This window comes from Dendrobates tinctorius, unplaced genomic scaffold (assembly GCF_039654945.1).
Source record: "Dendrobates tinctorius isolate UK_male_01 unplaced genomic scaffold, ASM3965494v1 ptg000209l, whole genome shotgun sequence".
NCBI lineage: Eukaryota > Metazoa > Chordata > Amphibia > Anura > Dendrobatidae > Dendrobates > Dendrobates tinctorius.
The window spans coordinates 9289444-9433622 of record NW_027361876.1 but is presented as its reverse complement, the minus strand read 5'-3'; the positions used below and the strand labels follow the sequence as shown (position 1 = coordinate 9433622).

Below are 144179 nucleotides of genomic sequence, written 5' to 3'. Positions count from 1 at the left end.
GATCCTCAGAAGTGTGGGCACATCCTGTTAGGCATGTAGGCATGTTAACTACTGGCAAGGCTGTGATTGGCTGCTGAAATGATGTCATGATGCACTATAAAAACCGCTGCAGCCGCCATTTCTGGTCACTCTGCTGTGAATTCAGTTAGGGACAGGCTGCTGTTGAAGACTGTGAGGGACAGTTAGAAATAGCAATCATCTAAAATATCTATTGCTCTACCCACGCTACATAATCCACCACTGTAGTATTTTTGTAGCCCAGCAGCGCTGTTTTAATAGCTGTCTGCAAGGGCTGTGTGAGTGCAGAACCAGGCTGTGTAGTGTGTCCTGCAGGCACGTCTGCTTGTAAGCCACCCAGCGTGTGTCTCTGCCTCATACACATTTTTATTTTATTGCTGCTTTTTTTTCTCCTCTATAGTGTGCTTCCATACGTATCCATATACGTTGGTTGCAAACACTAAAGGAGTGGACAGCGGAGCCTTTCAGCAGCCTTTCAGTGCTATAGCCCATTTCTCTGCACTGTTTTTGGCTGTCTGATAGGTCTCTCTGTGTGTGAGTGCAGCTCACGTTGCAGTGTGTTCTACAGCCACCGCTAGCTGTAGTCCGCTCAGCGTGCGTCACTGCCTCATACATAGTCCTTTTTTTGCAGCTAATTTATCCAGATTTTTGTTCCTATATTAGTGTGCTTCCATCCGCATCCATTGTCATTGGTTGGTTGCAAACACTATATAGGATTAGATAGAGGAGCCTTTTTGCTGGCTTGTGCCCTTCAGGGCCAGCCAGACTAGAATCACCCTATTTTTTGGAGCCTCATCAATTGCATTGTAGGTTAGCTTCCTGCATTGTAATCGCTCCAAAAAGTTTGTGATACTATAGCTTTCAAACTTTGGTCACATCCTTTTCTTTCCCCCCCCAAAAAAAAAAGGAAATAAAGTTCACCAAACACTCCACTTTACAGTTGTGTAGGCCACATTAGATCATATTAAAGTGTAGTACACACACTCTTAGCCAAACTAGTGTTTCTTATACTGGTTAGCAGGTGTTCAGGAATAAGAACACTAAGCCACCCCTTTTTTACTTTTCTGCCTATCTTTATCAGTCTACCAAGATGAAGAAGGCAGGGAGTAAGGCACGTGGTCGTGGCCATGGAGATTCAGCAGGGAGAGGATGGGGGGATTCAGCAGGGAGAGGACATGGGGATTCGGTGTCTGCTACGGCCACCAGTGACCCGGCATCCCCCACTTTTACCAGGCAACAGTCCTTCATGCGCAGCTTTGTAGGACCTCGCCGTACCCCACTGCTGCGTGACGAACAAATTGAAGCCGTTGTCGGATGGATGGCAGCTAACGCATCCACTTCAATGACTTCCGCATCCTCCCAGGGCCAGAGCACTGAAGAGCAACCATCTGTCTCTTCACCACCTGCCAAATTGCCCAGGCAGTCTGAGAGCCCTGTACAGGAGCCATCTCAATCTTTACTTCTGTTCTCGGAATCTGTTGGCTTGGAAAGAGGTGGCCAGCCAAGCAGCATTCTAGAGCGTGAAGAAGAGGGAGTATGCAGTGATGCGTAACTGCTTTGTCCCTCTGAATCTGAAGAGGCGGGTGTGCCAGTGCCTAATGTCAGCACACCTCAGTGCTCATCTGATGATGATGAGACTCAGTTGCCAATTTCTGGTGCGTACGGTGCTGGCGAGACAACCCAGGAAAAGCCGGTGCTTGAAGAGGGGAGTGGAGATGATGAGGTCCTTGACCCATCATGGCGTCAGCCACAGGAAGGTGGTGGGAGCAGCTCTGAGGAAGAGATTCCCTGAATGGCCAAAAGAGGAGGGAGAGGGCGGGGGCAGACTTGGTTGCCTGTAGTCTCCACTTTGGCACCCGTGAGGAGCAATCCTCTTCCAAAACAGAAAACGGGCGCTCCCAGTACTTGCAGTGCGTGGTCTTTTTTTGACACAGTTGCAGATGACATTTGCTTTGTCAAATGCAAGCTGTGTCATCAGAAAGCTAAACGAGGGAAAAATGTGAGCAACCTCAATACCACAAATATGTGGAAACATGTGAGTACCAAGCACGAGGTGGAGTTACACAGACACACTGAAGATGTAGGCCAACCTTCAGCAGCACCTACCACCTCTTCAGCTCGTGTTGGGGCCTCTTCCTCCAGCTCACACACAGCTGGTTCGGCTTCCTCACTGGAACGCCATGGAAGAACCACTGCCACTGTTGTCCAGAGACCCAGTGAAATTCCACCCACTGAACCACGTTCTCAGTCATCAGCACACTCCCAGGCCACTCACCAGCAATCGGTAGCACAGGCATGGGAGAAAAAGCGGCCATACTCAGCAAACCATCCCCGAGCACTGGCTCTGAATGCCAGCATTGCCAAACTACTGGCCCTTGAGATGCTGTCATTCAGGCTGGTGGAGCCTGACACCTTCCGGAACTTGATGTCATTGGCAGTTCCACAATACAATGTGCCCAGCCGCTTTTATTTCAGCAGGCAAGCTGTCCCTGCCCTGCAAAAGCATGTGGAGGGAAAAATTAAACATGCGCTACTAAACGCCGTCAGTAGCAAGGTCCACCTGACCACCGATGCGTGGACCAGTAGCCATGGACAGGGACGATACCTTTCCCTCACTGCCCATTGGGTCAATGTTGTGGAGCCGGGTACAGATCTGGAGAGCGGCTCTGCACGTATTCTGCCAACTCCAAGCATTGCAGGAATGCAGTCTGTACATATTGAGTCCTCCTCCTACTCTAGTTCCTCAGAATCAGCACTGCATGAGCCTGTTAGGCCAGATATGAGCACAGGTGTGGCCAAACGTCAACAGGCCGTCCTTAAATTAATTTCTTTGGGGAATCGGAGCCACACAGCACAGGAGCTCTGGAATGCCATCAAGCAGGAGAGCGATGTGTGGTTTGTGCCAGCGAATCTCCAGCCAGGTTTGGTAGTGAGTGACAATGGCCGAAATCTAGTGGCAGCTCTGGGCCTAGGCAACCTCACTCACATAACATGTCTGGCACACGTGCTCAATTTGGTCGTGCAGAGCTTTCTGAGGGACTATCCGGATCTTGATGCACTGCTGCACAAGGTTCGCCTAGAGTGTGCTCACTTGCGGCGTTCCAGCATGGCAAGATCGCGCATTACATCTCTGCAACACCGATTCCGCCTGCCAGAACATCGTATCATATGTGACCTCCCCACCAGGTGGAATTCAACGTTACATATGTTGGAGCGGTTGTGTGAGCAGCAGGCAGCAGTAAAGGAGTACCAGCTGCATCAGGCACAAACAAGTCGCACTGTGCGCCGGACACACTTCACCACCACTGAGTGGGCCACTATGAGGGACATCTGCCAAGTTTTGCGTGCCTTCGATGACTCCATGCGGATGGCCAGTGCAGATGATGCACTAGTCAGCATGACTGTCCCCCTTATCTGTCTGCTTCAAAAAACCTTACAAGCACTAAGTGAGGAGGTTTTTGAAGAGGTCGAGGATGAGGAGTCAGAAATGCCATCTGCTTCTGGCAAGTCTGCGCAACGTGCCTCCACACAAAGGCCCAGGCCGGGGACACTTAGTGAGGAGGATGACGAGGAGTCAATGGAGGAGGAGGAACACATCTCTCCAGAGGAGGGAGGTACACAAAGCTCTAGTAGTCAGTGTGTACAGCGAGGGTGGGGTGATGCTGAGCAGGCTGAGATGCTGCCTCAAGCTGGGGACAGCGTTTCCGGTCCAGTTGGCAGTCTGCAGCACATGGTTGATTTCATGCTGCAGTGCTTGTTAAATGACCGCCGCATCGCCAACATTCTCCACACGGCTGATTATTGGGTGTACACCCTCCTAGATCCTCGCTACCGGGACAACTTACAAAGCCTCATACCACAGTTGAACCGGGAGCGAAAAATGCGGGAGTACCAAGAAACACTTGTGCAGGCCATCATGTTCTCCATTCCCCCCGCAAGTGTTGCTGGGAGTGCTTTTCAAAGCAGTCATGTGGGTAGAGGCAGTGGAGGAAGCTCTGCACAAAGAGGTAGCAGAGGCAGTGCCACAGGACAAGGCAAGGCCAGTATGGCCCAAATGTGGAAAAGTTTTGTGGGACCACCACAAACGGCTACACCATCATAGACGGCTCCAGTCAGCAGGAGGCAACGTTTCCGTCAGATGGTCACAGACTACTTGTCTTGCCCTGTTAGTGTATTCCCAGACGGCTCTTCCCCGTTCAAGTATTGGGTCTCTAAGCTGGATACATGGCCAGAGCTTAGCCAGTATGCATTGGAGGTGCTGGCTTGCCCTGCTGCCAGTGTATTATCGGAACGTGTCTTTAGTGCTGCAGGTGGTGTGGTAACAGACCGTCGCACGCGACTATCCGCCGATAATGTTGACCAGCTTACTTTTCTGAAAATGAACAAGGCCTGGATCTCACCTGAATTTGCCAGTCCTCTTCCAGAATAAATAATTGGCTGGCAACAGGATCCAGGTCTCCTGTTGTGTTCATGTTTCTATGAACTGAACTTTATTTCCTGGGCTACAGCAACGCCCGTTGTTGCTCAGAAGTGCTGTCCACACAGACAAAACACTCGCTCATGTGTAAGTGGGGTTCGGTAACGTCAGCTGATCCCCTGCTGTGTGTATGGCAAAGTGTCCTGCTCCCTCCACAGTCAAACAACCTCAGATTTACACCTGGCTCCAAGTAGGCCTCGGCCTACTACCTGATTTTCCCTGGGCTCCGACACCGCCAGTTGGTGCTCAGAAGTGCTGTCCGCACAGACAAAACACTCGCTCATGTGTAAGTGGGGTTCGGTAATGTCAGCTGATCCCCTGCTGTGTGTACGGCAAACTCTACTGCTGCCTACAACTTCTGACTACCTCTGATTTAATATGTTCTCTGATTTGCTCTCTGTCTCCACTCTGTTTTGAGTATTTCCTCCGGCCTACAGCACCGCCTGTTTCTGCTCTCAAGTGTCGTCTGCACAATCCACACTTGTTCCTGTGTTACCTGGGTCCTTTAACATCTGCTCATCTCCAGAGGTGAGTCCGGCAATGTCTCCTGCTTTGTCTACATTCCCACTACTTGTAGTGGAAAAGTGGACAGAGCTGGAGACATTGCCTGACTCACCTCTAGGGAGAAGCTGCTGTTACAGAACCCCAGTAACACAGGAACAAGTGTGGGTTGTGCAGACGGCATTTCAGAGCAGCAACTGGCGTGGTTGGAAGCCAGAGGAAATACTCGAAACAGAGTGAAGACAGAGGCCTAATTGGAGTACGTTGACAGTTAGTAGTAGTCTAGAAACAAACAATCGAAAACTGCCACCAAGTAGGCCTCGGCCTACTACCTTATTTTCCCTGGGCTCTGACACCGCCAGTTGGTGCTCAGAAGTGCTGTCCGCACAGACAAAACACTCGCTCATGTGTAAGAGGGGTTCGGTAACGTCAGCTGATCCCCTGCTGTGTGTATGGCAAAGTGTCCTGCTCCCTCCACAGTCAAACAACCTCAGATTTACACCTGGCTCCAAGTAGGCCTCGGCCTTCTACCTGATTTTCCCTGGGCTCCGACACCGCCAGTTGGTGCTCAGAAGTGCTGTCCGCACAGACAAAACACTCGCTCATGTGTAAGTGGGGTTCGGTAACGTCAGCTGATCTCCTGCTGTGTGTACGGCAAACTCTCCTGCTGCCTACAACTTCTGACTACCTCTGATTTAATATGTTCTCTGATTTGCCCTCTGTCTCCACTCTGTTTTGAGTATTTCCTCCGGCCTACAACACCGCCTGTTTCTGCTCTCAAGTGCCGTCTGCACAATCCACACTTGTTCCTGTGTTACCTGGGTCCTGTAACATCTGCTCATCTCCAGAGGTGAGTCCGGCAATGTCTCCTGCTTTGTCTACATTCCCACTACTTGTAGTGGAAAAGTGGACAGAGCAGGAGACATTGCCTGACTCACCTCTAGGGAGGAGCTGCTGTTACAGAACCCAGGTAACACAGGAACAAGTGTGGGTTGTGCAGACGGCATTTCAGAGCAGCAACTGGCGTGGTTGGAAGCCAGAGGAAATACTCGAAACAGAGTGAAGACAGAGGCCTAATTGGAGTACGTTGACAGTTATTAGTAGTCTAGAAACAAACAATCGAAAACTGCCACCAAGTAGGCCTCAGCCTACTACCTTATTTTCCCTGGGCTCCGACACTGCCAGTTGGTGCTCAGAAGTGCTGTCCGCACAGACAAAACACTCGCTCATGTGTAAGTGGGGTTCGGTAACGTCAGCTGATCCCCTACTGTGTGTATGGCAAAGTGTCCTGCTCCCTCCACAGTCAAACAACCTCAGATTTACACCTGGCTCAAAGTAAATCTCGGCCTACTTCCTGATTTTCCCTGGGCTCCGACACCGCGAATTGGTGCTCAGAAGTGCTGTCCACACAGAAAAAAACAATCGTTCATGTGAAAGTGGGGTTCGGTAACGTCAGATGATCCCCTGCTGTGTGGAGGGCAAACTGCTGCTGCCTCCAAATTGTAACTACTTCAGATTTAAACATTCTCTGATTTGGCTTCTGTCTCCACTCTGTCTCTAGTATTTCCCCTGACCTCCAGCACCGCCAGTTCCTGCTCACAGTTGCCGTCCGCACATTCCACACTTGTTCCTGTGTTCCTGGTGTTCTGTTACGTGAGCAGGTCCCCCAATGTGTGTCCGCCACTGTCTCCTGCACTGTCCACCTTCACACTGCTAGCGGTGGGAATGTGGACAGAGCAGGAGACAGTGGCAGACACACATCAGGGGATCTGCTGACATTACAGAACCCCAGTAACACAGGAACACGTGTGGATTAGGCAGACGGCTGCTGTACGCATAAACTGGCGGTGTGGAGACAGATGCCTAATGTTAAATATTAATAATCCGTTAATTTCTTATAAGACTCAGTTCTGTACATTGCTTTAGCTTACACGACATAGGCTATTTTTAAGCTTGGCTCATGGTAGAAAGACAGCTCCATATATGTAGAGACCACGTGCTTTAGGAGACGTATATAATTCATGGCTAACTGTAGAGGTTGCTCTTCTTCCCTCACCATCATGAGAGACAGACACGAAGATGTCTTCTGTGCTGGGCCATGACATGACATAACAGCTGGTATGTTACTTTAGTACGAAGAAGCCGAACTGAGAGACAGACGCCATTTGCCATGTGAGATCCCGGAGAGAAAGAAGAATACATGCTGCTTTGCTATGAACAATGGACAATATCTCTTTCACTTATTTTTATTCACCTGTTTTTCTGTAATAACCTTTCTTTGATGGAAGAATCCAAATAAACCACTATATTTTTATCTGGTAACTAGTCCTGAGTATTTTACAGGATATGCATTATTTTACATTGGAGAGCCAGCCAGATCTGAATTTTTGTACTTTTTTGCAGATTTCCCTCAACTTGCCCACACGGGGGATTGGACTTTGCTAACGTCAAATCATATGTGCAAGTTATCGGGAATTCCACTACTTACAAGAATCACATAGAACCTAGAAGTAAGAATTGCCAGATAGATTGAGAAGTACTACAAGTGCCAAAGAGCCAGACGTGTGAAGACAACAGGAACCCAGCGTTGTCCATCAAAGGAACAAGCTGAGACATTTCAAGGTAAGATAAAATGGATGTCATTAATTGTCTTGCTAAGCAGAGTAAATTGAAATTTAAGTCTGTAGACAATTCTAATTCAGAAGTTTTATGGTTAAGTTTATATGCCGAGTGTGAACTCGAGAATCAGAGGTTAGATTCTAAGTTTTTCAATAGAGAAAGAGAGAGATTAAAAAATATTCTACAGATGGTAGATATATTTCATAGATCTGTGTCAGAGAAATCCAAAAATGATTGTTGTGATGTTCTCGAGATTGGCTGTAAAGTTAGGGAGATTGACTGTAATCAAGTGTCTGTAGCAGCCATTGAAGGTGACCTTGCAGACGTGGAACAAGATGGAGAAGTAGGAGGAGACTTCAGAACTGACGTAGAGGACGTACAAGGGAAAGACGTACCACTAAAAATAGAAGACTCACAGGCCCAAATCCGAAGTAGCGTGAGGAAGAATTTGATAAAAATATGCCAAATAATTCCTGCATATGACAACAAAATGCATGTTTGTAGAAACTCTGAGGTTTTTGAAAGTTGTGTTGACAAATTTGATTTATCTAACGAGGAGAAGAATCAGTTGTTCAAAATGTGGATCCCTGTAAATTTTGCTAGGAGATTGTCTTTAAAGTTATCTGGTGAAACACATGAGAATTTAACTGATAAAGACAGATTAAAAATTCTCATTTTTTGTTCATCAAATGAAAATCATCCAGATATTGATATTCTTCAAAAATTAAGGATTGGTCGGAAGGAATGTATTTTTACGTTCATGTCCATATATGAACGTTTGTATAGAATGCTGAGTGAGAATGTCAAAACACCATCCCTCATAAGGAGTTTTGTAAGCAAATTTTGGTTTCTAAATCCTGCATCTCGTGTTATTGCGTCACAAAAAGATTCTTTGTTTGAATGTGCGCAATCCCTTGATTTTGCCAGAAAACACGAGAATCGTGAGAGAAAAGTAAATTGTGCTAATTTTGTAAAGACAGGCAGAGTAAAATCTTATCAGAAGCCTGTATTAGCAAAACCTTCTAAAATGAGTTTTCCCCAAATATATGAAGTACAAAGGAGATCACATGTTTGTTATAAGCCATATGGAATGATGCAAAAGAACACCGAAAAGACACAAATTGAATTAAGAAAAATGATGAGCTCTGATTTTCTTTCTGTAACCAAGATGGCCGAATTTAACAGACAGAAACAGGTGGTGAGTGACATCATGGCCTGTAAACTGAATACTCTGCTCCAAGAATCTATCAGCTTTAAAATGGCAAGAACCTTTCAGGATATTTTTTGCAGAGAAATAAGTATGGGTTTAGGAATTGGCTAGAAAAAGTAATTATATATATATATTTTGTGTAACAGTGTTATACAATTAGTGAGTTATATGTAATTATTTTATAGAGTATAATCCTGTAGTTTTATGGTTTGTAGATATATATATAGTCATACAGTATATATAGAGTGTTTGTAGAAGTAGAAATAGTAGAACTGTATTTTTTAATGAAAATTAAAATCTACATCAGTAATAATTTAGAATTATGAATATGATATTAACCTTATTTTTTATGTTTCCTTAGAATTTTCATTTCAAAGCAGGACTTAATCGAGAAAAATTCTCTTCCAAGGATTTATGCCTTTATTTACACAGGAAGTTGCAATAATTGCATGATTTTATATATCTAACCCTTAAAAGGAAATAACTAATTGCATTTAAAATATGTTCTGGGTGTGTGCTTTTCCTGCATGGTTTGAATGACAACCACAGCAGGGGAATTTGAACCTTGTTCTAATAATACAAGTATACCAGTATACTATGTCCCTGTTCCTTAGGGAAAGAATTTTTAAGGGGGTCTCAACTTTTGCAAAGCAATGGAATTTTTTTTTCCAGGCCTAAATGTCAAGTATAGCTATACATATACATATATTTATGTCATGTGGGGAATATTCAAAGAAATATTAAGAGACTAAATTGAAATAGTTTACAATGCATTGATAATTAGGATAATTTGGGTTAAAACACGTGTATTCATCACACCTTCGTATGTGAGGTATTTGGTTTAAAGTTAATATGTGACACAGTCTGAGTGACAGTGACTGAGTGTATGAGCAGCTGCTGAGCGAGTGATGTGATACGTTTGTGAGGCCTCAGGATCCTGAATGCTAGAGAGAAAGAAAAAAAAAAAAAAAACCCCCAAAGCTTTTATCTTTAGGAGAAATATGCAGATCAGTTAAATTATTAGAATATTAGGATATATAATGAAATATTATCTATACAACATATATTTCTGTATTTCTATAGTAATTATTTCTTGATTTAGTTAATTGTGGATAAGTGCAAAGTGCAATCGCACATCAAAATGGTTTATGCAAATTAATTTTTCCAAAGGATAATTTTATGATATTCAAATTAATTTTGATGGTTACACATCTTCAGACAAATAATGGTATAAGCAAGTATAAATTCACATAATTTATACATGAATTAATTTTAATTTTGGTTTTGATAAATGAATTATTTCATGAAACAATATTTTTTGGTATTAAGGGGGAAAATATGTTTTTGATCCTGACTACATCATCACATTTGATTAATACCCTCTTCTTCACACATTTTAATAGGAAAAAATATTAATAAGGTACAATGGTATAAGTATTGGGTATAATAACAAGTATTATAAAGAGTCATTTCTTTACACTAAGAGGAATTACATGCAAAGTTGCATGATTTGAATATTTTGATAACACAAGTTTATGACAATTATGAAATAATCCAGATCATGGAAATATTAAGGGTATATGTTACTGAAGACATAACTACTCTGCATCAACATAAAGGCCTTATTCTTATTTTTATTTTTATTCTTATTTTTCATTATTTTTAATTCTTTCACCAATATTTAGTAAAGTAATATCTACTGAGAATATTGCTTCATTAAATATAGCAATTATATGGTTCTATTACTAAGGAAAATGTTTCACTTCTGAGTTATATGCAACAATTCTTTTATTCATTCATTCGCTCACTCATATATTCTTATTTTGGTTCATGGCTATACATTCCTACATATTATTAGTATAATAAATATATTCCTTATTAATAAAGATGATAACACTGGTTACATAAAACACTGACACCTATGGGTTGAAAAAGGTAATTACACCTATGACATAAAAAAATGTTCTATCACATGAAAAATACGGATAATAATGTATTATCACTTATTATTGGTTTATTATTTCAAATATTGAAATCCATATATGGTACAAATTCTGATAATAATTATATGGATATTACTGATTGCTATGGTACGCTTTGATATTATAGGATAGGATAATTACCAGATTTGGTATAGAATAGGGAATGAAGACTCCAAGCAAGATACTGAAATTACGTTAATAAAGACTTTTCATATTAAAATTGATTCTTATCAGTTGCAAGAAGAAGAATGCCGCGATCCAGAAGTCCCAGAAGGTAACAAAGCTATGACTTCTGAGAAATGAACTGTGTTAATTACAAGTGCAGTATCCACCACTGACAGTCACAAGTGCAGTATCCACCACTGACAGTCACAATTAAAGTGTCTAACCTGACAACCAGAGGACGATGATCCTATGATGCTGAGATGAACTGTGTTATCACGTTCTTATCAAGTTCCAGAGGTTTTCAATCACCTGAAAAGCTTTGATGAAAGCTGGTGAACAATGAAGGTAATTAACCCTGACATATGTCCTGTGCATTAGGACAAGGACTGGTTATGGTGCTATGTTTAGCAAGGAAGAGTCATTTTAACCCTTGCTTTGCTGACCAAAGACGTCACACCTGTTCAAAGACCAGTGCCGATGGAGGATTCCAGAATATCCAAGGCGAGCCAATGTAAGCCCAGGTTTTTAAAGGTGACACTGCACAGATATTAAAGCTGCATTTCATCTATGGACTTTGATTTGATACACGACACGATTTCTACAACATCTATATGCTATAAGAAAACTGTATTTTTAAAAGAACCAAGAAGAAGACAGAAGACATCAAAATGAAGACCAGATGACATCAGATGATGACTGGACCTGAGATGCTTCAATTTAGACTTAGGGAAGTATAATATTTTATATGAATATTGTTCACGACTTACCATAACATGAATTCACATCAATTATGTCATTGAGTACTTATAACGGTAATCTGATATTATTATTATTATTATTATTATTGATATTAAATTATTTTGTCAAAGAAGAAGAAAAGAAGAAAAAAAAAAAGATCTTGTTATATTTTGAGGGTTCCAATTAATGTCTGTCTCCCTCAAAAGGGGGAATTGTTAAATATTAATAATCCGTTAATTTCTTATAAGACTCAGTTCTGTACATTGCTTTAGCTTACACGACATAGGCTATTTTTAAGCTTGGCTCATGGTAGAAAGACAGCTCCATATATGTAGAGATCACGTGCTTTAGGAGACGTATATAATTCATGGCTAACTGTAGAGGTCGCTCTTCTTCCCTCACCATCATGAGAGACAGACACGAAGATGTCTTCTGTGCTGGGCCATGACATGACATAACAGCTGGTATGTTACTTTAGTACGAAGAAGCCGAACTGAGAGACAGACGCCATTTGCCATGTGAGATCCCGGAGAGAAAGAAGAATACATGCTGCTTTGCTATGAACAATGGACAATATCTCTTTCACTTATTTTTATTCACCTGTTTTTCTGTAATAACCTTTCTTTGATGGAAGAATCCAAATAAACCACTATATTTTTATCTGGTAACTAGCCCTGAGTATTTTACAGGATATGCATTATTTTACACCTAATTGGAGCACGTTGACAGTCTGTTGTAGCCTACAAACAATGTAAAACTGCCACCAAGTAGGCCTCGGCCTGCACCCTGATTGTCCCTGGGCTCCAACAACGCCAGTTGGTGCTCGGAAGTGCTGTCCACACAGAAAAAAACACTCGATCATGTGAAAGTGGGGTTCGGTAACGTCAGCTGATCCCCTGCTGTGTGGAGGGCAAAGTTTCCTGTTCCCTCCAAAATCAAAATACCTCCGATTTACACCTGGCTCCTAGTAGGCCTCGGCCTGCACCCTGATTGTCCCTGGGCTCCAACAACGCCAGTTGGTGCTCGGAAGTGCTGTCCACACAGAAAAAAACACTCGTTCATGTGAAAGTGGGGTTCGGTAACGTCAGCTGATCCCCTGCTGTGTGGAGGGCAAAGTTTCCTGCTCCCTCCAAAGTCAAAATACCTCCGATTTACACCTGTCTCCTAGTAGGCCTCGGCCTGCACCCTGATTGTCCCTGGGCTCCAACAACGCCAGTTGGTGCTCGGAAGTGCTGTCCACACAGAAAAAAACACTCGTTCATGTGAAAGTGGGGTTCGGTAACGTCAGCTGATCCCCTGCTGTGTGGAGGGCAAACTGCTGCTGCCTCCAAATTGTAACTACTTCAGATTTAAACATTCTCTGATTTGGCTTCTGTCTCCACTCTGTCTCTAGTATTTCCCCTGACCTCCAACACCGCCAGTTCCTGCTCGCAGTTGCCGTCCACGCATTCCACACTTGTTCCTGTGTTCCTGGTGTTCTGTTACGTGAGCAGATCACCCAATGTGTGTCCGCCACTGTCTCCTGCGCTGTCCACCTACCCACTGCAAGCGGTGGGAATGTGGACAGAGTAAGAGACAGTGGCAGACACACATCAGGGGGTCTGCTGACATTACAGAACCCCAGTAACACAGGAACATGTGTGGATTGGGCAGACGGCTACTGTACGCATAAACTGGCGGTGTTGGTGGTCACGTGAAATCCTGGAAACAGAGTGGAGACAGATGCCTAATTGGAGCACGTTGACAGTCTGTTGTAGCCTACAAACAATCTAAAACTACCACCAAGTAGGCGTCGGCCTTCACCATGATTGTCCCTGGGTTCCAACAACGCCAGTTGGTGCTCGGCAGTGCCTTTGGCACGGGTACTCCCTGTTGCCCAGCCTAGTTCCAGCACGCCAGCTGTTTCCGGGTAGTGTCAAGGTCACTATGCCACCAATCCGTTGTCCTGTCGTCTTGCGGCTGGGTTAGCCGACTCTACGGTGCCTGCAGTTTAGGTGACTCCTATGTGGGCTGCGGGAACTGGCACTGAAGGCTGGATCCGTAGTGCCAATGGGACATGGACCCCCTGTAGGACTGTGGGTTTCGGTAACTGCGGCCGGCTTGCGGCCTGGCTACTTTGCTTTGGATGGGTACCTTCTGCTACCCACCCGGGTTCCAGCACTGTCAGCTGGTTCTCGCCAGAGCCTTTGGCCTAGGTGCCTCCATCTCGGTATCCGAGGTCCAGCACCGTCAGCTGGTCCTTGGAAGTGCTTTTTAGCACAGGTACCTTCTGCTTAGTAACTGTGGTCCATCACCGTCAGTTGGTCCTCGGTAGTGCCATTGGCTCTTGTTCCTTCTGCTACCCATCCGGGTTCCAGCACTGTCTGCTGGTTCTCGCCAGAGCCTTTGGCCTAGGTGCCTCCATCTCGGTATCTGAGGTCCAGCACCGTCAGCTGGTCCTTGGTAGTGCTTTTTAGCACAGGTACCTTCTGCATAGTAACCGTGGTCCATCACCGTCAGTTGGTCCTCGGTAGTGCCATTGGCTCTTTTTCCTTCTGCTACCCATCCGGGTGCCAGCACTGTCAGCTGGTTCTCGCCAGAGCCTTTGGCCTAGGTGCCTCCATCTCGGTATCCGAGGTCCAGCACCCTCAGCTGGTCCTTGGTAGTGCTTTCTAGCACAAGTACCTCCTGCCTAGTAACCGTGGTCCAGCAACGTCAGCTGATCCTTGGTAGTGCCATTGGCTCTTGTAGCTTTTGCTACCCATCTGGGTTCCAGCACCGTCAGCTGGTTCTCGGCAGTGTCTTTGGAACGGGTACTCCCTGTTGCCCAGCCTGGTTCCAGCACACCAGCTATTTCCGGGTAGTGTCAAGGTCACTATGCCACCAATCCGTTGTCCTGTCGTCTTGCGGCCGGGTTAGCCGACTCTACTGTGCCTGCAGTTTAGGTGACTCCTATGTGGGCTGCGGGAACTGGCACTGAAGGCTGGATCCGTAGTGCCAATGGGACATAGACCCCCTGTAGGACTGTGGGTTTTGGTAACTGCGGCCAGCTTGCGGCCTGGCTACTTTGCTTTGGATGGGTACCTTCTGCTACCCATCTGGGTGCCAGCACTGTCAGCTGGTTCTCGCCAGAGCCTTTGGCCTAGGTGCCTCCATCTCGGTATCCGAAGTCCAGCACCGTCAGCTGGTCCTTGGTAGTGCCATTGGCTCTTGTAGCTTTTGCTACCCATCTGGGTTCCAGCACCGTCAGCTGGTTCTCGGCAGTGTCTTTGGAATGGGTACTCCCTGTTGCCCAGCCTGGTTCCAGCACGCCAGCTGTTTCCGGGTAGTGTCAAGGTCACTATGCCACCAATCCACTGTCCTGTCGTCTTGCGGCCGGGTTAGCCGACTCTACGGCGCCTGCAGTTTAGGTGACTCCTATGTGGGCTGCGGGAACTGGCACTGAAGGCTGGATCCGTAGTGCCAATGGGACATGGACCCCCTGTAGGACTGTGGGTTTCGGTAACTGCGGCCGGCTTGCAGCCTGGCTACTTTGCTTTGGATGGGTACCTTCTGCTACCCACCCGGGTTCCAGCACTGTCAGCTGGTTCTCGCCAGAGCCTTTGGCCTAGGTGCCTCTATCTCGGTATCCGAGGTCCAGCACCCTCAGCTGGTCCTTGGTAGTGCTTTCTAGCACAAGTACCTCCTGCCTAGTAACCGTGGTCCAGCAACGTCAACTGATCCTTGGTAGTGCCATTGGCTCTTGTAGCTTTTGCTACCCATCTGGGTTCCAGCACCGTCAGCTGGTTCTCGGCAGTGTCTTTGGAACGGGTACTCCCTGTTGCCCAGCCTGGTTCCAGCACACCAGCTGTTTCCGGGTAGTGTCAAGGTCACTATGCCACCAATCTGTTGTCCTGTCGTCTTGCGGCCGGGTTAGCCGACTCTACGGTGCCTGCAGTTTAGGTGACTCCTATGTGGGCTGCGGGAACTGGCACTGAAGGCTGGATCCGTAGTGCCAATGGGACATAGACCCCCTGTAGGACTGTGGGTTTTGGTAACTGCGGCCGGCTTGCGGCCTGGCTACTTTGCTTTGGATGGGTACCTTCTGCTACCCATCTGGGTGCCAGCACTGTCAGCTGGTTCTCGCCAGAGCCTTTGGCCTAGGTGCCTCCATCTCGGTATCCGAAGTCCAGCACCGTCAGCTGGTCCTTGGTAGTGCTTTTTAGCACAGGTACCTTCTGCTTAGTAACCGTGGTCCATCACCGTCAGTTGGTCCTCGGTAGTGCCATTGGCTCTTGTTCCTTCTGCTACCCATCCGGGTTCCAGCACTGTCTGCTGGTTCTCGCCAGAGCCTTTGGCCTAGGTGCCTCCATCTCAGTATCCGAGGTCCAGCAACGTCAGCTGGTCCTTGGTAGTGGTTTCTAGCACAGGTACCTCCTGCATAGTAACCAGGGTCCAGCACCATCAGCTGTTCCTCAGTAGTGCCATTGGCTATTGTTCCTTCTGCTGCCACTACGGGTTCCAGTACTGTCAGCTGGTTCTCGCCAGTTTCTCAGCCTTCTTGTACCTTCTGCTACATTTCCAAGATCAAGCTTTTTGAAATTGTCTTTGGTAATCCTTATTGATCTCCATGACGACGACCCTGATGATGACGACCCTGAAGACCACACCAAAGAAGACCAGAAATATGACCCTAAATAATAAGACCAAGAGGACAAAGAACATGAAGAAAACCACCAAGATACAGAACAAAAGACAGAAGAACAAGAAGCAGAAGAAGCAAAAGCAGAAGAACAGAAAGCAGAAGAACATTAAGCAGAAGACTAAAAATCAGCATAGAAGAAATCGAAATTATAAGCAGAAGAAGACTAAGCAGTAAATGGGGGTGAGTCCGTTCCTCCTCGTGGTGCCCCTGGAAAATGCCTGCTGCTGCAGGCCAAACTGAACGCGGACAAATCCTGTTGTAAATCTTTTGTGACAGGCAGAACGTAAGGTGTAATCTTATAACTTTTATAGATAAGTACTACAGGAATGCCTGTCACCATAAGAAAATGAAGAAAAAGAAGAATAGGAAGAAGATGAAGAAATAGCATATGAAAATTAATAATAGCTGAATAAGAAGAATATGAAGAATGGAAAAAAAAAATTATTGGGAAGAAGGTGAAGAAGAAGATGAATAAGGTGAAGAAAAAGTTGATGAAAAAAATGCTACTGCTGCGGATCATGAAGGAGAAAGTGTGGGAGAAGTACAAAAGAAGGTGAAAAGCATGGAAGTTGTGAAACATACATATCTGACTAAATATAAAAAAGTTAACATAGCAAATATCTTTTTAACTCCGAACGTCTTGAAAAAAAAAATTGGAATTAATGCTATGCCATGTGATTTGAATAAACCACTATGCCTTTAATGTCTCCTCCACCTCCCACAATACATTCTACATGATTCTTATTTGTTTTCAATTATGTAGAATTAGCCAACAAGGAAATAAAGGGCTTTTTTAAATTCCGATACCGGAAGTCCCATTGACTTGAATGGGACGTCCGGTATCGGAATGGCGATACCCGATATTTTTTTCGTATCGGGCGATACCATCTGATACGATATTTTGGGGTATCGAACGGTATCGCTCAACACTACTCCTGAGTACACCAATACCCTACATGTAATTGGGAACTACTTTTGAGGCACAGTGCAAAACTCAGAAAGGAAAGAGTGGTTTATTGTTATAGTTTGCGGGTGCCTTGACCCACTGGGAGAGTGGACATTGAGGGGCCCAAAGAGTGGAAACTCCCCAAAAGGTAAACCATTTTTAAACCATTTTTAAAACTACACCCTTCAAATAATTCAAAACTGTTGTCAGGAAATTTTTTAACCCAGTTTCTACACAAGAATTAGCCCCTTAACCCCCGGAGATATTTTCGTTTTTGTGTTTTCATTCTTTGCTCTCCTTCTTCCCAGAGCCATAACGTTTTTACTTTTTGGTCAAAATGGCCATGTGAAGGCTTGCTTTTTTGTGGGATGAGTTGTACTTTTGAACCACGATTGGTTTTAACATATTGAGTATTAGAAAATGGGAAAAAAAATTAAAGTGCAGTGAAATTGCAAAGTGCAGTCCCACAGTTGCTTTTGTTTTTTTACCATGCTCACTAAATGCTAAAACTGACCTGCCATTATGATTCTCCAGGTCATTACGAGTTCTTAGACACCAAACATGTCTAGGATCCTTTTTTTCTAAATAGTAAAAAAAAATCCATTTTCCGATACCCGTAGCGTCTCCATTTATTGTGATCTCGGGTTGCGTGAGGGCTTATTTTTTTGCGTGCCGAGCTGTCATTATTAACAATACCATTTTGGTGCAGATACGATCTTTTCATCACCTGTTATTCCATTTTAATGCAATGTTGCAGCGACCAACAAAAACGTAATTCTGGCAGTTTGGCTTTTTTTTCTCGTTACGCCGTTTACTGATTGGGTTAATTATTTTTTTATATTGATAGATCAGGCAATTCTGAATGCAGCATTACCAAATATGTGTATATTTTATTTTTTTTAGTTGCTTTATTTTGCATGGGGTGAATTTTTTTAGTATCTTTAAAAGCATTTTTTTTTACTTTTTGTGTGCTACAATAGTCTCCATGGGAGAATAGAAGCTGCAGTACTTCTCCTACACACAGTCAATGATTAGATCACCAGTGTGTAACAGAAATTCTCACTTGATATGAGCGCCAACCACTGTGAGGCGCTCATAGCAATTCAGCTATGACAACCATAGAGGTCTCCAGGAGACCACTGGTTGTCATGTCAACCCATCAGTGACCCACAATCACGTGATGGGGTCACTGATGGGCAGCATTTCTGGTGCGCTTGCCGGAAGTGCGAGTTAAATGCCGCTGTCAGAGATTGACAGCGGCATTTAACAGGTTAACAGCTGCGGGTAGATCGCGATTCCACCTGCGGCTGTTGCGGGCACATGTCAGCTGTATAGATCATCTGGCATGTGCCTGGAAAGGTGTAGGCTCAGTGCCGGAGCCCGCAACAAATGGGGAATCGGACATTGGTGTACTATTACTCCTGATGCCGGAAAGAGGTTAATGCAAAGTGGAATGAAAAACAATATATATTACCTCTAAAATCTTGCTTTAGCCCTAAATTTCTCACTTTTGCAAGAGGTAAATCCAAAAAGTTGGCCTCAGGGCTTGTTACCCACTTTTTTACGGTGATGTGAATCAATACATGTAGTCAAACAAGTTCTGTTTGGACAAACGGCAGGGCTGAGAGCGGAAGGAGCAATATTTAAATTTTGGAACACAAATTTGGTTAAAAGAGATGGTGGGCACCGTGTTGCATTTGCAGGGCCCTACAGAGCCTAAACAGCAGAAACCCCCCCCCCATAATCGACCACATTTTGGAAACTATATCCCTCAAGGATTTTATTCAGGAGTATATTGAGCATTTTGAATCCATAAGTGTGACAGCATTTGACAACATGAGGTCATATTGAAAACATTAATTTTTCACAAAAATCTTTCTCTAGCCCAAAATTTCTCACTTTTGCAAGAGATAACATCAAAAAGTGTACCACAGAGTTTGTTACCCACTTTATGTCCACGGTGATACCCAACATATAGTCAAAAAGTTCTATCTGGACGAATGGAAGGGCTCAGAATGAAAGGAAAACAATTTTAATTTTGAAACACAAATGGTCTGAAAAAGATCGAAGGTGATGTGTCACATTTGCAGGACCTCTATGGCGCCCAAACAGCAGAAACCCCCACAACTGACCCCATTTTGGAAAGCTACACCCCTCAAGGATTTTTTCCAGGGTTATAGTGAGGATTTTGAACTCAAAGGTACTACACAGAATTCGATAACAATAGGTTGTCATATCCCATATGTCATCATTAGTTTTGAGCACAAGTGCTCACTACTCGAGTTTACATCGAGCGCTTGGGTATGCATCGAGTGTCACAGTTGCTCGAGTGACATGCTACAGTCCCCGTCCTGCATGTTTTGCAGCTGTTAATTACCAAAAAATAACATGCGGAGATTGCCATATATGGTAGGCAATCCCCACATGTATTGTTTAGCTGTCTAACAGATACAAAACATGTGGAATGGAGACTCCAGCATGTCACTCGAGCACACATGATGCATACCTAAAGACTCGATGCAAACTCGAGTAGGGAGCACTTTCGCTCAATATTAGTTGTCATATAGTCATAACCCCAACCCTAAACCCAACCCTAACCCTAAGCCCAACACTAAACCTAACCCTAAGCCCAACCCCAACCCATTTTTTTAATAACGGGCACACTTCTTTTACATGAGCACAGTTAATCATTGAATAATGCCTATCACAAGATTGAGGCATGGAATATCCACCCGTGATCATGTTCTCCAGGGTCTCAGCTGAGACCCGGAGATTTTCGGACTCTGAGGGGTGCTATAGTCTTATTCACAATTGCTGCTTTAAAATGGGAATGAGAGAATAAGGCCTCCAGCGGCAGCTGTTTTATTGGGTATTGGCGGTCTTTAAGGGGTTAAAACAAAATAGCAGACAGAAGCTAGACTATGGATTATTTTTGTTGATTTTTTATTTTCTTTTTTTGTTTAAGTAGGTCACAGCAATTAGATCCTCATTTAAAGAGAATCTGTCAGTAGGATCAACCCTCCTAAGCCGTCTATATGAGCATGCAAATCATAGGAAGCTGAATAAAATGATACCCTGATACTTGTGATCTGATGTCTTATTCCAGAGAAATCGATGTTTTTCTTATTTGTAAATGGTCTTTTCCAGGCTGGGGAGGATGTTGACTGGAATATAACTGTCTCCAGAGCTTATTTTACATGAAGTGGGACTTAGAGCGAATTATTTTGATTTGCCTGGCTCAGTGAATTCCTAAAAATTCTACACAAATATGATTTTCATCAATTTGATTTAAGCTCTAGTCACATATTCAAAGCACTTCTGAGCAAATTGCACAGCAAAGAGGAAAAATATATTTTTCAATAAAGAATGTGGATTACTATACCTTGTGGACATTTGTCCGCAAATAGTAATTTTGTCTTTTTTCCAATATAGTCACTGAACATGGTGGCTCAGTGGTTCACAATGTAGTTTTGCAGTACTGGGGTCCTGGGTTCAAAGGCTACCAAAGGCAAGGAATTTGTTTGTTCTCCCTGTGTTTGTGTGGGTTTCCTTCCACACTGCAAAGACATACTGATTGGGAAATGTAGATTGTGAGCCCCAGTGGGGACAGTGCTGATAACATCTGTAAAGCACTGTGGAATTAATGGAGCTACATAAGTGAGTAAAATAAATAAGAATAACTATAGTATTTTACTGCACTTAGCACATCTTTCAGCATCGCGAGCGTACTGATTTATGAGGGGCACAATTAGAGATGGGTGAACCCGTGGATGGCCGCGTTCAGCGAACATACAGTAAAATGTTCTGTTCGGGTCTGAACTTGACCCTCGACCTGAACCCAATGGAAGTCAATGGGGACCAGAACATCAGTGCTGTAAGCAGGTCATAGTGAGGGCTAGTGGGCTACAAAAGGAAGGTAAATGGGGGTAAGAGCAGGACAATTGCCCTGCACAAAAAATTGTGAATAGGAAAATTACAGAAGGGGTTCTGTTACCATAGCAATGTGATGAAACGGAGAGGAAGACACACCTCACCACCCTATCTGATATTACGTCAGTGGGATCACGGGGTAAGGGCTTCCCATATGTACCAATGTGACGTTCCGCACCCCCTAGGGACACGTAAGATCAGCTTTGCACAGTTTCACCCAGACCTACCCTGGCCACACAGGCCCAGTGTGGTACGGGGAGTGAGAGAAGATGTCCACACAGTCATTGACTTAGCAGCACACTCACCCACAACATTGACATGCTGAGAGGCCCCAGTAAAACAGAACTGCCACCAGTTCCTCATTCGATATGCCTGGTCTGTTAACAGGGTTATATCGGACCAGAAACCCACCCCCATTAGCATGTGATTAGGGTGAGAATTGGACATGTGGGTTCATAGATTGAGATAAAAGAGCAGCTCAAGGTTAAATTATATATTTAATCGCATTAAGGGCACACTAGACAATACACTATACATACACAATGGTTATAAATATATAATGACCAGATAAGCAAATAAAATAGTGGTAGGTAGAGATGAGTGACTTTGCCTTTTTTCGGGTCGAGTCGGGTTTCATGAAACCCGACTTTCTCAAATGTCTGGTCGAACGAAATCGGCCGATTATTGTGAAAAGTCGAAGGCCGACTGAAACATGAAGCCCAATGCAAGTCAATGGTGAACCAAGGTCGGCAGGAAGTGGAGGACAGGAAACACACCTACAGTGCCCATTTTAATGCCAAAAACATCAATTCTTAATACTTAAGCTTGTCAACCTTAATTTACTTTATAATAATAGTTAGGCATTGAAAACTGGATTACAACACAATATAAAAAGCCGTAAAACGGTAATGGATCTGAAGAGTACAGCTGTACACAGTGGAGGGGTCATTGTTGTCAATCTCAGTATTTATTTCCACAGTCAGAAAATAACTCTCACTTGGTCAGTTTGGATTAGACCAGAATATAAAAAGCAGTAAATGGGTAATGTATCACAAGCGTAGAGCTGTATACACTAGTGTTGGGGTAATTTTTAAATGTACATCTAAATTGCAGGAGTTACCCACAGACTGTCACACGCTCAGGATGGATCACACCACAATATAACAAGAAGATCCGCAAGAAATAATCACATGTGGTACAATGTTCCAGGTGTCAATGATACACTTAGAGTGGTGGGTGGAGGAGAACTTCCTGGCAGAAAGGGTACAGTATCACCAGATACCAGGTATATAAAGCATAGTTTAAACATTAAAAATGTACGTCTATATATTCAGGAGTAGTGTTGAGCTACCCCGCTAGTGTTCCAGTTCGTTTTGGTTCGTCGAACACGAGGTAAGTTCATCGAATGTTTGTCGAACGTTCGACGAACAACTTCGAACACCATTGAAAACAATGGCAGGTTAGCACTTACAAACACATAGAAAACAATTACAAAACACCTTAAAAGGTGTCCCAAAGCAGACAAAATGCTCAGAATACAAAAATAACATAAGGAAAACGGCAACTACATATAAAAAAGAGGTGGAGGAGTAAAAGGAGGAGGAGGAGACACAGATATAGGCATGTCATGCCCTTATGAAGTCAAGAAAGGCTGGAATAAAAATGTAAAATACCAAAAAACAGTAAAAATCTGAAATCGAAGACGATAATATACCGTCGGACATCCCACCATAAATTAGGCCAACTGCTGATTGGGCGGCGTTACTCCCTCGAACCTCCGAACAGCGTCCATGAAGTCCATGAAGGCAAAGTGTTTGGTTTCCGGGGGGCAGTATGGTTGCAAAGCTGAACCTTAAAGGAATATCCAGAAGGGCACCACCAGGAGTGGAGCCTGCGGCTTAATTTGACTCCACCCGGGAAACCTCAACCATGCCAGCTACAGAAAAGATTGACAGATTGCAAGCTTTGTTGAATCTGTGGGTGGTGGTGGATGTCCATTTTTAGTTGTGCTAGCGACTTGTCAGCTTAATTCCATTAACGAACGAGACTTCGGCATGCCCCCGCGGTACGCTCCAAGCTTACTAGAGGGACACGCGAGGCTCTGGCACACGAGATCGATCAATAACAGGTCTGTCGTGCCCTTACATGTCCGGGGCTGCATGCGCGCTACACTAAAAGGTCCAGCATGTGTCGCTTACAGGTGCAGATAACCCGCTGAACCCCGTTAGGGATGGGGATCTGGGATTCCAATTCTTCCCCGCGAACGAGGATTTCCCAGTAAGTGCGGGTCAACCGGAATTCCGGAATCAGGCCTAATCTGCATTCCAGAAAAAATGAAAAAATTAAGTGTCCAAACCACAGGTGCTGTAGCTTGCTTAACAGCTGGGCTCCTATGCTGAGTAGCACGCAGTTCTTACATAAACAGGCGGCATAGCTTGGTTCCCGGGTGGTTTCCTCTGTTGAGTAGCAGACAGTGCTACAAGGCCCAAAAGGATTTTCTGGACAAGATACGGTAAAAAATAATTAGAAACACACACGGTGTAGCTCCTTGACAGGTGTACTACACCACTTGCTACTAGAGTTGAGCGAAACGGGTCGAAAAAATTCAAAAGTCGCCGACTTTTGGCAAAGTCGGGTTTCATGAAAGGAAACCCGACCCTAGGATGAGGTCGGCCACGAGGTCGGCGACTTACGCGCCAAAGTCGCGTTTCAAAAGTTTGTTTTGCGCTCTTTTTCAGCCAATCAGGATCCACGGACACTGTGGGCAACGTGATGACATAGGCACGGGTCACCACCATCTTTCAGAAGGGCATGCAAGTGATTGGCTTGCTTTGGTGGGCGTCACAGGGGGTATAAAAGGGCGTGCACGCCGACCGCCATCTTACTTCTGCCGATCTTAGTATAGGGAGAGGTTGCTGCTGATTCTGTAGGGAGAGCGTTAGGCAGGGAAGAAGACAAAAAAACTGCTTCTGCTGCTAGCGATTTGGCCTGCACAACACACAAGTCACTGTGTGTGCAGTGCAAGGGGAGGCTATATTGTGGTGTATCAGTGGTGTTGGTTGTTGGGTTGCCTTTTAAGGCTTCCTGACACGCTGGCATTGCTGTTTACCCACTGCTCCGCAAACTGCTTTTTTAAAAGCAATCCAATCTCCCTTATCCTCTCGTCACTTTGGTCACAGGCAGCTGTGCCATCGAGCGTGTCACATAGCGCTCAGATATCAGTGGGCCGCACACAATCCACAAGTGTCCAGTGTCCAAAAGTGTACGCAGAGATTCAAAATCTCCATTATCCTCTCGTCACTTTGGTCACAGGCAGCTGTGCCATCGAGCGTGTCACATAGCGCTCAGATATCAGTGGGCCGCACACAATCCACAAGTGTCCACTGTCCACAAGTGTACGCAGAGATTCAAAATCTCCATTATCCTCTCGTCACTTTGGTCACAGGCAGCTGTGCCATCGAGCGTGTCACATAGCGCTCAGATATCAGTGGGCCGCACACAATCCACAAGTGTCCACTGTCCACAAGTGTACGCAGAGATTCAAAATCTCCATTATCCTCTCGTCACTTTGGTCACAGGCAGCTGTGCCATCGAGCGTGTCACATAGCGCTCAGATATCAGTGGGCCGCACACAATCCACAAGTGTCCACTGTCCACAAGTGTACGCAGAGATTCAAAATCTCCATTATCCTCTCGTCACTTTGGTCACAGGCAGCTGTGCCATCGAGCGTGTCACATAGCGCTCAGATATCAGTGGGCCGCACACAATCCACAAGTGTCCACTGTCCACAAGTGTACGCAGAGATTCAAAATCTCCATTATCCTCTCGTCACTTTGGTCACAGGCAGCTGTGCCATCGAGCGTGTCACATAGCGCTCAGATATCAGTGGGCCGCACACAATCCACAAGTGTCCACTGTCCACAAGTGTACGCAGAGATTCAAAATCTCCATTATCCTCTCGTCACTTTGGTCACAGGCAGCTGTGCCATCGAGCGTGTCACATAGCGCTCAGATATCAGTGGGCCGCACACAATCCACAAGTGTCCACTGTCCACAAGTGTACGCAGAGATTCAAAATCTCCATTATCCTCTCGTCACTTTGGTCACAGGCAGCTGTGCCATTGAGCGTGTCACATAGCGCTCAGATATCAGTGGGCCGCACACAATCCACAAGTGTCCACTGTCCACAAGTGTACGCAGAGATTCAAAATCTCCATTATCATCTCGTCACTTTGGTCACAGGCAGCTGTGCCATCGAGCGTGTCACATAGCGCTCAGATATCAGTGGGCCGCACACAATCCACAAGTGTCCAGTGTCCAAAAGTGTACGCAGAGATTCAAAATCTCCATTATCCTCTCGTCACTTTGGTCACAGACAGCTGTGCCATCGAGCGTGTCACATAGCACTCAGATATCAGTGGGCCGCAGACACTCCACAAGTGTCCAGTGTCCACAAGTGTACGCAGAGATTCAAAATCTCCATTATCCTCTCGTCACTTTGGTCACAGGCAGCTGTGCCATCGAGCGTGTCACATAGCGCTCAGATATCAGTGGGCCGCACACAATCCACAAGTGTCCACTGTCCACAAGTGTACGCAGAGATTCAAAATCTCCATTATCCTCTCGTCACTTTGGTCACAGGCAGCTGTGCCATCGAGCGTGTCACATAGCGCTCAGATATCAGTGGGCCGCACACAATCCACAAGTGTCCACTGTCCACAAGTGTACGCAGAGATTCAAAATCTCCATTATCCTCTCGTCACTTTGGTCACAGGCAGCTGTGCCATCGAGCGTGTCACATAGCGCTCAGATATCAGTGGGCCGCACACAATCCACAAGTGTCCACTGTCCACAAGTGTACGCAGAGATTCAAAATCTCCATTATCCTCTCGTCACTTTGGTCACAGGCAGCTGTGCCATCGAGCGTGTCACATAGCGCTCAGATATCAGTGGGCCGCACACAATCCACAAGTGTCCACTGTCCACAAGTGTACGCAGAGATTCAAAATCTCCATTATCCTCTCGTCACTTTGGTCACAGGCAGCTGTGCCATCGAGCGTGTCACATAGCGCTCAGATATCAGTGGGCCGCACACAATCCACAAATGTCCACTGTCCACAAGTGTACGCAGAGATTCAAAATCTCCATTATCCTCTCGTTACTTTGGTCACAGGCAGCTGTGCCATCGAGCGTGTCACATAGCGCTCAGATATCAGTGGGCCGCACACAATCCACAAGTGTCCACTGTCCACAAGTGTACGCAGAGATTCAAAATCTCCATTATCCTCTCGTCACTTTGGTCACAGGCAGCTGTGCCATCGAGCGTGTCACTTAGCGCTCAGATATCAGTGGGCCGCACACAATCCACAAGTGTCCAGTGTCCAAAAGTGTACGCAGAGATTCAAAATCTCCATTATCCTCTCGTCACTTTGGTCACAGGCAGCTGTGCCATCGAGCGTGTCACATAGCGCTCAGATATCAGTGGGCCGCACACAATCCACAAGTGTCCAGTGTCCACAAGTGTACGCAGAGATTCAAAATCTCCATTATCCTCTCGTCACTTTGGTCACAGGCAGCTGTGCCATCGAGCGTGTCACATAGCGCTCAGATATCAGTGGGCCGCACACAATCCACAAGTGTCCACTGTCCACAAGTGTACGCAGAGATTCAAAATCTCCATTATCCTCTCGTCACTTTGGTCACAGGCAGCTGTGCCATCGAGCGTGTCACATAGCGCTCAGATATCAGTGGGCCGCACACAATCCACAAGTGTCCACTGTCCACAAGTGTACGCAGAGATTCAAAATCTCCATTATCCTCTCGTCACTTTGGTCACAGGCAGCTGTGCCATCGAGCGTGTCACAAAGCGCTCAGATATCAGTGGGCCGCACACAATCCACAAGTGTCCACTGTCCACAAGTGTACGCAGAGATTCAAAATCTCCATTATCCTCTCGTCACTTTGGTCACAGGCAGCTGTGCCATCGAGCGTGTCACATAGCGCTCAGATATCAGTGGGCCGCACACAATCCACAAGTGTCCACTGTCCACAAGTGTACGCAGAGATTCAAAATCTCCATTATCCTCTCGTCACTTTGGTCACAGGCAGCTGTGCCATCGAGCGTGTCACATAGCGCTCAGATATCAGTGGGCCGCACACAATCCACAAGTGTCCACTGTCCACAAGTGTACGCAGAGATTCAAAATCTCCATTATCCTCTCGTCACTTTGGTCACAGGCAGCTGTGCCATCGAGCGTGTCACATAGCGCTCAGATATCAGTGGGCCGCACACAATCCACAAGTGTCCACTGTCCACAAGTGTACGCAGAGATTCAAAATCTCCATTATCCTCTCGTCACTTTGGTCACAGGCAGCTGTGCCATCGAGCGTGTCACATAGCGCTCAGATATCAGTGGGCCGCACACAATCCACAAGTGTCCACTGTCCACAAGTGTACGCAGAGATTCAAAATCTCCATTATCCTCTCGTCACTTTGGTCACAGGCAGCTGTGCCATCGAGCGTGTCACATAGCGCTCAGATATCAGTGGGCCGCACACAATCCACAAGTGTCCACTGTCCACAAGTGTACGCAGAGATTCAAAATCTCCATTATCCTCTCGTCACTTTGGTCACAGGCAGCTGTGCCATCGAGCGTGTCACATAGCGCTCAGATATCAGTGGGCCGCACACAATCCACAAGTGTCCACTGTCCACAAGTGTACGCAGAGATTCAAAATCTCCATTATCCTCTCGTTACTTTGGTCACAGGCAGCTGTGCCATCGAGCGTGTCACATAGCGCTCAGATATCAGTGGGCCGCACACAATCCACAAGTGTCCACTGTCCACAAGTGTACGCAGAGATTCAAAATCTCCATTATCCTCTCGTCACTTTGGTCACAGGCAGCTGTGCCATCGAGCGTGTCACATAGCGCTCAGATATCAGTGGGCCGCACACAATCCACAAGTGTCCACTGTCCACAAGTGTACGCAGAGATTCAAAATCTCCATTATCCTCTCGTCACTTTGGTCACAGGCAGCTGTGCCATCGAGCGTGTCACATAGCGCTCAGATATCAGTGGGCCGCACACAATCCACAAGTGTCCACTGTCCACAAGTGTACGCAGAGATTCAAAATCTCCATTATCCTCTCGTCACTTTGGTCACAGGCAGCTGTGCCATCGAGCGTGTCACATAGCGCTCAGATATCAGTGGGCCGCACACAATCCACAAGTGTCCACTGTCCACAAGTGTACACAGAGATTCAAAATCTCCATTATCCTCTCATCACTTTGGTCACAGGCAGCTGTGCCATCGAGCGTGTCACATAGCGCTCAGATATCAGTGGGCCGCACACAATCCACAAGTGTCCAGTGTCCAAAAGTGTACGCAGAGATTCAAAATCTCCATTATCCTCTCGTCACTTTGGTCACAGGCAGCTGTGCCATCGAGCGTGTCACATAGCGCTCAGATATCAGTGGGCCGCACACAATCCACAAGTGTCCACTGTCCACAAGTGTACGCAGAGATTCAAAATCTCCATTATCCTCTCGTCACTTTGGTCACAGGCAGCTGTGCCATCGAGCGTGTCACAAAGCGCTCAGATATCAGTGGGCCGCACACAATCCACAAGAGTCCACTGTCCACAAGTGTACGCAGAGATTCAAAATCTCCATTATCCTCTCGTCACTTTGGTCACAGGCAGCTGTGCCATCGAGCGTGTCACATAGCGCTCAGATATCAGTGGGCCGCACACAATCCACAAGTGTCCACTGTTCACAAGTGTACGCAGAGATTCAAAATCTCCATTATCCTCTCGTCACTTTGGTCACAGGCAGCTGTGCCATCGAGCGTGTCACATAGCGCTCAGATATCAGTGGGCCGCACACAATCCACAAGTGTCCACTGTCCACAAGTGTACGCAGAGATTCAAAATCTCCATTATCCTCTCGTCACTTTGGTCACAGGCAGCTGTGCCATCGAGCGTGTCACATAGCGCTCAGATATCAGTGGGCCGGACACAATCCACAAGTGTCCACTGTCCACAAGTGTACGCAGAGATTCAAAATCTCCATTATCCTCTCGTCACTTTGGTCACAGGCAGCTGTGCCATCGAGCGTGTCACATAGCGCTCAGATATCAGTGGGCCGCACACAATCCACAAGTGTCCACTGTCCACAAGTGTACGCAGAGATTCAAAATCTCCATTATCCTCTCGTCACTTTGGTCACAGGCAGCTGTGCCATCGAGCGTGTCACATAGCGCTCAGATATCAGTGGGCCGCACACAATCCACAAGTGTCCACTGTCCACAAGTGTACGCAGAGATTCAAAATCTCCATTATCCTCTCGTCACTTTGGTCACAGGCAGCTGTGCCATCGAGCGTGTCACATAGCGCTCAGATATCAGTGGGCCGCACACAATCCACAAGTGTCCACTGTCCACAAGTGTACGCAGAGATTCAAAATCTCCATTATCCTCTCGTCACTTTGGTCACAGGCAGCTGTGCCATCGAGCGTGTCACATAGCGCTCAGATATCAGTGGGCCGCACACAATCCACAAGTGTCCACTGTCCACAAGTGTACGCAGAGATTCAAAATCTCCATTATCCTCTCATCACTTTGGTCACAGGCAGCTGTGCCATCGAGCGTGTCACATAGCGCTCAGATATCAGTGGGCCGCACACAATCCACAAGTGTCCAGTGTCCAAAAGTGTACGCAGAGATTCAAAATCTCCATTATCCTCTCGTCACTTTGGTCACAGGCAGCTGTGCCATCGAGCGTGTCACATAGCGCTCAGATATCAGTGGGCCGCACACAATCCACAAGTGTCCACTGTCCACAAGTGTACGCAGAGATTCAAAATCTCCATTATCCTCTCGTCACTTTGGTCACAGGCAGCTGTGCCATCGAGCGTGTCACATAGCGCTCAGATATCAGTGGGCCGCACACAATCCACAAGTGTCCACTGTCCACAAGTGTACGCAGAGATTCAAAATCTCCATTATCCTCTCGTCACTTTGATCACAGGCAGCTGTGCCATCGAGCGTGTCACATAGCGCTCAGATATCAGTGGGCCGCACACAATCCACAAGTGTCCACTGTCCACAAGTGTACGCAGAGATTCAAAATCTCCATTATCCTCTCGTCACTTTGGTCACAGGCAGCTGTGCCATCGAGCGTGTCACATAGCGCTCAGATATCAGTGGGCCGCACACAATCCACAAGTGTCCACTGTCCACAAGTGTGTGCAGAAATTCTAAAACTCCCCTGTCCTATAGACACCTTGTACCTTGTTTTACATTACTATATAGTTTGTTGGATTTTGTCTACATTTCTACCAAAAATGAGGAAGGCTGGTGGAAGAGGCCGTGGAATTGGGCGGGGGTTGGCAGCTGGTAATGATGGTGTTGGTGGTGGATCTGATGGTAGTGGCAAGAGCAAAATAGGACCGAATGCAGGAGGTGCTGACCCTGCGTCATCGTCTGGCTACATAAGGACTCGAACGCTTAGTTTTCTAGGAGTTGGCAAACCGCTTTTAAAGGCAGAGCATCAGGAAAAAGTTTTGTCTTACATTGCTGACTCAGCCTCCAGCTCTATCGCCTCCTCTTCTTCAGTTGTAAAAAGTAAAAGCACTGAGTCGTCATTGGAGGCTCATGTTCATGAACCACACCTTTCCTTGTGTCCTTCACCCCAACCAAGATTGAAGGATGACGCAGGCCATACTACTGATTACTCCATGGAGCTGTTTTCACATACCATGCCTGGATTATCAAGTCAAATGGTGAATTACCCAGGCCAAGATGAATCTGACATGGAGTGCACTGATGCACAGCCACTGATGGATGATTCTGCTGGTACATTCACTCAGAGCACTACATTGTCCTCGCAGTGTACAGAGCCAGATTTTGACCCTGATGAGACTCAGGTGCCCCTTCCCGCACACTATATCACCATACACGGTGACACAGAGAAAGGTGCACATGACATAGAAGAGGAGGTGATGGATGACCCAGTTGTTGACCCAGATTGGCATCCATTGGGGGAAGAGGGTGCTGCTTCCAATAGCTCAGATGAGGAGCATCCACAGCAGACATCGACATCGCAACAGCTGTTATCTGGCAGGCCCGGAGCACTCCAAAGACAGGTTCCAAACATCAAAAGAGTTGCTGGACAGCTTGTCCAGAGGGTCAAAAGATCACAGCATGCTAGGCTGCAAAATGTCTGCCAAAGTAGGAAGAGTGCAGTGTGGCACTTTTTTGAACAAAATCCTCATGATCAGGCCAAGGTTATTTGTAAGAAGTGCGCAAAGACCTTTAGCAGAGGGAAAAATCTGAAAAATTTGAATACCAGTTGCATGCTTAGACATTTAACCAGCATGCACTTGCAAGCGTGGACACAACACCAAACCTCAAGTGCCACATGTGCAACTGATCACAACGAAGGTAGTCAGCAACGCTACATTGTTTCCCCCACTGTAAGCCCACCGGTTAGCACAGCAGCAAATGTTGAGGTGTCGTTGCAAGGCCACAGCAGTCAGGGAATCCCACTGTTATATCAACGAAAGACTGATTCTAGGCCATCAGAAAGAACACCAACTCCATCACCATCATCAACCCTCTCTCAGTCCGCCCTGTCCACCGCTACTTCCACCATATGCAGCTCTCAAGTCCAGCTCACCCTCCCAGACACTATGAGTAGGTCAAGAAAGTACTCAGTCTCTCATCCGCGTACACTGGGTTTGAACGCCCACATTGCCAAACTAATCTCGTTTGAGATGATGCCCTTTCGGTTGGTGGAAAGCACAGCTTTCCGCGAACTCATGGCCTATGCAGTACCACGCTATGACCTACCCAGTCGCCACTTCTTCTCTCGCAAAGCCATCCCAGCCCTCCACCATCATGTGAAAGACCGCATTGTCCATGCACTCAAGCAGTCAGTGAGCGGAAAGGTGCACCTCACAACTGATGCATGGTCCAGTCGGCATGGCCAGGGCCGTTACGTGTCCATCACTGCGCACTGGGTTAATGTGGTGGATGCAGGGTCCACAGGGGACAGCGGTGGTGGGACAGTGCTGCCTAGCCCACGGTATAGGAAACAGTTGGCTGTAGGCGTTCGACCCTCCTCTTCCTCCTCCAGAAGCGACAGCTCGTCCACAGAGCGCAGTCGTACGAGCACTCCATCTGCAGCTGCCACTGTTGCACACAATGTGTCCCCCTATCGAGCAGCTAGTGGAAAGCGTCAGCAGGCTGTGTTGCAGATGATGTGTTTGGGCGACAGACACACCGCCGAGGTGCTGGCCGAGTACTTGAAGCGACAAACTGAGTCATGGCTGGGCAGTGTACATCTTGAGGCAGGCAAGGTAGTTAGTGATAACGGCCGTAATTTTGTGGCAGCCATAGCCCTTTCAAAACTCAGCCACATACCTTGCTTGGCTCACACCTTGAACCTGGTGGTGCAGTGCTTCCTCAAAAATTATCCGGAGTTAACAGCCCTGCTCCAGAAGGTGCGAAGACTGTGCGCGCACATCCGCCGGTCGCCTGTACACTCCGTTCGTATGCAGAAGCTGCAGCGATTGCTCCACCTTCCCAACCACCGCCTCATTATCGACATTGCAACAAGGTGGAACTCCACCCTGCACATGGTGGAGCGGCTGTGCGAGCAGAGGCAGGCCATAATGCATTTGTGGGAGGATACACGGCCAGGCACTTTGAGAGCAGACATGGAGTTGACAGGCGTGCAGTGGTCGAAGCTGAAAGACCTTTGTAAAGTCCTTCAGTGTTTTGAGGAATGCACACGGCTGGTAAGCGCAGACGACGCCATCCTAAGCATGAGCATCCCACTTATGCGTCTGCTCATGCAAACTTTGACGCACCTTAAGGAGCAGGCGTCTGCAGCCAATGTTGATGAGGAGGAAGAGGAGGAGGGAATCCTTGATGACATTCAGCCATTGTCTGCTCAGGGACCTCTCCTGGACGAGGTGGAGGAAGAAGAGGAGGAGGAGGAGGAGGATGATGGGGATGATTACTTAGGGGAGGAGGATGCATCTCGTGGGGCAAGTGAAAATGTTGGCGTGGCAAGGTCTGGTACAGGGTTTGTGCGTGACTGGAGGGATGTGGATTTGCCAGAAAGTGCTCCTCCACCCAGCACTCGCAGTGCATCATTGACACCGGGAATATTGGCCCACATGTCAGATTATGCCTTGCGGATCCTAAAAAGGGACCCCCGCATTGCCAAAATGATGAACGATGATGACTACTGGTTGGCCAGCATCCTGGATCCACGCTATAAAGGCAAATTACAAAACATCATGCCACAGGAGAACCTTGACCTAATATTGGCTAATAAACAAGCAACTCTGGTAAATCGGTTGCTTGAGGCATTCCCAGCACACAGCAGCGGTGATTAGTGTTGAGCATTCCGATACCGCAAGTATCGGGTATCGGCCGATACTTGCTGTATCGGAATTCCGATACCGACTTCCGATATTTTTTCAATATCGGAATTCGGCATCGGAATCGGAAGTTCAAAGTTGATTGACAGACTGACGTCATCATGATGCGCGGTGTGTGCGCATCATGATGCGCCGTCATTTCGGGCCTTCCGGGGGTCTCTGCCGGCCTGCCGGGGGGCTGTGTGGACTGCCCGGGGTCTGTACCGGCCTGCCGGGGGGCTGTGCCGGCCTGCCGGTGGTCTGTGCACCCTGTGGGGGTCTGTGCCGGCCTGCCGGGGGGCTGTGCCGGCCTGCCGGGGGGCTGTGCAGGCTCCGGGGGGCTGTGCCGGCCTGCCGGTGGTCTGTGCAGGCTCCGGGGGGCTGTGCCGGCCTGCCGGGGGGCTGTGCCGGCCTGCCGGTGGTCTGTGCAGGCTTCGGGGGTCTGTGCAGGCATCGTCCGATGGGACTACAAGTCCCATCGGGCGATGCCTGCTACCATGACAGTGATTGACACATTAGCCAATGATGGGACAGTAGTAGTCCCATCATCCGGCTAATGTGTTAAATGTTAAAAAAAAAAAAAAAAAAAAACTACATACATACTACATGCATGCTACATACATACTACATGCTACATACATACTACATACATGCTACATACATACTACATACATACTACATGCATGCTACATACATGCTACATACATACTACATATATACTACATACATACTACATACATGCTACATACATACTGCATGCTACATACATACCACATACATACTACATACTACATATATACTACATGCATGCTACATACATACTACATGCTACATACATACCACATACATACTACATACATACTACATATATACTACATGCATGCTACATACATACTACATGCATGCTACATACATACTACATGCATGCTACATACATACTACATGCTACATACATACATACATACTACATATATACTACATGCATGCTACATACATACTACATGCTACATACATACCACATATATACTACATGCATGCTACATACATACTACATATATACTACATGCATGCTACATACTACATGCATGCTACATACATACTACATGCTACATACATACATACATACTACATATATACTACATGCATGCTACATACATACTACATGCTACATACATACCACATACATACATGCTACATACATACTACATATATACTACATGCATGCTACATACATACTACATATATACTACATGCATGCTACATACATACTGCATGCTACATGCATGCTACATACATACTACATACATACTACATACATACCACATATATACTACATACATACAATACATTCATACAATACATACATAGACATACAGTACATATAACATAGAGTAACATACTTACCAATACTTGTCACATTGTTCCCCGAAGCCATTGTCGTCTACGGAATAAATATTAACATAACAAACCACAAAAATACTCACCCACGATCCGAAGCAGTCCACGAGTGTGTCCCACGACGATCTTGGGTAGAGAACTGCAGCATCAGATGATGCTGCCGTTCTCTACGGGCTGCAGGAATCCAATGACGGAAGGTAGGTATCCTTCCGCACTGTATTCCTCCGCCACTTAAAAAAAAAAAAGTCCCTAGTCTCACTTTATGCCATTGCTGCGTGGGAAATTCCCACGCAGCAATGGCATAAAGTGAGACTAGGGACTTTTTTTTTTTTAAGTGGCGGAGGAATACAGTGCGGAAGGATACCTACCTTCCGTCATTGGATTCCTGCAGCCCGTAGAGAACGGCAGCATCATCTGATGCTGCAGTTCTCTACCCAAGATCGTCGTGGGACACACTCGTGGACTGCTTCGGATCGTGGGTGAGTATTTTTGTGGTTTGTTATGTTAATATTTATTCCGTAGACGACAATGGCTTCGGGGAACAATGTGACAAGTATTGGTAAGTATGTTACTCTATGTTATATGTACTGTATGTCTATGTATGTATTGTATGAATGTATTGTATGTATGTAGTATATATGTGGTATGTATGTAGCATGTAGTATGTATGTAGTATGTATGTAGCATGCATGTAGCATGCAGTATGTATGTAGCATGCATGTAGTATATATGTAGTATGTATGTAGCATGCATGTAGTATATATGTAGTATGTATGTAGCATGTAGCATGCATGTAGTATGTATGTGGTATGTATGTAGCATGTAGTATGTATGTAGTATGCATGTAGTATATATGTGGTATGTATGTAGCATGTAGTATGTATGTAGCATGCATGTAGTATATATGTAGTATGTATGTAGCATGCAGTATGTATGTAGCATGCATGTAGTATATATGTAGTATGTATGTAGCATGTAGTATGTATGTAGCATGCATGTAGTATGTATGTAGTATGTAGCATGTAGTATGTATGTAGCATGCATGTAGTATATATGTAGTATGTATGTAGTATATATGTAGTATGTATGTTGCATGTAGTATTTATGTAGTATGAATGTAGCATGTATGTAGTATGTAGTATGAATGTAGCATGTATGTAGTATGCATGTTGTATGTATGTAGCATGTAATTTTTTTTTTTTTTTTTTTTTTTTTTTACATTTAACACATTAGCCGGATGATGGGACTACTACTGTCCCATCATTGGCTAATGTGTCAATCACTGTCATGGTAGCAGGCATCGCCCGATGGGACTTGTAGTCCCATCGGACGATGCCTGCACAGACCCCCGAAGCCTGCACAGACCACCGGCAGGCCGGCACAGCCCCCCCGGCAGGCCGGCACAGCCCCCCGGAGCCTGCACAGCCCCCCGGCAGGCCGGCACAGCCCCCCGGCAGGCCGGCACAGCCCCCCGGAGCCTGCACAGCCCCCCGGCAGGCCGGCACAGCCCCCCGGCAGGCCGGCACAGACCACCGGAGCCTGCACAGACCCCCTGGCAGGCCGGCACAGCCCCCCGAAAGGCCCGTACAGACCCCAGAGAGGCTGTACAAGGGCAGGAAAGGGTTTTTCTTATTCCGATACCGGAAGTCCCATAGACTTGAATGGGACTTCCGGTATCGGAATCGGCGATACCGATACTTTTTTTAAAGATCGGCCGATACCATCCGATACGATACTTTGAAGTATCGGACGGTATCGCTCAACTCTAGCGGTGATGGTTCTCACACGAGCCGTACGGGCCGGGGCCAGCTTGGCAGAGGTGTTCGTGGTGCACACAGCAGAAGTGGCGTTGGAGACAGGGGTTTCATGACAATGTTGTGGACTGATTTTTCAAATACCGCTCACACAACTGGTAATACTGCATCGATGGAAAGTGACAGGAGACAGCAGTTGTCAACTATGGTTACAAACTACTTTTCCTCCCATATCGATGTTCTCCCACACAGGTCATTCCCCTTTGACTATTGGGCCGCTAAACTGGACACCTGGCCTGAATTGGCCCAATATGCCTTACAGGAGCTCGCTTGCCCAGCTGCAAGTGTGCTATCGGAAAGAGTCTTCAGTGCAGCTGGATCAATCCTGACTAGAGTTGAGCGATACCGTCCGATACTTCAAAGTATCGTATCGGATGGTATCGGCCGATCTTTAAAAAAAGTATCGGTATCGCCGATTCCGATACCGGAAGTCCCATTCAAGTCTATGGGACTTCCGGTATCGGAATAAGAAAAACCCTTTCCTGCCCTTGTACAGCCTCTCTGGGGTCTGTACGGGCCTTTCGGGGGGCTGTGCCGGCCTGCCAGGGGGTCTGTGCAGGCTCCGGTGGTCTGTGCCGGCCTGCCGGGGGGCTGTGCCGGCCTGCCGGTGGTCTGTGCAGGCTCCGGTGGGCTGTGCCGGCCTGCCGGGGGGCTGTGCCGGCCTGCCGGGGGGCTGTGCAGGCTCCGGGGGGCTGTGCCGGCCTGCCGGGGGGCTGTGCCGGCCTGCCGGGGGGCTGTGCAGGCTCCGGGGGGCTGTGCCGGCCTGCCGGGGGGCTGTGCCGGCCTGCCGGTGGTCTGTGCAGGCTTCGGGGGTCTGTGCAGGCATCGTCCGATGGGACTACAAGTCCCATCGGGCGATGCCTGCTACCATGACAGTGATTGACACATTAGCCAATGATGGGACAGTAGTAGTCCCATCATCCGGCTAATGTGTTAAATGTAAAAAAAAAAAAAAAAAAATTACATGCTACATACATACAACATGCATACTACATACATGCTACATTCATACTACATACTACATACATGCTACATTCATACTACATAAATACTACATGCAACATACATACTACATATATACTACATACATACTACATATATACTACATGCATGCTACATACATACTACATGCTACATACTACATACATACTACATGCATGCTACATACATACTACATGCTACATACATACTACATATATACTACATGCATGCTACGTACATACTGCATGCTACATACATACTACATATATACTACATGCATGCTACATACATACTACATGCTACATACATACCACATATATACTACATGCATGCTACATACATACTACATGCTACATACATACCACATACATACTACATGCATGCTACATGCTACATACATACTACATATATACTACATGCATGCTACATACATACTACATATATACTACATGCATGCTACATACATACTGCATGCTACATGCATGCTACATACATACTACATACATACTACATGCTACATACATACCACATATATACTACATACATACAATACATTCATACAAAACATACATAGACATACAGTACATATAACATAGAGTAACATACTTACCAATACTTGTCACATTGTTCTCCGAAGCCATTGTCGTCTACGGAATAAATATTAACATAACAAACCACAAAAATACTCACCCACGATCCGAAGCAGTCCACGAGTGTGTCCCACGACGATCTTGGGTAGAGAACTGCAGCATCAGATGATGCTGCCGTTCTCTACGGGCTGCAGGAATCCAATGACGGAAGGTAGGTATCCTTCCGCACTGTATTCCTCCGCCACTTAAAAAAAAAAGTCCCTAGTCTCACTTTATGCCATTGCTGCGTGGGAATTTCCCACGCAGCAATGGCATAAAGTGAGACTAGGGACTTTTTTTTTTTTAAGTGGCGGAGGAATACAGTGCGGAAGGATACCTACCTTCCGTCATTGGATTCCTGCAGCCCGTAGAGAACGGCAGCATCATCTGATGCTGCAGTTCTCTACCCAAGATCGTCGTGGGACACACTCGTGGACTGCTTCGGATCGTGGGTGAGTATTTTTGTGGTTTGTTATGTTAATATTTATTCCGTAGACGACAATGGCTTCGGGGAACAATGTGACAAGTATTGGTAAGTATGTTACTCTATGTTATATGTACTGTATGTCTATGTATGTATTGTATGAATGTATTGTATGTATGTAGTATATATGTGGTATGTATGTAGTATGTATGTAGTATGTATGTAGCATGCATGTAGCATGCAGTATGTATGTAGCATGCATGTAGTATATATGTAGTATGTATGTAGCATGCATGTAGTATATATGTAGTATGTATGTAGCATGTATGTATGTGGTATGTATGTAGCATGTAGTATGTATGTAGCATGCATGTAGTATATATGTAGTATGTATGTATGTATGTAGCATGTAGTATGTATGTAGCATGCATGTAGTATGTAGCATGCATGTAGTATATATGTAGTATGTATGTAGCATGCATGTAGTATATATGTGGTATGTATGTAGCATGTAGTATGTATGTAGCATGCATGTAGTATATATGTAGTATGTATGTATGTATGTAGCATGTAGTATGTATGTAGCATGCATGTAGTATGTATGTAGCATGCATGTAGTATGTATGTAGCATGCATGTAGTATATATGTAGTATGTATGTAGTATGTATGTGGTATGTATGTAGCATGTAGTATGTATGTAGCATGCATGTAGTATATATGTAGTATGTAGTATGTATGTGGTATGTATGTAGCATGCAGTATGTATGTAGCATGTATGTAGTATGTATGTAGTATATATGTAGTATGTATGTAGCATGTAGTATGTATGTAGCATGCATGTAGTATGTATGTAGTATGTATGTAGCATGTATGTAGTATGTATGTAGCATGTAGTATGTATGTAGCATGCATGTAGTATGTATGTAGTATTTTTTTTTTTTTTTTTTTTTTTTTTTAACATTTAACACATTAGCCGGATGATGGGACTACTACTGTCCCATCATTGGCTAATGTGTCAATCACTGTCATGGTAGCAGGCATCGCCCGATGGGACTTGTAGTCCCATCGGACGATGCCTGCACAGACCCCCGAAGCCTGCACAGACCACCGGCAGGCCGGCACAGCCCCCCGGCAGGCCGGCACAGCCCCCCGGAGCCTGCACAGACCACCGGCAGGCCGGCACAGCCCCCCGGAGCCTGCACAGCCCCCCGGCAGGCCGGCACAGCCCCCCGGCAGGCCGGCACAGACCCCCACAGGGTGCACAGACCACCGGCAGGCCGGCACAGCCCCCCGGCAGGCCGGTACAGACCCCGGGCAGTCCACACAGCCCCCCGGCAGGCCGGCAGAGACCCCCGGAAGGCCCGAAATGACGGCGCATCATGATGCGCACACACCGCGCATCATGATGACGTCAGTCTGTCAATCAACTTTGAACTTCCGATTCCGATGCCGAATTCCGATATTGAAAAAATATCGGAAGTCGGTATCGGAATTCCGATACAGCAAGTATCGGCCGATACCCGATACTTGCGGTATCGGAATGCTCAACACTAATCCTGACAGAAAAAAGGACCCGTCTGTCAACCCAAAATGTGGATGATCTAACCTTCATTAAAATGAACCACGCATGGGTTTCCAAGGATTTTGTCCCACCTTCCCCTGATGACACATAGGGTGACAGAAAAATGGCTTGCTTTGGTCCACCTCTTCCTGGTACTTCACCTATTTCGCCTTTTGCATCAGTTGAATGTCCAACATCAACATATGCCACTTTCTAAAACTCCCTAACTGTGCTGCCTCCCCCCCCATGGCCGGGGTCACCACCTAGCGCACGACACCGTGCGAGTGCCGTTGCCCTGGACAGGTGGGTAGGCCGACTCTTGGGCGCGGGCACTGGCGCAGGGTCCCTCATAGTGCAATCAAGTGTCTCTGACGGTGGTGGTGCACACCCGCCGTCAGACACACCGCTGTACTATGAGGGGCCCAGTGCCAGTACCGACGCCCACGAGTGGGCCCCCCTTGCTTGGCCAGGGCCCCAGCATTTGCAATCTTTACCTCTCCCTGCTCCTCCGCTGTGTAATCTGGGCCGTCAAATCCATACTGTGCCTGACACCGTCTGAGCCTGCCTCCTGAGACATATATTTTGAATGTGTACGCTATCCATACATGTTATCCGGGGATACGGTACCCTTTCTAACCTTTGTGCAATGACGTGCAATCCATACTGGGCCTAACACCGTCTGAGCCTGCCTCATGCTGTATAGACATATATTTTGAATGTGTTCGCTATCCATACATGTTATCCGGGGATACGGTACCCCTTCTTACCTTTGTGCAATGACGTGCAATCCATACTGGGCCTAACACCGTCTGAGCCTGCCTCATGCTGTATAGACATATATTTTGAATGTGTACGCTATCCATACATGTTATCCGGGGATACGGTACCCCTTCTAACCTTTGTGCAATGACGTGCAATCCATACTGGGCCTAACACCGTCTGAGCCTGCCTCATGCTGTATAGACATATATTTTGAATGTGTACGCTATCCATACATGTTATCCGGGGATACGGTACCCCTTCTAACCTTTGTGCAATGACGTGCAATCCATACTGGGCCTAACACCGTCTGAGCCTGCCTCATGCTGTATAGACATATATTTTGAATGTGTACGCTATCCATACATGTTATCCGGGGATACGGTACCCCTTCTAACCTTTGTGCAATGACGTGCAATCCATACTGGGCCTAACACCGTCTGAGCCTACCTCATGCTGTATAGACATATATTTTGAATGTGTACGCTATCCATACATGTTATCCGGGGATACGGTACCCCTTCTAACCTTTGTGCAATGACATGCAATCCATACTGGGCCTAACACCGTCTGAGCCTGCCTCATGCTGTATAGACATATATTTTGAATGTGTACGCTATCCATACATGTTATCCGGGGATACAGTACCCCTTCTTACCTTTGTGCAATGACGTGCAATCCATACTGGGCCTAACACCGTCTGAGCCTGCCTCATGCTGTATAGACATATATTTTGAATGTGTACGCTATCCATACATGTTATCCGGGGATACGGTACCCCTTCTAACCTTTGTGCAATGACGTGCAATCCATACTGGGCCTAACACCGTCTGAGCCTGCCTCATGCTGTATAGACATATATTTTGAATGTGTACGCTATCCATACATGTTATCCGGGGATACGGTACCCCTTCTAACCTTTGTGCAATGACGTGCAATCCATACTGGGCCTAACACCGTCTGAGCCTGCCTCATGCTGTATAGACATATATTTTGAATGTGTACGCTATCCATACATGTTATCCGGGGATACGGTACCCCTTATAACCTTTGTGCAATGACGTGCAATCCATACTGGGCCTAACACCGTCTGAGCCTGCCTCATGCTGTATAGACATATATTTTGAATGTGTACGCTATCCATACATGTTATCCGGGGATACGGTACCCCTTCTAACCTTTGTGCAATGACGTGCAATCCATACTGGGCCTAACACCGTCTGAGCCTGCCTCATGCTGTATAGACATATATTTTGAATGTGTACGCTATCCATACATGTTATCCGGGGATACGGTACCCCTTCTAACCTTTGTGCAATGACGTGCAATCCATACTGGGCCTAACACCGTCTGAGCCTGCCTCATGCTGTATAGACATATATTTTGAATGTGTACGCTATCCATACATGTTATCCAGGGATACGGTACCCTTTCTAACCTTTGTGCAATCACGTGCAATCCATACTGGGCGTGAGAACGGCTGGCGAGCTGTTAAGCAAGCTACAGCACCTGTCCAGACAAGTACAGGGATTCCCTAGCGAGGAGACTTATTTGATTGTTTTCTATGTTGGGACAGCAATTTTTGGGGAGCACTATACTCTGGAGAATGATAGATGGGGCCCACCATACACTGGAACATTCCAAAGGTGGACATCAGACACTGGAGCAGCATTTACAGGGCCCATTATACACTAGAGCAGTAGAAATGGGGCCCATTATGTTTGGAGCATTATTTGGGCCCATAAGACAGTGGAGCTTCATCCATGGGGACCAACATATACTGTAGCATTATGTGGAGCTCATCATATACTGTTTCAAACATTATATGGGACCAATGATTTTGTATGGAGAAATAGATGGGCCTCGTCATGAGATGTAAAAAGTGAGGTATTTTTCATTGTACTATACCGCTATTTCTCTGCCGTATCGGAGCATGATGAGTTGTGGTATGTGTTAAAGGGGCGCTCTTTCACCCAGGGCACATGAAAACCTGCAGCCAGCCCTCCCCCCCCACATATTTAGCCAAATAACCCCCATTTTTCAGTGCGTAACTTGTATTATGAAGTTAATTAAGGTTGACAAGCTTAAGTAAGAAGAATTGATGCTTTTGACATTCAAATGGGCACTGTAGGTGTGTTTCCTGTCCTCCTCTCACTGCCGACTTTTATTCCCCATTGACTTACATTGGGTTTCGTGTTTCGGGACGACCCCGACTTTTCCCTATAATCGGACGATCTTGCTCGACCCGACTTTTGGAAAAGTCGGGTTTCACGAAACGAAACGCGACCCTAAAAAAGCAAAAGTCGCTCAACTCTACTTGCTACCACACACCGCTACTATGCCATGAAACAGTCTATTAACATTGAAAACCATTATTAATGTGAAAATGAAGTTATGCTTTTGGTGAGCAAACCGTTCTTGAATGGAACCTCGAACAGCCGAATTTTAAGCAAAGTGTTCGAGTTTGATGAACGGCTCGAACACCGCCCAAAACAGCTGGAATTTTAACTAGGTGAACAGGTCGACTCGAACACCGCTCATCTCTAATCAGGAGGCAGACTCAGACGTTCTCAGGCCCAGTATGGATTCGACAAGATTGTAGAAAGTTGAGAAGTGGTACAGTAGCACCCGATAACAGGTATATATGTAGCATAGCTTAAACATTAAAAACCTATGTCTATATATCAGGAGGCAGACTCAGAGGGTCTCAGGCCCAGTATGGATTTGACGTGATTGTACAAAGTTGAGAAAGGGTACAGTATCACTGGATAACAGGTATATATAGAATAGTTTAAACATTAAAAACCTATGTCTATATATCAGGAGGCAGACTCAGAGGGTCTCAGGCCCAGTATGGATTTGACGTGATTGTACAAAGTTGAGAAAGGGTACAGTATCACCGGATAGCAGGTATATATAGAATAGTTTAAACATTAAAAACCTATGTCTATATATCAGGAGGCAGACTCAGACGGTCTCAGGCCCAGTATGGATTCGACGTGATTGTAGAAAGTTGAGAAAAGGTACAGTATCACTGGATAGCAGGTATATATAGCATAGTTTAAACATTAAAAATCTGCATGTATATTTCCGGAGTCCAACATAGACACTCACAGCCTCAGTATGGATTAGACAAGAATCTAAAAAGTAGAAAAAGGGTTATGTATTCGAAGCGTACACCAGTATACACTGTTGGGGTATTTTTCAATCTTCATATATATTTCAGTCTCAGTAAGAAATTTTGGAATTACTAATCACGGTAAAATTCTCAGATGCGAGCTGACCCTCAATTACTTTGTCTGTGGAGACAGCGAAAACAGTTCTTGTGAAGAAAAGTTTGCTGCATCGCAGTACCGTGGAACCCATCACCGTTACTCATCTCCATCAAATTATGATCACAGGGACAGATGTAGACATTGTCCTCACTGCCTATCATGATCTGTCAGGTAACTTTGGAGTGCAAAAGACACAAGCCGCAGGCCGTAGGCGATTCTATTGGATTGGCATGAGAGGACACATTTAAAAATGTGGGCAGGAATGTCACACGTCTGTGAGTCGGAAAACCGTGAAAGCTGATGATAAACCACCACTGCATCTCATTGTGAGTCGAAGTCCATAACAAATGGAAGCCATTGATCATCTGATGATAGAGCCCAGCAGGACAGCGCATAGCTACGTCTTAACCATCATCTATCATTTCACCAAATTTGTATTGGCAGTCCCAGTGAAGTATTAAACAGGCCAGACTACACAGTGGTGGAGCAGGGAGAGGTAAGTATTGCAAGTGTTGGTGCCCTGAGCAAGCAGGGGGGCCCACTTGTGGGCGGCGGTACTCGCACAGGGCCTCTCATAGTACGCCGGTGTGTCTGATGGCGGGTGTGCACCCCCACCGTCAGAGACACTTGATTCTACTGAGGGACCTTGTGCCAGTGCCGTTGCCAAAGAGTGTGCCCACCCACCTGTCCAGGGCAACGGCACTTGCACGAGTGCGTGCGCCAGGTGGTGACCCCGGCCGTGTGGGGAGAGGCAGCCCAGTTAGGGCTGTGGAAAAAATGGCATATGTTGATGTTGGACATTCAGCAGCTGCAAATGGAGTAACTGGAGAAGTCCGCGGAAGAGGAGGACAAAAGCAAGCCATTTTTCTGGCAATCTACGTGTCAGCAGGGGAGGGTGTGACAAACCCATGCATGGTTCATTTTAATGAAGGTTAGATCATCAACATTTTGGGTCGACAGACGGGTCCTCTTTTCTGTCAGGATTGATCCAGCAGCACTGAAGACTCGTTCAGATAGCACACTAGCAGCAGGGCAAGTGAGCTCCTGTAAGGCATATTGTGCTAATTCAGGCCAGGTGTCAAGTTTACTGGCCCAAAAGTCAAAGGGGAATGACCGGTGAGGGAGAACATCGATATGGAAGGAGAAGTAGTTTGTTACCATAGTTGACAAATGCTGTCTCCTGTCACTTTCGATCGATGCAGTATTACCAGTCTTGTGAGCGGTACTTGAAAAATCAGTCCGCAACATGGTCATGAAACCCATGTCCCACACCACTTCGGCTGTGTGCACCACGAATACCTCTTCCATGTTGCCCCCTACGGCTCATTGGAAAACATCACCACCGCTGTGTGCTGGGAATGCCTCAAACAAACGGTTTACCAGAGTTGCTTGCTTGTTAACCAATATTAGCTCTAGGTTCTCCTGTGGCATGATGTTTTGGAATTTGCCTTTATAGTGTGGATCCAGGATGCTGGCCAATCAGTAGTCGTCATCGTTCATCATTTTGGCAATGTGGGGGTCCCTTTTTAGGATCTGCAAGGCATAATCAGACATGTGTGATGCAGCAGCAAAAAAGGCAAATGCAATTCTAGGATGTATTAACAGAAGCATACAGTCTAGATCACGTGAAGTCATTATTTCCCTCTACTCCTCTTTGGTCAGACCTCATCTGGAATATTGTGTCCAGTTTTGGGCACCACATTTTAAAAAAGACATCAACAAACTGGAGCAAGTTCAGAAAAGAGCGACCAGAATGGTGACCGGTCTGCAAACCCTGTCTTATGAGGAAAGGTTGCAGGATTTGGGAATGTTTAGTTTGCAAAAGAGAAGACTGAGAGGAGACTTAATAGCTGTCTACAAATATCTAAAGGGCTGTCACATTGTAGAAGGATCAACTTTATTCTCATTTGCACAAGGAAAGACTAGAAGCAATGGGATGAAACTGAATGGGAGGAGACACAGATTAGATATTAGAAAAAACTTTTTGACAGTTAGAGTGATCAATGAGTGGAACAGGCTGCCACGAGAAGTGGTGAGTTCTCCTTCAATGGAAGTCTTCAAACAGAGGCTGGACAGACATCTGACTGGAATGATTTAGCGAATCCTGCTTTGAGCAGGGGGTTGGACCAGATGGCCCAGGAGGTCCCTTCCAACTCTACGATTCTATGATTCTATGATTCTATGATTCTATGATTCTATGTGGGCCAATGTTCCAGGTGTCAATGATGCACTGCGAGTGCTGGGTGGAGGAGCACTTTCTGGCAAATCAACATCCCTCCAGTCACGCACAAACCCTGTACCTGACCTTGCCACGCCAACATTTTTTCTTGCCCCCTGAGAAGCATCCTCCTCCCCAAAATAATCATCCTCCTCCTCCTCTTCCTCCACCTCGTTCACGAGACTTCCCTGAGCAGACAATGGCTGACTGTCATCAAGGCTTCCCTCCTCCTCTTCCTCCTCAGCTGCAGACGCCTGCTGCTTAATGTGTGTCAAAGTTGCGGTTGAAAGGAGCATGCATACCAGGATAGGGGGGGTCAGGGGACCACACATACCAGGATAGGGGGGTGAGGGAACCACGCATACCACAAAAGGGGAGTGAGGGGACCACGCATACCAGGAAAGGGGAGTGAGGGGACCACGCATACCAGGAAATGGGGGTTGAGGGGACCCCGCATGCCACGAAAGGGGAGTGAGGGGACCACGCATACCAGGATAGGGGGTGAGGGGACCATGCATACCAGGAAAGGGGAGTGAGGGGACCATACATACCAGGATAGAGGGGTGAGGGGACCACACATACCACAAAAAGGGGGTGAGGGCACCATGCATACCACGAAAGGAGGGTCAGTGGACCATGCATACCACGAAAGGGGGGGTGAGGGGACCATGCATACCACGAAAGGGGGTGAGGGGACCATGCATACATGAAAAGGGGGGCGAGAGGACCATGCATACCAGGATTGGGGGGTGAGAGGTAGCATGCATACAAGGATTGGGGTGTGAGGGGACCACACATACCAGGATAGGGGGGTGAGGGGACCATGCATACCATGAAAGGGGAGTGAGGGGACCACGCATACCAGGAAAAGGGGGTGAGGGGACCACGCACACCACAAAAGGAGAGTCAGAGGACCATGCATACCAGGATAGCGGGGTCAGGGGACCACATATACCAGGATAGGGGGGTGAGGGGACCACGCATACCAGGATAGGGGGGTGAGGGGACCACGCATACCAGGAAAGGGGGTGAGGGGACCACACATACCACAAAAGGGGGGTGAGGGAACCATGCATACCACGAAAGGGGAGTGAGGGGACCATGCATACCACAAAAGGGAGTGAGGGGACCATGCATACCACGAAACGAGGGTCAGGAGACCATGCATACCATGAAAGGGGGGTGAGGGGACCATGCATACCACGAAAGGGGGGTGAGGGGATCATGCATACATGAAAAGGGGGGCGAGGGGAACATGCATACCAGGATTGGGGGGTGAGAGGACCATGCATACCAGAATTGGGGTGTGAGGGGACCATGCATACCAGGATAGGGGGGTGAGGGGATCATGCATACCAGGATAGGAATGAGGGGGTACCATGCATAACAGGATAGGGATGAGGGGGCCATACACACCATTATAGGGATGAGGGGGGACCATATATACCAGAATACCAGAATAGGGATGAGGGGTGCCATGCATACCAGGATAGGAGGCGGGCAGCACATACCAGGATGGGAGACCATATACCAATAAGAATGCTCGCCACCCGGGCGTAGAACGGGTTCATAGCTAGTAATATATATATAGAATCAGTACAGGGTACATTAGGAATGCATATTATACATAGTATACTGTGAATGAACATTTATACACTAATAGCTGACCAGAGGCAGGACTAATTAACCAGGCTAATATAGGACGGGAATTAGCCACAGAAAGCATGAATACGTACCGGCGATGCAATCGCAAGGGGAGAGGAAATGATGAGATGCTTCCAGAATGCAGGCTTAGGGAAAATGGAGGAAAGTAAGGGAGATGGAGGCTGAACTAACCATACTGCTTTGCAAAGGCTACCTGAATGCACTGCAAACCTTACCAGAATGCACGGCAAAAGGAGAGAAAAGATTCATTGAAAGTGAAAGTAAAACAACACAATAGACTGTGCTTATGACTCTTTTCACTAGAGGGAGCCAAAAACACTGAAAACAATACAGTCTATGTACATTTAGATTTCTACTTATTCTCACCAGTAATCACTGTAAATATTATCAAACAGACAATCAGAGATTACAAATTAGATGTCGGAGACAGAACACATATGGTGCCCAGGTTCAGAACATTTATGCCTCGCTTCAGGTTCTGACAGCACAGAATGCAAACCACCTGTCATTTGAAGCTCTTTTGAGCTGTCTTTGGTGTGCTTATAGCACCGGTACAGTGGACAGTGGCAGCAGATGTAGTAGCTAGGAGCTGCCCACTGTGCCTTTGTAGTCTGCTCCATCTTTTGCTGTTCTGTTATGGCAGCATGGCCACCTCCCCTTCCTCCGAACTGCACATGTCACTATGATGATCTTTGCTCTGTGTGAGGTCTAAGATCTCATCATTCCCTGCATCTTCTTCCGCCATCTCCTTAACCCTGCTCTGCTTACCAGTCTGCACAATGCATAAAGACACTGCAATTGGCAACTGAGTTTCATCATCATCTGATGTGCTGCAAGCCCTCCAACCTGCACATTTTTCCAACCTAACAAGTGGTTAGGCATCAGTGAACTCATTCTCTTCCACTTCTGAATCAGGGGCAGGTGAATGAGCCACAGAAACCCAGCCAGCAGAGTCATCAAAAAACAAAAGAGACTGCTGCATGACCTGTGTCTCAGACTGCTTAGTTGATTTGCAAGGCAGTGAGATGGCAGCCGGGTGACCATGGTCCTCAGGTGACAATTGTGCACTTTCTGGACTAGACCGGGTGGGAGATAATGTGATCAAATTGGAGTCACTCTCAGCCATCCAAACTAACAACTTTTCCAACATCTTGTGGCCTCACCATGTGGGCAGCGTATTTGGAACTACGAAAAGGCGCATATCGTCCTGTCACCTGCTTGCACCAGAGGAAGGTGTTGGAATTGTGCAAATAGCAGGTACAGAATGACTATGTCCTCTCAGTGCATTAGCTACACCAGCACAACTATCAGCAGCTACATCAGCACCATCACAGCCACATCCTCATCCCTACATCCCTAATTTGATGATTTCCTCATTTTTGGAAGTTGATTTTGTAAACACTACGCGCTAAGGCTACTTTCACACTTGCGTTTTTTTGCGCTGCGCTGCACATCAGCGCTCCCATAGACTTTAATGTGTTTTTGGGTGAATTCCGTGCACATTGCGTGCACATGCGTTTTTTGAGACAGGTCGGACGCACCAAAAATGCAACAGGTTGCATTTTATGTGCCTGGGCGCACACTGCAAAAAAACGCATGCGCAGACAAACGCGTACAAACGCATGACAATGCGCACTCATGTTAAATATAGGGGGAAAAAATGCATGCGCATGTATGCGCAAAAACGCAGCGCAAAAAAACGCAAGTGTGAAACCAGCCTAAGAGATGGCAGAAGAGTAGATGTATTTATTTGCAACAGTACTAGAAAAAACACAGCGGTCCTGAAAACTAATGTCTTTGGCCGAAAAATGACAAGTAGATGGCTGATGCCAATTATTTATTTCCCACACTAATAAAACCACACAACAGCCCTGAAAAATTAGTTTTGGGGAGTAAGAATGGCAGCGACACGGCTAATGCGATTTTTTGATTTCAAAAATTTTGGAAAACACACACCAGGTCTTAAATGTTTTTGAGTTGCCTAGAAATGTCAAAAACATGACTTATGCAACATATTGATTTGCAAAAGTAGTAGAAAACACGTCAGGCCTTAAAAAAAAATTTTGGGACCTAGAAATGGCAACAACATGGCTGATGCGATATATTGATTTGCAAAAGTACCGGAAAACACACAACAGGCCTTAAAACTTATTTTTGGGCACTAGAAATGTCAATAAGAAGGCTGATGCGATATATTGATTTGCAAAAATACTAGAAAACAGACACCAGGGCTAAAAAGTATTTTTGTGATCTAGAAATGGAAACGAAAAGGCTGATGCGATATATTGAATTTCAAAAGTACTACAAAATACACACCTTATTTTGGTGCCTAAAAATGGCAAAGACAAAGTTGATGTGATACATTGGTTTGCAAAAGTTCTACAAAACACACACTAGGCCTGAAAGAGTGTTTTGGTGCCTACAAAGGCCAAGGAGACGGCTGGTGTGAAATATTGATTTGCAAAACTACTAGAATACACAAACCAGGCCTGAAAAATTATTTTGGTGCCTACTAGCAATGAGACAAAAGATGCCAATAATATATTTCTCAGACTAATAGAAAACACAAAGTGGCTTCAAGGACAGTACTCCCACAGGCGGGGGGGGGGGGGGGGTGCAGAGTACACACACAGTGGCTTTAAGTACAGTAATCTCACAGGTGGGGGGTGCAGAGTACACATAGCAGCTTCAAGGACTGTACTCTCACCCATAAGGGTCTGCAGAGTACACACAGTGCAGCTTAACCCCTTAGCGACAGAGCCAGTTTGCAGTTTAATGACCAGGCCAATTTTTACAATTCTGACCACTGTCCCTTTATGAGGTTATAACTCTGGAACGCTTTAATGGATCCCGCTGATTCTAAGACTGTTTTTTCGTGACATATTGTACTTCATATTAGTGGTAAAATTTCTTCGATAAGTCTTGTGTTTATTTATGAAAAAAATGGAAATATGGCGAAAATTTTGAAAATTTTGCAATTTTAAAACTTTAAATTTTTATGCCCTCAAATCAGAGAGATGTGTCACACAAATTTCTTAATAAATAACATTTCCCATATGTCTACTTTACATCAGCACAATTTTGGAAGCAAAATTTTTTTTAGTTAGGAAGTTATAAGGGTTAAAAGTTGACCAGCGATTTCTCATTTTTACAACAAAATTTACAAAACCATTTTTTTTAGGGACCACATCATATTTAAAGTCATTTTGAGGGATGTACATGACAGAAAATACCCAAAAGTGGCACCATTCTAAACACTAGACCCCTCAAGGTGCTCAAAACCACATTCAAGAAGTTTATTAACCCTTTAAGTGCTTCACAGGAACTAAAGCAATGTGGAAGGAAAAAATTAATATTTAACTTTTTTTTGCAAAAAATTTACTTCAGAACCAATTTTTTTTATTTTCACAAGTGTTAAAAGAGAAAATCAACCACAAAATTTGTTGTACAATTTCTCCTGAATACGCCGATACCCTATATGTGGGGGTAAACCACTATTTCAGCACACGGCAGAGCTCGCAAGGGATGGAGCGCCGTTTGACTTTTTCAACGCAGAATTGGATGGAATTGAGATCGGATGCCATGTTGCGTTCAGAGAGCCCTTAATGTGCCTAAACAGTGGAAACCTCCAACAAGTGACCCCATTTTGGAAACTAGACCCATTAAGGAACTTATCTAGATGTGTGGTGAGCACTTTGAACCCCCAAGGGCTTCACAGAAGTTTATAACGTAGAGCCGTGAAAATAAGAAATCTATTTTTTTCCACAAAGATGATCTTTTCGCCCCCAAATTTTATTTTTTACAAGGGTAACAGGAGAAATCATACCCGCACAGTTGTTATGCGATTTGTCCTGAGTACGCCGATACCCCATATGTGGGGGGGAACCACTGTTTGGGCGCATGGGAGAGCTCAGAAGGGAAGGAGTGCCATTTTGGAATGCAGACTTTGATGGAATGGTCTGCGGGCATCATGTTGCGCTTGCAGAGCCCCTGATGGGCCTAAACAGTGGAAACCCCCCACAAGTGACCCCATTTTGGAAACTAGACCCATTAAGGAACTTATCTAGATGTGTGGTGAGCACTTTGAACCTTCAAGTGCTTCACAGAAGTTTATAACGTAGAGCCGTGAAAATAAAAAATCCATTTTTTTTTCCACAAAAATGATCTTTTCGCCCCCAAATTTTTATTTTTACAAGGGTAACAGGAGAAATCATACCCGCACAGTTGTTATGCGATTTGTCCTGAGTACGCCGATACCCCATATGTGGGGGGGAACCACTGTATGGGCGCATGGGAGAGCTCGGAAGGGAAGGAGTGCCATTTTGGAATGCAGACTTTGATGGAATGGTCTGCGGGCATCATGTTGCGCTTGCAGAGCCCCTGATGGGCCTAAACAGTGGAAACCCCCCACTAGTGACCCCATTTTGGAAATTAGACCCCCTAATGAACTTATCTAGATGTGTGGTGAGCACTTTGAACCCCCAAGTGCTTCACAAAAGTTTATAAACGCAGAGCCGTGAAAATAAAAAGTCTTTTTTTATTTCCACAAAAGTGATTTTTTTAGACCCCAATTTTTAGACCCCAAAGTTGGCAAATAGTGGAAACCCCTCAATTCTTGCTCCAACCCTAACCCCAACACACCCCCAACCCTAATCCTAATTATAACCATAATTCTAGTTCACCCTAACCCTAATTCTAACCCTAGTCGTGACCCGAGCCCTAACCCTAGCCCTAGCACAACCCTTACCCTAACCCTAGCCTAACCCTAGCCCTAACCCTAGCCCAACCCTAACCCTAGCCCAACCCTAACCCTAGCCCAACCCTAACCCTAACCCTAGCCCAACCCTAACCCTAGCCCAACCCTAACCCTAACCCTAACCCTACCCTAACCCTAACCCTAGCCCTAACCCTACCCTAACCCTAACCCTAGCCCTAACCCTACCCTAACCCTAACCCTAATGAAAAACTGAAAAAAAAAATATTTTCTTTATTTCATTATATTGGCCTATATAAGGGAGTGATAAACGGGGGGGTTATGTACTATTTTTTTTATTTTGATCACTATGATCGTTTATCATAGTGATCAAAATAATGAATGGAATCTGCCAGCCGGAGCCGGCAGATTCCCGGCGGGCGCACTGCACGTGCGCCCGCCATTTTCAAATGGCGGCGCCCATCGGAGGATGCCGGCGGGACGTGGGACCACCGGGAGGGGACGGAGGGCCACGGAGAGGTACCGGGGTAGATCGGGTACCCTATTTCTCTCTCCTCTGATGTGCGATCACATCAGAGGAGAGAGAAATTAAATGTAAAATCGCGGCTTTTTTTTTTTGCGGTCGCCGTTATAGGGTTAATAACGGCGATCACAAAAGCGGGGGTCGGTAAAAACCGACCGATTCATGTTCTCTGGGGTCTCGGCTACCCCTGGCAGCCGAGACCCCGGAGAAAATCCGACACTGGGGGGCGCTATTCACTTAAATCACAGCGCCGTGAATTAACGGCGCTGTGGTTTTAGTACCCTTAATTACCGCCGTTAAAAGGCGTATCGGCGGTCGTTAAGGGGTTAAAGGACAGTACTCCCACAGGCGGGCGGGTGCAAAATACACAGTGGCTTAAAGGAGAGCACTTCCACAGGTTGGGGGGTGCAGAGTACATACAGCAGCTTAAAGTGAAGTACTCCCACAGGTGGGGGCTGCATTGTACATACAGCGTTTTTTACTAAATTACTCTCACAGATGGGTTTTCAGAGTACACACAACGGCTTTTACCACAGAATAGCACATATCGGGGTTGCAGAGTACACACAATGTTGTGTTTGCAGAATGTCCAGTCACAGTCTGTCCCTCATTCCAAATGTGTTCTATCCCTACATTAACGAGAGCATAATCGCGATGATTGGCCTGTGTAGCACGTGACCCAGCCTGTATAAAGACCAGGTCACGTGCTACACTGGCCAATCACAATACTTGGCATGACTGTGATGGCTCTGGAAGTGCCCACAGTCTAACAGCTTATTGTTTGGCTGCACTGCACCCTTTCAACAAGCTTTATTAGACTGGTGAACCTGAAAAAGAAACCAGACATACAATAAAATGTACGTGTTCGGTACCAGACACTAGGTGTCCAGTGCGAATCGCAAACTTTCAGGTTCTCTCATCCCTAGTCACAATATTCCCAAAGAAGTTTTCTAGTAGTTTGCTTTAAACATTACTAAATTGGCACTGACAAACACAAGCCCAGGAATGTAGGCTGTTAGGCGTCGGGTTTCTGCAGCTGCACAGCATGAATCCCAAGCCTTTCACTCTGCGATCTCCCATTCTCCTTCAGCCGCAGAGGAGCCTGCTCAGCAGACTCATCGTTCCCAGCGCTCTGCTCAGACCAGCACTGTGGGCTTGCTTGCTGCTGCCACCTCTGGTCCACCTTTAGCAACGCAGGCTGGCCAGCAGCGAGTCTCTCCAGGGACTAAGTCCTCCTTGCAGTCCACTGAGCATGCGCGTGGTGTGATCTCCAATTGGAGATCGAAAGTCACGTGCTCAGGTCCTTCTCCAGCTAGGATTGGTCCATCTGAAAGGCCAGGAAGGGGTCGGAAGAACACGGCTATAATAGGTTCGCATGGCCGCTCGGCCATGCGCTAGTATAGACTGCATTAGCTGATTATCAAGAGTGTGTGTCGTATGCATGTATGAATGTCTCTGGTGAATGACTCATTAATAACCCCTACCCTTGGTACGCATGTGTTGTGCAGCCTAGCCTGTTAAGCGCCCAGGCTTAGGTGTAGGTAGGTCAGAGTCAGTGACAGGCATTGGTCTCCACCAGTGGCTCGGCACGCCACAGTGCACGTGCTCTACACACTGAAGATAGCGTCTATACTGGCGTCCTCAGTTGCGACGCCGGATTCTCAGAAGGTATAGAGCAGTGTTTCTCAACTCCAGTCCTCAAGACCCACCAACAGGTCATGTTTTCAGGATATCCTTAGTATTGCACAGGTGATAATTTCATCACCTGCTCAAGCATTAATTACATCACCTATGCAATACTAAGGAAATCCTGAAAACATGATCTGTTGGTGGGTCTTGAGGACTGGAGCTGAGAACCACTGGTCTAGAGGGACTCTGACCCCCGTGTCCTTTGGGCAGGGTTCTGTGACCGCTTTCTGTGCGCTCCTTGGCTGGGCTCTGTGAGTTAAACAGGCTCCGGTGTTTATGTTCAGCGGTAGTGCGGCTCTGTGAGTTAACAGAGTCGCTGCTGTTCACACTGGGTGACGTGAACCCACGTGTGACCTTCCCACACCGATTTATACTTCCGCCTTTACTTTGCAGCAGTGTACCACCTCTGCATGGTGGGCCCAGGCTGCGAATGCACCTACTATTATTTTATAATTTGGTTCGTTCCGCCAGCCCTAACATAGGCATTATGTTGATTGACTTGCATTTCATGGCTTTCACATATTTTACGAATGTTAATATATTATATATGATATTTTATATAAAAGAGATGTCAAAGTAAAGCCTGTAGTTAGTCCTGAATGGTTTATAAGTGATGTTTAACAGGTATCAAAATAGAAATAGCTGAGTAAGTTTGCATAATATGTTATTACAGTATATTACAATGAAAGCAAGACTGGAAATGATTTTGACATTATCATAAATAAATGTACCCTGAGGCTTACGTTACTTGTTGAAAGCAAGATTAATGTAACTGTATAGCAAAGCAATCATTCAGAAATTTGATTGAAGTTTAATTTCTAATTACAAACATCCTAAAGCAAGTATAGATTAAAAACTGCAAATCTGAGACAGGATGAATAGTGAAGGAGCGGAAATGTTTCATACAACCATTCATTTAGAAAAATAATTTATATAATGTTTAAAAGTGCAAAAATCTTATGTAAATGCCTTGCATCGGCGTTTCTATTTATTAAGATATTGGCAAAATGTATACAATGTGTTGCCTGAGGGGACAGTGCCGGACACAAGGATCTCTGTACCATTATACCCATCTGCCAGCAATGTGCAGTTTTACTTTCTAGTGTATCTTTAAAGGGTTATTCCCATCACCAAGATCCTATCTCAATATGTAGTAAGTGTAATAATTATATTACAAATAACTCCAATTAGAAATGTACTTTGTAGCATATGATGTACCAACCAAGAAAAATCTCTAATATACAAGCTTGCTGGGAATATACTTAATGAACATAAAACTAATCTACTTTATTTCCAAAATTTCTAAAAAGAAAAACCAAAGTTTCTAGTAAAAGTGCACGTGCAACAAAAGACAGAAAAACAAAAAAAGATTGCACAAACCACACCTATACGTGCGATGCAATCACGCATCAACCTTCTTAGAAAGAATTCCCTCAAACATCAACTTTTTAGAGTGAATTCTCTATTGACCCCTATATGTCTATTTCTTAAACGGTTGGTGCTTTTAAAAGCATTGTCATCATCACTGACTTATCGGGAGAATAATTTCTTTTTAAATGCTTTCAAAGGTCTATGGTCCAAAAATCTTTTTTGCTTAGAGACCTATCAAGGTCAGATTTTGAGGATATATCTCTACCACTGGCCAGTCTTGCTGATGGATGGTTGTCAAAAATGTGGTAATTGCAAAGCATGTAACTCAATTAAACCAGGAAGAATGTTACACCCAGTCCCCGTCCTGGCGCTGCGTCCAGGCCTGCAGTTATTCTCCGTTCTGGGCACTCACCTTGAGCCTCTCATGCTGCTGCTCAGCGTTCTGGCCTCCCTCCTGCCTCCTCCTCCTGGGGTCCTGTGAGGAGATCTGTAGCTAAGGCTATTAGGGAACACCCGCCCGCTCTCTTGCCTTCTTAAAGGGGTGGCGTGCATTATTAAAAAAATGCAACTAACCAATGGCAGCGCACTGGCTGCTATTTCTGGCCTCTCCTCCATAGGGAGAGCGCCGGAGCAACGAGTATCTATTATTGCTACATCCGGTTCTCATGCTAACCTGTCTGCGCTGCATCTGCAGTCTCTGTGCATTGTCTAATGCTCTGTCTCCACAGCTTATCAGTATCCTGTGTTACCTGGCTATATCTGCAATCATCTAGGCCTAAGCCATCCCGTTCCGCCAACAGCCATCCGAGTCCAAGGATTGTGTGAAGTTCACTGGAACCGACTCCTTACCAACTACCCGGATCCAGGACCCGTCTCATTACAGACTCTGCTGTAACTTTTGTTATCCCTTTTAGTCACGCTGGGACAGCTGCCACGCCACGGGTTCGGGGTCTAACTGGAGGTAGCACCTGTGTCCTCCGGGTATTCCATTCTGGCCCTGCCTAAGGGGCTTTACTACGGGTACCCGGGGCTCACTAGTCACGCCCCCTTCGGAGCCCCCCAGACCGTGGTCCCGAGGTTCCACTTAAAAAATAAAAACGAATGTGAACTTCACCATCTCTGCCTCTGCTTCCATTCATTACAAAGAATGTTTATCAGTAATTACACAGGGAAAGAATACACTTTCCCAAACTTTTGCCAAATTTCCATTCCAACGCAAGTCATATAAAAGTTATTTTACCACTAACATGAAGTAAAATATGTCACAAAAAAACTTTCTCAGAATCAGTGGGATACGTTGAAGCATTCCAGAGCTATAACCTCATAAAGTGACAGTGGTCAGAATTGTAAAAATTGGCTTGGTCATTAAGGACAAAATTGGCTCTGTAACTAAGGGGATAAGAACCAACTTCTTCATCAAGAGAACTACAATTTAAAAACAAAACATACCATGGACAAAGTTAAATATTTTACAATTTCAAAAAGAGTGCCAAAAGAAATAGAAAGCGTCCCTGAATTGCACGTGCGTGAACATTGTGTGTATAAATAAACTTTGAGAAACAAAAAAAATTATGTGCAAAGAAGAAAATATTAAAGTGTGTATTTGTGGTTAAAACAAAATTATATTACCGGGCTGGGATGTGTTATAGGGGATGTCCATTCCAAATCGCTAAGTCTGCAGTCACACAGACTTATGAATCCCCCCGGTGCACGCACTGTGTACTGCAGATATTCTCCGTTTTCTGAACTGGGATTGGAGGGTATGTATGAATTTTACATACTCCTGGCCTGGGCCCATCTAGTGAGCGAGGCTGCACCCTGTTTAGTGATGTGGCTGTCCTGTGGGCATTGCCGACTAGAGGACACGGCCTCACTCTATATGAGTGTATGGAGCGAGGCCACGCCCACTGGCCCGGGAGTATGTATAATTCATACATATCCTCCAGTCCCGGATCAGGAATCAGGGAATCCCAGAAGGACACTGTGCGTGCACTGGTGGGATTCATAAGTCTGCAGTCACATGGAATGACTGCACACTTATCGATTTGGCAGGACAACCCTTTTAAGTGTGTTTAAGATGAATCCATTTACATTGTTACAAGGTTTGTGTATAAGAAGAGTGGTGAAATTGTGAGTTAGTTTATTTCTATGGATAAAGATTATTGAGACAAATGGTATCCCCATTTCCACAGGATCATTCTGTTTTTTCCTCACAGTAAAGTCCTTGTTTTTAGTATATAACTATTAACATTTCAATTATCCCAAAAATCTTTATCCATAGAAATAAACTAATTCACAATTTCACCACTATTCCTTATGCACAAATCTTGCAACATTATAAATGAATTCATCGTAAACACACTTAACACATCCCAGCCCCGTAATATAATTAACCACAAAGACACACTTTAACATTATTGGTTTTTTACACATAAGATTTTTTCAGTTTCACAAACTCTATTGATGCACACAGTGTTCAGCTCCATGTACCTTTCCGGGGTGTTTTCTACATCTTTTGTGCTCTTTTTTTGAAATTGTAAACTATTTAAGTTTGACCATGGTATGTTCTGTTTTAACATTGAAGTTCTCCTGATGAAGAAGATGGTTTAACTTCGAAATACGTTGAGAATAAACCTCATGATCCAATCCTTCTTCATGTTCTCCGAATTTCTTGAATCTAGCAGCGCAGACTACTACGCCTATACTCCACCATTTGTTAAAAACATTTATTGGCTCGGTCTGGTATTGCAGTTCAGTCCCATTCACTTGAACTGTGAACAGAGGGGACGAGTGGCAGCTAGGTGGTCTGCAAGAAGGGCTGGCATGGCATGGTGCAGTCACAGTTAGCAACACGCTAGGCAAGGTGGAAGTCCCGGAGTGGACCCTCTGGACGGTGGCACCGAGGGGCCCCGGACGAGCAGCCAGGTGGAACCGACCCCTATACAGGGATCGTTAGGAGCAGGTCCAGGGGTTCGAGTGCCACGGTAGCCGGAACCAAGAGGGGCGGCTCGGAGTGCGCTACGGAGATAGGCACGGGTAGACGAACTGGAGTAGGGCAGCAGGAACGGAGACAGGTAGGCAGGACCAGAACAGGAACAGACACAGATAGGCAGGACTGGAGTACGACTGTAGGACCAGGCACGGGTAGACAGGACCGGAGCAGGAACAGACAAGGTTAGGCTGGACAGGACTGCAGGAACAGACACGGTTAGGCTGGACAGGACTGCAGGAACAGACACGGTTAGGCTGGACAGGACAGCAGGAACAGATACGGGCAGGCAGGACCGGAGCAGGAACAGGCAGGGCTGCAAGGAAGCACAAGGCAGAGTGAGGTAAGCCCCATACAGAGCAAAGCCACGGGGACCCAGAGTGCTGATGAAACAACAGCGATCAGGTGCCTCCACTAAGGGAGGGCAGCCTGATATAGGTGAGGAACCACCCCCATTGATCCAGCGGTGCTACCGGGTTAGGGCACCGCCGGAGTATAAGATCCAGCAGGGAGAGCCGGCCGCGGCCTAAGGTGCATGCGCAGGAGTCGCAATGACGTCACTGGCCACGGACCGGTCTGAGAAGGACGCTGCCGCCGCTGGAGTGAGGGGAGCTGCGATGCTGGCAGGTGAGTATGAGCGCGTGCGGCAGGGTGCGCGGTAGGGGCTGTGGCAGGGCGCGAGGCAGTGGGGGCCTTGACAGAGCTCGCGGCGGTGGGGGCCGTGACAGTAACCTCCCCCTTAAGCCGCCCCCTACTGCGATTGGCAAAAAATCTCCTGAGAATGTGGGGAGCGTTAATGTTCTCCTGGGGCTCCCAGGATCTCTCCTCAGGGCCAAAACCCCTCCAATCAATAAGAAAAAAGGTCCTACCTCTAACTTTTCTCATGGCGAGGATGTCTCTTACCTCGAAAGTGTTGTCAGAACCCACCGGCCGAGGAGTGGGACATGGTGAGGGTTGGAACTGATTCAGCACCACAGGTTTCAGGAGAGAGACGTGGAAGGTGTTCGGGACACGGAGCGAAGCAGGCAACTTCAGCTTGTAGGCGACTTCGTTGACGCGTTTTAGAATCTCAAAAGGACCAATGTACCGGGGACCCAGCTTGTAAGAAGGTAATTTTAGCCAGATATACCTGGATGAGAGCCAGACCTTGTCCCCGATGCGAAATGGTGGAGGATCTAACCTCCTCTTGTCTGCGTGTCTCTTCATCCATTCACTGGCCCTTTTGAGGGCTGTGTTGGTCTCGGACCAGACTTCAGAAAATTCTTGGGACAAGACGTTGGCTGCAGGTACCTCGGAAACCAGGACTACTGGAAGAGGCATGCCAGGATGCTTGTCAAATACTACGAAAAATGGCGACTTGGTCGTGGCCTCGCCGGCATGATTGTTGTAGGCGAACTCTGCCCATGGAAGCAGGTCCACCCAGTCATTCTGGTGGGCGTTGGAAAAATGACGAAGAAATGCGATCAATATCTGGTTTGTTCGCTCTATTTGGCCATTGGTCTGCGGATGATAGGCCGAAGAGAAGTCCAGGGATATATCCAGAAGCTTGCAGAGCGCTCTCCAAAACTTGGACGTAAACTGGACTCCACGGTCAGACACAATACGACAGGGTACTCTGTGAAGCCTAAAAATTTGATGGACGAAGATTTTGGCTAATTCGAGTGCAGAGGGAAGACTGCTCAGAGGAATAAAATGCGCCATCTTAGAAAAGCGGTCTACTACCACTAGAATCACCGTACAGCTGGAGGAGCGGGGCAAATTGGTGATAAAATCCATGGCGATACTTTCCCAAGGAGACGTAGGCGCCGGCAAAAGAAGCAGCAGACCAAGCGGAGGCCGACGTGGTATTTTATTCCTAGCGCAGGAGGAACATGAGGCAACGATGTCTGCTACATCTTGACGGAGAGTTGGCCACCAATAGTGCCGGGAAATGAGAGCCAGGGTCTTCTATATTCCGACATGGCCAGCCAATTTAGAGGAATGCCCCCACTGCAGAACTCTACTTTTGGCACTCACTGGCACGAGAGTCTTGCCCGGCGGTGGAGAAAGCACACTCAACGGAGCCACGGTGATCATCTTCGCAGGGTCGGTGATGTGAGATGGTTCCTCCCTAGCCTCGGACGGTTGAAAAGCTCGGGACAGGGTATCGGCTTTGGTGTTTTTGTCTCCAGGGCGAAAATGGAGCTCAAAGTCAAAGTGAGCGAAAAACAAGGACCACCTGGCCTGTTGGGGATTAAGTCCCTGAGCGGTCTGCAGGTAAGCCAGGTTCTTGTGGTCCGAGTAAATAATAAACGGGTGGACGGCTCCCTCCAAAAGATGACGCCACTCCTGCAATGCCAACTTGATGGCCAGGAGCTCACGGTCGCCAATCGAGTAATTGCATTCCGCTGCAGAGAAGGCTTTGGAAAAGAATTCACAGGGACGTAAGCGACCGGAAGGGGTCTTCTGGGACAAAACAGCCCCGGCACCTGTCGAAGATACGTCCACTTCCAACACAAAGGGTTTGCTACTCTCCGGACGGGACAACACTGGAGCCGTGGAAAAAGCCCGTTTTAGCGAGTGGAAGGCCTCCTCAGCCTCCGGTGGCCAAGAGTTAGAACTGACCCCCTTACGAGTAAGGACAGAGATAGGCTTGGAGAGTGACGAGAAGTGCGGGATAAACTGTCTATAATAGTTGGCAAAACTGAGGAATCGCTGGATCGCCTTTATGCCGACGGGGCGGGGCCATTTGAGAATGGCAGCCAGTTTTTCGGGATCCATCTGCAGCCCGGCGTCGGAGACGATATAGCCCAAAAACGGTAGGGAGGTCTGCTCGAACAGGAATTTCTCCATCTTGGCATACAAGCGATTCTCCTGGAGACGCTGCAGAACCAGGCGGACAGTCCTCCTATGAGACGGAAGATCTGAGGAGAAGACAAGGATGTCATCCAAGTACACCACGACACTGAAGTACAGAAGGTCTCGGAAGATTTCATTAATGAACTCCTGAAACACAGCCGGAGCGTTGCACAGACCAAAGGGCATAACCAGGTACTCATAGTGACCGTCACGGGTGTTAAAGGCGGTCTTCCATTCATCGCCGGCCCGGATGCGGATAAGATTGTAAGCTCCTCTGAGATCCAATTTGGAGAAGATCCGAGCCCCTCTAAGGCGGTCAAACAGCTCCGGGATGAGAGGAAGAGGGTACCGATTCTTGATAGTGACGTTGTTTAGGCCCCTGTAGTCGATGCATGGGCGCAGCGAAACCGTTCATCTTCTTAACGAAGAAAAAAACGGCTCCCGCCGGAGAGGAAGACTTCCGAATAAAACCTTTGGCGAGATTCTCCTGGACATACTCGGACATAGCTGTGGTCTCTGCGGGAGACAGAGGGTAAATCCTACCCCTAGGAGGGGTGGAGCCAGGGATTAACTCGATTGGACAATCGAAAGACCGGTGCGGTGGAAGGATCTCCACCTCCTTTTTATCAAAGACATCGGCATAGGACCAATAGGCCACAGGAAGCCCCGAGAGTTCTAGAGGTGGGCGTGCGGAGACGACAGGATGAGCTCAGACAACGACCTTGACACGGATCACCCCAGCGCAAAACTTCCCCGGATGACCAGTTGAGGACCGGCTGATTAGTTCGAAGCCACAGAAGACCGAGCAGAATAGTGTGAGACAAATCGGGCAACACGTAGAAGGCCACCCTCTCTTGATGGAGAGCACCAACTTGCAAGACAACCTCCTCAGTGACTATGGAAATGGGTTCCCATAGCGGTATGCCATCAACGGAGGCAATCCACCGAGCATTCTTCAGTGCCACCATGGGAATCTGATATTTGTCCACCACTTCACGCCAGATGAAGTTGCCCGCAGAGCCCGAATCCACGTAGGCCACCTCGAACCCACGCCTCTCCCCTGAAAACAAAAGAACAGATAACGTAAGGGCTTGAGAGGAATCATAATCACCTAGGGAGGCCTCTCTTACCTGGCCTAGGCGGAAGAGTTTCCCAACCTCTCAGGGCAGGAACGGATGAAATGTGATGCCCCTACACAATAAAGACATAAACCTTGCGCCCGTCTCTCTCTCTGACGTGTCTCAGCCATCCGGACCCGGTCTACCTGCATGGGCTCGGGAGGAGGAGAGTGGGCAGAACCTGCTGGTCGTGGAGAAAAGGACCGATCAGAGGACGAGAACCGGATGGCATACTGACCGACCGTCAGGGTGCCCTGGTGGAGGTTGAAAAGTGAGTCGGTAAGAGAGGCTCATCAAATACCTTACGAAAGGTATCCAAAAAGACCTGGATATTTAACACCATGGAATCATCCCTCTCCCAGAGAGGATTGACCCAAGACAGGGCCTCCCCCTCCAGATGGGAGATGATAAAGGCCACCTTGGCCCTATCGGAGGGATACTGGTGAGGCAGGAGCTCGAAGTGCAAGCTACATTGGTTTAAGAACCCCCTACACTGTTTGGGGTCACCACTGTATCGGGGAGGTTTGGCCATGCAAGGAGCGAGAAATGAAGCGCGACCGGGGGAAGCGACCGTGACCGCAGCTGCGGACTGGAGTGCCACCAAATGATTATCCACGGAAGCCATATAGGTCAGAATATGGGACTGAGCATCACGCTGCTGGTCCAGCTCCTGTTGGAGACTGGCCAGCTGGGCAGCATTCCCCAGATCTGCGGCCTGAAGAGCAGACAGACGTGACTCCATAGACTTCATTACGGACATGATCCGCCCCTGGTTCTCCCGTAAGAAGAGCAACTCCTTTTGAGCGGGAGCAGAAGTACCGGTGGGATCCATGGCCTGATCGCACTGTTAGCAACACGCTAGGCAAGGTGGAAGTCCCGGAGTGGACCCTCTGGACCGTGGCAACGAGGGGCCCCGGACGAGCAGCCAGGTGGAACCGACCCCTATACAGGGATCGTTAGGAGCAGGTCCAGGGGTTCGAGTGCCACGGTAGCCGGAACCAAGAGGGGCGGCTCTGAGTGCACTATGGAGATAGGCACGGGTAGACAAACTGGAGTAGGGCAGCAGGAACGGAGACCGGTAGGCAGGACCGGAACAGGAACAGACACAGGTAGGCAGGACTGGAGTACGACTGTAGGACCAGGCACGGGTAGACAGGACCGGAGCAGGAACAGACAAGGTTAGGCTGGGCAGGACTGCAGGAACAGACACGGTTAGGCTGGACAGGACTGCAGGAACAGATACGGGCAGGCAGGACCGGAGCGGAACAGGCAGGGTTAGGCTGGACAGGACTGCAGGAACAGACATGGTTAGGCTGGACAGGACTGCAGGAACAGACATGGTTAGGCTGGACAGGACTTCAGGAACAGATACGGGCAGGCAGGACCGGAGCAGGAACAGGCAGGGCTGCAAGGAAGCACAAGGCAGAGTGAGGTAAGCCCCATACAGAGCAAAGCCATGGGGACCCAGAGTGCTGATGAAACAACAGCGATCAGGCACCTCCACTAAGGGAGGGCGGCCTGATATAGGTGAGGAATTACCGCCGGAGTATAAGTTCCAGCAGGGAGAGCTGGCCACAGCCTAAGGCGCATGCGCAGGAGTCACAATGATGTCACTGGCAGCGGACTGGTCTGAGAAGGACGCCGCCGCCGCCGCTGGAGTGAGGGAAGCTGCGGTGCTGGCAGGTGAGTATGAGCGCGTGTGGCAGGGTGCGCGGTAGGGGCTGTGGCAGGGCGCGCGGCAGTGGGGGCCGTGACAGGGCTCGCGGCGATGGGGGCCGTGACAACAGGAGGTCTCCATGTCCCTATTCCCTATCGCAGGGCCCACCATTGTTAATGTTACCCAGGTTTCCCTTTATTATTTAAATTCACCTTACTGAAGGCGGAGTTTCCAGTCTACTTTATATATACGTGAAATACCTAAATTCACAAGTTGGAGGCGGTGTATCCAGCTGCATGTTTTATTATTTAAATTCACCCCACTGAAGGCAGTGTATCCAGGGTCAAGTGTGTCATATGCGGTCGCATTGCGGTACTCGCTGCGTCCAGACACACGTGACCGTGACATTATCACCAACCTTACTTTTTTTTTTTTCTGGTGAGCTTTGGCCATGTGGAGACCTGTGAGTAATTGCTGCCGGGCCTCACTGAGGTGAGTGGGGAGCGGCAAGGTGTGTTAGAGCCGCTGCAGCAGCAGTTATCAGGGTCTGGGGCCTCTGCTCAGGCAACCAGGAAATCAAAATGGCGGCTTTGGCAAATTGCGGCTTTGGTAAAAGCCCCCTAGAGTCGCTGCTGGGGAGCGGGACTTGTTGACGTAACCAATCAGGTGGGTGGAGTTGGTGATCCCCATGGTGCTGTCTGTAGTGAGCAGACTGGTGTTATAGTCCACGGGGCTGACGCCAAATCTTCTATACCACCTAAGAGGCTACCCCCTCCTGGTCGTTTGGAGGAAGGCGACCAGCGAGTGTATATTTCCTCCATATTCCTGGTCCCTTCACCTCCAGGTGTGAGCAGCAGGTGTGCTGCGGGGGAGTAGGGACAAATCTCACCCCTCGCCATTAACCAACCCTGGGAGGCGCAGACCTCATGGTGAAAGGGTTGGAGGGTGGTGTCCCTTGGTGAATAGCGGGGGTGTGAGTGTGGTGACAGCGAAGGGACGCCTCTGTTGTCAAGTCCAGAATAAGTTCACCAAATTTATGACTAACGAATGTGTGCAATAAACGTTCAGGTCTGGACCTGTGTGTGAACGAGCGTGTATGGGTGGCCACCAAAAAAAAATATCAGTGGAAGTGTGTTGCGAAGTGTTACCAGCACATACTAAATATTCACATACCTAACCTCGTTCCCCAGGTCGGCAATGTGGAGATGAGTGGTGCCTCCAAAACGAACATGTATTGCCAATACCAGCGGTGCTTTTGTTATTAACCTGAATTGTCAGGTAGTGGTGGGGTGAACTCAGGATCTGGGTGTCCCCGCTGTAGGTGTTTCCCTAATGAGGAGTGGTCTTGAGGTTCCAGAGGCCCCTCATTAAGGAGGGGGTACTGTCATGATCCAGCGTGGATCTGACAGATAAAAATGGATAAGTGAACTTTTTTCCTTTGGCTAGGTGCCAAAGTGATGTGATTGCCCCCGGTGGCCATTAGAATTATTACACGTGGTGTCATTCATTCTAAGTTGCCCCAGTGGTGGTGAGCGGTAGTGCACTTTAGTTTCTTTGGTTTAATGTGCACTTAATTGCAAATCAGGTGTTAGGCTCTATAAAAGGGAGCCAGGTGTGTTCAATCACGGTTGGTGATATTGTGTTCGTCATTTGGGAAGCAAGCCTGGGTGAGGAAGGAGCTGAACATGAGTCCTGCGCAGCCCAGCCAGAGGGGACGAGTGGCAGCTAGGTGGTCTGCAAGAAGGGCTGGCATGGTGTGGTGGGGTCACAGTTTATGGTGTCGGCAGGAAGTGCTTGCATGGCTTGGTGGAGTGATGACTATGGAGAGAGTTGCACTCAGCATGCGGGACCTGGTTGCTGAGAGCTCGACTCAAGCATGCTTGACTTTTTGGGCAGGAGCTGAACTCATCTTTGGGACTCTGTTACTGGACAGCTGCAACTGGTGGTGGACTCTGCTCTAAGGCTGCACTATGGTGAAGGATCCAGTGTTGGTGATGGATCCGGGTGGAGGAGAAGATGCACGCAGGTGCTGGGCTCTGTTGCTAGGAGCGTACACAGCAGAGCAAATCTAAGTGGTGTTTCCCCTGTTTTGTCTTCTTTCCTTGTGTGTGTTTAGTGCAGTGGTGGGATTAGTTTCCGCACCGACCAATTCCCTAGTGAGGGTTTAGGTCAGGGCGAGCTAGGGTTAAAAGGTATCCTGTGCGTCGCCCGGTGCGGAACCGGCATAAGGAACGTTAGGAGTGCAGGGACTCTGGCTCAGGGGAGTACAGGAGGTCTCCACGTCCCTATTCCCTATCGCAGGGCCCACCATTGTTAATGTTACCCAGGTTTCCCTTTATTATTTAAATTCACCTTACTGGAGTCTACTTTATATATACGTGTAATACCTAAATTCGCAAGTTGGAGGCGGTGTATCCAGCTGCACGTTTTATTATTTAAATTCGCCCCACTGGAGGCGGTGTATCCAGGGTCACGTGTGTCATATGGGTTCACCTTGTGGTACTCGCTGCGTCCAGACACACATGACCATGACAGTTACATTCTCATGTGACATGTTATGAACGGATGCAACCATTCTTTGTCAAAGCTTTGACAAGGAACGGTTGCATCCATTCAAAACGCGTCGCTTTTCCTATTTCTGTCCTGTATTGAAAAATACTTTTTTAAATTTATCATGGAATAAAGCTTTAAACTATTCATGACAAACATTGTCATTCATTGTTCAATTTGAAATATAACTGATGGGCACATATGAAACATTTGGGACCAACAACAAAAATTTCAACCAAAAAATTAATTATTTAATTCACATTATGGTACTGTGGGTAGTAGCCATAGTTTGTTGCAGCATCCGTATTGCAATTGCATTCAGTGCGAGTTCCATCATTTCACTGCTGTATGGTCGACTTGCTTGATATTCATGCTGGGTTTGTTGTTGGCCTTGGTTTTTTTTACGGAATAATCCTAAAACACCCATCAAAATTTCATCATATGGCAAAATTGGAGTCGGATCCTGCAAAGCTGTCAGCGAAATTTGTACATGACTTGTAAAAATGGACTGGAGATCCGGTGTCAGTGAGCGAGCCTTGTTTGCTATTTGCAAGGCAAAAAAAATCAAACTCGCCTTCGGTCTTCACCTTTTTGATCAATGTTAGGCTAGTTTCAGACTAGCATTTTTTCCAGCAGCGCATGCGTCACTAAGCCCCGCCCCCTGCCGCGCCCCCTCCGGTCATCTCCGCCTAGTATCGCACATCGCTGCATGCGATCTGCACACCCTATCTTCAGCATAGCGTGGGCAGACCATGCGCTGGCCGTGCGCTAGTAGGATTTTGCGTGCGCTGCACCCTTTTGACGGTGCGCCAAGCGCACCAAAATGCGACCGTCAAAAGGGCGCAGCGCACGCAAAATCCTACTAGCGCATGGCCAGCGCACGGTCTGCGCACCCTATGCTAAAGATAGGGTGTGCAGATCGCATGCATCGATGTGCAATGCTAGGCGGAGATGACCGGAGGGGGCGCGGCAGGGGGCGGGGCTTAGCGGCGCCATGCGCTGCTGGCAAAAACGCTAGTCTGAAACTAGCCTTAGAGTCTCAACAACCACTTCTGCTGCACCAGAATGTTCAGCAGCAGCAGACACCGATGCGCCAGCATCTGCTGACAATGAGGCACCAGAAGAAGCATCTTCAAGAGCTGAAGAAGATGTCATGGCAGCTCCAGTTGAAGTTCCTAAGGCTACTTTCACACATCAGTTTTTTGCCGTCAGGCAGGATCCGGCTATTTTTAGAAAAAACGGATCCGGCATAAATTTTGGAGAACTGTAGAAACGGATCCGTTTTTTTGCTGGATCCGTCTAGCAGGTTATATCTGTTCCTGGGGGCTGGCCAATTGGATCTGAGCATGCGCAGACTTAAAAAAACCGGATCCGGTGGCTGGATCCGTCTTTTTCTGGATCCGGCGCATTCCGGCGCCCATAGACTTTCATTGTAGCAAAAAGCTGGAAGCGCCGGATCCGGCGCTTCCTGCTTTTTCGCCGGAGACAAAAAACGTTACAGTAGCCGTTTTTTCCAGACGCCGGAATGAGACAAGTTGCCGGATCCGGCAAAAAACGGATGAAATGCAATGCCATCCGGCACGATCCGGCGCTAATGCAAGTCAATGGGGAAAAACTGGATCCGGCATTGCATTTTGCCGGATCCGGTTTTACAAAAAAAAGCCGGATCGCGCCTGAAGGCAAAAAACTGATGTGTGAAAGAGGCCTAATCCTCCTTCTGATTCATCCTCAGTTGAAGGTAAAATGTTCCCTTATTCTGACTCATGGATATGTAGAACGTATGGTGCCTGGATAGACCTCTCTTTCTGGGCCCCTTCCGTATCGACCTGTACTCACATTCATACCGATTAATCAGACAGCTTAACTCAGCCACGATCTCATATAAGAAGACTCCAGGAAAAGAGGGATGCTTTAACTGAAATTCTTGTATTATGATGAAAGCAGCAGGTAAAAAGGAATATTCTTCAGAGGACATGTAACAGGATGCATACAGATGGAGGGACGATCACAAAATTGAGAATGAAGGAGGGAACAAACATACATCACAGGACTACAGGGAGAGAGTTGGAACAAAATACAGGGAAAGGCAAACTTCTGCCTAGCAACAGAGATGCAACACAAACAATGCAAATATTAAATGATTTCCCAAGTCGTGGGACATGACATCCCTTGAGTGCTGTTTGAAAAACAGCAAAAAAAAAATTAGGCTATGTTTACATGCTTTATAGGAGCAACGCTTTTGAGGCAGCCAAAAGAACGCTCAGCCGCAAGCGCTACCAACTATTTTTTTTTACACATGGTGATAACGCTGGTTTAAAACACATGCCGAATCAACGCATGATATCAATATACTGTGCTACTTATCTTGTGTACACAGAGTGCAAACGCAAGACAAGTGACATGCTGTGGTGACAAAAGACGTGCCACATGTCCGGGGACGTAGGTCTGCCACCTCCAATGTCTATACGCACAGTGGAGAGGGAATTTCATCACATCTCCTCCACTATGGCCTGTTTCACACTTCAGTTTTTTTGTGTCAGTTAAAATTCGCCAAAATGGCAGAAAGCGGGTCCTTTGCTAACTGATGTGAACCGTTTTTTTGACGGATCCGATGAATGAAGAATTTTAAAGGAACCGCAGCCCGGGGAGGAGAGAGAGAGTGTGTCCAGGCGCCAGAACAGACTTTAGGGTTAAATTTCAGGCTGAGTGAAGTCTTTCGGGCATGCGCAGTGTGAAGTGCGGATCCTGCCGCCCGAAAAAACGGCAAAATTTTGGCGGATCCGCAAAAAAACGGATCCAACGGATGGCCGTCCGTCAAGATCTGCCGGTAATGCAACTCAATGGGCAAAAAAACGGATCCGCCAAACAAAATAGCGGATCCGTTTTTTTTGCAAAACGGCGGATCTTGACTGATGGACTTAAACTGAAGTGTGAAACAGGCCTATGCTGTTCTATCTGGACAATACAAATTGAACGCTGCAGCTGTATGCAGCGTTCAAGATGCAGCCAATTGTGCTTAACCACCTTGAAAAATAGAGGGTAGATGTAGTTATAAAAAATTTTTTAAAAATAAAACTTATTTACCTCCGCAATATCCTGCCGGTTATCAAAAATTGAAGCTCTTCATAAAAAGGGAAGGTTTGACGGGTGGGAGAGGAGCTACTTTTGGCACAGCTAGACACAAATTTGTGGAATCTGTCCCTCACGGACCTCCACCTTTGCTTTACATCTTTCTCTAAGATAAAAAACTAAACAAAAAAAACTAATCATATTTATCCACAATAATAGAAAAAGTTTTAAGAACATTATAATTACCAATTTGCAACTGTGTTGCATTGGGGAAAGAATCCCATTCACGATAGAGCTGCCATAAAACTTTTGTCCAGCAGTGGTCACGGTAATAGTGGTCCAAGTATGCCTCGTTTGAGGGGTCCCACATGGGCGGAAAATCACGTACCTACAATGTATAGATTAATCTCTTTATAAACTATATCCAACAACCGTAAAAAAAAATCAAATATAACCCATAACATAACCACATTGAAAAGCATAACACAAACAACCAAAAAAAGATCCCAACCCTAATCATAATCCCAACCCTAACCCTACCCCTAACCCTTACCCTAACCCTACCCCTAACCCTACCCCTAACCATACCCCTAACCCTACTCCTAACCCTAACCCTACTCCTAACCCTAACCCTACCCCTAACCCTACCCCTAACCTTACTCCTAACCCTAACCCTACTCCTAACCCTAACCCTACCCCTAACCCTAGCTCAACCCCTACCACTAACCCTACCCCTAACCCTAAAACCAAACCCAACCCTAATCCCTACTCTAATCCCTACCATAATCACAATCCCTACCCTAATCCCCACCCTAATCACAATCCCTACCCTAATCCCTTCCCTAATCACAATCCCTACCCTAATCCCTTCCCTAATCCCTACCCTAATCACAATCCCTACCCTAATCCCTACTCTAATCACAATCCCTACCCTAATCCCTACCCTATCACAATCCCTACCTTAATCCCTATCCTAATCACAATCCCTACCCCAATCCCTTCCCTAATCTGTACCCTAATCACAAGCCCTACCCTAATCCCTACCCTAATCACAATCCCTACCCTAATCCCTTCCCTAATCCCTACCCTAATCACAATCCCTACCCTAATTCCCTCCCTAATCCCAACCCTAATCACAACCCCTACCATAATCTGTACCCTAATCACAATCCCTACCCTAATCACAATAACTACCCTATTCCCTTCCCTAATCCCTACCCTAATCACAATCCCTATCCTTATCCCTACCTTAATCACAATCCCTACCCGAATCTGTACCCTGATCACAATCCCTACTCTAATCCCTACCCTAATCACAATCCCTACCCTATTCCCTTCCCTAATCCCTACCCTAATCACAATCCCTACCCTAATCCCTACCCTATCACAATCCCTACCTTAATCCCTACCCTAATCACAATCCCTACCCCAATCCCTTCCCTAATCCGTACCCTAATCACAAGCCCTACCCTAATCACAATCCCTACCCTAATCCCTTCCCTAATCCCTACCCTAATCACAATCTCTACCCTAATCCCTACCCTATCACAATCCCTACCTTAATCCCTACCCTAATCACAAGCCCTACCCTAATCCCTACCCTAATCACAATCCCTACCCTAATCCCTTCCCTAATCCCTACCCTAATCACAATCCCTACTGTAATTCCTTCCCTAATCCCTACCCTAATCACAATCCCTACCATAATCTGTACCCTAATCACAATCCCTACCCTAATCCCTACCCTATTCACAATAACTACCCTATTCCCTTCCCTAATCCCTACCCTAATCACAATCCCTATCCTAATCCCTACCCTAATCACAATCCCTACCCGAATCTGTACCCTAATCACAATCCCTACCCTAATCCCTACCCTAATCACAATCCCTACCCTATTCCCTTCCCTAATCCCTACCCTAATCACAATCCCTACCCTAATCCCTACCCTATCACAATCCCTACCTTAATCCCTACCCTAATCACAATCCCTACACCAATCCCTTCCCTAATCCGTACCCTAATCACAAGCCCTAACCTAATCACAATCCCTACCCTAATCCCTTCCCTAATCCCTACCCTAATCACAATCCCTACCCTAATCCCTACCCTAATCACAATCCCTACCCTAATCACAATGCCTACCCTGATCACAATCCCTACCCTATTCCCTACCCTAATCCCTACCCTAATCACAATCCCTACCCTAATCCCTACCCTAATCACAATCCCTACCCTATTCCTTTCCCTAATCCCTACCCTAATCACAATCCCTACCCTAATCCCTACCCTAATCACAATCCTTACCCTAATCCCTACCCTAATCACAATCCCTACCCTAATCCGTTCCCTAATCCGTACCCTAATCACAATCCCTACCCCAATCCCTTCCCTAATCCGTACCCTAATCACAATCCCTACCCTAATCCCTACCCTAATCACAATCCCTACCCTAATCCCTACCCTAATCCCTACCCTAATCACAATCCTTACCCTAATCCCTACCCTAATCACAATCCCTTCCCTTATCCCTACCCTAATCCTTGCCCTAATCACAATCCCTAGCCTAATCCCTACCCTAATCACAATCCCTACCCTTATCCCTACTTTAATCCCTACCCTAATCACAATCCCTACCCTAATCCCTACCTTAATCACAATCCCTACCCTAATCCATACCCTAATCTCAATCCCTACCCTAATCCATACCCTAATCACAATCCCTACCCTAATCCCCACCCTGATCACAATCCCTACCCTAATCCATACCCTAATCCCTTTCCCAAACCTAATGCCAACTACGGCCGGGGACCACAATTATGTGTTGCCTGGGAAGGGGTTAAGAGCCATGTTTCTTCCCAGGCTATGAATATCATGCCTCTAGTGTCTGTGCAGCCTTTCTGGCAATAAAAAATGGAGGACCCCCCAAAAAAATGACTTGGGGTCCCTCTATATTTTATAGCCAGAAAGGCTACACAGACAGCTGCAGGTTAATATTTGTAGCCTGGGAAGGGGTTAATACCCATGGCCACTTCCCTGGCTATGAATATCAGCCCGCAGCTCTCTGCGTAGCCTTTCTACCTATGAAAATAGGGGGACCCCCCCAAAAAAATGACGTGGGGTCCTCCTATATTTTATGGTCAGAAAGGTTATGCAGACAGCTGCGGGTTGATATTCATAGCCTAGGAAGGGGATATGGATACTGGCTCCCCTGGCTACAAATACCAGCCTGCAGCCATCCCAGAAACGGTGCATCTATAAGATGCGCCAATTCCGGCACTTAAAGGGGTTAATGCCACCTTTGATTGTTAGGTGACATTAAGCCCAATTAATAATGGAGAGGTGAAAATAAGACACCGATCCATTATTAATCTAAAAAATACAAGTGTAAATAAATATTTTAATGAAATAAAAACACACACTTTTTGACAAAAATATTATTCTTTGGGTAATCCAGTGCGATGCCATCTTTCTTCTAGAAAAAAAAACAAAAAAAAACAATAATATACTCCCTGGTCCGACGCAGTCCAAAATCAAGTCTCCCATGACAATCTGCCATGGAGAACAGTCATATCAGGAGATTTGACCATTCTCTAAGGCTGCAGAAGCACACTGACAGGAGCTAAGCTCCTGCAGTGTGTTACTGCGCATGCACCAGAGTTTACTGGAGTTCATTGACTACGGTACTCTCGCTTTACAGCACTGCTGCGTGGGAACGGTTACATGCAGCTCTAGTGCCGTAAAGCAAGTGCACGGAGATGCAGAAGACCGGGAAACTCGGCGATATAGTGCAGGAGCCGCGGGACACTTGTTGATTGGATTTCTGCGGACAGGGAGTATTTTTGTGCTTTTTAATTTTATTTTTTTTCCTAGGTGATCGAGGGCTTCGGGGACCAAGATGTGCTGTATGTGGTAAGTATGTATTGTATGTTGTATGTTGTATGTCATGTATGTTACATGTATTGTATGTATATTGCATGTTTTATGTATTTTGTGTTTTTTTTTTACTTTACAATTGTGCTCAGGTCGCCGGACACAGGGACTACTCTCCCATCCTATAGCCGGATGTGAGCAGCAGTCCCATACGGCGACTGAGCACAAATGTGGGACTACCATTGCATGGTAACTGACGCACACAGACTGACGCACACACATACATACATGCATACATACCAAATCAATGAGATGGCCCACATTGATCCCCATGCGACGATAGCCTTCCATGATGGTAAAAGATGGCGACTCTTTCTTCCCTACACTTCACTCCGCCCACTCACTTCCTCTTCCTCCCACCTGACATCACTTCCCTCTGCAGTATTTTTTCACCCCATTCCGCAGCAAAAAATGCAGATATTTTTCCCTCTGCGGCTTTGCTGTGGAATTGCATGACTCAATGGAAGTCAATGGGTGCAGAAACGCTGCAGAACCGCAAAAAGAATTGACATACTGTGGATTTGAACCCGCAGCAAATCCACGCGGAAAAATCCACAGCATGTGCACAGCGTTTTTCGGTTTTACCATTGAAAACAATGGTACTGTACAACACTGCTAAATCTGCTGCGGACCCACAGAGCCTGAAACGCTGCGGATCCGCAACAGAATCCGCAATGTGTGCATATGGCCTAAGAAATTTTACAAGGAGATGCAAATACATTTTTTTCTACTTTTTCTTCATCATCATGCAAAAATTCGGATGGTGATTTCCCTGCATACTGAACTATTAGAACTGTGAACTGGCATAATTTTTCTATGGCGTACATTCTCATATATCTAAAGTTGTATGCTGTCTCCTACATTGCCTCAAAATCAGCACTGATGCGCTGCTGAGCCGGCTGTCAGTCAGTGCAACTGAGCTGTGACTGAAGCTGTGCCGGCCTCTATGACTGAAAGCTGGAGGTTGCCAGGAGGAACAAAGTTAATTTCTTCCGTCAGTGCAGCAGCCAGTCAGCTTTAAGACATTATTAACCACATATCTGCAGGTTTACAGAGTTTGGGGACATCACAGGTTCCTTTTAATGAATTTGGCGCATCTTACTTCTGCAAGCCCATCATTAAGACTGGTGTACACAATGCTAGTCTTAATGAATCTGGACCATTGCACGTAATAGATTTAGGGAACATGAAATGAAGAGTAATATACTGTATGGTTATTAAATGAATCAATCATGAAGCAAGTATGTAATCTGATTAGGGCATTTCCTAATACCAATGTCCATATAAAGAAGAGCTGAAAGGGACAGATGCTACTTTAATACTTTATCCTTTATGAAGCAATAAACCTAAAAGCAGTCTTATGACAGCTAAGAAGCAGAGAGATCAAAAACTGCAACATCTTAACATCATAGTAGTCTGGAAGAAAATCTATTGGCCAATATGTATCCCAATATAACCATAGCTGACCTAACGGAAAACTTCACAGCAAAGCCCACTGTGTTCCCTAGATCTGGATATGGTATTTTGTCATTTATCATGTTTTTAACTGCTGTATTTTCCATATTTAACAATATGTTGGTGATTTTAGTAACTATGAGATATCCACAGCTCCACAACCCAATCAATATATTCATACTAAATGTATCTTTTTCGGACTTGTTAATGACACTATGTGGCACCACCATAGTAGTCAGCACCAATTACCACGGCTACTTTTACCTGGGCGAAAAATTCTGTGCTTTCCAAGGATTTGCCGTCAACTATTTTGGTAAGTTTCCAAAAATGTTTGTTTGTGTATATATTATGTATACGTTGTATATGTGTTAGTTATCCAAATAACAAAAAACTGAGTGGCACTTACAAATCAGAAAACTGGTGGGTGCAGGTGCAAACTAGGAGTAGCCATCTTTTTATATATAACTAACTAATAAAGTTGCACTCTGTAGTGCTAAAGGATGTAAATATGAAATATAGGAAATGTGAATATCATTACTGCTGTAGATAATAAGAAAAATGGAGCTACTTAGCACATAATTTGGCCAATTCATGCAGGCCCAGCAGCCAACGACTCCGGTTTGCTGGGTACATATTTCATATATTTCATATTTACATGCTTTAGCACTGCAGAGTACAACTTTATTAGTTAGTTATGCATAGATATGGCTACTCTTAGTTTGCACCTGTACACACCAGTTTTCTGATTTGGAAGCTATCAATTTTGCAAAGCTTTATTTTATGCTGAGAGGCAGATACTAGTGTATACAGTCTAGATAATACTTTGTAAGACAGAGGTCCCAATTTATCAGGATTGGTGGTATTCAGTCCAGTCTTGATGAGGAGGACCGGTGGAGTCAGATACCCCTGATTCATGTAGAGGACATGAATGTCTCTTCATGAATCGGGAGCATCTTGACAAGTGTGGAGCACCTCCATGCACCATGGCAGAAATCTTAGATGTTCACATCTCCAGCAATCATCACTTAGGCCGGAGTCACACTACAGCGAGATACGGCCGAGTCTCGCAGGTTAAAACCAAGCTCTGGCGCTGGCATTCCGTGCAGCTCCATGTATTGCTGTGCGGCTGCACGCTCCACTCCGGAGTGCCAGAGCTTGGTTTTAACCTGAGAGACTCGGCAGTAACTCGCTGTGTGTGTGATCCCGGCCTCAGGATGGATCTAGCAGCAATCCATTGAAAATTAAAAAGTTGTGCAGACACAACTTGTTTGTCCATCTGAAAAAAAAAACTGATTTTAACTGGATCCATTTTTTAACATTAAAGTCTACGGAAAACTGACCCGTAAATTAGCCATTGGTTGTTCTCCCATTTGAAAAGGATCCTTTTTTCCCTTACTGAATCGGTTTTAAATAGATGATTACTTGAAAGTTCACATGTCCAGTAGTATAGGTTAAATATTTCATTTTCCACCTCCGGTAAGCAAACGACGGATCCTTTTCAATTAGGAGGAAAATTGATGACCATTGAACAGATCCGTTTTCCATAGATTTCAATGTTAAAAAAAAACGGATCCAGTTGAAATCAGTTTTTTTAAGGTGGACAAAAAAGTTGCGTCTGCAAAACTTTTTTGTTAATGGATTGCTGCTGGTTCGATTCTTACTGATTGCTGGACATGCGAACATAGCCTTGCCGGATACGATTTCTGGTGTAAGGAATGCCACGGCTCGTCATGAAGTGGTATCATGGATTTGTTTCCTTCACTTTCTGCAAATATATGTCATTAAGATTGCAAGGAACTGAAACAAATTATATTCAAAACATATTAAAAGGAGAATACTTCATTGCACAATCTTGAAAAGGATTTTCAAGTTTAGCGAATCGAAGATTGTTTCTTTTGAAATGAAAAGTAACGCAATTTTTCGAAAGTACTTTCTGCATAAACTCCAAAAGTTTTCAATATTTTTTCTTGTCATCAGTCAATGGGGATCTTTTTCCTTGTCAGGTGACTAGTGATGAGTGAGTATACTCTTTGCTCGTTTTTCCCGAGCATGCTCTTGTCATCTCCAAGTATTTTGGCGTGCTCGGAGATTTAGTTTGTGTCGACACAGCTGCGTGATTTGCGGCTGCTAGACAGTTTGAATACATGTGAGGAATGCCTGTTTTTTAGGGAATTCCCACATGTATTCAGCCCAAGTCGTAAATCATGCAGCTGAGACGACGAAAACTAAATCTCCGAGCACGCCAAAATACTCAGAGACCACCCGAGCAACGAGTATACTCGTTCATCACTACAGGTGATGATCATACAGGGGCATGAAGAAGTGGCATATCCTAGCAATATTCAATCACTTCCTAAGGAATTCTGTATAAGATGGTGACTATCTTTTGCCGTTTCAAAGTTTTTTCTTCATCATTTCTTCATAATTTTCAAGATCTCTGCCGGCTGTCAATCAATAAGGACATCCGTTGTTTATTTCCAGAACTTCTTGTGTGGTGATCACAGCTTGCTACATTTACAATACACTTATTATACCTGCAAGGCACCTGTGTGTCTCATGACCAGGACAGATTTTATCCACCAAAAGTAATCAATGCCGTCCCCAACTGAAATAGTGCTATGCTTCTTTGTTGTGCTTGTTAGTACAACACTGTGACTCCGCGCGTCAGAGAGATAGTTGATACAGATTACAGTATAACGTCAGGCATATCAGCACTAGCTGGATGGTTTAAGAAATGAATAGGTAACTGTAAAATATAGTAATAATTAGAAATGTTATGTATATAGTTGCAATTAAAATCCTTTTGCAAGTAAAGACACAAATTATTTCAAGACTTTTTTAATTTAAAGGGGTATTTCCATTTAAAAAAATCATAAAAAATTGCTAGGATATGCAAACACTCTATGACCAGTGGGAGTCCAACCTCATACCATCTCCCTCTGATCCTGAAAAAGAAGACTTTACATCCCTGATGCAGTGCTGTGTCCCCTTCACTGTTTTTCACTGTATACAGGCGCCCAGTCATCAGCTCTGTAGGGAAATGCAGGACATGCATTTGCAAGGGGAAAAAAAACAGTTTGTGGTAAAACTAACACTGTTGCCTTTCCCAGCTTTGCTAGGTGTCACGGTAATCTCACCGTAAAATATGGCGTATCCTAGCAAGGCTGTCTCTTTAAAAGGATTAAGTATTTTAAAAATCAGTTGTGCAAATGCGCCCTCTAGTGGTGATTAAACTGAACATTCTGTTTCCTAGATAATCTGTACTTTAAATTCGCTGTTAACAAGATCATAACTGTTGTCTTTCTTTCAACATTACATTATGTTACAGGAATTGTGTCTCTCTGGTCCCTGACGATGCTAGCATATGAGAGGTACAATGTGGTCTGTGAGCCAGTGGGAGCACTGAAACTCAGCCATCGGAGGGGTTACCAAGGCCTGGCATTTATTTGGCTTTTCTGCCTTGTTTGGGCTATCGCACCTTTGTTTGGTTGGAGTTCATATGGACCTGAAGGAGTTCAGACTTCTTGCTCAATTGGCTGGGAAGAAAGGTCTTGGAGTAACTACACTTACCTGATTACCTACTTTGTGACATGCTTCATTATTCCTGTAGCCATCATTGGATTTTCATATGGAAGTATACTGCTCTCACTGCATAAGGTATATTTTAATATATGTCAAACCTGTTTCAATAACCCATTTTTATTTATACACTAGCTGAAGAGCCTGGCGCTGCCCAGGCATAGTAATTAACTACCGTTAGTTATAACAAATTATAATGATTATATCTATATATATAAAACTGAGTGTAGAGCGACACCCACTCCGCATAGCCACATTAAATATATTATCCCACATCATTCCGTCAGCCAGAGCTACCGGACTACTACCCCTAATATCCCACATCGTCCCGTCACCCAGAGCCACCGGACTACTACCCCTAATATCCCACATCATCCCGTCAGAGCCACCGGACTTCTACCCCTAATATCCTGCGTCATCCCATCAGCCAGAGCGACCGGACTACTCCCCCCTAGTATCCCACATCATCCCGTCAGCTTGGGGTCAGAATCAGAGCCCTGAGTGGAACTGTCCTAGCTTCCATACCGGGGATCCCTTTAAGAGAGGCCTGGCATCAGAACCAGAGCGCTGAGTGGATTTGCCCTGACTTCCATACCAATGATCCCTTTTATAGAAGCCTGGGGTGAGAATCAGAGCGCTGAAGGATTTACCCTAATTTCCATACCGGAGATCCCTTTGAGAAAGCCTGGGATCAGAACCAGAGCGCTGAGTGGATTAGCCCTGACTTGCATACCAATGATACTTTTAATAGAACCCTGGAGTCAGAATCAGAGTGCTGAAGGGTTTGCCCTAACTTCTGTACAGGAGATCCCTTTAAGAGAGGCCTGGGGTCAGTACCAGCGCATTTGAAGGTAGTTGCCTGACTTCCTTACCGGGGATCCCTTTAAAAGGGGCCTTGGGTCAGAACCAGAGCGCTGAGTGGATTTGCCCTAACTTCCATACCGGGGATCCCTTTAAGAAAGTCTGGGATCAGAACCAGAGTGCTGAGTGGATTTGCCCTGACTTCCATACCAATGATCCTTTTAATAGAATCCTGGGGTCAGATTCAGAGCGCTGATGGATTTGCCCTAACTTCCATACAGGAGATCCCTTTAAGAGAGCCTGGGGTCAGTAGCAGAGCATTTGAAGGCAATTGCCCTGACTTCCTTACCGGGAATCCCTTTAAGAAAGGCCTGGGGTCAGTACCAAAACTCTTAGTGGATTTGCCCTAACTTGCATACCAATGATCCCTTTAAGAGACCCTGGGGTCAGGACCTCAGAGCTGAGTGGAACAGTCCTAAATTCCATAACGGGGATCCCTTTAAGAGAGGCCTGGGCTCAAAACCAAAGCGCTAGATGGATTTGCCCTGACTTCCATACCGGAGATCCCTTTAAGGGGGAAGATGTGCCTATGGCATGGAGGATGTGTGATAGGTAGTGTTGAGCATTCCGATACCGCAAGTATCGGGTATCGGCCGATATTAGCGGTATCGGAATTCCGATAGTTAGTTCCGATACTTTTGTCATATCGGATTCCGGAATCGGAATCGGAATCGGAAGTTCCCATCATGCTATGAGCCTGCTTGCTTTGATTAAGCCAATGGGAATCCTCCGAAGTGTGGGCACATCCTGTTAGGCATGTAGGCATGTTAACTATTGGCATGGCTGTGATTGGCTGCCGAAATGATGTCATGATGCACTATAAAAGCCACCGCAGCCGCCATTTCTGGTCACTCTGCTGTGAATTCAGTTAGAGACAGGCTGCTGTAGAAGACTGTGAGGGACAGTTAGAAATAGCGATTCCACCAAACATCTAGTGCTTTACCCAGGCTACATAAACCACCACTGTAGCCTTCTTTGCCCTAGCAGCAGTGTTCACAGCTGTCTGCAAGGGCTGTGTGAGTGCAGCTCACGCTGTGGAGTGGGTCCTGCAGCCACGTCAGGCTGTAGGCCACCCAGTGTGATCACTGCTGCCTCATACATCTTTTATTTTTTGAGCTGCATTTTTTACATAATTTCAATCTAGTGTGCTTCCATCCGTATCCATATACGTTGGTTGCAAACACTAGTAGTAGACAGCGGAGCCTTTCTGCAGCCTTTCAGTGCTAGTGTCCACTTTGCTGCACTGTTCACGGCTGTCTGAGAGGTCTCTGACTGTGTGTGAGTGCAGCTCACGCTGAGTAGTGTGTCCTGCAGCTACGTCTGGCTGTAGGACGCTCAGCGTGCGTCAGTGCCTCACACATATTTTTATTTGAGTGCAGCTCATTTTTTCTTTTATTAGTGTGCATCCATCCGTCTCCATCTACGGTGGTTGCAAACACTATATAGGAGTACACAGCAGAGCCTTTCTGCAGCCTGTCAGTGCCAGTGCCCACTTAGCTGCACTGTTGACGGCTGTCTGAGAGGCCTCTGACTGTGTGTGAGTGCAGCTCACGCTGAGTAGAGTGTCCTGCAGCTACGTCTGGTTGTAGGACGCTCAACGTGCGTCACTGCCTCACACATATTTGTCTTTGAGTGCAGCTCATTTTTTCTTCTCCTATTAGTGTGCATCCATCCGTATCCATCAACATTGGTTGGTTGCAAACACTATATAGGAGTAGATAGAGGAGCCTTTTTTTCTGGCTTGTGCCCTGCCGGCGCAGCCAGATTAGTATTACCCAATTTTTTTGGAGCCTCATCTTTTACATTGTAGGTTACCTGCCTGCATTGTAATAGCTCCAAAAAGTTGGTGATACTATCAGTTTCAATTCTTTGTTCACATACTTTGAGTTTGTTTCCAACAAAGAAACCACAAAAAAAGTTCACCAAACACTACATTTTGAACTTGTGTAGGCCACATCAGCTCCTATTAAAGTCTAGTCCACACACACACACTTCATAAAATTAGTGTTTCTTGTACCTGTAACCAGCTGTTCAGGAATAAGCACACTAAGGCCCCCCTTTGTACTTTTTTGCCTATCTTAAGCAGTCTTGCAAGATGAAGAAGGCAGGGAGTAAAGCGCGTGGGCGTGGGCATGGGCGTGGAGTTTCAGCAGGGAGAGGACGTGGGGATTCTGCAGGGAGAGGACGTGGGGATTCTACAGGTAGAGGACGTGGGGATTCTGGGCCTGCTGCGGGCACCAGTGGATCAGCATCCCCCAGTTTTAGCAGGCAACAGTCCTTTATGCGCAGCTTTGTAGGACCTCAACGTACCCCACTGCTGCGGGAGGAACAAATTGAAGCCGTTGTCGGATGGATGGCAGCTAACGCATCGACTTCAATTACTTCCGCATCCTCTCAGGGTCAGAGCACCGAAGAGCAACCATCTGTCTCTTCACCACCTGCCAAAGTGCCCAGGCAGTCAGAGAGACATGGACAGGAGCCATCACAGTCTCTACTTCTGTTCTCGGAATCTGTTGGCTTGGAAAGAGGGGGCCAGCCAAGCAGCATTCCTGAATGTGAAGAAGAGGGAGTATGCAGTGATGCGCAACTTCTTTGTCCCTCTGAATCTGAAGAGGCGAGTGGGCCAGTGCCTATGGTCAGCACACCTCAGTACACATCAGATGATGACGAGACTCAGTTGCCACTTTCTGGTGCGTACGGTGCTGGCGAGACAACCCCGGAGAAGCAGCTGTTTGAAGAGGGGAGGGAAGATGATGAGGTCCTTGACCCATCATGGCGTGAGCAACAGGAAGGTGGTGGGAGCAGCTCGGAGGAAGAGATTCCCCTACCGGCCAAAACAGGAGGCAGAGGGAGGGGGAAGACTTGGTTGCCTGTACCCTCCACTTCGGCACCCGTTAGGAGCATTCCTCCTTCCAAAGGCAAACCGGGCGCTCACAAGAGTTGCAGTGCGTGGTCCTTTTTTGACACAGTTGCAGATGACATTTGCTTTGTCAAATGCAAGCTGTGTCATCAGAGAGTCAAAAGAGGGAGAAATGTCAGCAACCTCAATACCACAAATATGTGGAAACATGTGCGCACCAAGCACGAGTTGGAGTTGCAGAGACACCCTGAAGACGTAGGCCAACGTACAGCACCACCTACCACCTCTTCAGTTCATGTTGGGCCCTCTTCCTCCAGCTCACACACTGCTGGTTCGGCTTCCTCACAGGATCGCCAAGGAAGAACCTCTGCCACTGTTGTCCGGAGACCCTGTCAGATTACACCCATAGCAGCACGTTCCCATCCATCACAGCCATCGGTAGCACAGGCATGGGATAAAAGGCGCCCTTACTCGGCAAACCATCCCCGAGCACAGTCTCTGAATGCTGGCATTGCCAAACTTCTGGCAGTTGAAATGCTGTCATTCAGGCTGGTGGACACTGACACCTTCCGGGACTTAATGGCATTGGCAGTCCCCCAATACAACGTGCCCAGCCGCTTTTATTTCAGCAGGCGAGCCGTCCCTGCCCTGCAGAAACATGTTGAGGGCAAAATAAAACATGCGCTACTAAACGCCGTTAGTAGCAAGGTCCACCTGACCACCGATGCGTGGACCAGTAACCATGGACAGGGACGATACCTTTCCCTCACTGCCCACTGGGTCAATGTTGTGGAGCCGGGTACGGATCTGGAGAGTGGCGCTGTACGTGTTCTTCGAACGCCACGGATTGCAGGACTCCAGTCTGTACACATAGACTCCTCCTCCTACTCAAGTTCCTCAGAAACAGCAGAGCAGGAGCCTGTTACGACCGATATGAGCACAGCCGTGGCCAAACGTCAACAGGCTGTACTCAAATTAATTTCTTTGGGGAATCGAAGCCACACAGCGCAGGAGCTCTGGAATGCTATCAAGCTGGAGAGCGATGTGTGGTTTGGGCCAGCGAATCTCCAGCCGGGCTTGGTAGTGTGTGACAATGGCCGAAATCTGGTGGCAGCTCTTGGCCTAGGCAACCTCACACACATCCCATGTCTGGCACATGTTCTTAACTTGGTCGTGCAGAGCTTTCTGAGGGACTATCCGGATCTTGCTGCACTGTTGCACAAGGTCCGCATAGAGTGCGCTCACTTGCGACGTTCCAGCACGGCAAGATCGCGCCTCGCTGCTCTGCAGCGACGATTTGGCCTTCCGGAACATCGCATCATATGTGACCTACCCACCCGGTGGAATTCAACATTACATATGTTGGAGCGGTTGTGTGAGCAGCAGGCAGCAGTCATGGAGTACCAGCTGCATCAGGCGCAAACAAGTCGCACTGTGCGCCGTTCACACTTCAGCACCATTGAGTGGGCCTCTATGAAGGACATCTGCCTCGTTTTGCGTGCCTTCGATGAATCCACGCGGATGGCGAGTGCAGATGATGCACTAGTCAGCATGACTGTCCCCCTTATCTGCCTGCTTCAACAAACACTGCAAGCACTAAGGGATGAGGTTTCAGAAGAGGTGGAGGATGAGGAGTCCCAAATGCCATCTGCTTCTGGACAGTCTGCGCTACGTGTTTCCTCACAAAGGCCTAGGCAGGGGACACTTTGTGAGGAGGATGAGGAGGAGTCGATGGAGGAGGAAGACATCTCTCCAGAGGAGGGAGGTACACAAACCTCTACTCAGTATGTACAGCGAGGGTGGGGTGATGCAGAGCAGGCCGAGGTCACGCCTCAAACAGGGGACAGCGGTTCTTTGGCAGTTGGGAGTCTGCAGCACATGGTTGATTTCATGCTGCAGTGCCTGAGAAACGACCGCCGCATCGCCCACATTCTCGTCTCGGCTGATTATTGGGTGTACACCCTCCTAGATCCTTGCTACCGGGACAGCGTACAAAGGCTCATACCAACGTTGAACCGGGAGCGTAAAATGCGGGAGTACGAAGAGTCACAGGTGCAGTCCATAATGTTTTCCATTCCACCCGACAGCATTGTTGCTAGTGCTTTACAAAGCAGCTCTGTGCGTCGAGGCAGTGGAGGAAACTCTGCACAAAGAGGGAGCAGAGGCAGCGCCGCAGCACAAGGCAAGACCACTATGGCCCAAATGTGGCAAAGTTTTGTGTGTCCACCACAATTGTCTACACCATCAGCGACGCCTCGAGTCAGCAGGAGGCAACGCTTCCGTCAGATGGTGTCAGACTACATGTCTTGCCCTGTCGCTGTACTCCCAGATGGCTCTTCCCCCTTCAAGTTTTGGGTCTCTAAGCTGGATACATGGCCAGAGCTTAGCCAGTATGCATTGGAGGTGCTGGCTTGCCCTGCTGCCAGTGTATTATCGGAACGTGTCTTTAGTGCCGCAGGTGGTGTACTAACAGACCGTCGCACGCGACTATCTTCCGATACTGTTGACCGGCTGACTTTTCTGAAAATGAACAAGGCCTGGATCTCCAAAGACTTTGCCATTCCTCTTACAGACTAAATTAGTGGTTGGCAACTGTATCCAGGTCTGCTGGTGTGTTCATTTTTCTACCACCTGAACTATAATCCCTGTGCTTCAACACAGCCAGTTGTCGCTCAGATGTGTCGTCTGCACAGAGAAACACACTAGCTCCTGTGTTAGTGGGGTTCAGTAATGCCAGCTGATCCCCTGCTGTGTGGACGGCAAAGTCACCAGCTCCATCAACATTCAAACCACTACTGATTTTTAACCGTGCCCAACTTAGGTCTCTGGCTCCACTGTCTCTACTATTTCCCCTGACCTCCAACCCCGCCATCTACATCTCTGAAGTGGCGTCAGCACAATCTACACTTGTTCCTGTGTTCCTGTGGCTCAGTCCCATCAGTTTATCCCCTGATGTGTGTCCGGCAAGGTCTCCTGCTCTGTCCACATTCCCATAGCCAGTAGTGGGAATGAGGACAGAGCTGGCGAACTTGCCGGACAAACATCAGGGGATCAACTGACGGGACTGAGCACCAGTAACACAGGAACAAGTGTAGATTGTGCTGACGCCACTTCAGAGATGTAGCTGGCGGGGTTGGAGGCCAGGGTAAATAGTAGAGACAGTGGAGCCAGAGGCCTAAGTGGAGCATGGTTAGAATCAGTAGTAGTCCACAACCTCCATAAAAACCGCTGCCCATTGGCGTCTGCATGCGGCATGCGTAATCCTGGGCTCCAACAGCGTCAGTTGGTGTTCAGAAGTGTCGTCTCCACAGAGCCAAACACATTCGTTAGAGTGTTAGTGGGTTTCAGCACTGCCAGCTGTTCCCCTGCTGTGGAGATGGCAAGTCTCCTGCTGCCTTCACCTGCCAAAATCCAGTAGGCCCCAGCCTGCTCCTCGCCTAATCCTGGGCTCCAACAGCATCAGTTGGTGTTCAGAAGTGTCGTCTCCACAGAGCCAAACACATTCGTTCAAGTGTTAGTGGGTTTCAGCACTGCCAGCTGTTCCCCTGCTGTGGAGATGGCAAGTCTCCTGCTGCCTTCACCTGCCAAAATCCAGTAGGCCCCAGCCTGCTCCTCGCCTAATCCTGGGCTCCAACAGCGTCAGTTGGTGTTCAGAAGTGTCGTCTCCACAGAGCCAAACACATTCGTTAGAGTGTTAGTGGGGTTCAGCACTGCCAGCTGTTCCCCTGCTGTGGAGATGGCAAGTCTCCTGCTGCCTTCACCTGCCAAAATCCAGTAGGCCCCAGCCTGCTCCTCGCCTAATCCTGGGCTCCAACAGCGTCAGTTGGTGTTCAGAAGTGTCGTCTCCACAGAGCCAAACACATTCGTTAGAGTGTTAGTGGGGTTCAGCACTGCCAGCTGTTCCCCTGCTGTGGAGATGGCAAGTCTCCTGCTGCCTTCACCTGCCAAAATCCAGTAGGCCCCAGCCTGCTCCTCGCCTAATCCTGGGCTCCAACAGCGTCAGTTGGTGTTCAGAAGTGTCGTCTCTACAGAGCCAAACACATTCGTTAGAGTGTTAGTGGGTTTCAGCACTGCCAGCTGTTCCCCTGCTGTGGAGATGGCAAGTCTCCTGCTGCCTTCACCTGCCAAAATCCAGTAGGCCCCAGCCTGCTCCTCGCCTAATCCTGGGCTCCAACAGCGTCAGTTGGTGTTCAGAAGTGTCGTCTCCACAGAGCCAAACACATTCGTTAGAGTGTTAGTGGGGTTCAGCACTGCCAGCTGTTCCCCTGCTGTGGAGATGGCAAGTCTCCTGCTGCCTTCACCTGCCAAAATCCAGTAGGCCCCAGCCTGCTCCACGCCTAATCCTGGGCTCCAACAGCATCAGTTGGTGTTCAGAAGTGTCGTCTCCACAGAGCCAAACACATTCGTTCAAGTGTTAGTGGGGTTCATCATTGCCAGCTGATCCCCTGCTGTGGAGATGGCAGTCTCTCCTGCTGTCTCCGCATTCCAAAGACAGTAGGCCTCTGCCTACACCCTCCTATTTCCTGGGCTTCAACACAGCCAGTTGTAGTTCGGAAGTGCCGTCCACACGGAAAGAGATACTTGCTCCCGTGTCTCTGTGGGGTTCAGTAACGTCAGCTGATCCCCTGCTGTGTGGATGGCAGTCTCTCCTGCTGTCACCTCATTCAAAATACAGTAGGCCTCTGCCTACACCCTCCTATTTCCTGGGCTTCAACACAGCCAGTTGTAGTTCGGAAGTGCCGTCCACACGGAAAGAGATACTTGCTCCCGTGTCTCAGTGGGGTTCAGTAACGTCAGCTGATCCCCTGCTTTGTGGATGGCAGTCTCTCCTGCTGTCACCTCATTCAAAATACAGTAGGCCTCTGCCTACACCCTCCTATTTCCTGGGCTTCAACACAGCCAGTTGTAGTTCGGAAGTGCCGTCCACACGGAAAGAGATACTTGCTCCCGTGTCTCAGTGGGGTTCAGTAATGTCAGCTGATCCCCTGCTGTGTGGATGGCAGTCTCTCCTGCTGTCACCTCATTCAAAATACAGTAGGCCTCTGCCTACACCCTCCTATTTCCTGGGCTTCAACACAGCCAGTTGTAGTTCGGAAGTGCCGTCCACACGGAAAGAGATACTTGCTCCCGTGTCTCAGTGGGGTTCAGTAACGTCAGCTGATCCCCTGCTGTGTGGATGGCAGTCTCTCCTGCTGTCACCTCATTCAAAATACAGTAGGCCTCTGCCTACACCCTCCTATTTCCTGGGCTTCAACACAGCCAGTTGTAGTTCGGAAGTGCCGTCCACACGGAAAGAGATACTTGCTCCCGTGTCTCAGTGGGGTTCAGTAACGTTAGCTGATCCCCTGCTGTGTGGATGGCAGTCTCTCCTGCTGTCACCTCATTCAAAATACAGTAGGCCTCTGCCTACACCCTCCTATTTCCTGGGCTTCAACACAGCCAGTTGTAGTTCGGAAGTGCCGTCCACACGGAAAGAGATACTTGCTCCCGTGTCTCAGTGGGGTTCAGTAATGTCAGCTGATCCCCTGCTGTGTGGATGGCAGTCTCTCCTGCTGTCACCTCATTCAAAATACAGTAGGCCTCTGCCTACACCCTCCTATTTCCTGGGCTTCAACACAGCCAGTTGTAGCTCGGAAGTGCCGTCCACACGGAAAGAGATACTTGCTCCCGTGTCTCAGTGGGGTTCAGTAACGTCAGCTGATCCCCTGCTTTGTGGATTGCAGTCTCTCCTGCTGTCACCTCATTCAAAATACAGTAGGCCTCTGCCTACACCCTCCTATTTCCTGGGCTTCAACACAGCCAGTTGTAGTTCGGAAGTGCCGTCCACACGGAAAGAGATACTTGCTCCCGTGTCTCTGTGGGGTTCAGTAACGTCAGCTGATCCCCTGCTGTGTGGATGGCAGTCTCTCCTGCTGTCACCTCATTCAAAATACAGTAGGCCTCTGCCTACAACCTCCTATTTCCTGGGCTTCAACACAGCCAGTTGTAGTTCGGAAGAGCCGTCAACACGGAAAGAGATACTTGCTCCCGTGTCTCAGTGGGGTTCAGTAACGTCAGCTGATCCCCTGCTTTGTGGATGGCAGTCTCTCCTGCTGTCACCTCATTCAAAATACAGTAGGCCTCTGCCTACACCCTCCTATTTCCTGGGCTTCAACACAGCCAGTTGTAGTTCGGAAGTGCCGTCCACACGGAAAGAGATACTTGCTCCCGTGTCTCAGTGGGGTTCAGTAACGTCAGCTGATCCCCTGCTGTGTGGATGGCAGTCTCTCCTGCTGTCACCTCATTCAAAATACAGTAGGCCTCTGCCTACACCCTCCTATTTCCTGGGCTTCAACACAGCCAGTTGTAGTTCGGAAGTGCCGTCCACACGGAAAGAGATACTTGCTCCCGTGTCTCAGTGGGGTTCAGTAACGTCAGCTGATCCCCTGCTGTGTGGATGGCAGTCTCTCCTGCTGTCACCTCATTCAAAATACAGTAGGCCTCTGCCTACACCCTCCTATTTCCTGGGCTTCAACACAGCCAGTTGTAGTTCGGAAGTGCCGTCCACACGGAAAGAGATACTTGCTCCCGTGTCTCAGTGGGGTTCAGTAACGTCAGCTGATCCCCTGCTTTGTGGATGGCAGTCTCTCCTGCTGTCACCTCATTCAAAATACAGTAGGCCTCTGCCTACACCCTCCTATTTCCTGGGCTTCAACACAGCCAGTTGTAGTTCGGAAGTGCCGTCCACACGGAAAGAGACACTTGCTCCCGTGTCTCAGTGGGGTTCAGTAACGTCAGCTGATCCCCTGCTGTGTAGATGGCAAAGTCTCCTGCTGCCTACACAGTCGTACCACTACTGATTTTTAACCGTGCTCCAATTAGGCCTGTGGCTCCACTGTCTCTCGTATTTCCCCTGTCCTCCAACCCTGCCAGTTACAGCTCCGAAGTGGCGTCTGCACAATCCACACTTGTTCCTGTGTTACAGGTGTTCAGTCCGGTCAGTTAATCCCCTGATGTGTGTCCGGCAATGTCGCCTGCTCTGTACACATTCCCATTATGGGAATGTGGACAGAGCAGGCGACATTGCCGGACACACATCAGGGGATTAACTGACCGGACTGAACACCTGTAACACAGGAACAAGTGTGGATTGTGCAGACGCCACTTCGGAGCTGTAACTGGCGGGGTTGGAGGACAGGGGAAATACGAAAATCAGTGAAGCCACAGGCCTAAGTGGAGCTTGGTTCAAATTAGTAGTCTACAGCCGATCTTAAAATTTCTTCAATGCAGCCTCAGCCTGCTCCGTGCTTGTCCCTGGGCTTCAACACAGCCAGTTGATGCTCGGAAGTGCCGTCTTCACAGAGTAAAACACTAGCTCCTGTGTTTGTGGGGTTCAGTAACGTCAGCTGTTCCCCTGCTGTTTTGATGGCAATCTGTCCTGCTGCCTCCCAATTGACAGCACATCAGGCCTCAGCCTGCTAAGTGCTTGTCCTGGGCTCCAACATCGCCAGTTGCTGCTCATAACTGACTTTGGCACGGGTACTCCCTCCTGCCCAGCTTGGTTCCAGCCCTGCCTGCTGTTTCCGGGAAGTGTCAATGTCAGTTTGCCACCCCAAGTTGCCATGTCGTGTTGCGGTTGGGTTAGCCGAGGCTAGGGTGCCAGCAGTTTAGGTGCTTCCTATGTGGACTGCGGGTTCTGGTAAGAAAGGCTTGTTCCATAGTGCCAGTAGGACAAGCACCCCCTGTAGGACTGTGTGATTCGGTAACTGCGGCCAGCTTGCGGCATGCCAACTTTGCTTTTCAGGGGTAACTTCTGATACCCCTCCGGGTTCCAGCACCGTCAGCTGGTTCTCGTCAGAGCCTTTGGCCTAGGTGCCTCCATCTCGGTATCCGAGTTCCGGCAACGTCTGCTGGTCCTTGGTAGTGCTTTGTAGCACAGGTACCTCCTGCTTAGTAACCGGGTTCCAGCACCGTCAGCTGGTCCTCGGTTGTGCCATTGTCTCTTATTCCTTCTGCTGCCCCTCCGGGTGCCAGCACTGTCAGCTGGTCCTCGCTATTTCCATTTGCTCTTGCAGCTTATGCTACCCCTCCGGGTTCCAGCACCGTCAGCTGGTTCTCGTCAGAGCCTTTGGCCTAGGTGCCTCCATCTCGGTATCCGAGTTCCGGCAACGTCTGCTGGTCCTTTGTAGTGCTTTGTAGCACAGGTACCTCCTGCTTAGTAACCGGGTTCCAGCACCGTCAGCTCGTCCTCGGTTGTGCCATTGGCTCTTGTTCCTTCTGCTGCCCCTCCGGGTGCCAGTACCGTCAGCTGGTTCAAGAGGACAAAGAACAGGAAGACAACCACCAAGATGCAGAACAACAAGAGAGAGAAGACAAAGAAGCATAAAAAAAACAAAGCAGAAGAACATTAAGCATAAGACTAATACTCTGAGCAAATGATATTATCTTATTTATAAGCAGAAGAAGACTAAGCAGTGTATGGGGGTGAGTCCGTTCCTCCTCGTGGTGCCCCTGGAAAAGGCCTGCTGCTGCAGGCCAAACTGAACGCGGACAAATCCTGTTGTAAATCTTTTGTGACAGGCAGAACGGAAGGTGTAAACTTCTAACTTTTCTAGATAACAACTACAGGAATGCCTGACACAAACAAGAATATGATGAAGAAGAATAGGAAGAAGATGAAGAAGTTGAATATGTAGAATAATAATTGTTGAATAAGAAGAATATGAAGAATGTAAGAAAAGGAAGAAGAAGAAGAAGAATGTAAAAAAAGGAAGTAGAAGAATTTAAAAAAGGAAGAAGAAGAAGAATGTAAAAAAAGGAATAAGAAGAAGAATGTAAAAAAAGGAAGAAGAAGAAGAATGTAAAAAAAGGAAGTAGAAGAATGTAAAAAAAGGAAGAAGAAGAAGAAGAATGTAAAAAAAGGAATAAGAAGAAGAAGAAGAAGGTAAAAAAAGGAAGAAGAATGAGAAAGAAGAAGAAAGAAGAAGAAGACATACATGTCTGGCAAAATATAAATGAGGCTAACATAGTCAATATCTTTGTAACTCCTAACATCTTTAAAAAAAAAGTTTAATTCCTGCTATTCCATTTGATTGGGCTAAACCTCTATGGCTTTAATGTCTCCTCCACCTCCCACAATACATTCTACATTATTCTTAGTTGTTTTTCTTCATGTAGAATTAACCTACAAGGAAAGAAAGGGTTTTTTTTAATTCCGATATTTTGGCCCCATTGACTTGCATTGGTTCCCGGTATCGGAATCGGTGATACCGATACTTTTTTTTAAGATCGGCCGATCCATTCCGATCCGATATTTTCAAGTACCGGCTGGTATCGCTCAACTCTAGTGATAGGGATATGGGCATGGGAGGGGGGATTCATTTCTGTCATATGCTCTCTGCTCCTTTCTGAGGTGCAGACAATGGCTGGGAGCTTATGTTCCTGGGGATGCTAGATTTCTCCCACCATGTCAGTGTCTGCTGAGGTGTTGTCAAGTGGGAAAACTTGCTCATAGCAACCAATCACAGCTCAGCTACTTTTAACCAGCTCTGGTGTAATGAGAGATGCTTAGTGATTGGTTGCAAGGAAAGCTGTTGTTCATAGCAACCAATCACAGCTCAGCTTCTTTTGAACAGTGCTGGTGAAATCAAAGATGCTTCGAGATTGGTTGGTGATACACACATACATACATTCAGTTTTATCTATAGTGATCTTTCAAATCTATTGCAAAATATTAGATGTGCATTTGTCTAAAAAACAACTTCCTATTTTTGTTATTTAGATGTAAACACTGATGCCAATACATGTAGATATAAATACATAATATAATGCATTAAAAAATATATTTCAGGTAGTAGCATAATTTTAAAGAGTATCTGTACTTGATCAAAAATATTGAGTCAAATACCTTGTCAAATCTCTGAGCTCCACTGATTCAGTACTTCTTTTTCATTTTGCACTGTATCTTGCAGAGATAGTCACATTTGATGATTTTGGACTACAGTATGTGAAATCTCTGCTTGCAGTCCAAATGGGTGTTTCTTCAGTCTTCTCTAGGGGTGTGGGGGCTTTTATCCTTCCCTCCTAGTCCAGTCACCGCCCGGCTAAATCTAAGACTGCTAGGTCAGCTGCCGAGCTGTAATTGGCAGCATCTGGCTCACACCAACAAAAACATCTCCAAAAGGAACAAGAGTCAATATCTTTGCAATGGAGTGGCACAGTGAAAAATGGAGAACTACAGAATCAGGGAAACTCAGGGATGTTTAAAAGGTATTTAACTTTTTTTAATGGGATAATGCCCCCTCTTTATTATAAATTGTAAGAATATTCTAGGACACTAACAATTTCTGTATATCAGAATGATTCTGAAACCTGAGTGTATTCATACAGGTCTTAGAATTCCAATGTAATACTGGATATTCTTATTATTTACACAGTGCACATTATTTCTTACACTACGCGCATTGCCTTCTGAAGGACTAATGTAGTTTCCCAGTCCAGAGTGTGTCTGTCCCTTTAAGTAATACTGGATTGTGAGTAGCTTCTGTACACTGCTGCTCAGTCTCCAACTGGCTCTCTACATTATTTGTAAGCTGTAATTCTAAATTTCTAGTCACTTCCATTTTAGATGCAATGCATTTCTCATTTGCTGTGATCCGTCGCCATCTAATGGTGAAAGTGTACAATGACTCAATTATTGTTTTGTAAGGATCTGAGATGTGAATTCGGTCTCCTATTGGCCAGCTCCTAGTCACATGGTCAATAGGAGGAGCTGTTTCCCAGGCAAGTCTAGAATGTTCTTTAGTCTGAGGGATGCTTTCAGGGAGAGCAGAACACACGTGGAGGATGTTTTTACCTCAAGATCTCTTGCAGGCCTAAGAGCCTGAGTTCCCTCTAACCAGTACAGAAATCAATCTAAAGTCTTTCTGACAGGATTTACCACATCTAAAGTCTTTCTGACAGGATTCACCATAGTTTCTACATTCACCTATAAGTACTTGTGTACGTGCAGTGACACACTGTGGAGTTAACTCCGAGTACAGGTCCGTAACCTCTAATTGCTGCGTCTACCTCCTTCTGTAAACTGCCAAAAGACAATGTCCAGTGCTCTTAAAGCTCCAGACCCCAATCACATCTCAGCATCTAAGAGTGAACTGTAATTGCCGTGGACTACCCATGAGAGACTGTTCCTTATTTGTTCCAAGTTATAATTCCCGCTCCTGCTGAAGTAAAAGCAACTGTTATCCCTGAGACCGGTGTGTCATAAATCCTTCGGCTGCGGACATCATGTGGGGGTGGATAGCAGGGAATGTTCAGCCTGGTCATTACACTAATTTATCAACTTATTGAGAAATACTGCTATCCACTATGTAACACACACCATAATGCAGAATGTTGATGTTTGCCCTGTGGTCTCTACCTGCCCAGGGGCTGGAGTTTTCCTCTATTCTGATGTTTGGTATATTTCTAGACTTAACCTGTGGTCTGTATTAGTTTAGGGATTGGATCTTGGGTTTGTGTTACTTCAGGTGGTCTGCCCTGGAGTTCGTATTCCTGTATTTGGTCTGGGGGCTGTATTTATTTTAGGGTCTGGTCTATGGTTTGCACAATCTGCATAAATGTTGTGATCTGACCAATGATATATAGTGGGGGACAGTTCTTATGTCTGTCGTTACTCTTAGGTCTGTTTTTTCTTCTGAGATTTGTATAAGTTTAAGTGATTGGTTTGGGGTCTTGCATTTACTACAGGCTCTATTCCAGGGTCTGTGTTTATTTGCACTCTTGGGTACTTATTTTGGGATCTGATTATTTTGGGTTTAGGGGTTTGTATTTACCTTGAGGTTCTTACCGAGTTATATATTTATTTTATGATATTGTCTGGAGCCTGTTTAATTTGAAATATGAACAGTATTACATAAAGCGTTAGTTTCAGCTGAGGACAAATCACAAAACTCTGAATTTTGGTTTATCCATGGCAATTTTCCTAAATGTGACCATTTCTACATTTTGCATTGTAAAGTATGAAATCTAAGGCCAGCAAATTTTGTCGACAAACGTATGTGAATAGGATATATGTGACTCCAATTCCCCTTTTTTGGATTGGGACTCTAGCATGAAAATTATTCCCAATGGAAATTTTTAACATGCGGTGGCAGGGCACCATTTTACATTTTGCCACTTGCTGTAGAAAGGCTAGGTGCACCATAGGAATATCAAACTCTGAAACTGCCTAGAACATTCTTTTTACACAAGAAGATATCACTGCATGTCAAGAACAGAAGGAAATGCTGCTCTACAGTAGACCAGTCAGGTTCTGACGCGTGTATATGTATGCACCAGGAACATATAGAAATGTGATTTGCATGTTTAAATCTGAGCATTGAGACACAAAAACCATTTGCTGCTATAATATTTATTATGTTTCTTTTTCTCTTAGCTAAACAGAAAAATAGAGGATCAAGGGGGAAAGGCAAACCCAGAAGAGGAGCTACGAGTAGTATTAATGGTGCTTTTCATGGTGATTGCTTTCCTTGTTTGTTGGCTGCCATACACAGTTTTTGCCCTTATTGTCATCATTAAGCCTACCCTCTACATTGCTCCTCTCGCTGCAACTCTACCAACATATTTTGCTAAGACAAGTCCTGTCTACAATCCAATCATCTACCTCTTTCTAAACAGACAGGTAAAGAAATAACCTATGATTACATAGGACATTGACATATTAGAATATTTCGAGTTTTCACTAGGATTATCTTTACTTTCTCGCAAAAAGAAAAAAAATATTTAGTTTGATATCAGGACTGTAGAAATTGAGTGTGTTGTTTCATGTGTATGGACCCATGCAGCAGAATGTTGGAAACGTCAAGGATGAATGCTGGTGAATTCATATTATCCCTTTTTGCAAAGAGCCATTGTATCCAGCATGTTCACAAATAAAGAATGACCAAAATGCATTTCATCATATATATTCTATGCTCAGACTAATAAACATAGGCAGTCAAGCCCATTCCCAATGCGGCGTCTTCCCATTTTTGCGTTTTTGGTTTTTCTTTTTCTTCTTCCAAGAGCTATAATTTTTCTCCACTGGCCTAACCTTCCAAGGCCTTGCTTTACTGCAGGACCAGTTGTAGTTTTGAATGACACCATTTTACCATTTAACGTACTGGAAAACAGGAAATTGCGGTGCAGTGAAGTCAAATTGTGAGAATAAATACACAATTCCACAATTGTTTTTTGAGTTTTGATTTTATGCTTTTCATTGTATTGTAAAAATGACCAGGTAATATGATTCTCCAGGCAAGTACAATTACAAAGATACCAAACTTGTATCATTTTTTTTTTCTTTTTTGTTCAAGTGATAAAAAAAATTGATATTTTTTAAAAAACAAAACTGTTTGGGTGGCCATTTTCTGAGACCTTTAAAATTTTCATTTTTACCTCGATGGAGCTGCATTTTTTTGGCAGAGTTCCTGCGGCTGAAAAAATATCTGGTGCTTTCATTTTTCTTTTCTACATTTACTGATTGGGTTAATTAATGATTTATTTTATACTTGTACCGACGCATCAATACCAAATAAGTTTCATTTCTACATCATTTTTATTCCTTGATTTTTAATTTGGATAAAAGGAAGCAATTTACATTTTTATATTTTTTTTTTCATTTTTAGAAACTTTTTTTTTTGTTTTTATTCTATTTTTAATTTGCCCTGGAGACTTGAACCTTGGATCGACTGATCACTTGAACTATATATTGCAATATTACAGTATTAATCGACTGATCACTTGAACTATATATTGCAATATTACAGTATTATACTATTGCACTATTTAGTAAAAATCATATCCTCCTATGAAGGCCAGCCACAGGCTACGCTTCACAGCAACAGCATCATGAATGTGGTCCCAACATAGGACGTAGGATCAGTATACTAAATGACAGGAAGGGGTTAAAGAACCAGTCATTAATATTTTTTTTACATTAAATGTGTGTGAATGTGCATGTAATGTACAGGGTGGGCCATGTATATGGATACACCTAAATAGAACGGGATTGGTTGGTGATATCAACTTCCTGTTTGTGGCACATTAGTATATGGGAGGGGGAAAACTTTCAAGATGGGTGGTGACCATTTTGAAGTCAGCCATTTTGGATCCAACTTTATAAATGGCCCATCCAGGTGTATCCATATAAATGGCCCACCCTGTAGTGTGATTATATTAATATATACACCTACGGCTGCTCTCTCCAGTGTCCAGCATCATTCTGCTTCTCTTCTCAGTGACATCACTGCTCAGCAGACTTTCTGGATCATGCTGCGCTTTGTGTGGCCCAGAAGTGACTTTTACAATGTAAGTCTATGGAGCACCAGAACAAGGCTATATTGGTTTTCATTGTGAAATAGATTTCCAGCTCATGTATAGCACATAGAGTAAACCGGCTAGTCACAATTGCGGTGACGTCACTGAGAAGAGCAAAAGAATAGCTCTGGACACCGGAGAGCACGGCGGTAGGTGAGTATATTAATACACACGCTACACACTGTACACATATCACACATTTAATGATAAAATATTTTCATGGGAGTCCTTCTTTAAAGGTAACATATTACCATTTCTGTCTGCTATGAAACAGTTGTATTTCCACTGATCTGAACAATTCTAAAGCATAGTATGTCAGAACTCTGCATTTTGATTTCCTCTGCTATTCTGTCTAAAATGTATAAATAAATTGACAACTGGGTGCCACCATTCCACTTGTCCAAATCATTCAAGGTGATGTGTCTCGACTTAGTCTGATATAGTCAGCACTAATTGGGCAGTATTTCACTATGAAGGGACACCCCCCAACATGCACACCCAGTTGTCAATTTATTCTAATATTTCTAAAAGGAATTATAGAAGAACAGCATAACAGAGATAAAAAAAATCTCCAGAAATGTTATTTCATGAGGAATGCAAAAATGTGCTAAAATAACCATTTCTGAAGACATGACAGGTTTTCATGAAAGGGATAATCGAGGCTTGGGGTTCACTTCTACAGTCACTCTATGTGACTGCAAGCTTGTGTATTCTCATAGGGCACACACTGCGAGTTATCAGGATTCTCTGTTGCTAGCAGTAGTGGTTAGGTAGGCATGTGACAGCAAGGATGTCATTTGCATACATGCAGTCAAGTGCCAAGTGAATTGAACAAGGATGGAAATGTCTAGTCAAAAAGTGTCTAGAAGTATGCAAATTACATTCTTGCATTCACATGAGCACCCAGGCTCGGACTGGCCCACCGAGGAACCGTTGGATCCCTCGGTGGGCCCCGCCCCCGCCCGACCATGAATGTCACTGAACAAGCCCGCTCGGCCCAGCTGCTGGTACCTGTGAATCACAGTCACCTCTCCTAGCATGTCTCTTGCAGCCCCCTGTGCTTATTCCATCTTCAATCTCAGCAATGTTCTATCTTCCTGTATTCAGCGGCCACTCATTACCTATGCGCATAAGTAATGAGCGGCTGATTACATATGCGCATATGCAATGAGCGGCTCAGCTGAACCACGTGGACGCTGAAAGCAGGAAGTAGAACAGCGGTGAGATTGAAGATGGAATAAGCACCGGCCTGGGGCTGCAAGAGACATGCTAGAAGAGGTGGTGAGTGCCTCTGTCCACTCTGTTTCCATTTGCATGACTGATGATCACTTACGGTACCCCATTTGTCTGTTCCAAAAACAGTTCAGATATGTGGAAGGTCTGGACAGACATGAACACCGCCTAACTTTTCTGTCAGTGCCTGCAACTTACACGCTGCAGAATAACAGACTCCTGTACACCACATAAGCGCCTATTGTCACATCACATCTCATTTATTAGACATACGCATTTTCAGAATACCTAAAGCTGAGAAAGCTGAGCACAATTTATGCGGCCATGGGCAAATATTCATTATGGATCCATGCCCTCTTACCCTAGTTTCACCTTCCTTTTATAACTAATCCCCCGCCTGTTTCAATTTACATATCCTACATAATATGGCGTCACCTAGTCCTGTCCCTGCGCTCTGCCATTTCCTGTTCCTGTGCTCTGCCCTGTCCTGTCCCTGTGCTCTGCCCTGTCCACTCAGCTGCACTCTGCCCTGTCACTGCGCTCTGCCCTGTCCCTGCACTCTGCCCTGTTCCCGCGCTCTGCCCTGTCCCCACGCTCTGCCCTGTCCCCTCAGGTGCACTCTGCCCTGTCCCCTCAGCTGCACTCTGCCCTGTCCCCTCAGCTGCACTCTGCCCTGTCCCTGCACTCTGCCCTGTCCCCTCAGCTGCGCTCTGCCCTGTCACTGCACTCTGCCCTGTCCCCTCAGCTGCGCTCTGCCCTGTCCCTGCCATCTGCCCTGTCCCCTCAGCTGCGCTCTGCCCTGTCCCCTCAGCTGCACTCTGCCCTGTCCCTGTGCTCTGCCCTGTCCCTGCGCTCTGCCCTGTCCCCGCGCTCTGCCCTCTGCCCTGTCCCCTCAGCTGCACTCTGCCCTGTCCCTGCACTCTGCCCTGTCCCCTCAGCTGCACTCTGCCCTGTCCCCTCAGCTGCGCTCTGCCCTGTCACTGCACTCTGCCCTGTCCCCTCAGCTGCACTCTGCCCTGTCCCCTCAGCTGCGCTCTGCCCTGTCACTGCACTCTGCCCTGTCCCCTCAGCTGCACTCTGCCCTGTCCCCTCAGCTGCACTCTGCCCTGTCACTGCACTCTGCCCTGTCCCCTCAGCTGCGCTCTGCCCTGTCCCTGCCATCTGCCCTGTCCCCTCAGCTGCACTCTGCCCTGTCCCCTCAGCAGCGCTCTGCCCTGTCCCCTCAGCTGCACTCTGCCCTGTCCCTGCACTCTGCCCTGTCCCCTCAGCTGCACTCTGCCCTGTCCCTGCACTCTGCCCTGTCCCCTCAGCTGCGCTCTGCCCTGTCCCTGCACTCTGCCCTGTCCCCTCAGCTGCGCTCTGCCCTGTCACTGCACTCTGCCCTGTCCCCTCAGCTGCGCTCTGCCCTGTCCCTGCACTCTGCCCTGTCCCCTCAGCTGCGCTCTGCCCTGTCACTGCACTCTGCCCTGTCCCCTCAGCTGCACTCTGCCCTGTCCCCTCAGCTGCACTCTGCCCTGTCCCTGCACTCTGCCCTGTCCCCTCAGCTGCACTCTGCCCTGTCCCTGCACTCTGCCCTGTCCCCTTAGCTGCGCTCTGCCCTGTCCCTGCACTCTGCCCTGTCCCCTCAGCTGCGCTCTGCCCTGTCACTGCGCTCTGCCCTGTCCCTGCGCTCTGCCCTGTCTCCGCGCTCTGCCCTGTCCCCGCGCTCTGCCCTGTCCCCTCAGCTGCACTCTGCCCTGTCCCTGCACTCTGCCCTGTCCCCTCAGCTGCACTCTTCCCTGTCCCCTCAGCTGCGCTCTGCCCTGTCACTGCACTCTGCCCTGTCCCCTCAGCTGCGCTCTGCCCTGTCCCTGCCATCTGCCCTGTCCCCTCAGCTGCGCTCTGCCCTGTCCCCTCAGCTGCGCTCTGCCCTGTCCCTGTGCTCTGCCCTGTCCCTGCGCTCTGCCCTGTCCCCGTGCTCTGCCCTGTCCCCTCAGCTGCACTCTGCCCTGTCCCCTCAGCTGCACTCTGCCCTGTCCCTGCACTCTGCCCTGTCCCCTCAGCTGCGCTCTGCCCTGTCACTGCACTCTGCCCTGTCCCCTCAGCTGCGCTCTGCCCTGTCCCTGCACTCTGCCCTGTCCCCTCAGCTGCACTCTGCCCTGTCACTGCACTCTGCCCTGTCCCCTCAGCTGCGCTCTGCCCTGTCCCTGCGCTCTGCCCTGTCCCCTCATCTGCACTTTGCCCTGTCCCTGCACTCTGCCCTGTCCCCTCAGCTGCACTCTGCCCTGTCCCTGCGCTCTGCCCTGTCCCCTCATCTGCACTTTGCCCTGTCCCTGCACTCTGCCCTGTCCCCTCAGCTGCGCTCTACCCTGTCCCTGCACTCTGCCCTGTCCCCTCAGCTGCGCTCTGCCCTGTCACTGCACTCTGCCCTGTCCCCTCAGCTGCGCTCTGCCCTGTCCCCGCGCTCTGCCCTGTCCCCTCAGCTGCACTCTGCCCTGTCCCCTCAGCTGCACTCTGCCCTGTCCCTGCACTCTGCCCTGTCCCCTCAGCTGCGCTCTGCCCTGTCACTGCACTCTGCCCTGTCCCCTCAGCTGCGCTCTGCCCTGTCCCTGCACTCTGCCCTGTCCCCTCAGCTGCGCTCTGCCCTGTCCCCTCAGCTGCGCTCTGCCCTGTCCCTGCGCTCTGCCCTGTCCCCTCAGCTGCACTTTGCCCTGTCCCTGCACTCTGCCCTGTCCCCTCAGCTGCGCTCTGCCCTGTCCCTGCACTCTGCCCTGTCCCCTCAGCTGCGCTCTGCCCTGTCACTGCACTCTGCCCTGTCCCCTCAGCTGCGCTCTGCCCTGTCACTGCGCTCTGCCCTGTCCCTGCACTCTGCCCTGTCCCCTCAGCTGTGCTCTGCCCTGTCCCCTCAGCTGCGCTCTGCCCTTTCCCTGCCGCCGCTCTCTTCTCTTTGGGTATGTGCACACGTTGTGGATTGTGCTGCGCATTTGGCTGAATCTGCAGGTAAAATGACCTGTGCTTTACCTGCAGATTTAGTGCAGATTTTGTGCAGATTTCGCCTGCGTTTTTACACCTGCGTATTCCTATAAGGCTGTGTGCACACGCTGCGGATTAGGTGCGGATTCATCCGCGCGGATTTTGTAAAATCCGCAGGTGAAACCGCAGGTCAAAAGACCTGCGGTTTTACCTGCGGATTGCTCTGCGGTTTTGCCCTGCGGTTTTTCATCTCCTCAATGGAGGAGATGGCAAACCGCAGGGGAATCCGCAGAAAGAATTGACATGTCAATTCTTTCTGCGGATTGAAAACCGCAGATAATCCGCGCGGAAAATTCCGCACCATCTGCATTGCGGTTTTTGAGTCCCATAGGGAATCATGGTACTGTACACCGCAGCAAAATCCGCAGCGTGTGCACACAGCCTAATGGAATGGGTGTAAAAACGCTGCGGATTCCGTACAAAGAAGTGACATGCTGCAGAAAATAAACCGCAACAAATCTGCGTAGAATTTTCCGCAGCATGTGCACAGCGGATTTGGTTTTCCATGGGATAACATGGTACTGTACACCGCATGGAAAACTGCCGCGGATTCGCAGCCAAATCTGCAAAATGTGCACATACCCTTCCTCTGCCTGTGGCGCCGCTCTCTTCTCTTTCTCTGCCTGTGCCAACGCTCTCTTCTCTTTCTCTGCCTGTGCCAACACTCTCTTTTCTTTCTCTGCCTGTGCCAACGCTCTCTTCTCTGTGCCGCTATGCTCTGCATGCACCTGAGTTTTGTACAGGCCACAATATGTTTTGCGCTGTACACAAGAAATGGCCGTCAGTGTCAGTAAAACTTCAAGGAAATCTATCAGCAGAATTCACATTCCAATCTGCCTGCATTAGCGGACCTGATGAGGCTGGTGAACTGACTGCAAATCCATGTCTGGTTGGCTGGATAATCCTGCATGAAGGTTTCGCTGTCTGAATCTCCGCTGGGCGTTTTCTGAGCGCTAGTCGGGTTGTGAAATTCTCATCTTATAAGGTCCCAGGATTATACAATCATTCCTACAAGCCGTGCACCAACCGGAGGAGCACAGGAGGGAGCGCTGAGTAATTACAGGGGGTGGGAGGGTGAATGCATAGGTTACACAGCCTGGAGCTGTAATACTCCTATGTCACGGGGAGCGCTGCTCCTGCAGCTGTACATTCTATCATCCCACAAGGGAGAGACGGATGTGAACTACAGCTCTGGAAAGTAATACAGCAGGTAGCTCAGGATCAGAAATGACATGTTATAATTCTGTATGGAGGCCTATGTGGTGCCTATAATACTCTATGGAAGACTATGCGGTGCCCGTAATACTGTATGGAGGACTATGCGGTGCCCGTAATACTGTATGGAGGACTATGCGGTGCCCATAATACTGTATGGAGGACTATGTGGTGTCCATATTTCTGTATGGAGGCATATGTGGTGCCCATAATTCTGTATGGAGGACTACATGGTGTCTCATAAATCTGTATGGAGGACTATGTGGTGCCCATAATTTTGTATGGAGAGATACGTGGTGTCCCATAATTCAGTATGGAGGCCTATGTGGTGCCCATAATTCTGTATGGAGGACTACATGGTGTCTCATAAATCTGTATGGAGGACTATGTGGTGCCCATAATTTTGTATGGAGAGATACGTGGTGTCCCATAATACTGTAAGGAGGCCTATGTGGTGCCCATAATTCTGTATGGAGGACTATGTGGTGCCCATAATTTTGTTTGGAGAGATACGTGGTGCCCCATAATTCTGTATGGAGGACTATGCGGTGCCCATAATACTGTATGTAGGGATATGTGGTGTACTGTATGCTATGCCAGGCCTGCCATTGCCATTAATGATCCCTCTTCTGGATTCTTCTGTTTGGTTCTTGTATGTGCGGTGATGGCGCTGACATCCTTGTGTTCAGACATCTTTTCTCCAAGTCTCTAAATTAAAATGTCCACTATTGTACTAATGTATGGCGAGGGGTTCCGTCGGTCCCCGCAGCTAATCGCACGGGTACCGGGAGGCTTTCGCCGCTAAGACCGGCAGGCAGCAACGCTGCCTGGCTGGTCCGGGCGAATTTTAGCCCCCCCTGCAGATCTGAACACTTCGATTGGCTGGGCTGTGTAGCATCTACCATGGAACGCTTGTTGGGACAAAGTGATCACTATACCCCCTACGTCAATCCTTGGGGGTGTAGATTCCAAAATAGGGTCACTTTTTAACTTCAAATTAACACAGGTCAGATTTGCAAAAAAATGGCCTGGGCATTAAGGTGAAAACAGGCCTGCGGCCCTAAAGGATTAAATGAATCGTAGTGCGGAAAGATCTGCAGCATATGAACAACGGTGCAGCTTTTAGTAGAATTAGGATGCTGAAATGATGCAGATTTGGCGTGGGATATACGGCAAAAGAACCCATGGTGTAATTCTGCGGTCTCAAAGCCTAAATGTTGAGTTGTACATTACTGTAGGTGGGCCCCTAAAATTCATTCCCTTGGTGGGCCCTACACACCCCAGTCCGACCCTGTGAGCACCCATTCATGGCATCAGCACTGTGCACGCTGTGAGGATTCATAAGAAGTCATATGGAGTGACTGCAGACTTTAATGACAAGCCTGTAGAATCCCTTTAAGTATGTTATAAGATGGGAGATAAGTTGCAAAACATTATGTCAGTTTTCCATAAGTCTAAAAGAGGTTTTTAAAGTCCAGGCATGTGCTGCAGAAATCTCAGCAACAAGTCATATGTGAGACTACCCTTTTCATGCCCACAAGCAGTGCTGGTATTAGCAGCCTGTAGACTAGGCATCTGCCTAGGTCCCCTGCTCCCCCAGATGCCCTCAGCCAGTGGTGTGATGCTATAGTGGAACTCCATAAGGCTGCTATGAGTCAAGGCCTTCTGGTGATATAAGGGAGGGTCAGGACCATAGTCATGACTTGTACTCTGGTGGCAGCTGCGCCCAGTCCTTCCCCTACATGAATCAAAACTATACTATGCTCCTCGACATACCTGTATCTCCAGATACATCTTCACCTGGGCACTTCCCATGCCAAAACAGTCCCTCTTCTAGGCCACTCACATCAAGGGAGACACAGTCCGAGACAACTTTAACACTTTCTTTACTTAGGATTTCACACGTTACATCCACAGTTGGCACATCATCAGATTTACTTGCTTTCTGATCTTTCCCTTGCTTGCTGTCACTTTTGTGCAGTACACACCCGAACCGCATCATACTAGACTGCTTCCCATTTCCTTCCAGATCTGAGCTCACTAAAATGAAATTTCCTTCAGCTTGTTTCGCCCCAGATATGAACTCATCAATCACCACGTTTGGTGAGCCACAGTGAAGCATCCAGCCCATCTGTATCGATCTCGTCAAAGTGCCAACTCCTTTCATCACTTTAGTCCAGCCAACTTCTGCCTTAAAAGCATTGGCCCAGGCGGTAAGGCGCCACATCTTCCTTTTCCTGTTCTGACCCACTGCTAAGACCTGCAGTGGCCGTGGGTAACATAGGCAATAACGACTTAATGTTACGTGACTGCCAAGCTGTCCGGGCCTTTAGCCCATGTGGACTCTTGGGCACCTGGCCCCGTGTGACTAAACCACCCTTCCTCACTAACCTTACTCTTGGCAGCCCCTCCTACAATTAACCATCTAAGAACCTACTATCAGGCCCCACTAGTATACCCCCACCTAGTGGCCCGTAACATAATTACTAATAACTACCCAGCCTATGGGGAAACTATATACGAACAGAATGCCCTCTTCCAATGTCCCAATAAAGGATGCAGTATTGTTCCCTAACTGTACATCCATAAATGACACATAATATACATGCAGTATTACCTTACAAAAACATGAGGGAATATATACAGTTATCTATACAATAGTAACACATTCAAGTGGCAATACCATAAGTAATGAGCGGTAATACATCATTATACATGTAGCAGTACTGCAGGCAATAATCATAAAAACACATCTGTAAACATTAGGAACTGGGAGACAGTCAGAGGGAAGGGAAGCATAAGAGACATCATATCTTACCCCTACAGTGCCAGTGCTGCATCCCCTCCCACAGTCAACTGTATCACCATCATACATGCCAATACAGTTGAAAGCAATGATGGAAGAGAAAGAGTCAGATGATGCTCCCCCCTCCATCAGTCCTCTCTGCCTCTAACACAGCGAGTGCGCAATGATGTCACTTCATGATGTCGCTGCACACCTTCCTGTGCTTGGCTCTGCGGAGATAAGAAAAGAGAAGGCATGAGGAGGAGAGGTGATATACATAGAGTATAATGCAGCCCCACAGTCCTACAGTATTTTGGCCACCACATACGCACTGATATATATATATATATATATATTTATATATATATAGTATATTTATAAAATCAGTGAGTGAGTATGTGATGGCCAAAATACTGCAGGACTGTGGGGCAGCATTATACTCTATAGGGGGCTGCATTATACTCTATGAGGGGGCTGCATTTTTACTCTATGAGGGGGTTGTATTATACTCTATAGGGGCTGCATTGTACTCTGAGGGGGCTGCATTATAGTCTATGAGGTAGCTGCATTATGCTCTATGGTGTGACTACATTATTATCTATGGGGTGGCTGCATTATACTCTATCGAGGCCTATGGGGTGCATTATACCATATGGGGGCTGCATTCTACTCTATGGGGTGGCTGCTTTATACTCTGAGGGGTGGCTGAATTATACTCTATCGAGGCCTATGGGGTGCATTATACTATAAGGGGGCTGCATTCTTCTCTATTGGACTACAGGGAGTGAATTATACTACAATATATGTACTATATGGGAACTGCATTACTCTGTACTGTATGTACTGTATGGAGGACTATGGGAATTGCATTATACTACCGTATATGAAAAATTATGGGGTGCAGTATGCTATAGAGAGTGCATTATAATACATGGAGGACTATAGGGGCTGCATTATACAGCTCTGGCAAAAATTAAGAGACTACCACATCAAAACCCTGTCACGGGCAGCCCATTCTCCAGACCTGAACCCCATTGAAAACCTCTGGAATGTAATCAAGAGGATGATGGATAGTCACAAGCCATCAAGCAAAAAAGAACTGCTTAAATTTTTGTGCCAGAAACAATGTGAAAGACTGGTGGCAAGCATGCCAAGACGCATGAAAACTGTTTTTAAAAATCATGGTTATTCCACAAAATATTGATTTCTGAACTCTTCCTGAGTTAAAACATTAGCATTGTTGTTTCTAAATTATTATGAACTTGTTTTCTTTGCGTTATCTGAGGTCTCAAAGCACTGTTTGCTTTTTATTTTGACCATTTTTCCTTTTCAGAAAAAAAATACAAAATGTATTGCTTGGAAATTCAGAGACATGTTGTCAGAAGTTTGTAGACTAAAAGAACAATTTACATTTTAGTAAAAAATATACCTATAAAGAGAAAAATCAGACAAACTGAACATTTGGAAGTGGTCTCTTAGTTTTTGCCAGAGTTGTATAATATGGAGGACTGTAGAGAGTATATTATATAATATGGAGGACTATAGGGAGTATATTATACTATATGGAGGACTATTGGGGGGTGTATTACACTATATAGAGAATTATGGGGAGTGCATTTTACTATTTGAAAGACTAAGGGGAGTGTATTATACTATATGGAGGACTTTGGAGCAAATTATACAAAAAAGAGGACTAAATGGCACATTATACTAACATAGATGACTATGGTGTGTATTATACTATATGGAGGACTAAGGTGCACATTATACAGTATGGAAGACTATGGGGTGATGCATTATCCAATATGGAGGAAAATGGTGCACAATATGCAATATGAAGGACTATGAGGTGCATTATACTTTGTGGAGGACTATGAGGTGTACTATACTAAACAAGCAAAAGGCTGTCTATTCATTGAGTGATTGGATTGTTTATGCTGGAACAACAATCATTGTTTTCAGTAGCACATCATCTGGTGAAAACTGCAGGTATGCTGCTGATAACATGTTACTGTATGGGGACAGATTGAGCTACTATCCTTCACAATTGGTGCAGAATCCAACCAGAGGAGCAGCACTTTTAGACCTAATAATTTCTAATAGACCTGACAGAATAACAAATCTGCAGGTCGTCGGTAGTGTTGAGCATTCTGATACCGCAAGTATCGGGTATCGGCCGATATTAGCTGTATCGGAATTCCGATACTTAGTTCCGATACTTTTTTCACATCGAATACCGGAATCGGAAGTTCCCATAATGCTAGGAGCCCGCTCGATTTGATTCAGCCAATGAGGATCCTCAGAAGTGTGGGCACATCCTGTTAGGCATGTAGGCATGTTAACTACTGGCATGGCTGTGATTGGCTTCTGAAATGATGTCATGATGCACTATAAAAACCGCAGCAGCCACCATTTCGGGTTCACTCTGCTGTGAATTCAGTTAGGGACAGGCTGCTGTTGAAGACTGTGAGGGACAGTTAGAAATAGCGATCATCAAACATATCTATTGCTCTACCCAGGCTACATAATCCACCACTGTAGCATTTTTGTAGCCCAGCAGCGCTGTTTTAATAGCTGTCTGCAAGGGCTGTGTGAGTGCAGACCCACGCTGTGTAGTGTGTCCTGCAGGCACGTCTGCTTGTAGGCCGGCCAGCGTGTGTCTCTGCCTCATACACATTTTTCTTTTATTGCTGCTTTTTTTTTTCTCCTGTATAGTGTGCTTCCATACGTATCCATATACGTTGGTTGCAAACACTAAAGGAGTGGACAACGGAGCCTTTCAGCAGCCTTTCAGTGCTATAGCCCATTTCTCTGCACTGTTTTTGGCTGTCTGATAGGTCTCTCTGTGTGTGAGTGCAGCTCACGTTGCAGTGTGTTCTACAGCCACCGCTCGTTGTAGTCCGCTCAGCGTGAGTCACTGCCTCATACATAGTCCTTTTTTTGCAGCAAATTTAGCCAGATTTTTGCTCCTATATTAGTGTGCTTCCATCCGCATCCATTGTCATTGGTTGGTTGCAAACACTATATAGGATTAGATAGAGGAGCCTTTTTGCTTGCTTGTGCCCTTCAGGGCCAGCCAGACTAGTATCACCCTATTTTTTGGAGCCTCATCAATTGCATTGTAGGTTAGCTTCCTGCATTGTAATCGCTCCAAAAAGTTTGTGATACTATAGCTTTCAAACTTTGGTCACATCCTTTTCTTTTCCCCCCCAAAAAAAAACAAAAGGAAATAAAGTTCACCAAACACTCCACTTTACAGTTGTGTAGGCCACATTAGATCATATTAAAGTGTAGTACACACACTCTTAGCCAAACTAGTGTTTCTTATACTGGTTAGCAGGTTTTCAGGAATAAGAACACTAAGCCACCCCTTTTTTACTTTTCTGCCTATCTTTATCAGTCTACCAAGATGAAGAAGGCAGGGAGTAAGGCACGTGGTCGTGGCCGTGGAGTTTCAGCAGAGAGAGGATGGGGGGATTCAGCAGGGAGAGGACGTGGGGATTCAATGTCTGCTGCGGCCACCAGTGACCCGGCATCCCCCACTTTTACCAGGCAACAGTCCTTCATGCGCAGCTTTATAGGACCTTGCCATACCCCACTGCTGCGTGACGAACAAATTGAAGCCGTTGTCGGATGGATGGCAGCTAACGCATCCACTTCAATGACTTCCGCATCCTCCCAGGGCCAGAGCACTGAAGAGCAACCATCTGTCTCTTCACCACCTGCCAAATTGCCCAGGCAGTCTGAGAGTCCTGGACAGGAGCCATCTCAATCTTTACTTCTGTTCTCAGAATCTGTTGGCTTGGAAAGAGGTGGCCAGCCAAGCAGCATTCTAGAGCGTGAAGAAGAGGGAGTATGCAGTGATGCGCAACTGCTTTGTCCCTCTGAATCTGAAGAGGCGGGTGGGCGAGTGCCTATTGTCAGCACACCTCAGTGCTCATCTGATGATGATGAGACTCAGTTGCCAATTTCTGGTGCGTACGGTGCTGGCGAGACAACCCAGGACCAGCCGGTGCTTGAAGAGGGGAGTGGAGATGATGAGGTCCTTGACCCATCATGGCGTCAGCCACAGGAAGGTGGTGGGAGCAGCTCTGAGGAAGAGATTCCCCGAATGGCCAAAAGAGGAGGGAGAGGGCGGGGGCAGACTTGGTTGCCTGTAGCCTCCACTTTGGCACCCGTGAGGAGCAATCCTCTTCCAAAACAGAAAACGGGCGCTCCCAGGACTTGCAGTGAGTGGTCTTTTTTTGACACAGTTGCAGATGACATTTGCTTTGTCAAATGCAAGCTGTGTCATCAGAAAGTTAAACGAGGGAAAAATGTGAGCAACCTCAATACCACAAATATGTGGAAACATGTGCGTACCAAGCACGTGGTGGAGTTACACAGACACACTGAAGATGTAGGCCAACCTTCAGCAGCACCTACTACCTCTTCAGCTCATGTTGGGGCCTCTTCCTCCAGCTCACACACAGCTAGTTAGGCTTCCTCACTGGAACGCCATGGAAGAACCTCTGCCACTGTTGTCCAGAGACCCAGTGAAATTCCACCCACTGAACCACGTTCTCAGTCATCAGCTCACTCCCAGGCCACTCACCAGCAATCGGTAGCACAGGCATGGGAGGAAAAGCGGCCATACTCGGCAAACCATCCCCGAGTACTGGCTCTGAATGCCGGCATTGCCAAACTACTGGCCGTTGAGATGCTGTCATTCAGGCTGGTGGAGACTGACACCTTCCGGAACTTGATGTCATTGGCAGTTCCACAATACAATGTGCCCAGCTGCTTTTATTTCAGCAGGCAAGCCGTCCCTGCCCTGCAAAAGCATGTGGAGGGAAAAATTAAAAATGCGCTACTAAACGCCATCAGTAGCAAGGTCCACCTGACCACTGATGCGTGGACCAGTAGCCATGGACAGGGACGATACCTTTCCCTCACTGCCCATTGGGTCAATGTTGTGGAGCCGGGTACAGATCTGGAGAGTGGCTCTGTACGTATTCTGCCAACTCCAAGGATTGCAGGAATGCAGTCTGTACATATTGAGTCCTCCTCCTACTCTAGTTCCTCGGAATCAGCACTGCATGAGCCTGTTAGGCCAGATATGAGCACAGGTGTGGCCAAACATCAACAGGCCGTCCTTAAATTAATTTCTTTGGGGAATCGGAGCCACACAGCACAGGAGCTCTGGAATGCCATCAAGCAGGAGAGCGATGTGTGGTTTGTGCCAGCGAATCTCCAGCCAGGTTTGGTAGTGAGTGACAATGGCCGAAATCTAGTGGCAGCTCTGGGCCTAGGCAACCTCACTCACGTACCATGTCTGGCACACGTGCTCAATTTGGTCGTGCAGAGCTTTCTGAGGGACTATCCGGATCTTGATGCACTGCTGCAAAAGGTTCGCCTAGAGTGTGCTCACTTGAGGCGTTCCAGCATGGCAAGATCGCGCATTGCATCTCTGCAACGCCGATTCCGCCTGCCAGAACATCGCATCATATGTGACCTCCCCACCAGGTGGAATTCAACGTTACATATGTTGGAGCGGTTGTGTGAGCAGCAGGCAGCAGTAATGGAGTACCAGCTGCATCAGGCGCAAACAAGTCGCACTGTGCGCCGGACACACTTCACCACCACTGAGTGAGCCACTATGAGGGACATCTGCCAAGTTTTGCGTGCCTTCGATGACACCACGCGGATGGCCAGTGCAGATGATGCACTAGTCAGCATGACTGTCCCCCTTATCTGTCTGCTTCAAAAAACCTTACAAGCACTAAGTGAGGAGGTTTTTGAAGAGGTCGAGGATGAGGAGTCAGAAATGCCATCTGCTTCTGGCAAGTCTGCGCAACGTGCCTCCACACAAAGGCCCAGGCAGGGGACACTTAGTGAGGAGGATGACGAGGAGTCAATGGAGGAGGAACACATCTCTCCAGAGGAGGGAGATACACAAGGCTCTAGTAGTCAGTGTGTACAGCGAGGGTGGGGTGATGCTGAGATGCTGCCTCAAGCTGGGGACAGCGTTTCCGGTCCAGTTGGCTGTCTGCAGCACATGGTTGATTTCATGCTGCAGTGCTTGTTAAATGACTGCCGCATCGCCAACATTCTCCACACGGCTGATTATTGGGTGTACACCCTCCTAGATCCTCGCTACCGGGACAACTACAAAGCCTCATACCACAGTTGAACCGGGAGCAAAAAATGCGGGAGTACCAAGAAACACTTGTGCAGGCCATCATGTTCTCCATTTCCCCCGCAAGTGTTGCTGGTAGTGCTTTTCAAAGCAGCCATGTTGGTAGAGGCAGTGGAGGAAGCTCTGCACAAAGAGGTAGCAGAGGCAGTGCCGCAGGACAAGGCAAGGCCAGTATGGCCCAAATGTGGAAAAGTTTTGTGGGACCGCCACAAACGGCTACACCATCACAGACAGCTCCAGTCAGCAGGAGGCAACGTTTCCGTCAGATGGTGACAGACTACTTGTCTTGCCCTGTTATAATACTCCGAGACGGATCTTCAACGTTCAAGTATTGGGTCTCTAAGCTGGATACATGGCCAGAGCTTAACCAGTATGCATTGGAGGTGCTGGCTTGCCCTGCTGCCAGTGTATTATCGGAACGTGTCTTTAGTGTTGCAGGTGGTGTGGTAACAGACCGTCGCACGCGACTATCCGCCGATAATGTTGACCGGCTTACTTTTCTGAAAATAAACAAAGCATGGATCTCACCTGAATTTGCCAGTCCTCTTCCAGAATAAATAATTGGCTGGCAACAGGATCCAGGTCTCCTGTTGTGTTCATGTTTCTATGACCTGAACTTTATTTCCTGGGCTACAGCAACGCCCGTTGTTGCTCAGAAGTGCTGTCCACACAGACAAAACACTCGCTCATGTGTAAGTGGGGTTCGGTAATGTCAGCTGATCCCCTGCTGTGTGTATGGCAAAGTGTCCTGCTCCCTCCACAGTCAAACAACCTCAGATTTACACCTGGCTCCAAGTAGGCCTCAGCCTACTACCTGATTTTCCCTCGGCTCCGACACCGCCAGTTGGTGCTCAGAAGTGCTGTCCGCACAGACAAAACACTCGCTCATGTGTAAGTTGGGTTCGGTAACATCAGCTGATCCCCTGCTGTGTGTATGGCAAAGTGTCCTGCTCCCTCCACAGTCAAACAACCTCAGATTTACACCTGGCTCCAAGTAGGCCTCGGCCTACTACCTGATTTTCCCTGGGCTCCGACACCGCCAGTTGGTGCTCAGAAGTGCTGTCCGCACAGACAAAACACTCGCTCATGTGTAAGTGGGGTTCGGTAACGTCAGCTGATCCCCTGCTGTGTGTACGGCAAACTCTCCTGCTGCCTACAACTTCTGACTACCTCTGATTTAATATGTTCTCTGATTTGCCCTCTGTCTCCACTCTGTTTTGAGTATTTCCTCCGGCCTACAGCACCGCCTGTTTCTGCTCTCAAGTGCTGTCTGCACAATCCACACTTGTTCCTGTGTTACCTGGGCCCTGTAACATCTGCTCATCTCCAGAGGTGAGTCCGGCAATGTCTCCTGCTTTGTCTACATTCCCACTACTTGTAGTGGAAAAGTGGACAGAGAAGGAGACATTGCCTGACTCACCTCTAGGGAGAAGCTGCTGTTACAGAACCCCAGTAACACAGGAACAAGTGTGGGTTGTGCAGACGGCATTTCAGAGCAGCAACTGGCGTGGTTGGAAGCCAGAGGAAATACTCGAAACAGAGTGAAGACAGAGGCCTAATCGGAGTACGTTGACAGGTTAGTAGTAGTCTAGAAACAATCAAAAACTGCCACCAAGTAGGCCTCGGCCTACTACCTGATTTTCCCTGGGCTCCGACACCGCCAGTTGGTGCTCAGAAGTGCTGTCCGCACAGACAAAACACTCGCTCATGTGTAAGTGGGGTTTGGTAACGTCAGCTGATCCACTGCTGTGTGTATGGCAAAGTGTCCTGCTCCCTCCACAGTCAAACAACCTCAGATTTACACCTGGCTCCAAGTAGGCCTCGGCCTACTACCTGATTTTCCCTGGGCTCCGACACAGCCAGTTGGTGCTCAGAAGTGCTGTCCACACAGAAAAAAACACTCGTTCATGTGAAAGTGGGGTTCGGTAACGTCAGCTGATCCCCTGCTGTGTGGAGGGCAAAGTGCTGCTGCCTCCAAATTGTAACTACTTCAGATTTAAACATTCTCTGATTTGGCCTCTGTCTCCACTCTGTCTCTAGTATTTCCCCTGACCTCCAGCACCGCCAGTTCCTGCTCACAGTTGCCGTCCGCGCATTCCACACTTGTTCCTGTGTTCCTGGTGTTCTGTTACGTGAGCCGATCCCCCAATGTGTGTCCGCCACTGTCTCCTGCGCTGTCCACCTTCCCACTGCAAGTGGTGGGAATGTGGACAGAGCAGGAGACATTGGCAGACACACATCAGGGGATCTGCTGACATTACAGAACCCCAGTAACACAGGAACATGTGTGGATTGGGCAGACGGCTACTGTACGCATAATCTGGCAGTGTTGGTGGTCACGTGAAATCCTGGAAACAGAGTGGAGACAGATGTCTAATTGGAGCACGTTGACAGTCTGTTGTAGCCTACAAACAATCTAAAACTACCACCAAGTAGGCCTCGGCCTGCACCATGATTGTCCCTGGGTTCCAACAACGCCAGTTGGTGCTCGGCAGTGTCTTTGGCACGGGTACTCCCTGTTGCCCAGCCTGGTTCCAGCACGCCAGCTGTTTCCGGGTAGTGTCAAGGTCACTATGCCACCAATCTGTTGTCCTGTCGTCTTGCGGCCGGGTTAGCCGACTCTACGGTGCCTGCAGTTTAGGTGACTCCTATGTGGGCTGCGGGAACTGGCACTGAAGGCTGGATCCGTAGTGTCAAATGGGACATGGACACCCTGTAGGACTGTGGGTTTCGGAAACTGTGGCCGGCTTGCGGCCTGGCTACTTTGCTTTGGATGGGTACCTTCTGCTACCCACCCGGGTTCCAGCACTGTCAGCAGGTTCTCGCCAAAGCCTTTGGCCTAGGTGCCTCCATCTCGGTATCCGAGGTCCAGCACCGTCAGCTGGTCCTTGGTAGTGCTTTTTAGCAAAGGTACCTTCTGCTTAGTAACCGTGATCCAGCAACGTCAGCTGTTCCTCGGTAGTGCCATTGGCTCTTGCAGCTTTTGCTACCCATCTGGGTTCCAGCACCGTCAGCAGGTTCTCGGCAGTGTCTTTGGCACGGGTACTCCCTGTTGCCCAGCCTGGTTCCAGCACGCCAGCTGTTTCCGGGTAGTGTCAAGGTCACTATGCCACCAATCTGTTGTCCTGTCGTCTTGCGGCCGGGTTAGCCGACTCTACGGTGCCTTCAGTTTAGGTGACTCCTATGTGGGCTGCGGGAACTGGCACTGAAGGCTGGATCCGTAGTGCCAATGGGACATGGACCTCTTGTAGGACTGTGGGTTTCGGTAACTGCGGCCGGCTTGTGGCCTGGATACTTTGCTTTGGATGGGTACCTTCTGCTACCCACCCGGGTTCCAGCACTGTCAGCTGGTTCTCGCCAGAGCCTTTGGCCTAGGTGCCTCCATCTCGGTATCCGAGGTCCAGCACCGTCAGCTGGTCCTTGGTAGTGTTTTTTAGCACAGGTACCTTCTGCTTAGTAACCATGGTCCAGCAACGTCAGCTGTTCCTCGGTAGTGCCATTGGCTCTTGTAGCTTTTGCTACCCATCTAGGTTCCAGCACCGTCAGCTGGTTCTCGGCAGTGTCTTTGGCACGGGTACTCCCTGTTGCCCAGCCTGGTTCCAGCACGCCAGCTGTTTCCGGGTAGTGTCAAGGTTACTATGCCACCAATCCGTTGTCCTGTCGTCTTGCGGCCGGGTTAGCCGACTCTACGGTGCCTGCAGTTTAGGTGACTCCTATGTGGGCTGCGGGAACTGGCACTGAAGGCTGGATCCGTAGTGCCAATGGGACATGGACCCCCTGTAGGACTGTGGGTTTCGGTAACTGCGGCCGGCTTGCGGCCTGGCTACTTTGCTTTGGATGGGTACCTTCTGCTACCCACCCGGGTTCCAGCACAGTCAGCTGGTTCTCGCCAGAGCCTTTGGCCTAGGTGCCTCCATCTCAGTATCCGAGGTCCAGCACCGTCAGCTGGTCCTTGGTAGTGCTTTCTAGCACAGGTACCTCCTGCCTAGTAACCGTGGTCCAGCACCGTCAGCCGTTCCTCGTTAGTGCCATTGGCTCTTGTAGCTTTTGCTACCCATCTGTGTTCCAGTACCGTCAGCTGGTTCTCGGCAGTGTCTTTGGCACGGGTACTCCCTGTTGCCCAGCCTGGTTCCAGCACGCCAGCTGTTTCCGGGTAGTGTCAAGGTTACTATGCCACCATTCCGTTGTCCTGTCGTCTTGCGGCCGGGTTAGCCGACTCTACGGTGCCTGCAGTTTAGGTGACTCCTATGTGGGCTGCGGGAACTGGCACTGAAGGCTGGATCCGTAGTGCCAATGGGACATGGACCCCCTGTAGGACTGTGGGTTTCGGTAACTGCGGCCGGCTTGCGGCCTGGCTACTTTGCTTTGGATGGGTACCTTCTGCTACCCACCCGGGTTCCAGCACTGTCAGCTGGTTCTCGCCAGAGCCTTTGGCCTAGGTGCCTCCATCTCGGTATCCGAGGTCCAGCACCGTCAGGTGGTCCTTGGTAGTGCTTTTTAGCACAGGTACCTTCTGCTTAGTAACCGTGGTCCAGCACCTTCAGTTGGCCCTCGGTAGTGCCATTGGCTCTTGTTCCTTCTGCTACCCATCCGGGTGCCAGCACTGTCAGCTGGTTCTCGCCAGAGCCTTTGGCCTAGGTGCCTCCATCTCGGTATCCGAAGTCCAGCACCGTCAGCTGGTCCTTGGTAGTGCTTTTTAGCACAGGTACCTTCTTACTAGTAACCGTGGTCCATCACCGTCAGTTGGTCCTCGGTAGTGCCATTGGCTCTTGTTCCTTCTGCTACCCATCCGGGTGCCAGCACTGTCTGCTGGTTCTTGCCAGAGCCTTTGGCCTAGGTGCCTCCATCTTGGTATCCGAGGTCCAGCAACGTCAGCTGGTCCTTGGTAGTGGTTTCTAGCACAGGTACCTCCTGCATAGTAACCGGGGTCCAGCACCGTCAGCTGTTCCTCAGTAGTGCCATTGGCTATTGTTCCTTCTGCTGCCACTACAGGTTCCAGTACTGTCAGCTGGTTATCGCCAGTTTCTCAGCCTTCTTGTACCTTCTGCTACATTTCCAAGATCAAGCTTTTTGAAATTGTCTTTGGTAATCCTTATTGATCTCCATGACGACGACTAGTGTTGAGCATTCCGATACCGCAAGTATCGGGTATCGGCCGATACTTGCTGTATCGGAATTCCGATACCGACTTCCGATATTTTTTCAATATCGGAATTCGGCATCGGAATCGGAAGTTCAAAGTTGATTGACAGACTGACGTCATCATGATGCGCGGTGTGTGCGCATCATGATGCACCGTCATTTCGGGCCTTCCGGGGGTCTCTGCCGGCCTGCCGGGGGGCTGTGCCGGCCTGCCGGGGGGCTGTGTGGACTGACCGGGGTCTGTACCGGCCTGCCGGGGGGCTGTGCCGGCCTGCCGGTGGTCTGTGCACCCTGTGGGGGTCTGTACCGGCCTGCCGGGGGGCTGTGCCGGCCTGCCGGTGGTCTGTGCACCCTGTGGGGGTCTGTACTGGCCTGCCGGGGGGCTGTGCCGGCCTGCCGGGGGGCTGTGCACCCTGTGGGGGTCTGTACCGGCCTGCCGGGGGGCTGTGCCGGCCTGCCGGGGGGCTGTGCTGATGTCCGGGGGTCTGTGCAAGCATCGTCCGATGGGACTACAAGTCCCATCGGGCGATGCCTGCTACCATGACAGTGATTGACACATTAGCCAATGATGGGACAGTAGTAGTCCCATCATCCGGCTAATGTGTTAAATGTTAAAAAAAAAAAAATACTACATACATACTACATACATACTACATGCATGCTACATACATACTACATGCTACATACATACTACATACATACTACATATATACTACATGCATGCTACATACATACTACATATATACTACATGCATGCTACATACATACTGCATGCTACATGCATGCTACATACATACTACATACATACTACATGCTACATACATACCACATATATACTACATACATACAATACATTCATACAATACATACATAGACATACAGTACATATAACATAGAGTAACATACTTACCAATACTTGTCACATTGTTCCCCGAAGCCATTGTCGTCTACGGAATAAATATTAACATAACAAACCACAAAAATACTCACCCACGATCCGAAGCAGTCCACGAGTGTGTCCCACGACGATCTTGGGTAGAGAACTGCAGCATCAGATGATGCTGCCGTTCTCTACGGGCTGCAGGAATCCAATGACGGAAGGTAGGTATCCTTCCGCACTGTATTCCTCCGCCACTTAAAAAAAAAAAAAGTCCCTAGTCTCACTTTATGCCATTGCTGCGTGGGAAATTCCCACACAGCAATGGCATAAAGTGAGACTAGGGACTTTTTTTTTTTTTAAGTGGCGGAGGAATACAGTGCGGAAGGATACCTACCTTCCGTCATTGGATTCCTGCAGCCCCTGGAGAACGGCAGCAACAGCTGATGCTGCAGTTCTCTACCCAAGATCGTCGTGGGACACACTCGTGGACTGCTTCGGATCGTGGGTGAGTATTTTTGTGGTTTGTTATGTTAATATTTATTCCGTAGACGACAATGGCTTCGGGGAACAATGTGACAAGTATTGGTAAGTATGTTACTCTATGTTATATGTACTGTATGTCTATGTATGTATTGTATGAATGTATTGTATGTATGTAGTATATATGTGGTATGTATGTAGCATGTAGTATGTATGTAGTATGTATGTAGCATGCATGCAGTATGTATGTAGCATGCATGTAGTATATATGTAGTATGTATGTAGCATGCATGTAGTATATATGTAGTATGTATGTAGTATGTATGTAGCATGCATGTAGTATATATGTAGTATGTATGTAGCATGTAGTATGTATGTAGTATGTATGTAGTATGTATGTAGCATGCATGTAGTATATATGTAGTATGTATGTAGCATGTAGTATGTATGTAGTATGTATGTAGTATGTATGTAGCATGCATGTAGTATGTATGTAGTATGTATGTAGCATGCATGTAGTATGTATGTAGTATGTATGTAGTATGTATGTAGCATGCATGTAGTATATATGTAGTATGTAGCATGTAGTATGTATGTAGCATGTAGTATGTATGTAGCATGCATGTAGTATATATGTGTTATGTATGTAGCATGTAGCATGCATGTAGCATGCATGTAGTATGTATGTAGTATGTATGTAGTATATATGTGGTATGTATGTAGCATGCAGTATGTATGTAGCATGCATGTAGTATATATGTAGTATGTATGTTGCATGTAGTATTTATGTAGTATGAATGTAGCATGTATGTAGTATGCATGTTGTATGTATGTAGCATGTAATTTTTTTTTTTTTTTTTTACATTTAACACATTAGCCGGATGATGGGACTACTACTGTCCCATCATTGGCTAATGTGTCAATCACTGTCATGGTAGCAGGCATCGCCCGATGGGACTTGTAGTCCCATCGGACGATGCCTGCACAGACCACCGGCAGGCCGGCACAGCCCCCCGGAGCCTGCACAGCCCCCCGGCAGGCCGGCACAGCCCCCCGGCAGGCCGGCACAGCCCCCCGGAGCCTGCACAGCCCCCCGGCAGGCTGGCACAGCCCCCCGGCAGGCCGGCACAGCCCACCGGAGCCTGCACAGACCACCGGCAGGCCGGCACAGCCCCCCGGCAGGCCGGCACAGCCCCCCGGCAGGCCGGCACAGACCACCGGAGCCTGCACAGACCCCCTGGCAGGCCGGCACAGCCCCCCGAAAGGCCCGTACAGACCCCAGAGAGGCTGTACAAGGGCAGGAAAGGGTTTTTCTTATTCCGATACCGGAAGTCCCATAGACTTGAATGGGACTTCCAGTATCGGAATCGGCGATACCGATACTTTTTTTAAAGATCGGCCGATACCATCTGATACGATACTTTGAAGTATCGGACGGTATCGCTCAACTCTAACGACGACCCTGAAGACCACACCAAAGAAGACCAGAAATATGACCCTAAATAATAAGACCAAGAGGACAAACAACATGAAGACAACCACCAAGATACAGAACAAAAGACAGAAGAACAAGAAGCAGAAGAAGCAAAAGCAGAAGAACAGAAAGCAGAAGAACATTAAGCATAAGACTAAAAATCAGCATAGAAGAAATCAAAATTATAAGCAGAAGAAGACTAAGCAGTAAATGGGGGTGAGTCCGTTCCTCCTCGTGGTGCCCCTGGAAAATGCCTGCTGCTGCAGGCCAAACTGAACGGACAAATCCTGTTGTAAATCTTTTGTGACAGGCAGAACGTAAGGTGTAATCTTATAACTTTTATAGATAAGTAGTACAGGAATGCCTGTCACCATAAGAAAATGAAGAAAAAGAAGAATAGGAAGAAGATGAAGAAATAGCATATGAAAATTAATAATAGCTGAATAAGAAGAATATGAAGAATGGAAAAAAAAATTAATGGGAAGAAGGTGAAGAAGAAGAAGATGAATAAGGTGAAGAAAAAGTTGATGAAAAAAATGCTACTGCTGCGGATCATGAAGGAGAAAGTGTGGGAGAAGTACAAAAGAAGGTGAAGAGCATGGAAGTTGTGAAACATACATATCTGACTAAATATAAAAAAGTTAACATAGTCAATATCTTTTTAACTCCGAACGTCTTGAAAAAAAAAATTGGAATTAATGCTATGCCATGTGATTTGAATAAACCACTATGCCTTTAATGTCTCCTCCACCTCCCACAATACATTCTACATGATTCTTATTTGTTTTCAATTATGTAGAATTAGCCAACAAGGAAATAAAGGGCTTTTTTAAATTACGATACCGGAAGTCCCATTGACTTGAATGGGACTTCCGGTATCGGAATCGGCGATACCCGATATTTCTTTTGTATCGGGCGATACCATCCGATACAATATTTTTGGGTATCGAACGGTATCGCTCAACACTAGTCGTTGGGCATCTAGGAAATAGCGACCACTTATCTTTCACTAGGGGGTCTTTTCAGGGAGGCACAAAAACACTGAACTTTAGGAAGGCAAAGTTTGACCAGCTTAGAGATGTCCTTATTCTGGTTGACTGGGACAATGTACTCAGAAATAAGAATACAGATAATAAATGGGAAATGTTTAAGAACATCCTTAACCCTTCCCGACCTGTGACACAGCGTATGCGTCATGAAAGTCGGTGCCAATCCGACCCATGACGCATACCCTGTGTCATGACTTCAAAGCCCCCTGCGGGTCGGGTGACCGGGGTCAATGAAAGATCACCTGACCCGCAGATACTGGGGGCTTTGTAATTCACTGAAGGGGGCGTGGCTTCGCCCCCACGTGGCTACGATCGCTCTGATTGGCTGTTAAAATTGAAACAGCCAATCAGAGCGATAGTAATATTTCATCAATGAAAATTGATGAAATATTACAATCCAGCCATGGCCGATGCTGCAGTAGCATCGGACATGGCTGGAGATACCGATTCGACCCCCCCGCCGGCGATCGCCCCCCCGCCACTGAATGACAGCGGCGATCTGCAGCAGCTGTCATCATCTGCCCCCATCCCATTCCCTCCACTCCCTGCCAGCTTCCAATCCCCCCCTCACCCCCCCTGGTACCTTCTGAGCCCCCTGTCGCTCCCGGTGTCCTGCGGGTCCAGATCATGGGCGCCGCCATCTTGGAAAATGGCGGGCGCATACGCAGTGCGCCTGCCCGAATCTGCCAGCTGCAGATTCCATTCTTTCATTTTGATCACTCTCACAGTGATCAAAATGAAATAAAAAGTAAATAAACCCCCCGATTATCACCCCCATAGGTAGGCACAACTAATAAAATAAAAAAAATATTTTATTTTTCCATTAGGGTTAGGGTTAGGGTTGGAAAGAGGGTTAGGGTTGGAAAGAGGGTTAGGGTTGGAAAGAGGGTTAGGGTTGGAACTAGGGTTAGGGTTGGAATTAGGGTTAGGGTTAGGGTGGAGTTAGGGTTAGGGTGGAATTAGGGTTAGGGTTGTAATTAGAGTTAGGGTTGGAATTAGGGTTAGGGTTGGAATTAGGGTTAGGGTTGGAATTAGTGTTACGGTTAGGCTTGTGGTTAGGGTTATGGTTAGGGTTGGAATTAGGGTCAGGGGTGTGTTGGGGTTAGGGTTAGGGATGTGTTGGGGATAGGGCTGTGGTTAGGGGTGTGTTGGGGTTAGGGCTGAATTTAGAATTGATTGGTTTCCACTGTTTAGGCACATCAGGGGGTCTCCAAATGCGACATGGTGCAACCATTGATTCCAGCCAATTTTGCGTTCAAAAAGTTAAACGGTGCTCCCTCCCTTCCAAGCCCCGACGTGTGCCCAAACAGTGGTTTACCCCAAAATATGGGGTATCAGCGTACTCAGGAAAAATTGCTCAACAACTTTTGGGGACTAATTTTTCCTGTTATTCTTGGGAAAATAAAAAATTGGGGGCTAAAAAATTATTTTTGTGGAAAAAAATGATTTTTTCATTTTCATGGCTCTGCGTTATAATCTTCTGTGAAGCACTTGGGGGTTCAAGTTGCTCACCACACATCTAGGCAAGTTCCTTATGGGGTCTAGTTTCCAAAATGGGGTCACTTGTGGAGGGTTTCCACAGTTTAGGTACATCAAGGGCTCTGCAAATGTAACATGATGCCCGCAGACCATTCCATCAAAGTCAGCATTTCAAAATGTCACTACTTCCCTTCCGAGCCCTGACGTGTGCTCATACAATGGTCATCCCCCACATATGGGGTATCAGCATACTCAGGACAAACTGTACAACAACTTTTGGGGTCCAATTTCTCCTGTTACCCTTGTGAAAATAAAAAATTGCGAGATAAAATATAGTTTTTGGAGGAAAAAAATGATTTTTTATTTTCATGGCTCTGCGTTATAATCTTCTGTGAAGCACTTGGGGGTTCAAGGTACTCACTACACATCTAGGCAAGTTCCTTATGGGGTCTAGTTTCCAAAATGGGGTCACTTGTGGAGGGTTTCCACAGTTTAGGTACATCAAGGGCTCTGCAAATGTAACATGATGCCCGCAGACATTCCATCAAAGTCAGCATTTCAAAATGTCACTACTTCCCTTCCGAGCCCTGACGTGTGCTCATACAGTGGTCATCCCCCACATATGGGGTATCAGCGTACTCAGGACAAACTGTACAACAACTTTTGGGGTCCAATTTCTCCTGTTACTCTTGTGAAAATAAAAAATTGCGGACTAAAAAATATTTTTTTTAGGAAAAAAAATATTTTTTATTTTCACTGCTCTGCGTTATAAACTTCTGTGAAGCACCTGGGGGTTCAAAGTGCTCATTATGCATCTAAATAAGTTCCTTGGGGGGTCTAGTTTCCAAAATGGGGTCATTTGTGGGGGAGCTGCAAAGTTTAGGCACACAGGGGATCTCCAAACACGACTTGGTGTCCGCTAACGATTGGAGCTAATTTTAATTTCAAAAAGTCAAATGGCACTCCTTCCCTTCTGAGCCCTGCCGTGCACCCAAACAGTGGTCCCCCCCCACATATGGGGTACCAGCGTACTCAGGACAAACTGGACAACAACATTTGTGGTCCAATTTCTCCTGTTACCTTTGTGAAAATAAAAAATAGCGTGCTAAAAAAATTTATATTTTCACTGCTCCACGTTATATCTACAAGGTATCGCTGTACTCAGGAGAAATTGCCCAACAAATTTTAGGATCCATTTTATCCTGTTGCCCATGTGAAAATGAAAAAAATGATGCTAAAAGAAAATTTGTGCTGGAAAAATTAAAATGTCCATTTTTTCCTTCCACGTTGCTTTAGTTCCTGTGAAGCACCTGAAGGGTTAATAATCTTCTAGAATGTAGTTTTGAGTAGCTTGAGGGGTGCAGTTTTTAGAATGGTGTCACTTTTGGGTATTTTCTGCCATATAGACCCCTCAAAGTGACTTCAAATGTCAGGTGGTCCCTAAAAAAAATGGTTTTGTAAATTTTGTTGTAAAAATGAGAAATCGCTGGTCAAATTTTAACCCTTATTACTTCCTAACAAAAAAAAATTTGATTCCAAAATTGTGCTAATGTAAAGTAGACATGTGGGAAATGTTATTTAGTAACTATTTTGTGTCATATAACTCTCTAGTTTAACAGAATAAAAATTCAAAATTTGAAAATTGCAAAATTTTCGCCAAATTTCTGATTTTTTCACAAATAAATGCAAAAATTATTGACCTAAATTTACCACTATCATGAAACTCAATATGTCACGAAAAAACATTCTCAGAATCGCTAGAATGCGTTAAAGCGTTCCAGAGTTATTACCTCATAAAGGGACACTGGTCACAATTGCAAAAAATGGCCAGGTCATTAAGGTCAAAATAGGCTGGGTCATGAAGGGGTTAATAGGCACTGTAAGAGGTTTATACCTTGTAGGAATAAAAGGACAAGATATAGGAAAAACCCAATGTGGCTAAACAAAGAAATAAGAGGGGCAATTAACAGTAAAAAGAAAGCATTTAAACTACTAAAGCAGGATGGCATCACTGAAGCTCTAAAAAACTATAAGGAGGAAAATTCTTTATCTAAAAAAATAATTAAAGCTGCCAAAAAGGAAACAGAGAAGCACATTGCTAAGGAGAGTACAACTAATCCCAAACTGTTCTTCAACTATATTAATAGTAAAAGAATCATAAGTGAAAGTGTAGGCCCCTTAAAAAATTGTGAGGAAAGAATGGTTGTAGATGATGAGGAAAAAGCTAATATATTAAAAACCTTCGTCTCCACGATATTCACGGTGGAAAATGAAATGCTAGGTGAAGGTGCGAAAACGGCTAAATAAGATTAAAATAGATAAATCTCCTGGTCTGGATGGCATACACCCACAAGTACTAAGAGAACTAAGTAATGTAATAGACAAACCATTATTTCTTATATTTAGGGCCTCTATAGCGATGAGGTCTGTTCCACAGGACTGGCGCATAGCAAATGTGGTACCAATATTCAAAAAGGGCCCTAAAAGTATTTGGTTTCTGAGTGATGTTTTTCTGGATTATCTCAATGAGAATAACTGTTTAACTCCATATCAGCATGGGTTTATGAGGAATCAATCCTGTCAAGCCAATCTAATCAGTTTTTATGAAGAGGTAAGCTATAGACTGGACCAAGGTGAATCATTGGACGTGGTATATCTTGATTTTTCCAAAGCGTTTGATACCATCCCACACAAGAGGTTTATACACAAAATGAGAATGCTGGGTCTGGGGGAAAAATGTGTGTAAATGGGTAACTGGCTTAGTGACAGAAAGCAGAGGGTGGTTATAAATGATATATTTTCTAACTGGGTCGCTGTGACCAGTGGTGTACCACAGGGGTCGGTGTTGGGACCTATTCTCTTCAACATATTTATTAATGATCTGGTTGAAGGTTTACACTGTAAAATATCGATATTTGCAGATGATACAAAACTATGTAAAGCAGTTAATGTAACAACCCTGCTGGCATCACTGCATGGTCTCCAATCCCCCGCACACCAACTTACTTTCTGCTTCAAGCCATGCTGTGAATTCTGTCTGTTGCCAGTTCTATGCCTCCGCTCTCCATGTTTCCAGACTGTGTATAGGGGGGCGGCGCCTGAACTCTCTGGTTTTTATGCAGTCTGGGTGCACCTGTGTAATCTGTCCCTGACCAATCACCTGGAGCCCTTGACTATTTAGTTTCGCCACTCCCACTGAAACATTGCCTGTGCAATGTCTAAACTCAGTTAGCTCCTTGCTGCTGAGCCAGCCAGGCCCTGTTCTGTATCTTGCCTTCTCTGAAGGCTCTTACTGCGTACTCTTGTGTCTTGGTACCTTACCTAGCATTTCTCTGTCCGCCTGCCAGGAGGCAGAATATCCTGGCCCTTGAGTCTTGGTCCTTGTGTCTTTGTCTGTGTCTCTCTCTGAACTCAGTCTTACCTTTGTCTATCAGTCTCCCTTTCTCCTTGTCCGTGGCTCCCTTCCTTGCTGTGTTTTTCCTTGTGTCCTCCCTGTCTGTGCATCTGCACTCTCGCAGCTTTATCTGTGCATCTGCACTCTAGCCGCTCTGTCTGCACGGCTCCTGCTGCCACTGCAGAACCTCTTGCTGCAGCTTCTCTCCACAGACCTTGTGGTTCTGCTTTGCTCCAGTCCTGCTGCTGCAGAACCCCTTGCTGCAGCTTCTCTCCACAGACCTTGTGGTTCTGCTTTGCTCCAGTCCTGCTGCCGCTGCAGAACCTCTTGCTGCAGCTTCTCTCCACAGACCTTGTGGTTCTGCTTTGCTCCAGTCCTGCTGCTGCTGCTGCAGAACCCCTTGCTGCAGCTTCTCTCCACAGACCTTGTGGTTCTGCTTTACTCCAGTCCTGCTGCCGCTGCAGAACCTCTTGCTGCAGCTTCTCTCCACAGACCTTGTGGTTCTGCTTTGTTCCATTCCTGCTGCCGCTGCGGAACCTCTTGATGCAGCTTCTCTCCACAGACCTTGTGGTTCAGCTTTGCTCTACTCCTGCTGCCGCTGCAGAACCTCTTTCTGCAGCTTCTCTCTCCACTCCTGCCTTCACCTGCACCTCCTGTGTGAACAGGTCCGAACATGTTCCTTCTTATTTCACTCTTGCCTGCCTGCATCCATACCTGCACCTCCTGTGTGAACAGGTCCAAACCTGTTCCTTCATATTCCACTCCTGCCTGCCTGCATCCATACCTGCACCTCCTGTGTGAACAGGTCCAAACCCGTTCCTTCATATTCCACTCCTGCCTGCCTGCATCCATACCTGCACCTGCTGTGTGAACAGGTCCCTACCTGTTCCTTCTCAAGCCATGCCCGCCTGTCCTGTGCCTCAAGCCATGCCCGCCTGTCCTGTGTCTTAAGCCGTGCCCGCCTGTCCTGTGTCTCAAGCCGTGCCCGCCTGTCCTGTGTCTCAAGCCGTGCCCGCCTGTCCTGTGTCTCAAGCCGTGCCTGTTTGCCCAGTGTCTCCAAGCCACACCTGCTTGCCCTGTATCTGTCGTACCTTCTTGCCCTGTGTCTCAGTCTGCCTGTCAGTCACATCTGTCCAAGTGACTTGTATCCAAGTGGGATCAGCAGCCACAGCCAGACACCACCTTGGAGTGGCACCCGACAGCTATCTACCGCACAAGCCTGACCTCACCATCAGAGGCTCCAGTGAAGACCAGGGTAGCTGTCGCAGTCACGCCCCTTCCAGGGTAGTCTGGTCTGTGGCACAGTGGGGCCAACAACCCCCGGCTCGTGCCATTCAGCCAAGGCGCGAGCGTGACAGTTAATACAAGAGAAGATAGTATTCTGCTACAGAGGGATCTGGATAATTTGGAAACTTGGGCTGAAAGGTGGCAGATGCGGTTTAACAATGATAAATGTAAGGTTATACACATGGGAAGAAGGAATCAATATCATCATTACACACAGAACGGAAAACCACTGGGAAAATCTGACATGGAGAAGGACTTGGGGATCCCAGTTAATGATAAACTTAAGTGGAGCAGCCAGTGGCAGGCAGCAGCTGCCAAGGCAAACAGGATCATGGGGTGCATTAAAAGAGGTCTGGATAGACATAATGAGAGCATTATACTGCCTCTGTACAAATTCCTGGTTAGACTGCACATGGAGTACTGTGTACAATTTTGGGCACCGGTGCTCAGGAAGGATATAATAGAACTAGAGCCAGTACAAACGAGGGCAAAAAACATTAATAAAGGGGATGGGGAAGCTACAATACCCAGAGAGATTAGCAAAATTAGGATTATTTAGTCTAGGAAGAAAATGACTGAGGGGCGATTTAATAGCCATGTATAAGTATAATAACCATGTATAAGTATATAAGGGGACAATACAAATATCTCTCTGAGGATATGTTTATACCAAGGAAGGTGACGGTCACAAGGGGGCATTCTCTTCATCTGGAGGAGAGAAGGTTTTTCCACCAACATAGAAGAGGATTCTTTACTGTTAGGGCAGTGAGAATCTGGAACTCCTTGCCTGAGGAGGTGGTGATAGCGAACTCAGTCGAGGGGTTCAAGAGAGGCCTGGATGTCTTCCTGGAGCGTAACAATATTGTATCTTACAGTTATTAGGTTCTTTAGAAGGATGCAGATCTGGGGATTTATTCTGATGGAGTATAGGCTGAACAGGATGGACAAATGTTTTCTTTTGGCCTTGCTAACTATGTTAGTGATTGTTCTGTCTCAATCATTGTTCCGCAACTGGTGTAAAGAAGCCAGGAAACAAGTGTAGAACGACTTCAATATTGTCGATCCCACTTGTTTAGCAGTCTGAAATCAGTGTATGTAAATGCAACCTAAATGTTTCTGTGTGATGGTTCAATATGTTAGCATTTGGGGCCCCACTTTATGTTTTCCACAGGGTCCCACTTTGTCTAAAACCGGCCCTGCCCACAAGCATAAGCTATTAAGTTACTTCTATAGTAAGCAGTATTTTGCAACTAAATCCCAACAAAACTGCCCACAGCTTCCATTTTATCACATTATAAAGATTCTAGCCTGCTTGTATTTCTTTGGCTAAATACAGATCATAGTTTTCAATATACAAAAGTTATTTTGCTTATAATCTCCACTTTCCTCCTGATCCTCATTTCTGTTCCAATCTAGAACGACTCAATCAATAAAAGAGCATTACAAAATTTGATTAAAGTGTCCTAAAACATAGATTTTCAGAAAAAACAGTTCATAAAACCTGTATAACAATACTTTTCTTTCAGTTCCGCAGTTGTGCTGTAGAGCTATTGACCTGTGGTCATATTGACCTTTCTACCCCAGAAGAGGAAACCATATCTATGGCTGGACCAGTGGAAAGCCAAAGTGCTCCTAAAACCAATCAAGTTGCACCAGCTTAACAACCACAAAATAATGATATACAACAATGATTCTATACATGTCTCTCTTGTAAAGGAAACGTACTGAAAAAAATTGTGTTTTGGGTGTAAATTAAACACCATAGAACTGATCCAACTTGCGCTGATTGATATTAAAGCAACTGATAAAGTAGATCAAATTATTTAATAAAAATTGTCATGATACAGCAATAGAAATAGTATCATCTCATTATGACTGTGAATAATAAACAATATCACATATTAAGTAAAGAAACGATTGTCACATTTATTGCATCATATTTGTGTTTATTTAGAAATCATTATAGTTCCAGATCATTTCTATGGAACTAAAAATAATACCAAGGTACATAAAGGTTCACATTTGCATTTGTTCATTCCATTCTTCTCTGTGTTAGGAAAATAAAGGAAAGATACAGAAAATAGAGAGTGTTCCTCCAAGAAATCTGTTTAGACTTTATTTAGTACAAAATAAAAAAGTGTGTATTACCATATGCCCTCATTCGAAATGAAGAGCAAAAGAGCTACCCAAACTGTACCATACATTGATCCAGGAGTATCAAAGTTACACAGCATTGTAGAAAATATGAACACTGATCTAAAAATATTCTTATAAATCATATATAAATGTATACATATGTAATGCAGTACACCATCTGAACCTCCCTCTTCCCTCCCTCGCACATGCTCCGATCTTACCAAATGGCAGTGGTTTCCTGTATCCATGAGCATTTATGAGTTCAAGTATTAGAAAATCAAAGACAAGGGAATTGGTACATTATGTAACATTAGAAACCAACGATATAACTGATTTCATCTTAATTTCTGCTCTAGAAAAAATGTACGATGAAATTGTATTGGTTAGTACAGTATGTGGACCGAAGACAACCATTTTTGTCAGAACATTTTGTTACGCATGAGGAAACACTTGTAAAATATTGGTAGGTTATTGTTTACCAGATTTACCAGGCTTTCCTGTAAAAAACACCAACAAAATACTGGCAGTGTTTCTCCTGAAACCTCTGTTTCTCACTAATTTTGTGGGGTCTATGTTTTATTTATTTTAATTTCATGCATTAATAGTGAATGGTTTCCAAGAAGAAGCCACCAGTAGAATGGAAGGGTCATTTCTTTTAAAGGGAACCTGTCAGCAGGATTGTGCACGGTAACCTACAGACAGTATCAGGTCGGCACCGTTATACTGATAATGCCAGGGTCACACTTGCGAGTGTGATGCGAGAAACTTACCTGGCACTGCCTCCAGCACATGGGATCGTAGTGTGCCTCTGCATGTATTTCTATGCAGCTGCACACTCCAGTCCCAAGTGCCCCCGGCAGTGCCGGGTATTGATGCGAGAGACTAGTCCGAGTTTCTCGCATCACACTCGCAAGTGTGACCCTGGCCTTAATATGATACCTGGTGATGAAATCTGTTTTGTGGTTGTTGTTTAATCTTTATGTTCAGCTTTGAGTTAATGATATGCTCATTCTCCATGGCGGACTTTGGGGGTCATGTGGTGCTCTGATTAGGTATTCATAATGCAGACTGCTGACAGGTCACTGATCCCTCACTGACCTGTCCCCTAGTTTACATAATGAATATTAAATATACAGTACATACTGAAAATAAAACCCTCTACAGGTAGGCGCCAGCCACGGCACATACACTGCAGCCTAATCGCATGTGTAATATGCATATAATTATTATGGTTGAGGTTATCCTGATATTAAAAAAAAAAATCTATTTGAAAATGGTACCAGCAGCGTCTGTGCAGTACCAGCTATTGGTGTATATAGAGGTGATACAATAGTTGCTACTGCACATGCACTGGTGGCGTCATCTTGCTAGAGATGAAAAAAAAATTCCTCCTCCAAGATGGCAACACTGAGCCTGCGTAGTAGAAGCTATCTACGATTGCCAATAGCTGCTTTCAGTAGGAAGGAAGCTTCGGAGGTTCCTGGGGAGGAACATTTCTCTTTGTCACTCTCTTCTGTGTGGAAAGGTGTTCATAACAACTTGAAGGTTATAAGGGATATTTACAAATTCATGGCTAATAAAAAAATATATGCCAGGTCCAGACCTTTATGTGAATAACTATATGTGGTTGTCCATCAGGAACATTAAGTTGAAGGTTCCTTTAAAACAAATATGTTTTTCATAGGTCACTGCTCAAAAAATATATGGTGTCATCTGAACCGGTAACATTACCTCTGGTTATGGTAAATGACAATTTAAAATTTCAGGTTTCTAGAATTGATGACACTTGTCTTGTCTGTCTCTCCCTCCAGTATCTGGTGCACTTAAAAGATTATGGTCTGGTAGAGAGAACATGGTTGCCCGCCTCCTAAATTATTGCTGGTAGATTAATTTGTGCTTTCCATATAGTACATCCTGACAAACCTGGTCTTTAGGGTCCTGAGGTCCCTAGTAGAAGGGGGGTACTGTCATGAATGTGCTACATTCTGCTGGGACCTGTGGTACACCTGTGATTAAAAGTTCACTGTGATTAGCTGAGCACAGGTTCTCTTTAAATCTACATGACTATTAATGAATTAACATGTTTCCTGTGGCATGGAAATGGTTTTGAGTCCCTCGTGGTCTATTGGCTATGCTGCTTATTGGAGCCAGATCCTTTCATTATATATACTTGAGTCTGGCTTCCCTCCACGTGAGCAAAAGTATATTCATTTTGCTTCTGGCTTCGTTGGAAAAAGTTTTCTGTAGACTTGCTCTTGTTGTCTTGAGATTGAGGTATGTGGTTTGCTGTGAATAACCCTATCTTCCTCTTTTATTGTTTTTTCATGTTGCTTCTCTGCCTCTATACTATTCACCCATTTTCCCATTGTATTTCATCATGTACCTGTCGTTTGATTGTGCCTTGGTTTCCCCTGTCTGTACATTTGGTGTTACTCTTTTACTCCTGCCCCTTTCCTCCCAGGGGGAAAGTGGGAGCTGTTGTGAATGGGTCACCGAGGAGGATAGCAGACCCAGGCTAAGCCACAGAAAAACCAGAGAGGTTGGAAACTAAGTGGATTGCAGACACCTGATCCTATCCACACAACTAGCAGTAGCCGTAGAGCGTACCTACGATGATCCTAGACGCCTTGGCACCGCCGGAGAGCTAACTAAGCCAAAAGCAAGAAATGGGAAATCTAAACTGCCCTAGAGCAGACCCCAAACGCAGGCAGGAAAATAGACTGAGCAAATGATGAGCCCACACTGACTAGACAGGACAGGAAAGGAAAGACACTGTCTGCAATCACGCAAAAAACCCTGCAAAAAGTCCAACACGTCTGATGCACAAAAAAACACTGAAGTCACACGACTTCGTCCCCACTATATCAGCACTCTGGTATATTCTGAATGGAAAGCAAAAAGAGACCAATATAACAGGGGACAAAACAAACTGGCACAAGCAGTAACATATGTGCGGTGATTCAGCACAGCCCCAGCCGCAGCTGGCTGACCCACACAAAGCAGAGATAGACAAAACCAGATTAAATGCAAACAGAATAGCAAATGAACCACTTAGCTGAACCATGCAGGGACAGAGCAGGAGACATCAGACCTCAGAAGGAACAGGAAGAAAATTACCAGCAGGGATAGAGGGAGTCAGCTGTCTTAAATGCCAATCAGAAACCCCAGATCTCCAATTGTCTTCCTCATTATAAGGTGGCAAGCCTCTGTCAATCAGATCAGCTCCACTACCTCCAGTAACCACCAGAGGGAGCACAGAAAGAGAACTCGCAACCCTTCTGTCAATCTGACCAGCTCCACTACCTTCAGTAATCAGCAGAGGGGAGCCAGAGAGAGAAGAACAGGGAGCTGCATAGGATTTCATAGGAGCACAGAGAGGTCCGAGACCCGGGCCTCCCCACCTTCAGGGTATCCCCAGAGATAGGGATAGACTAGGACTTCTAGTAAGCAAAGATTCAGGTGCCAATTGTATAACTTTTAAGTGTCTGTGGAACAAACGCCTCTTGTACATCTTCAATGGATCGCTTCAGGGTAGTGAATCATCATTGATTTTATGAATAAATCACAAGAAGTATAAGGAATTGCAGCACTCACCTGATCCTTGGTGGTTTATTTCTTTATTCCATTACATGGATAACATCGTAAGGTGCGGTGTGCAGGTGGCAGGGGAGATCAACAGGTGAACAGGAGACCTGATGGACTACGGCCATTTCGCCCTTCTTTGCGCTTCTACGGGTCCAAAGACTAGGGCTTTCCTAGATTAAGGGACAGTTCATCTCCACGGCTTTCCTTTGGTCACAAGTGACATTTACAAGCTTAAAGTGGTTAAAAGAACGTCAACAGGATGGAGCTTATGCAAAGCAAGTTGTTTTTACATAGCTAAGCATTTGTTTATTCCGATTGGTGTTCTTTTTAGCACATTTTTAGAGGGAATCCTGAAAATAAATATCAAATGTGCCCTTTAGTCAATTTCCCAACAGTTAACTTGCATAGCCCATTCTTAAATTAAAATAAACAAAAATCTTCCAACCATTTTTATTTGACAGTAATGGATTCAGTCATATGATTTTCGAAGCACATGTATATGATGTGTCACATCTCATTATTATGTGTACCATGAACATGTACGGACAGTATGGAGATATGTGATTTTGAATAGCAGGGTATGCCTCAATCCCTATGCCTTGAACTTATTTTTTATGCATTCTTGCCTTTAATGTTGATCAAAGGTTAAAAATGTCTTCTGATTGAATTACTCATAATATAATTTTTGAGGTCAGGACCTTAAAAACTGTTAACTACTGTTTGTGTTCAAGAAAAGCTGTCACTTTGTTAGATCAATCTGTTTAATCTCTTGCCCTTTACAGTAATCTTCCCCTCAGCCATTCTTAACACAACCATACAGGTATACCTAAAGAAAGATTCTGTTACATCTGCTTAGCAGTTAGTATTTTCTTCTTTTATAATAATAATAACAAATATTATTTTTATAGCGCCGACATATTCCGCAGCACTTTACATTTCAGAGGGGATTTGTACAGACAATAGACATTACAGCATAACAATAATCACATAGATCATAACAGATACCAAGAGGAGTGAGGGCCCTGCTCGCAAGCTTACAGTCTATGAGGAAAGAGGTAGACACGAAAGGTGGGTGGTAACATTTGCCCTGACTGTATGGACCAGCCATGATGTTAAGGCCATGTGCAGACGTTGCGGATTTAATTGCGGTTCCGCCGCGGTTTGTACCGCGCGGAATAGCCTAAAATCCGCAGTGTAGTGCACCTATAAAGGGAGTCTATGGGATCCGCAGACTTGATGTGCACATGCTGCGGAAAAAAACGCACAGAAACGTAGCGGTTTATTTTCCGCAGCATGTCACTTCTTTTCTGCGGTTCCGCTGCGGTTCTGCACCCATAGTCTCCCATTCTATCTTTCAATTCCACAGCAAAACCGCTGATCAAAGAAAGATCTGCGGTTTTGCTGCTGATTTGCTATCCAAAAATGCAGGAAAGGGAAGTGACGGAACAGGAAGGAGGAAGTGTATGCTGTATGAAAATAAAATGGAGTCGTACAGTCGTATGGGGATGGATGTGAGGCGCATGGTTGAGTTGGTAAGTTATGTCTGTGTGTGTCAGTCTGTGTGTGTGTGTCAGTCTGTGCGTCAGTCTGTGTGTCTGTAGTGACAGATTGTGGTCATTCGTTGGATGGGACAGCTCTCCCATCCAAATATGATGGGAGAGTTTTCCCATCGTCAGGCGGAGGACCACAATGGGTTAAAAAAACACACACGTAACAAACAGTACATACAACACACAACATGTACACATACTTACCACATACCACTTTCGCCTGCCCGAAGCCTTCCCTCACTGCTCTCCCATTAAAATGTAATAAAAAAAAAAAAAGTTCTGTCCCACGATGTCCTCCGGTGATGCACTGCAAGAGTTAAATTGCTCCTGCAGTGTGCGCTGGTCGGCGGTGGGTTCCCGACAGTTCAATGAACTCCGGGACCTCACTTTACGGTCCGGGAGCTCACTTTACGGCCCGGGAGCTCACTTTACGGTAATTGACCTGTCGTTATTGCCGTAAACTGAGTCCCGGAGTTCATTGAACTCCGGTTAACTCACTTTCACGCATGCGCAGTCACACTGCAGGAACTTTCTCCTGTCAGTGTGACTTTTTAACCCGTGGAGAGCAGTCACATCTACTGATGTGACTGTTCTCCACTAGAGATCGACGTGGGACACTCGATTTTAAATGGATTGCGTCGGACTGGTTGGTATTTTAGTGTTTTTTTATTTTATTTTTTTTTACAGGTTATGGTTTTTTATGGGTAAGTATGGTTAAATGAAGAACATTAAAAAAAAAATTTCTGTGTGTTTTATTTTTCATATTAAACTATAGGATTAATAATGGATCGGCGTCTTCTTGACGCCTCTCCATTATTAACCCGGCTTAATGTCACCTGTCAATCAAAGGTGACATTGACCCTTTATTACCCCACATCCAGCTGCCACGGTGCGCGATGTGGGAAGAGAGGGGCTAAGTGCCGGAATTGGCGCATCTGATAGATGCGCCATTTCTGGGGCGGATGCGTGCTGATATTTGTAGCCAGGGGGGGCCAATATCCATGGCCCCTTCCTCGGCTATGAATATCAGCCCGCAGCTGTCGGCATAGCCTTTCTGGCTAAAAAATATAGGGGGACCCCACGTCATTTTTTTTTTGGGGGGGGTCCCCCTATTGGAATAGCCATGAAAGGCTCTGCTGACAGCGGCGGGTTGATATTCATAGCCTGGGAAGATGAAACTCTTCCCAGGCTACAAAAAATCAGCACACATTTGCTTGCTTTTCCTCTCTGGACTTGAAAATTGGGCGGGAGCCCACGCCAATTTTTTTCAAGTCCAGACAGGGACAAACAGCAACTACGTTTTGTTTTTTGGTAGCCTCTGTCAGCAGAGCCTTTGATGAATAACAAAATATATGGGGACCCCACGTAATTTTTTTTGGGTGGGGGGCCACATATTCTATTAGCCATCAAAGGCTCAGATGACAGCGATGGGTTGATATTCAAAGCCTGGGAAGATTATCCCCTTCCCAGGATACCAAAAATCAAGCCCCAGTTACTGGCTTTGCCGTTCTGGACTTGAACAAAATGGCGATGGCTCACGCCATTTTGTTCAAGTGCAGAATGCTAAATCAAGTAAATGTGGACTGTTTTTTGGTATCCTGGGAAAGGGTAGAATCTTCCCAGGCTTTGAATATCAACCCCACAGCTGTTTTAAAAAAAACATCCATAGCGAGCAAATTTGTAAAACAATGGAGGCCTGTATTTGGATTGAAAAAAACACAAAGGAATGTGTAATCTAGTTCTAATTCACCTTAGTATTGTGTGTGGCCTCCATGCGCGTGTTTCAGTTCAATACTACACATTGCCCTCAAAATAAAAAACAGCCCACACCATTATTAATAACCCACTGCTAAAACGGTCATGCTGAAGGATGGCGCAGGCACCAGGCTCACACTCTGCACATGTGACATACATGACAGAGTGTGGAGACAACATACAGAGTGATATGTTGCCTGCAGCATCATTAAGCATGACATGTTTGGCACTGGGTCAGTAATGGTGTGGGGTGGTTTTTCTTGGTCGGGGCACACAGCCCTCCAGGTGCAGTTGGCCCTAGGTTCCACAATGGCAGACCTCATGAGGCTGGAGTGTGTCAGCAGTTCTTGATAGATGAAGGCAGTTAAGCCATGGCCTGGACCGTCCATTCCCCATAATCCGATTGACACCCTGGGACATCATGTCTTGCTCCATCCACCAATGTTACGTTGCAACTCAGACTGTCCAGGAGTTGACGGATACGTGTGCCCGATGCTATCACATCGTGAGGGAAGTGTGTGTACGTGACTGTGTGTGTGTACGACATTGTATGTATGCTAACAAACTAAATATGAAGATATAAATAACATATTCTTATCCATTACAGATAAGCGACATGCCAGCTATCTGGGACCCGGCCGATGAGGCCTACAAAGACAAGTATACACGTGATATGTGTTGGTCCCGAATCTGCCGACAGCTGTATCATGAATTTGATGGGTACAGCGTTGCCCTGCAGCAGAAAATTAGTAAGTACATTTTGTTATGTTGGTTATACAGACCAACTCTTCATTTTTAAACGTATTGCACGGATCATAATGTGTTTTTCCTTTACATTTTAGTGCATGATGTTAAGCAACGCTGGAGATCGGTGAGAGATCGATTTAAAAAAATCCAAGCCAAGATTGGCACCAGTGGATCTTCACCGGCGAAAATAAAATTCAGCTTGTATAAGGATATGTGTTTCTTGTTAACCAGCAGGACTTTGAGGAGGTGAATATTTAGATATAATTTCAATGTTGTTAGGATGACTAAAATTTGAATTATCACTGAAAACTGTTATCTTTTTTTATGACAGCACTGATGGAAACATTTCGCCGCTTCCTGAAGATGCCAGCCAAGAGGCCGCAGGATCCACAGATTCTATGGATGGGTCTTCATTCTGTGAACCTGAGTCTCCCTGTACATCTGGTGTAGTGTCGGCTGCGTCATCTTCAGGGATGGCATCTTGTGCAGAGACCCAAAATACTGCTGCCCCAAACAGTCAAACAGCTGCCAATCCGTTGACAGTAACCGAGCCACTGGCCAAAAAAAGCAAGGCCAAAACCCAAAAAAAAATGGATGTGACTACAAAAAGGGTTAATGACACCATAGATCTAATCAATAAATCTTCCAGGGAAGATCACTTGGATTTTTTTGGTGCCAGCATAGCCAGCAAAGCTCGGTTACTGTCAGCGGAAAGGCAGACTAAGTTTATGACAGTAGTAAATGCAATACTGTCAGAATTTGAAGACCCTTCGCCTATCTCACCTTTAGCAGATATTGTAATAGGGGCCACACAAAGTGTTCGATCAAGGCGTCCACCACCACCACCATTGCCGCCTCCACAACCACCAATGCCACCACCACCACCACAACAACAGCGTGATGACCAACGGTATCAGCGACCTCCCGTTAACTATTCTTATTATGGAGATGTTAACTCTGAAAACATGAGTTACCAAGATTACATCTTGCTCAACTAGTTTAGGGCATAAGGCAGGTCCTGGATGACAAAGTCCTCCATTACCTTCATTAGTTCTGCGTTGCTGACACCAGACCTGCTGTCACCGTTTTGCGAGGCCATATTCGGACAACACTTGTGTTTGTTGAACCTTTTCTTTGTTGTTGAAAGATTTTATATTTAAAAAAAAATAGAAAAAGACTATGTTGGTCATTAAGTCTTTTATTGGTTTTATAATAAATTAAGATTTACAATTTGTTTTATTATTAGTTGTGGAAAAATATCATAAGGTCTTCTCCCATAATGCTCAGGAACAGGTCAAATGCCGGGATGGTGAGCCGGCAAAAGGACACAAATGTCTCGGGATATCTGTTAAAAAAAATAATAAGTTACATCACATACAGATTTGTAGTTACCAAAATTTTACATAACAAATTCTCGTCACATATGGGTAACTTACCTTCTCAAATCTTGGTATAGCACACGAAAGTGACCCTTTCCTGTACGTTCTGCCACAATGGGGTGTACCCACATTCTTCTGGTTCTCTTTCTGGCCTGCAAGTAAGATAAAATAATTTGGGTTAAGGTCCCGTGAGAGTCTACAACGCTCCAACGCTGAGGAAAACGATGAGACCTAAAGATGGTTGGTACGTCGCTACCTGTTCACTCACCAGGCAGATCTATTCAATTTACACAGCCACTATACGGCAAGCCGTAACCTCAGCGGTCATTGGGACCTTGCCACACAGCAGCTAATCTGACGACTCCAGCCTGCGTCCTTAAATTTTCCGCCACCATCGCAGTCGCTCATTGTCAGCAAACATAGCAATGCATGAGGCCAGCGGAACAAAACCGATCAAAAAATGGACAGGACATTGAAGCTCAATCAGCAATATCCAACAGGGGGGCGGTCGCCCATATCCATCACATGTAGCAAGATGGCTGGCGACGTCGCTGTTGCATCACAAAAGCTGTGATGTTTCAGCGACCTCGCTAGCAATCTCACTATGTGTGATGAGGACTCACAAACAATATTTTTACATATAGTGTTGCTTACCTGGAGTCTTTGCTGATTCAGATAATCAAGCAATACTCCAAAAGCTTGGAGACGTTGTGGCCTGTGTAGCCATACATTAGTTTCACCATGTTCTTCGCCATGCTGTGTGCTTCGTTGTTCACTCCGATCATTTTCAAGGTTAGCACTCATGATTATGAAAGTGTGCCGAATCCAAAATGGAGAAAGAGGTTGGACTAGGAAGTGACATCATTTTTTTTTTTTTCGATTTTGAAGTTTCTTCTCTTTATTTTTGCTTTCAAAAAAGGGAGACAAATCAGGTAGAAAAACGCAAGCAAAACCGCACAAAATATGCATGAAATCAGCATAGAAAATGCATGGAAAATTGTTTGAAAAACGCAAGAAAAACGCATCCCAAAATACGCTTAAAAAACGCATAAAAAACGCTATAAAACCGCATCAAAAACGCAGACATAGAATCATAGAATCATAGAATCATAGAACATTCCACCATGCGTTTCCTGCCAGCAGCTGCATTTTTTGTGCAGAAAAATGAGACCAAAAATATGCAACGTCTGCACATGGCCTAAGAGTGTAACAGTACAGACACAGAGGGCTAATGGATGCATAAAGCATGTGGGAACATGATTCGAGGAACCGGGTTATGGTAAAACTTTTGGCTGTACCACCCAGGGATAGATTAGGTTAATGTGTTGAGGCGGTAGGCCAGGCTGAATAAATGCATTTTCAGGGCACGCTTAAAATTGTGGGGATTGGGGACTAATCGTATTGACCTGGCAAGTGCATTCCAAAGAATTGGCGCAGCACGTGTAAAGTCTTGGAGACGGGAGTGGGAGGTTCTGATTATTGAGGATGCTAATCTCAGGTCATCAGCAGAATGGAGGGCGCAGGTAGGGTGGTACACTGAAACAAGGGAGGAGATGTAAGGTGGTGCTGTGCCATGGAGGGCTTTGTGGGTGAGGGCAATAAGTTTATACTGAATTCTGGAGTGGATGGGTAGCCAGTGTAATGAGTGGCACAAGGTAGAGGCATCGGTGTAACGATTGGTGAGGAATATGATCCTGGCTGCAGCATTCAAGACAGATTGGAGAGGGGAGAGTTTGGTAAGAGGGAGACCGATTAGAAGAGAGTTTCAATAGTCGAGACGAGAATGAATAAGAGAAACAGTAAGAGTTTTTGCAGAGTCAAAAGTAAGAAAAGGTCGAATTCTAGAAATGTTTTCTACAATTCTTTTCTGTTCTTTGAATATAACTCATTCCATTCCTGGTCTCTTTAACCCCTTTACCCCAAAGGTGGCTTGCATGTTAATGACCGGGCCAATTTTTAAAATTCTGACCACTGTCCCTTTATGAGGTAATAACTCTGGAACGCTTCCATGGATCCCGGTGATTCTGACATTGTTTTCTCGTGATATATTGTACTTCATATTAGTGGCAAAATTTCTTTGATAGTACTTGCGTTTATTTGTGAAAAAAACTGACTTTGAATTTTGAAAATTTCACAATTTACCAGCTTTGAATTTTTATGCCCTTTCCATCAGCACAATTTTGTAACAAATTTTTTTTTTCTGCTAGGAAGTTATAAGGGCTAAAAGTTAAATAGCGGTTTATCATTTTTACATCTTTTTTTTTTAGGGACCACATCACATTTGAAGTCACTTTGAGGGGTCTATGTGATAGAAAATACCCAAAAGTGACACCATTCTAAAAACTGCACCCCTCAAGGTGCTCAAAACCACATTCAAGACTTTTATTAACCCTTCAGGTGCGTCACAGGAATTTTTGGAATGTTTAAAAAAAATGAACATTTAACTTTTTTCACAAAACAATTACTTCGGATCCAATTTTTTTTTATTTTACCAAGGGTAACAGGAGAACTGGCCTCAAAAGTTGTTGTGCAATTTGTCTTGAATATGCTGATACCCAATTTGTGGGGGTAAACGCGCACGGCAGAGCTCGGAATGGAAGGAGCGCAGTTTGACTTTTTCAACGCAAAATTGGCTGAAATTGAGATCGGACACCATGTCGCTTTTGGAGAGCCCCTGATGTGCCTAAAAAGTGGAAACCCCAAACAAGTGACCCCATTTTGGAAAGAGCTGGCAGAGCAGGGGAGAATGATGAGAGCCGTGTTCAGCACCCGATACAGCGCTTGCTCTAACGCTTCTTCCCTGGCACCCATCCTTATGGTACTGATGCGGCACACACATGCCACACGTGTGCCACAAGTATTACACACACAGAAACTGACATCTCCAGTACTGGAAATATCAGGATGTGTGAAAGAGGCCTTATTGGTTTTTATGTATGGCTGCTGTCACACACTAAAAGATGCTTTATATTCAAAAAATGTTTTTGCATCACCACATTTTGAGAGCTATAATGTTTGTATATTTTGACCCACAGAGTCATATGAGGTCTTTTTATCTTGCGGGACGAGTTGACGTTTTTATTGGTACCATTTTCAGGCACATTACATTTTTTTATTGTTTTTTAGTCCAATTTTTGGAGGCAGAATGAACAAAAAGCAGCCATTTTTGAATTTGTTTTGGGGACGTTTCTACCGTTCCCATGTGGTAAAATTGATAAAGTGGTTTTATTCTTCAGGTCAGTACGATTACAGCGATACCTCATTTATATAATTTTGTTATGTTTTTGCGCTTTTGTACAATAAAAACTATTTTATATAAAAAGTTATTATTTCTGCATAGCTTTATTCTAAAAGCTATAACTTTTTTATTTTTCTGGTGATGGAGCTGTATGGGGGCTTGTTTTCTGTGAGACAAGATGATGTTTTCAGTGGTACCATGTTTGTTTATATCCGTCTTTTCTATCGCATATTATTCCACTTTTTGTTCAGCGGTATGATGATAAAGCATTATTTTTTGCCTTTATTATGGTGTTCACTAAAGGGGTTAACTAGTGGTACAGTTTTATAGGTCGGGTCATTACGGACGTGGCGATACCAAATATGTGTACTTTTATTGTTTAGATTTTTTTCATTCAGATATTTATTTAGTGATGGAATAAATATAGATTTTTTTTATTATTATTTTTAATTTTTTAAAAATATTTTTACAATTATTTATTTATTTTTTTACTTTATTCCAACTACTACTTTTTGTCCCACTATGGGACAATCATTTTTGCAGGCTGATCTTTCTATAGCATGCAGATGAAGCAGCATCTGCATGATATAGAAGCTGTCAGCGCTGCACTCAGTGCACTGACACTGAGAGACTTCCTGCGCATGACCAGGAAGTTTCTTACCATGGAAGCGATCAGGACCCCGCCTCACGCTGCTGGGCCTCCGATCCAAAGGCAACCCTCTGCCTGCTTCCTGAAATGTTCAATCACGGTATTCTGGGGGTTAAAGTGCCGGGAGCATTCTGTGACCACTCCTCGCACTTACTATCGGGTGTCAGCTGTGAGAATCAACTGACACCCGGCTGCTATCGGCCACACACCACCCGTGTGCACGGCCGATTGCTGAGACGTACTATTCCGTCCATGGTGAAATTGGCCCAGAGCACGTGGACGGAATAGTACGTCTGATGTCAGAAGGGGTTAAAAAGTAAAGCATGAATAAACTAACATCTTTTAGGGAAATCTTTGCTCTAAACCTACAGTATGCTAAAAAAAAGTTTCATTTCCTTATGTTCTCAGTAAATATTTTTAAATTTTAGGATTAATATTATTGTTACTATTCAGTTTTAAAGGTACTGTCACACTTAGCAATGCACCAGCGATCCCGACCAGTGATATGACGCGGTCAGGATCGCTGGTGCATCGCTAAGTGGTCGCTAGTGAGCTGCCACACAGGCAGATCTCACCAGCGACATAGCAGCGGTCGGGGGTCGTTACTTACCTGTCAGATGAGGCGATCTTGACGTCCTCCCTCCCGCGTCCACGCGTCGCTCGTCGGCGCCACAGGAAGCTGACGATGAGAAATGGTCCAGGACGTTCTCGCGCGATCAGTGATAACCAGCCGGGGAGCGGTCGGAGGTAAGTATCACATGTAGCGATATCGCTAGCGATATCGCTATAACGTCTCAAAAACCAGTGACGTGTGACAGGCCCTTAACAGTAAATATAATCAAAACTGGAAATACATTTTTAGCATACTGGGCACTTTTGAACTAGACCAGCAGAGGTCTCTCTTGTTGCATTTTCAAAACGATTTATTTTTATTCCTAAGATTTTTTTCCCAAAAGAACATTGCAGAGCATAATACACTTATGTAATGTGATTATTTTTGGGAATTTGTTTTGTGAAAAGATTGTTTTTAGAAGCAGCTATACAATAAACTGCACTTTGTTAAAATGATGGGTTAATTCCCACAACATCAGTATGGCATTACACACTGGTCATTCAGTGTTGACTGCTATTTAGCTCTCTTCCATTGGATCAGCTTTATGAGAGATTGCAGCTAAGGTATTATTTTAATGGGAGCAAGACTGAAATCAGGGAGGAAGGGGGAGACTTGGCAATTGCTCCTAGTTCTTATCCCAGATTGTAGGGAGAATGAATATGTGGGGTGTCACTTCAAACTTATTGTATCACATAGGGCAGAGGCATAGACTCACATCAGTCCCAACACACTGATTGGCTGAAGCGATGATTCTCTCTCCTGAGAAAATCATATCTATTATGCTAATTACACTCAAACTCTGATCTGAGTTTTATCCGAGTGTCACCTTACTGTGATCCAATTCTCTTGGTTGAGATAATCATATCTCATGTGCAGAGAAGACAGAGAACCTAATTTCTCTGCTCTGGCAGTGCTCCTCCTGTTCCTCCTTGCACAAAGGCTGAGGTAGCGGTCCTGATGCTGGGTTG

At 46.5% G+C, this 144179-nt stretch overlaps 1 protein-coding gene and 1 long non-coding RNA gene across 2 annotated transcripts; one reads left to right on the top strand and one right to left on the bottom strand.

Annotated features, from left to right (window-relative positions):
• Nucleotides 1–76299: 76299 nt before the first annotated feature.
• Nucleotides 76300–129229, top strand: LOC141058121 (pinopsin-like). Its single transcript, XM_073554282.1, has 4 exons — nucleotides 76300–76627; nucleotides 79643–79971; nucleotides 96030–96275; nucleotides 129086–129229. The coding sequence occupies exons 1-4, from the start codon at nucleotides 76300–76302 to the stop codon at nucleotides 129218–129220; spliced, it is 1038 nt and encodes a 345-aa protein (XP_073410383.1). The 3' UTR covers nucleotides 129221–129229.
• Nucleotides 129230–138514: 9285 nt separating this feature from the next.
• LOC141058076 (uncharacterized) lies at nucleotides 138515–139728 on the bottom strand. Its single transcript, XR_012222091.1, has 3 exons — nucleotides 139366–139728; nucleotides 138769–138863; nucleotides 138515–138677 (listed from the first exon to the last, which is right to left on the bottom strand). It is a non-coding gene; the product is annotated as an uncharacterized lncRNA (long non-coding RNA).
• Nucleotides 139729–144179: the final 4451 nt, after the last annotated feature.

Bases quoted from the DNA above. Each gene is read 5' to 3' on its own strand.
- LOC141058121 (XM_073554282.1), top strand. From the start codon at position 76,300: ATGTATCCCAATATAACCATAGCTGACCTAACGGAAAACTTCACAGCA. The intron at 76,628-79,642 runs GTAAGTTTCCAA...ATTATGTTACAG, and splicing joins ATTTGCCGTCAACTATTTTG to GAATTGTGTCTCTCTGGTCC. The intron at 79,972-96,029 runs GTATATTTTAAT...TTTTTCTCTTAG, and splicing joins TACTGCTCTCACTGCATAAG to CTAAACAGAAAAATAGAGGA.